Source organism: Marmota flaviventris, chromosome 3 (assembly GCF_047511675.1).
Source record: "Marmota flaviventris isolate mMarFla1 chromosome 3, mMarFla1.hap1, whole genome shotgun sequence".
Classification (NCBI taxonomy): Eukaryota; Metazoa; Chordata; class Mammalia; order Rodentia; family Sciuridae; genus Marmota; species Marmota flaviventris.
Window position 1 is genome coordinate 125,035,648 of NC_092500.1, and position 114,423 is coordinate 125,150,070.

General features: G+C 44.5%; 4 protein-coding genes across 9 annotated transcripts; 2 read left to right on the forward strand and 2 right to left on the reverse strand.

Annotated features, from left to right (window-relative positions):
* Positions 1-1,558: 1,558 nt before the first annotated feature.
* Positions 1,559-10,527, reverse strand: LOC114104928 (complement C1r subcomponent-like protein). Its single transcript, XM_027951260.2, has 5 exons — positions 10,378-10,527; positions 8,010-8,199; positions 5,437-5,562; positions 5,212-5,286; positions 1,559-2,531 (listed from the first exon to the last, which is right to left on the reverse strand). The coding sequence occupies exons 1-5, from the start codon at positions 10,444-10,446 to the stop codon at positions 1,759-1,761; spliced, it is 1,233 nt and encodes a 410-aa protein (XP_027807061.2). The 5' UTR covers positions 10,447-10,527; the 3' UTR covers positions 1,559-1,758.
* A 17,041-nt stretch (positions 10,528-27,568) lies between these two features.
* Positions 27,569-31,781, reverse strand: Rbp5 (retinol binding protein 5). Its single transcript, XM_027951291.2, has 4 exons — positions 31,610-31,781; positions 31,170-31,348; positions 28,455-28,556; positions 27,569-28,043 (listed from the first exon to the last, which is right to left on the reverse strand). Exons 1-4 carry the CDS (start codon positions 31,680-31,682, stop codon positions 27,990-27,992), a joined length of 408 nt encoding a protein of 135 aa, XP_027807092.1. The 5' UTR covers positions 31,683-31,781; the 3' UTR covers positions 27,569-27,989.
* A 1,612-nt stretch (positions 31,782-33,393) lies between these two features.
* Clstn3 (calsyntenin 3) lies at positions 33,394-64,092 on the forward strand. Its single transcript, XM_027951285.2, has 18 exons — positions 33,394-33,643; positions 36,226-36,348; positions 36,733-36,928; positions 38,542-38,750; positions 39,009-39,158; positions 39,406-39,591; positions 40,049-40,330; positions 41,272-41,384; positions 45,530-45,692; positions 46,251-46,307; positions 47,120-47,277; positions 47,404-47,552; positions 54,500-54,726; positions 55,172-55,342; positions 56,227-56,372; positions 56,620-56,755; positions 63,387-63,589; positions 63,826-64,092. The coding sequence occupies exons 1-18, from the start codon at positions 33,580-33,582 to the stop codon at positions 63,964-63,966; spliced, it is 2,874 nt and encodes a 957-aa protein (XP_027807086.1). The 5' UTR covers positions 33,394-33,579; the 3' UTR covers positions 63,967-64,092.
* Positions 64,093-93,077: 28,985 nt separating this feature from the next.
* On the forward strand, positions 93,078-111,964 carry Pex5 (peroxisomal biogenesis factor 5). Of its 6 annotated transcripts, none has more exons than XM_027951122.3 (16): positions 93,078-93,167; positions 94,740-94,902; positions 95,211-95,246; positions 95,548-95,680; positions 95,895-96,026; positions 102,630-102,735; positions 103,260-103,350; positions 103,753-103,863; positions 104,122-104,214; positions 104,581-104,700; positions 108,160-108,303; positions 108,490-108,560; positions 108,977-109,189; positions 109,499-109,664; positions 110,198-110,355; positions 110,522-111,964. In XM_027951122.3, the coding sequence occupies exons 2-16, from the start codon at positions 94,756-94,758 to the stop codon at positions 110,721-110,723; spliced, it is 1,923 nt and encodes a 640-aa protein (XP_027806923.1). In that variant the 5' UTR covers positions 93,078-93,167; positions 94,740-94,755; the 3' UTR covers positions 110,724-111,964. The 6 variants fall into 6 exon arrangements, with proteins under 6 accessions (XP_027806923.1, XP_027806922.1, XP_071466472.1 ...); XM_027951121.3 differs by lacking the exon at positions 93,078-93,167 and adding an exon at positions 93,990-94,083; XM_071610371.1 differs by lacking the exon at positions 93,078-93,167 and adding an exon at positions 93,990-94,083 and having other exon boundaries at positions 104,605-104,700.
* The last annotated feature ends 2,459 nt before the right edge of the window (positions 111,965-114,423 follow it).

Sequence of the window (114,423 nt, forward strand, 5' to 3'; positions counted from 1 at the left end):
AAAAAATTAGCCAATACAGAATGGGGGAGAAATGAACAGCCAAAATCATATCACCCAAAACACCTCTGTTTATTTATTTTTTTCTTTTTCTGTTTAATATTTTGAGTTTTTTTTTTTTCTCCCAGTATTGGGGATCGAGCCTGAGGTGCCTATCCTCCTATCTCAGCCTCTCCAGTAGTTTGGATTAAAGGCATGGGACTCCATGCTCACCTGAGAATATTTTTATTGTCTTCTGTACTGCCTATAGGTTTATAAAATAGAAGCAGAAGTAACCATATGTATGTACAACTTTGAATCCTGCTGTTTTGCCAGGATAAATATAACCTTTGACCATAGGGGAACTTGACTTTCAACACTAATAAATTTGTTCTGTTTTATGTTATTCATTTTCTATTTCCACTGAATAGTTGTATTTTACTTTTTGTATTCCACTATAAAGCACCTCAAACCATTACTAAAAATTAAAGAGTTGGTCTTCTCTGGGTAGCTGTACCTTCATGATGAGAGGGGCACCAACCAGGCTGTCTGCAGGAACTTCCAATCTAGCACCAGGCTCACCTAGGTGTTTGCATGGGACAGGCCAACAGGAAGGGTGAGCAGGTGATGCCATCTACACAGAAGCAAGACCTCTCAGGGAGGGAGAATCTGTGAGGATGTAGGGACCGGAACACGGAAGGGGGTGATGTGGTAGGTCTTGAGGAGAACTGGGAGGATCTTGGCATCCTGAAGGAGCACAGCCTCTGCAGTCAAACACCAGCTGTGGGACTAACACGGGTCACCGTAGCTCCCTGAACCTCAGCTTCCTCATTTGTAAGATGTGGATAATAGCACATTCTTTGCAAAAATAGTGTGAGGACTAAGTAAAATAACATGTGAAGCACCTGGCATAGAGAAGACGTGAAACAAAAAAGGGGATATTTTGATAATTGCATCCAGGAGTTGTAGTAGGTGATGAAGCCCATAGCTTGAATATTTGAAGGTCAATTAAAGGGTCTTTGGAATAGTTCAGAAAAAAAATGCAGTTTTGGGAGGGGGGTACAGGGGATTGAACCCAAGAGTGCTTGACCACTGAGCCACATCCCCAGCCCTTTTTAATATTTTATTAAAGACAGGGTCTCACTGAGTTGCTTAGGGCCTTGCTAAATTGCTGAGGCTGGCTTCAAACTCGTGATCCTCACAAAATTGCAATTTAGACCCCTTCCTCCATATTTCCTCTGAATAAGGATGAGAAGGTGACTTGTCCATAGGTGATTACAGGAGAGGCTGCGTCAGCAGATGAAGCACGGGAAAGGGATGCCAAAGACATGCACGGTGAGTGCTGAGAGATGTCCAGAGCTTGCTTCCCTGGTGCAAACATGCAGGAAGGTAGAGGGTGGGGAGAAGGGGGCTGTGGGGTGCTGCTTCCTGTTTGAGATGGTTTAGGTTGATGGGAGAGGATTTCTCTCCCATGTGCTGACTGCATCAATGACTTAAATAGGGGTTCCCTGCTTCTTCCTCCAGGGCTCGGTCCTCATCCCCAACCCTCTCTCTTTTTTTTTTTTTAAGACAGAGAGAGAGAGAATTTTTTAATATTTATTTTTTTTTTTTAGTTCTCGGCGGACACAACATCTTTGTTTGTATGTGGTGCTGAGGATCGAACCCGGGCCTCACGCATGCCAGGCCAGCGCGCTACCGCTTGAGCCACATCCCCAGCCCCCCAACCCTCTCTTGACTGAAACCTCCACAGTGTAGACTGGTCACTGCTCAATTGTTCCAGGGTCAGTCCTTGCTGTCCATTACTCCTTTGATCCAGTCCACGTAGTTGAGTACTTTGGTGTAGAAGCCGTACCCCTTGCCACACCCAATGCCCCAGGATACGATGCCTGTGGCCACCCAGCGATGGGTGCGATCATCCCACACCACATAGACACTACCACTGTCCCCCTGGCAGACACTGTTCATCTGCATCTTATCCCCAACACAGAACATGTTGTCAGAGAACACCTCAGTTCGATACCTCTCCCGGAGCCAGGCCTCACAGGCCTCCCTTGGAGCTACAGGCAGCCGTGAGTATTTCAGTTCCTCAGTTAACCAGCCCATCTCCACACCAAACCCACTGACATAGCCCCACAGGCCATCAAGGTAGAGGCTCTCGTTGTCAGGCAGACAGACTGGGAGGAGGTTGGGGCCCAGGGGGACGCTGTGCTGGAGCTCCAGGAGGGCGATGTCCCCATTGAAGTTGTGGGACTCGTTCTGATGGTAGTCTGGGTGCACAAAGACCCGGCGGACAGGGTAGTTTCCCACTTTCAGCATCTCAGCTATGTCTGTGTGGCCCAGGAACACATTCACGCTCCGGTTCTTCCTGAGGCAGATGCTGTCCTTAGGCTGGATGGTGTGGGCAGCAGTGAGGATCCATCTGTCGCCCAGTAGGGCCCCGCCCCCACGTCCATAGATGCTGGTGAAGGCTTGCCAGGGGAAGTTGCCCAGTTTAGCTTTGGAAGAACCCAGGATCTTTGGGTTCTGGGCAATGGGGGTGACTGGCTGTCCACAGACTGGGAGAGAGAGGGAGAAGGGAACAATCAGCCCTGCTACCAGACACATGGATTACAGAGCTGCTCTGTGAGTGTTGTGGTGGATGCATAAAGAAGGCCCCAGGTAATGCTCTGCATGGGATCAGGACCTTACGATGACACAGACCCATGAGTGTAGACCACAGGGACTGACGGAAGCAGTGAGTCAACTCTGACACTACTGGGCACATAACCTGTGTGGGACTCAGGACAGTGGACTGAGAGGTGGGGAGCCTGGATGAGCACTTTTGGGACTGACTCTGTGGGGCTCCCTTTCCTGCCTCCTCGGCCATCTTTAAGCCATTCCTCTAGACTCTTGGTGGGACTACCCCTGGGCCACATCATGGTGCCAGCAGAGTTTGTCTTTAGTACCTCTTGCCTGTTTTCTATGTCATTTCCTAATTTGTATCATGTGCATCTTCTGTCCTCCAACCCACTCCCTGAGCAGGAAACTTCAGGCTCGCCCTATGGTTTTCTGTGGATCCTATTGGATTTGGAAGGTAATGCTTTAGTTGAAAATGTGGCCAGGTGCAGTGGTGCACACCTGTAATCCCAGCAACTTGGGAAGCTGAGGAAGGAAGATCGCAAGTTCAAGGCCAGCCTTGGTAACCTAGTGAGACTCTGAGCAACTTAGTGAGACCTTGTCTCAAAATAAAAAATAAAAAGGGCTGGGGATGTGGCTCAGTAGTAAAGTACCCCTGGATTCCACCCTCAGTACTGGAAAAACAAAAGTGAATTATAAGTGATGGGTTTGAACCTTCATATTGCTGGTGAGATGTAAAATGTGGCAGCTTCTATGAAACACAGTTTGGTGGTTCCCCAAAAAGTTAAAGATGGAATTATCATATGATCCAGCCACTTCACTCATATCAGTATATTATTCATAATAGGCAAAAGTGGAAAGAAGGGACTGGGGCTGTAGTTCAGTGGCAGAGCACTTGCCTAGCACATGTAAGGCACTGGATTTGATCCTTAGCACTGCATAAAAATAAACAAATAAAATAAAGGCATGCTGTCCATCTACAACTACAAAAAATTTTAAAAAGTGAAAATAATCCACATGACATGCCCATCAGTTGATATATGGATAAATAAAATGTGGTATATAGGCACAAATGGATATTATTTAACTATAAAAAGACTGAGGGCATAGCATGGTGGTGCTCAACTGTAATAAGAGCAGCTCAGGAGGCTGAGGCAGGAGGAAATTCAAAGCCAGCCTCAGCAATTTAGTGAGGCCCTAAGCAACTTAGTGAGACCCTGTCTTTAAATAAGTAAATAAAAAGGGCTGGGATGTGGCTCAGTGATTAAGCACCCGTGGGTTCAATCCCTGGTACCAAAAAAGAAAAAAAAAAAAAAGAATAAAAGGAATGAAGTCCCCTGTGCACAGTGGTGCACGCCTGTAATCCCAGCAGCTCAGGAGGCTGAGGCAGGAGGATCCTGAATTCAAAGTCACTTCAGAAAAAGCAAAGCACTAAGCAACTCAGTGAGACCCTGTCTCTAATATAAAATACAAAATAAGGCTGGGGATGTGGCTCAGTGGTCCAGTGTTCCCGAGTTCAATCCCTCTGTACTACTGCACCCTGAAAAAGAATAAAGTACTGCTACAAAGTATACATATTATAACATTGATGAACCTTGAAAACATTATACTAGGTGGGAGAAGCCAGACATATATTGTGTGATTCTACTTGTATGAGATGTCCAGAATAAACAAATCTACAGAGACAGAAAGTAGATGAGTGGTTTCCAGGGGATGGAGGAACAGAGAGTTAGAGGTACTGGGTTTTTCAGATGGAGGATGGTGGAAATGTTCTGGAATTAGTGGTATTGTTTTTACAAAATCTACTGAATTGTACACTTCAAAATGGTTAAAATGGTGAATTTTGTCTCAGTTAAAAAAAAAAAACCAAAACAAAACGTAGAGGGCTAGGGCATAGCTTACTGGTTAGAGCACTTGTCTAGCATATGCAAGGTCCTGGGCTTGAAGCTTGGCACCCTTCCCAACACACACACACACACACACACACACACACACACACACACACACACACACACACGTCTGCCATAGTGTAGCATCTAGGCAGGAAGATTTTGGGAGGGCAGGCAGAAAGCCTGTCTGTACCCTTAAAATACATACAGAGAGAATTTTCTCTTATTTCAACTTTCCTTTTCTTCCTCATTCACTCACCCAACTGATTATCCTCTTGTGCTTTTCTTTTCTCAGACATACTTTGACCCTTGAAGAATAAGGGACAAGCTCCTTGGCTCTTCTTTTCTGGGCCTTCCTAATTTCCTCCTCACTTTCTGTTCTCACACCTCTCTCTCTCTCTCTCTTTTTTTTTTTGTGGTCCTGGGGATTGAACCTAGGGGCACTTAAATTCTGAGCCACATCCCCAGCCCTTTTTATTTTGCGATAGGATCTCGTTAAGTTGATCAGGACCTCACTAAACTGCTGAGGCTGGCTTTGAATTTGTGATCTTCCAGTCTCAGCCTCCCAAGGTGCTGAGATTACAGGCGTGCACCACCATGCTCATCTACTCTCATCTCCTCTTTCTACCCCAAGGCTTTCCTTTAGTCCCCTGTGTCCCACAGGTCAAGTTACAGCTGAGGCTTGTTTGGGAGTGACCATGAGAACAGCACTGGGCAGGTAACTACTCACCAGGTACACACTGAGGAATCTCCACCCCATCCTGTCTGTCCTTCCAGGTCCCCCAGGATGGGCAGCTGAGTGTCCCTGAGGAGCAAAATGGGGGTTGGGAGCAAAGAAGCAGACTCAGAACTGGAAGGTGTCAGGCTAACAGATTAGGTCCTTCGAGGGCCTTAGTAGGTCTTTGGGTGGGAGTGAGACAGATGGAAATTGCTTATTCAGCAGATGGGAACTCACCCGCTGGCACTGCCTGATAATAGGGTTCCTGGCAGTGTCTATGGATCTTGGAGGAGTTGGCTCCCGGTACAATGATGGGTTCAGAGCCTCCACTGGCCTGGTTGATGGGCTGACTGCAGCTCACAACTGTAGGAAAATAGCTGTCATTAGGCCTCACACAGACTTGCAAAGTGGCAACTCAGGAACTGGTTCTGGCCATAACTATATTTTGTTTGACTTGAACAGTGCTTTTTAAAAAGTATTCGAAGGCCAGGTGCCATGGCACATACCTGTAATCCCAGCAACTCTGGAAGATGAGGCAGAAGGATGGCAAGTTTGAGACCAGCCTCAGCAACTTAGTGAGACCATGTCTCAAAATAAAGTATAAAAGAGGGGCTATAGATGTACCTCAGTGGTAGAGCACACCTGGGTTCAATCCCCAGTACCCCCCCCCCCAAAAAAAAAATTGAGCTAGTTCTTACTAACTGGTTGTCAACATGCAAAGACTTCAAAAATAACTATGGCTAAGTGGGATATGGGGGAGACAGAGACTTCCAAACATGGTTGGTGGGAGTGTAAATCAGTAAAACCTTTATGGAGGGGAATTTAACAATACCAAAAATAAAAATGCAAGTCTTTTTTGACCGACCATTTCAATTTCTAAGACTTAAAGATGCTCTCTTACACACACTCAGAAATGTATATGTAAGGCAATCCACATCATCATTGTTTATGGCAGTAAAATATCTATTGGCAGAGAATTGATTAAATAATTATGACATGTCAATCAAAGGGATATTCTGTGATCATTAAAAAGGAATGAGTCAATGCTAATCCTATGCATATGGAATGATTGTTAAGATACAGCAAGTGAGAGGGTGGAGTTGTTGCTCAATGGTAGAACGCTTGCCTGGCATGTGTGAGGCACTGGGTTTGATTCTCATCACCACATATAAATAAATAAAATGCAGGTCCCTTGACAACTAACTAACTAACTAACTAACTAACTAATTAAATAATTTTAAATAAAGATATAGCAAGTGAAAAAACAATTTAGAACATTGTATATAGTATGTAACACACACATAATATATCTTCAAAGTGTATAGAATATTTTGGAAGAATATGCAGGAAATGGAAAGCAAAGTTGTTTCTGGAGAAAGTAACCAGGAACTAAGGGCCAGAGATCAGAGGAACACTTATCACACTATCTACTGTGTTTTTGCCTTTTAATTTAACACATGGAAGTACTTTTTTTAAAAAAAAGTCTGAGTCACCATTTGAAAAATCTAAAATTTTACTTAAAACTCTTTTTGGCTTCTCTTGATCTGTAAATCTGCCTGGAAACAATGGCTGGAGCTAAGCAATGATTTCCCCTTAATTGGGCTGCTTGCTAGTAGGGTCAAGAATGGGGCAAGGATGGGGTCCACCCAGATGTCCCTGAACCCCTAGCCTCAGCAGTCACTCAAGTTTCCACTTGTCCCTTCAAGATACCAGTATAGTGGCACCCCCTACTCCACAGAAAATTTTAATTAAGCTTCTCCAGAGACCCTCACCATAATTGTTCTTAGACTATCAGCAAGAATTTCTGCAAAAGAGTTTCAAAAGTGGTTAAGCTTCCTATTTCCTGTTGCTCTATCTTGTCATAACTATCTTGTGGGCCCGGAGGAGATCAGCACTCCAGATGTTGAGAACCCCTTTACTAGTTTTTCACAACATTTATGGGCTATCTAGTGTAGTAAATTTTCTAGTCTAAAATTACATATGATTGTAAGAGTTTTTAGGCGGAAAGTGTGTTTACAAAAGCAGAGTGTGATGAAGGAAGCACACAGGCTCCTTTAACACAGCCTCTAGCCTTAGCTAGGAAGCCTTTGCAGGGCTGTTTACATTTCAAAGGAAAGTAGTTAGATTCTGGGGAAAGTCTTTTTTTTGGGGGGAGGGTACTCAGGGGCACTTGGCCGCTGAGCCACATCCCCAGCCCTATTTTGTATTTTATTTAGAGACAGGGTCTAACTAAATTGCTTAGCTTCTTGCTTTTGCTGAGGCTGGCTTTGAACTGGATCCTCGGAGCCCCTGGGATTACAGGCCTATGCCACCACAGGTGGGGGTGGGGGTGGGGTTGTGGAGAGGGGGGGAGTGAGGGGTGTCCAAAAGAGTAGATGAGTAGATGGTGCTGGTGCTAATTAGGTTCCTTGGAAAAACCAGCTGGTGGGGTGTGGGGAGGGAGAAGGGGAGGCAACTGTCCCTTTCCCAGGCACTGATTTTCACAGAGAGTGTCCTAGAGTTATTTTTGTATCCAGGCTTGGGTTGATTGCCCAGAACAATAGAAAAAACCTACTTTTATGTGAACTTCTGCAGATTGTGAGTCTCTGAGCTCCCCCTCCCCGTATACACTGGGTATAAAGTTTTAAACATTTCTGAACTTTGGGTTCAGAGAAATTAACTGATTTAGGTGAAAGCCTTCCTCTGGACCTGGGCTACAGCCAATACTGCTTCCTGCTGATTCCTCAGTGTCCAGCTTCATCTGTCCTACAACACCGGGACCACAGCTGGGGACAGAGGCTCTCTGCCTGCACCCAAGGAGGGATACTCACCCACAGCTTGGAAGAGGGCCAGAAAGCCTTTGTGGAGATGGGTGGTCTTATCTTTGGAGGAAGTGTGTGCACGGAAGGTCAGCCGAAATCTCCTCCCTGAGGACACAAACTCCCCCTGACCAGGGGGGCTGCCCAGAGAGGAGCCCTGCTTACCACAGAGCTGGCTCAGATCTATCCTACTAGCTGAGATCTGAAAGGAAGACACAGAGGAGTGAGAGGTCAGGTAAGTATACAGTGAGTCTGCACCACTGGTGGACACAGGGTCACTTTTGGGTTAGTTGGTGTGTGACTCCAGTCCCACCTAGAAGGTCTGCACCTCTCTGGCACTCAAAGGCCACACTTTCTTTTTCTTTTTCTTTTTTTTTGGTACTGGGAATTGAACCCAGAGGCACTTAACCACTGGGCCACATCCCCAGGCCTTTTTAATACTTTATTTAGAGACAGGGTCTCCCTGAGTTGCTTAGGGCCTCACTAAGTTGCTGACTCTGGCTTTGAATTTGCTATCCTCCTGCCTCAGCCTCCCAAGCTGCTGGAATCATAGGCAGGTGCCACCGCGCCCAGCTTGTGCCTCAGTATTTTGAGAAAAGCTGTACATTCCTGGATAAGAGTTTGGAAGAAATTAGTTACAGGGAGAACTAAGCAAACTAAAAATTGAAACAAAACCCAACAACCTTCCCGCCCTTAGAGAACTCCCTGTCATTACTGACTCCTGGGAAACCCAAAAGTTGGAGAAGGAAATATAATTACTGAATACTATGTGCACAAATGTGAAATAATAAATATAGATTCAACTAATAATGATAACATTGATAAACTGGGAAAATTGGGCAAGGGAAATGTGGATGGTGAAGGTCTAAGAAAGATAAAACCAGTCCTTATTTTCTATGGTTGGAATTAATAGGAAATGAGAAATAATGAAAAATGAATAATAGACTAAAATTGAAAAGTGAGTAATAGACTGAAAATGAACAATGCATAATATAATAAGCATTATTCATATATATGAAGGTAAATACCAAATGAAACCGTTACATGAATTGGAAAGGATTGCTCCTGGGGAGCAGCATTTAAGGGGGTGTGAGAGGAGTAGACTGCAGACTGCTATTTCTCATTAGAAGCCTTGAAAGACCCTGCTTTTTTTTTAAAAAAAAAATATGTGCATGTTTTATTTTGATATAAACAAAATTTAAGCCAAAAGACAATATAAAGTACTGTTCTAAAAATGTCCTCATTCTGAATAATGCCCATGCCCTAAGAAGTCTTGGGGTATCTTCGCCAAGGTAAACTTTTCCCAGGAACTCAACAATAGCTGATGTGTGAGTCCTTGACCTTTTCCTCTAGAGCTGCAATGTTTATGTTTCCTTTTGTAAGTCTAAAATGCAAGACCTGTCCTGCCACTTTCTCTTTTGTCCTCCAGCACTCAGATAGTAGCCAGGGACAGAGACACTGGTAGGAAGCCATGTTTTGGGTAGACTGCCACTTCCCTGACTTGCACTCTTCATCCCCCTGCCCCCCCCCCCCCATGGGCGATTCAGGGCAGATTCACCTCCCACTGCCCCTGGGAGTCTCCCTCCCCAGGGTCCCTGAAAGCCCTCTCCCCGAGCTCACTGTGACAGAATCCCCTTCTGGAAATGGCTCTAAGTCGAAGTCCTGGAAGACTAACTTCACAGTAAACCCTCTGGAGCCTCAGTGCTGCTCTCTTGGCCTTTAAGATATGGCTTTGGGTACCCAGGGGATGTCAGCTCCTGGGGGAGTCACTAGGCCAAGGGCACACACAGAGCCCTGTGTGGGGTAAGACTGGAGGACTCCCCAGAGGAGGAGCCAGCACCTGTGAGTAGGGGAGGCCATGGATATATGAAAATAACATATATCCATGGCCAAGTGACAATAAGGAATAGGAAGGCCTGTGGCAAAGGCAGGGCCAGTAGCTTTGGCCTCAGCCCTTGAGGCCTGGCCACTTCCTGTCTACTCCCTCATTATTACCCTTTCCTCACCCAATTCCTACAGCCTCCCATTCGGCTTGAGCTGCAGAACTCAGTTTTCCACCCTCTGAGGACATTGCCATTGCTCCTTTCCCTGGAGAGTCTCATCTGCAGAAGGGCTGCCTTCTGCCTGGATCTGAAGCAGCAATGAGGGTACAAGAGGGGGACATTTAAATGTTTCCTGTTCAGAGCATTAAGCCTGACCAGCTCCAGGGAAGAAGGCTGCTAGAGGCCATAAGCAAACTCCAGTTCCCTCTGGACTAACTGCTCTGTGCGTGTGTGTGCGTGGGCTGTGTGTACATAGGCTGCATGTGTCCTGTTCCCTGTCCTATCCTCCCTCTCCTCACCCTTTTCCTCTTCCAGGCCTCTCCCCGGGGCACACTTACATCTTGCCTGGGCAGCTTGTGGAGGGAGGGCTTTTCCAGAGATAGCTCCCCAACTCTGGGACCAGCCATCTGGAACCAGACATCTGGAACCTGCTAGAGGACTTGGCCCAGGCCAGGGAACAGGAGGTGGGGCTGGAGAAGGCTCTGTGGGCCCTGTGGGGAGGAGGGAGAAGTTACTGGAAATGAGTTGAGTAACTAGTTCCCTTTTTCTAATTCTCTGGGTTGAGTGCCACCTGCTGTCCAATAGCTTATCCACCACAACTGGGAAAAACAATCTCCAAAACCATGCTGGCCTTCAGGCATCAGAGTGGAGGGCACCACCTTTTGACACTTTTTTTGATTTTTGTATACAGTAAAAACTAATTTTTACTGTATGTGTATCACGTGTGGTATGATGGCTTGAGCCTTTAACCAGTCATCTCTCTCCCTCCCACTCCCTTACATTACCATCCTGCAGCTTGGAGAACCTGCGACCCATGAACTTGAGCATTCTTTTCCTCTCCCTTTTCACCAAAGATGGGTTGGGGTCATTCGACTTACACCATCTTTTATTTTATTTATTTATTTTTGGTACTAATGTGTACTTAACCACTGAGCTCACTCCCCAGCCGTTTTTAATTTTATCTTGAGACAGGTTTTGCTATGTTGTTGAGGCTGGCCTTGAACTTGTGATCCTCCTGCCTCAGCCTCTTGAGTTACTGGAATTATATGTGTTTGCTGCTTGGCTTATATAGTCTTTTAAATCCCTCCCATAACCTCTGGAAGTTCCTTATCTACCATGGTCAGGGCCACAGGTGAGCTCAAGTATCCCCACATCCCTAGGAATCAGCTCAGCTGTCACTTCAAATTTCTTAAGCAGATACAAGAGGACAATTGGGGTCAGAGGCTCCCTCACTACACTCCCGGGAAGGACTCTTACTCATGGCTTGGCAGTGGGCCAGGAAGCCCTTGTGGAGGTAGGTGGTCTAGTCCTCAGAGGAAGCAATTGTATGGAAGGTCTAGACACATACCTGTCTTGAGAAGAATCTACTGTTTCTTCCATTTTACTTTTAGTAACTTGGTTTTTCACAAAGGCAGCAAGTTATAATCCCTAACAGGGTATGTTCTGGATGTTTGGTTTTTCCAGATTAAAAAGGTTTGAAAGAGCCACAGTCCATAGCTATAAGGGGATGGCAGAGTCATACCTGATGTCCCAGGCAAAGTCTAGAAATCTACTCTACCCTGTGCACCATGTCCCAACCCCAAATACACCTGGGGATGATCTCCAAAATTCATCTTTTGAGGAACAGGCCCTTCTGGCTGGGATTTCTTCCTTCCCCCCAAAGCACTGAAACCCACTCTGTCGTCTAACTCTTAGGATCACATATAGCAGTTGGAAATCCAGAGTTGCTTTCATGGGGTGCCCAAGGTTCCAATCCCACAACCCACCTGTTGGGAAGAAACCAGTGTGGCTCAGGTCAGGGCTTATTCCCCTGAAAAATCAGGGAGGATCAGAACTATCCTCTGTTCCTGAGCTATTCCTAAGAGGGGTGGGGACTGGAATACTAGTTTAGCAGGTCTGAGGAGACTTCCCTGGAGATGTTCTGGAGGAAACGAGGAAAAAGGCCTTTAAAGGAGGCTCCAGAGCATATAGGAGGCCCAGCTGTCCTGATGTGCATGTGACTGAGGGGCTTCCTGCGTTTTCAGTTTTATAACAAAGCAAGTTCTGGGAAAACCAGGACATTGGCTGCCCCTTCATGGACAGGGGTTAAAGTGCTGGATGGAAAGAGGACAGGAAGCCAAAAGAGAAAGAGACAGTGACATCCCTAGAGCTGGTGATTGTGTCAGTCTGGGGCTAGATGTATGGGTCCCTGTTTGGGTAAATCTGACAACTTGAATATGAGGATCTGCTTTGTTCTCACTTAAGTGGTGTAGCTGCAGGGTGTTGAGGTCCAGGGTCCAGTCTCCAGGGACTTGGCCCTGGAGATGGAGCCTGACAGCTGTGTGTAGCTGGTGTGAGGCCTACAACTGTGCTTCTATCCTGTTTGCAGCACCACCTCCCCTGCACCTAGGCTTCTTCTCCAGCTTGCAGGGACACAGAAGTAGCTGTTGCTCTCTGGTTTCTAGCCTGGGCAGGAGAAGCAGAATAGCTACCTAAGTAATTATGGGCATAGATGCAGACACAGGCTTTTCAGGACTGACACTGCAGGATGGCACACTTGTCCATGTCTGGGTGGGGAGATAGGAAAGATGAGAAGTTGATGATGTGGGTTTTAGAGCTGTGGGGACGGAGCAGGACTGAGGGAGAACTAGCACTCCTTCCTTAATTTCATCACCAGCAGCTTTTGTTCACTTTGATCTCTCTGGGGCCACAGGTGGATGCTAGAATAGGCTGTGAAGGTTATAGCATCGGGCCTCTGAGCCACTCCCTTGAGCTCCAACCTCTAAAAGTGGGTTTCCTCTCATTGTGTGATGCTTGGCTCATAACCAGGCTGGAAGCAGCTTGAGTGTATCAGATATTTCTACCTTTGCTTCTCTAAATAATGCATGCATGGAACAGACTCCACTAAGCTGAAAAGATCTGAACTTACATTTGAGCTATTGTTTATCTCAAGACAGTTTGTAGCTTAAGTAAATAGCCTACTGGAAGCACACACACGTAACAGAAGAATGGAGATGGCAGAAGGAAAAGTCAGTGATCTTTCCTCTGAACAACAGAGGAAAATATTCTTTAAAAGAGCAGAAGTTCCAGGAAACCGTTAGACAATATAAAAAAACAAAACAAAACACAAAATATACGTTTTCTTGGAATTTCAGGAGAGAGAGAAAGAGAATGATGCAGAAGAAATATTCAAAGAAACAGTGACTGAATTTTCTCTCATTTTGGTGAGAGATACATATTTTTAGACTCAAGAAGCTTAGTAACCCCAAAGCAGAGTTGAAAGTAAAAAATAAAAAAAGCACACATTGACATATCTTAGTCAAACTTCAAAAAAAAAAAAAAAAGCAAGATAAAGAAAATATCTTGAAAGTAGTCAGAGAAAAAGGACACATAACATAACAGAGAAGAATATTTTCAATGTCATTGTCTTGTCATCAACAACTAGGCAGACTAGGAGACAGTGGAATAACATCATTAAAGGGCTGAAAGAAAAAAAGTCGGCCAAGTTTTTTTTTCGAGTGAAGATATTTTTCTAATATGAAGATGAAATAAATCTACAGATTTTGTCAGCAGCAGACCTGCACTGTGAAGAGTGCTGAATAAAGTTCTTCAGGCTGAAGGGAAATGAGGCTAGATGGAAGAGCAGAGCCATAGGCTGGAATAAAGAAGTAAATTTGTAGGTGAATGTAAAATACATTTTCCTTATCAAGGTCTTTAAAATACATAAAAAGCCTTAAGGCAAAAATTATCACACTGTATTGTAAGGTTTATAAATGTATAGATGTGCCCGGAGTTGTGGCTCACACCTGTAATCCCCGCAGTTTGAGAGGCTGAGACAGGAGGATGGAAAATTCAAAGCCAGCTTCAGCAGCTTAGCGAGGCCCTCAACAATTCAGTGAGACCCTGTCTCTAAATAAAATACAAAAGAGGGCTGAGGATGTAGCTCAGTGGTTTGGTGCCCCTAGGTTCAATCCCTGGTACCAAAATAAATAAATAAATAATAAAAACAAAATATATCGTGCAGAGGGGAGTGAGAGGATGGTTGGAGCTGTGGGGATGGGAAGGACAGTAGAATGAGACAGACATCATTACCCTATATACATGTATGATTACACTACTGGTGTGACTTTACACCACGTACAGCCAAAGGAATGAGAAGTTGTGCTCCATTTGTGTACAATGTGTCAAAAGGCATTCTACTGTCATGTATAACTAATTATAACAAATTAAAAACAAAACAAAAGAAAAAAATAGAAGGAAGACTAGTAGAATAGAGGAAAGGGATTAGGGGGAAGGAGGGCAGGGAAAGTGGGGGTACTGGGGAATGAAATTGATTAAACTATACTGTTTTATTCTGTGCACGTATGAATATATTATAACAAATCCTACTTTTATGTAATTATAATGCACCAATAAAAAAAAAAGAAAAAGAAACTAAAAAATAAAAATTAAAGGGCTGGGAATATAGCTCAGTTGGCAGAGTGCTTGCCTTGCATGTACAAGGCCCTGGGTTCTAATCCCCAGCACCACACACACACACACACAAATAACTTAAAAATAAAAATAAAATATGTGTAGATGCGATCTACACGGAAACTATAGCATATAGGATGAGTGGTTGAACTCAGAAGGTTATAAATTTCCTTCATGTTACCTGAAGTGTAACAAATATGAACTTTAAGACTAGAAAGTTAAGGGTGTATTCTGAATTCCTGGTAGATGTTTCTCTGGAGAGCAGTTGCTCTCTTCATTGTCTGGGAAGCCCTCTGGGGCGAGAGTCTTAATATCCTTTCAGGGGGTCTATTAGGTCAAAATGATTTTATAAAAGCATTAAGATACTATTTGCTTTATTTCCCTCTCATTCTCTCATGAGTATACAGTGGAGCGTACCAGAGGCTACATGATCTGTGATGATTTATCTATCGCCTGATAACTATTGGAATGTGTGTTGTGTATATTTGTGTTTTAAATTTTTCTTTTTAATTTTTTTTTTCTGTTGATACTGGGGATTGAACCCAGGGGTGCTTTACCACTGAGCCACCATCCCCAGCCCTTTTTATTTTCTATATTGAGACAGGGCCTCCTTAAGTTGCTTAGGGAATCAGTAAGTTGCTGAGGCTGACCTTGAATTTGTGATCCTCCTGCTTCAGCTTTCTATAACTTTGGGATTATAAGCATGAGTCACAATATCTGGCTTTCTGTTTTAATTTCGAAAACATTGAATATTAATAGAAATAACTTACATAAGCAAATACTCTTCAGGGTTTGCAATATTTTTTTTTAAAAATCTCTTTTTTTTTTTTTAAGAAAGAGAGAAAGAATTTTAGAGAGAGAGAGAGAGACAGACAGACAGAATTTTTTAATATTTTATTTTTTTGTTTTTGGCGGACACATCTTTGTTTGTATGTGATGCTGAGGATCGAACCCGGGCCGCACACATGCCAGGCGAGCAGCGCTACCGCTTGAGCCACATCCCCAGCCCCTGCAATAATTTTAAAGTCTATAAAATTTAAAAACAGTTACCCTAGGGCAAACAAAGGTGGGGAGAGGCAAAAATGGTATAGCTAAAAGGACAATATATAAATTAAAGTGGACTTCTGAACTCTGAACTGGTATAATTCAGGGGGACTTATTTCTAACAGGGTGATCAATTAGAAATCATCATGATTGAGCTGGGACTGAGGGGTTTCCTGAAACATGGACCTTTCAATCCTAGGCAAACCAGGACAGTAGGTCACCTTATTCTAATGCGTCAATCACTCACTTTGGCCCCTGTTCCCTTATCCCAATGTGAGCCCCTAGAGAGTATAAGCCATATCTGGCCTATTTTAAGGCCCCTAAATATAGGTAGGAGGATTGAGATTCCTGCAGGCTAGCTGTGAAAAGAAGCAAGCTACAAATTGCAAGTACACTATATTCACAACTATAAAAAACTCCATGAGCAAATTCCCCCAACAACTGTGTCATATTAGAGCACAGGGTTATGGATAATTTAAAGGATGCTTAGTCAAATTTCTGTAATGTTATTAAGTCACTTTACTAGTTACAAAATAAATACATTTAAAATTATAAGCGTGACTGGATCATCCCTTCTAAGCCAGAGAGGATTAGAAGGATGAAGTCACAGATCTTGAAAATAGTGTGAGACTCTGACTCTGGGGATTTTTTTTTTTTTTCTTTCTTCAGTTCCAGAGATTGAACCCAGGTGTACTTTACCGCTGAGCTGCATCCCTAGTTCTTTTTTAATTTATTTTTGAGACAGACAGTTGTTTAGAGCCTTGCTAAATTGCCAAGTTTGGCTTCTTCAAGCCTGCGATCCTCCTGCCTCAGGAGGCCAGTTGTAGATCCTTTTTTTCTTTTCCTTGCTCTACTAGGAATTGTCCATTTTTTCTTTTTCTTCCTTGGGGTACTGGGGATTGAACCCAGGACCTCATATATGCTAAGCAAACACTCAACCACTTAGCTACACACTTAGTCTTCCCCCCTTTATTTTATTTTGAAACAGGGTTCAAGGGCCCAGGCTGGCTTTGAACTTGAGATCCTCCTAATCGTCTCCCAAGTAGCTGGAATTACAGGCAGGCGTGTGCCACTACACCTGGCTCTTTGTGGATTCTTTTAATCCTGGGGAACTGGATAAGTGAGAACAAGGGTGCTCCAGGGACCAGGAATACACTTGGGCTTTGTCTAAAGACAAAGTGATATTCCTCCCCTGCCTCTAGTTCTCACACTTTCTAAACTTACATCTGGGTCCATTGGATTTTGTTTCTCATTAACTGAGGAGGAGCAGAGGGCGGGGGTGGGTGGGGAACAAAAGCAGAAATAATACATGCGTGTAAAGGCAGGAAGTGCATAAACACACTTGAAATTTGGGCTTTTACTTTTGGTTTTGACAATCTTGTTGGTGCTGCCATCTGCTGTCCTGCAAGGGGGAAGGGCCCAACAGAAGAGGGATGTGTTCTGGCCAGGGAGGTTTTTCTGCAGCCTTTGTTTAAAGAAGAATTTGCTCTCTCTCTTGAAATCCAAACAGCCATGGAAGACCCTGGGCCCTGGAGGCAACAACAGCTATTCCTTTCCACGGTTTTCCTGTGTTTAGACACCTTGTCCAGGGTCAGGACATGGTGGGACTTCTACACCCAGCACCACATAGGAAAGAAGATAGAGGACAGCAGCAGGATAAGCAGCCTGAGTGGGCTGAGTTGGGAGCCTGGGCTTCTGTCCTGAATGGCCAGTACTGATTTAGGCAGGGCAGGGATTTAGGGGACAGGATGACCCCAATTAGACTGGGGTTTGTTCTGCATTCTCTTCCACCACCCATGTCATCTCAGGTTTGCAAATTAGGACTCTGATTTCCATTGGTTATGGACACTCAGGGGCCAAATCAATCCAAAGGAGTGTTAAGCCTGCCCTTCTTACCTGGTCAAATCTGTCCATATTCATCAATCATGCCCCTTGCAAGCTGAAAAATTTTCAAGGACTCTATCTTCCAATCCAAAAGATGCAGCCTGAGCTATATGTGGACCATGCAGTTTATTCCTTTGTAACCAGGCTCTATTTGTGTTTTGGCATCTGCACAGTTCTGCCACACATGTGTGTTCCAGTCACATTGATGACATGGTTTCCTGAATGTGTCTCACATTTGCACACATGATTCCCTGGCCAATATCTTGTTCTATATTTTTGGACTGAATATTGAACCCACTGAGCCACCTCCTCTATCCCTTTTATTTTTTATTTTGAGATGGGTTCTTGCTAAGTTGTTGAAGCTGGCCTGGAATTTGTGATCCTCCCACCTCAGCCTCCTGAGTCACTGGGATTATAGGCATGCATTAAGGGTGCCTAGCTCAATAGAATGTTCTTCAGTCAACAGAGACCAAAAAACAGTATAGCATTGTTGTAAAATGGGTGGGCTCCTATGCTACATTCACCAAGCTCAAAGCCAGGCACCACATAGAAGATGTATGACCATAGCCAATTTACATAAGTTTTCTGCGAATATCCTCCTCTTTGGAACAGAGAATGATGGTGCCCATATCAGAAGATTATTGTGATGATTAAATGAGTTAATAACCGATATTGTTTAGGAGAGTGCCTGGCATTTGGCAAACAGTAATGTAAATTATCATCATCATCATCATCATCATCATCATCATCATCGTCATCATCATAATCATCATTACTTGCTTAGAGAGGCCAAAGAGGTTAGGTCAGTGGTTCTCAATCAATTTTTCTTCCCAGGGGATATTTGACAATATCTACAGATTTTTGTTTTGGATTTTACAAGCGGTAGATGCTACTGCCATCTAGTGGACAGAGGCCAGGGACTCTGCCAAGCATCCTACAATTTACAAGGCATTACCCCTGCAACAAAAAATGATTTGGCTCAAAATGTCAATAGTGCCAAGGATGAGAAACCCTGAGTTAGGTGGTCAGCTCCAATCTGCTTGGGTCCAAACCCAGTAATACCCTTTTATTTGATATATAACCTTATTAAATTCCTGAAACTCACCATTCCTTTGTGTCCTTATCTGTAAAATGGGATAATAATGTGTGATGGGGTTCTTGAGAGGAGTAAGTGCCTGGTATGTGGGAATCATGCCACAGGTGCCAGACATTATTATGATTCTCTCTGCATGTGTCTCCTCCACGGGAAAGCCCTTCTTGACTCAGGATCCCATTACTTTCCCTGTGCATATCTTGATACATGATAACCACCTGTCCACTTGTCTGTCTTTCCCACAGGACCGTGAGTTACTTGAGGGAGGATTTGTCCTGCAGGTTGCAACATCCCCAGGACTGAGCACATTTCCTGGCACATTAGGTACCACCTGTGTCTCCGGTGGGGCAGAGCAGGAAGTATGTACTAAGTATGTACTGGAGTTCTTGTTGAAGGAGAAGCAGGTGGTAAACAGGTGTGTTTGGGAGCTAGGGTTGGCATTGGAGGCAGATGGTCTGAGCATAGCCCTGCTCCATTTGCTGTTCCCTAGTGAGAGTTCTGACTTTTACCACGTGACCTCGCTCTTCACCTTTTGTTGGAGAGAGCAACCCAGTGAAAGGAAGAAGGATTCTGTCCCTCTGAGGGCCCAGCTGGCCCTCACCTCATCTGGTGATACAGCTTTTTGGCAGCAATTATATCTGGGACTGGTGTGTGTTCTGCTCCTCCTGGATGTTCTCAGTTGGCAGGCTGGGGGCTGCCTGTAGTCTCTGTCTGGGAGAGCACAATGGGACAGTGTCTCCACACACTTTCCCTGGAATCCTTCTCCTTTCAAGAATTAGATTTGGCTACATCATTGTTTTTTGTTTGTTTTGTTTTTGTTTTCTTTGGGGGGGACCAGGGATTGAACCCAGGGGTACTTAACTACTAAGTCACACCTCAGCCTTTTAAAAATATTTTATTTAGAGACAGTGTTTTACTGAGTTGCTTAGGGCCTTGCTAAATTGCTGAGGCTGGCTTTGAACTCACAATCCGCCTGCCTCAGCCTAATGAGCTGCTGGGATTACAGGTATGCACCACCACACCAGCTCAGATTTGGCTACATTTGATGGCCCCTGCACAAACCTTCTTCCATCTGCATCTCCCCATCTTACTCATCTTATTTTCAGCAGAGAAACTTTGGTTCCAATATCACTGTGCTGGCCCTAGAGGAGTAGGGAGGACCCAGAACCTCCTTCTTCTGGGAGGTATATATGAATCTCTAGGTGTGGCCCTTTTTTGCCTTGTGTATTTGAAATGCTACCTCTTCCTCACTGCTGCTGGTCTTCAGGATCCTCTGCAGAACTGGTCACCTGCTTCCTCCCAGTAAAGACCAGGTGCCATGTGAGTATGCTCCCCATCTCCAGTTATGCCCTCTCTTTGATGACATGAAGCTTACTGAGTGGTGCTCTGATATACTTGCCTTATGAAGCCACAGAATAAGGCTGCACACCAGTGAAAGGGGTGGGTACCACCTGAGATGCCAGATCAATTACATAGGGAAGACATGGCTTCTCAGATAGTATTTAGGCAGGTGGAGCTTACAGAGGATTGAAAGAGAACAGCTGCCTGTCTCTGACCTTCCTTCTCTTTAGATGTGTGGAGGGGCTGATGCTGAAATGTGAGCCCCTGTACCGAGTGGTCAGGTGGTATCTGGGCTTCTAGCTAGGATGGGATGCCTGTGTATACTGAATAGAATCATATCTTTTTGTGACTGGACATGTTTTTATTGCTTCAAGTCATCCCCCAATTTTTTGCCAGCCTGACAAATACTGAAGCTATGGTTCTAGGAGAGATTTGCTTGTGATGAAATTCAAGATTGGGACTATGTATTAATTATCTGTTATTGTGTAACAAATCACCCCTACACTGAGCAGTTTAAAACAGCAAATGTGCATTATTTCACACAGTTTCTGACCATCAGGAATCTCGAAGTGGCTTGAAGGGTCCTTTTGGCTCAGGGTCTCTCACAAGGTCTCAATCAAGGTGTGACCAGGGCTACAGTCATCTGATGGCTTGACTGGGGCCATCTTGGGTCTTCCTTCAAGATGGCGCACTCCCATGATTGTAGAAGGAGACCTCAGTTCCTTGCCACAAGGCCCTCTTCATAGGACACTTGAGTATTCTCAAGAGTGACCCAAGATAGAGCTGGGCATGGTGGCACAAACCTGTAACCCCAGCAACTTGAGAGCCTGAGGCTGGATAGGCAGGAAGATCACCAGTTTGGGACCAGCCTCAGGAACTTAGCAAGGCCCTATGCAATTTTGCGAGGCCCTGCCTCAAAATAAAATATGAAAAGGACTGGGGATATAGCTCAGTGATGAAGTGCCCCTGGGTTCAGTCCCTGGTACAAAAAAAAAAAAAAAAAATGTGACTCAAGGTGGAAAAAAACAAGGCAGAGGCCAAGATGTCCTTTGTAATATAACCTTGAAAGTGACAAGTGACATAATATACCATTTCTGCCTATTCATTTAGTCACTTGGACTAACCCTGATGCAATGTGGGAGGAGACAATACAAGGACAGGAATTCCAGGAAGGGGATCATTGAAGGCTGGCTGTCACAGAAGCAGACCTCATTTTAGTACATTTATCAAGATGTTATTTTTTTGGGGGGGGGTGCTGGGGCTGGGGCTCAGTGGTAGCGCACTTGCCTGGTATGTGTGAGGTACTGGGTTCGATTCTCAGCACCTCGTATAAATAAATAAATAAATAAATAAAGATCTATCAACAACTGAAATATATATATATATATATATATATATATATATATATATATATATATATGATGTTATTTTTGCTAGCTCTCTTTGTATTTCAGATACATTAACCTGAATCCAGAGAGTTGGGAGGACTCTGATCTTTTCTTTGTACCTTTAGATCCGAAGGGCCCAATATCCATTCTCATCCAGTGGTAGGACTGGATAGATCCAAGTGTAACCTGCAGGAGGCTAACCTGAGAGATGGTGGAACTTTGGGAGGATAGCAAAGGGTTCAAAGGGAAGCCCCAGCCAGCCCAGTGAGTGCTGTAACCCTAGCAACTAGGCTGTGTGAGGTAGGAGGGCCTTGGCAATTCAGCAAAATCTTCCACAACTTAGTAAGAACCTGTCTCAAAATAAAAATAAATAAATAAATAAATAGATGTAACTCATGGTAAAGCACCCCTGGGTTCCATACCCAGTACAAAGGAAAAAAAAAAAAGCCATAGGTAAACGCCCTTTCCAGTTCAGGGAAATTAATAGCAATTCTGCATCCTGAGAATCCCAGGAGGTTCCACTCCGGCAGATTGCCCAAATAAACAAGTTCTGAGTCTATAGAATCTAGTTCTAAACTTACCGGGCAGCACAAAATCCTGCCCAGGGAAGAAAGAGGCTGGGCCATTAGTGCTCACTATGCCAGAAATATGTGGAGTCAGGTTGGTAGGAAAGTAGGTATTTTTTAAAGCCAACTTTGAGGGAAGAGGGAAGAACTTAATCGTTTCAAAGTTGCCATCTCCACAATTCCTGAAAATCAGCAGAAGTTTAAAGGAGAAAAGGCCAGGGAGAAGAGGCAGCTATAGGTCAGCCACATAGATGCTGGGAAAGTTACAGTCGCAGATTCATTAGCTGGAGTTAGTGGGGACAGGGGCCACCTTGGCTCCCATCTTCTTTGGCGCCTATCAGGGTTGGGGGGGGGTGTTGCAGCCTCTCCAGCTTCCTTCTCTTTGGAGGAGAAGCTCCTTTTGAGAGTCTGGAGTGGGGTGAATTTGGCCTGTTTCAAAACCTCCCACACCCCACAGGCTTTGTGCAGACTTTTATGTTGCAGCAAAGTCTTTAAACACATGGCCCATGATCTTGGCACACTAACAGCAGAGCAGTTCTGTTCTATCCTGCACACCCCTTCCTTTGACAATGGGTTCATGGATGAAGCTATGCTTGTATATAACTCTGTTCCATTTCCCTTTTGTTTTCTCCAAGATTTTAATAAACACTTATTCAAACCATGTACCTTGTCCCATCTGTGCTACTCAAAGATAAAGGGACTGCAGGGGGACAGAAAAGGGGTGGTGATTGCCCCAGGGTGGGGACAGCCTCAAGGAGAGGGGCTTTGCCGTCTAGCTACCCCTTCCTGTGTGGGTTCTCTCTCTATTGGGGACCCAGCAGAAGCCCCAGTTACATTAAGGATGACAATAGTTTCCTTGCAGCTGGGTTAAGGATATGGAGCAAGACTCCTCTGAAAACATCTGGAAAGAGAAACTCAAGGGGAGAGGGTGGGTACAGAAGGCAGGAGACATCAGTTGTAGAATATAGGAGCTGGACAGGACCAGTCCTGTGAGGAAACAAAGGCACACAGAAGTAAAATTATTTGCTCAGGATCACACAGGAGAGAGCGACAGTGGATCCCTCAATGATGCTTTCCGTTCTGCTCTGTGTCACCTGCCTAAGTCAAGGAAGAAGCCATAGCTATTGTTTCATGCACGAAGGAAAGAGCAGAGAGGATGCTGACTTTCAGTAGGCTTGCGGGACAAGGAAGGAAAAAGGCCACGCTATGATACACACACGTCCCCACAGACAGTATGTAGAAGAGGTGTGTACCAGAAAGACTCGTACAGGCTATGCACATATATGTGAAAGAAGATCGTTCAGGGTCCACTTATGTAGACCCTGGGCCTGTCCACTCATTTGTGGGTTAGGGCTGGGGGGCCCAAACCAGGCTTAACCAGAGGAGGGAAGGCTTGAGCTGGTGTAGACAGGAGTTAAGACATTCTGCAAATCAGGGTCAGTAGGAGGGTGGAAGCCTCCTAAGAGGAAAGGGTGAGAAACAACTCCAGGGCAGGGTAAGGGTGCTGGTTTGTTGTCAGTGTGTAGTGGTCCGCTTCATCTTTTGAATATAGCCCTGAGGCTTATTTTATTTATTTATTTTTAAATTTTTTGTAGTTGTAGATGAACAGAATGTCTTTATTTTATTTGTTTATTTTTATGTGGTGCGGAGGATCTAACCCAGTGCCTCACGCATGCTAGGCAAGCGCTCTGACACCGAGCTATAGCCCCAGCCCTGAGGCTTATTTTTAAAAGGGACATGTTTTCCTTTTCCTCTTTTCCCTCTCCCCTTCCTAACCTGGGGGCTGGGAACAGGATTACCTTGAGTTATCTGTGCTCCACAGGAAAGAGATATCAGCTAGAGGATCTAGCAAGTAAATATCTCCCAAATTAACAAGTGAATACTAACACACCACCAGCCTGCCCTGGGACCCCCTGTCAGGACACACCTGGAATGTAGCCTTTGAATATCTCCTTTAAAATCCCCCTGTTCCTCCAGATGGGCAGAATCACAGCCTCTGGGACAGGAGTCCCTTGTGTTTCTCCTTTGGTAGCAGAGCCATAAAAATTCTTTTTCCTTTTTGTCAAAACCATGTTCCCGTTATTGAATTGACGTTGGGGAAAAGGACTGAGCTTTTGGTTACAGGTGGGGACAAAGATCTGGGAGCAAGAGGGTCAAGGAAAAAATGACTGAGTCTGCAGCTGGTGACTGGAGGAGCCTGCGGCCTGGACATAGCCTGGTCACCTGTGACCAGCACCAGGAATCAAGCACCTCCAGTGGAGGAGCTTTAGTGTGCACTGTGGGAGAACAGGGGTGGAGCAGAAGTAGCCTCCCTAATGCTAGCACAGGTGCTCTGTGAGCAACACTCTTGTCCTCTCCTGGGGATAAGGGGTTGGATCTAGTGGGAGAATCTGGTTCTGGAGGCTGAGGGGAAAGCAACAACTCCCCTTTGCCCCCATCACCCCCAGACAATCTCCCTGCCTGGGCCGCAGGGTAAGAGCTATATCATCCCCACTTGTCTGCTATGGTCACTTACACTTTGGTACAGATACATCACTGTGTAATCTCAGAGGTATTGGCAATTGACACCTTATCCTCAACTGTAGAATACAAGGCTTTGCTTCCAGTTAAGGAAATTTCAGTTACTAAGTGCAGAGGTAGGGAGCAATACTAGCAGTGATGTTGAACATTTATCAGTGCTTACTCTGTTCCTGGTGCTTTGCTGGGTGATGGTTTATGGCATCTTCACAAAACTTCTTGGAGGTTGGAAGTACTCTCAGTACTTCCTTGGATGACTGGCATATGCAGCTTATTAGCTGAAGGTTGGAGACTTGTATATGCTCACATAGCTAATAATAGTTTGATACCAAAGCCTTTTCACATGATCAATTTTGGATGCCATTTTAGAGGCTCTGAAGCAAGTACTTTATCTGTGAGCCTAATGGCCTGACTATTTTTGAGACCCAGAGGACTGTCCCCTCTCCCTAGTGGCCAGAGTAAAAATGAGGATAGAGGGAAGGAGGAGTCTCACCTCCAGCTAGATAGTGATCCTGGAAGCCCTTGAGAAAACCAGAGGTCCCCCTTGCTCTTGCTGGAAGAGTGATGTGAAAGGTCAGCTTCATTTCAGTCCCCTGGGACCTAAGTGGCTTCTGGTGGGGGTGGGTACTTAGTAAGGAGCATAGGTACCCAAAGTGCTGGTCCAAGTCTATCCTGGTGACTGAGATCTGAGGACAGGCGAGGACCTGAAAGCTGCCCATTCTGGGCCCTGCCTATTCTGTGAGCTAGGGTCTTGCAGCATTGGTTGTATCCTGGCCTTGGGGTCTGGTGGAGTGGAAGTGAGGTAGGGACCTGGCTTAGGAGAGTGCAGTTGTTCCATATCATATGGAAATAAATGTTGAACCATAATGCAAAAAAGACAATTGACTCCAATTTAAACCAAATTTAAGCAAGCTTATATTGTGTACACAAAAGAGAGCTGGCCAGAGGCTACCTCACCCGAAAAAACAGGGCCAGAGGACAGCCACAGCTCTCTGGGAAAAGAAGGTTTTTATAGCACAAAAAGTTACAAAGGGGGGTATCTTGGGAACTTACAGCTAAAAGGGTTCTGGCAAGCATAATACAAGGGCAGATAGCAGGTTTATGATCTACATCTCAAGGTAGGGAACAAACTCAGATTCCAACATCAAAGTTAATGAGGAGCATCTGGGATTTCAGGGAGGGTTGTTATCTGGTCAAGGAGAGATGGGCACTGGTAAGTTCAAAACCTGGGCAAAAATCCCAAGCAAGTTTTTAAAGCATCAAATTATGGTCAGGCCAAATAGAAATCTTAGTATTTTATAGTAAAACAGAAATGAACTTTTCATGACTTTGTGACAAGATGGCTCCCAATTTTAAGATGGAATTAGTCTGGGTTCATCAATAAACATTTTGGATTCCTGATCATATCCCTAAGGTCTAAGACTGTGTTCAACAAAGTCAACTCTACAGTTTCATGTGCTCTAGGAAGGCCTGGAGTGAGATCCAACCATCTAAGGCCCTTGCCCCCTCCCTTGCTGGATGGAGCTTGATTTGAATGAGGGATAAGGGCCTTGTGAGGGTGAGTCTGTGGGCTGGGAATTGGTGTGTGTGTGTGTGTGTGTGTGTGTGTGTGTGTGTAGAGGGGTGGGGCTAATATCCAAGAAGGTGGCAGAGGAGGGGGTTCGAGTTGAAGGATGTGACTTCTGCTGCAGTGCATAGTGCCCCCTGCTGTCCACAAGGGAAACAGCAGCTCTGGCTTCCCCCAGTCTCAGCAGGCCAAGGCTCCTGTTGGCTTCTAAAGCTGCTCAGCATCCTAGGATGCTTGTGTTCCTTTGGGGGGACCTCTCATTGGATTCTGGCTCCTGGAGGGATGTAGTTGAGTGGAGGATGTGGACCTGCAGTGTGTATGTGGGGGGATTCTGGATGCCCATGTCACAGGAGTTTTGAGGGACTGAGCCCTTTTTAGCATGGGTCGGAGAGCCACCCTGGAGGCCTACAGTTCCTGAGTCAGGAACTCTGACAAGATTGCACTGAGGAACACTGAACTGACAAGAACACTAAGGACAGTCCTGTGGGGAGAGGCTTGGACATGCACTGTGAACTCAGAGAACCAGGATACTTAGAAGACCTCATGACCTGGGCAATGTGCAAGTACACACAAACATGTTCCTGTGCTTTGGGGAGGGATGCGCAGGATCCAGTGGCCTGCAGAGCCTCTGCTAGGTGGCTTTGAAAAGTAAAGACTTTTCATTCCCCACTCTGCTGGGGACATCTGTGGAGAGGCTGGGCAGGGAATATACTATTAGTCCAATTCTGAGTTATTTTCCAAATTCACTTCAGGGCATGTGGTAGGGTTAATAGCACAGGACTCCATCCTTGCCAGAGCCCCAGTAATTCTTGTATGCGTAGGGGACTCAGCCATCGCAGGAAGAGGAGACAAGGGTGTGCATCTGCTGAGGGCCAGGGACTTTCCACCCCTCCACCAGGCTCTGTTCCCACCCACATATTGAGAAATGTCAGAGAAGACTCTCTGACACTTGCTCTATAGGACTTTTATTCTGAAAGAACCAAGGCCCCTGGAGACAGGGAAGAGACCAGGCTGGAGCTGGCCCTGACCCTCTACCAGCTCCACCCTTCTGGGCAGTCTCCCAAGTCAGTGAGTCTGGGACCCTTGGGGAGGAGCCTGCTGTCTTCAGCTCTCTCCCTTGTGCTCAGTCTCCAGGTTTGCTGGTCTTCAAGCAGAGGTCGCTCCAGCCACTTCTGCTACTGTTGCTTGCACACCTGCATGTTTTCTTCACCTCTTTATCCCCTGGCCTTGCATCCTCTATCTGCTTCCCTTTTCTTTTTTTTTTTAATATTTATTTTTTAATCGTAGGTGGGCACAATATCTTTATTTTATTTTTATGTGGTGCTGAGGATCGAACCCAGGGCCTCAAGTGTGCTAGGCTCTACCACTTGAGCCACAACCCTAGCCCCTGCTTCCCTTTTCAGTCCTTCTTGCTGCCTGTCTTTCCCAAAGTAGACACAGAGGCCAGGGCACTATTTGGAAGCTCCCAGACTCCCCATCACTGGCCAAAAGTCTCACCCAGTCCCATCCCTTTTCCCCAACACGTGGGGGAAACTGGCCAGGATGTCTTCAGATGTCAGTAAGCTGCATCCGTGGGACTGAGTGGTTAAGGCCATGCCTCTGACTGGGTTTTGTTGAGTACTTGAGGCTTTCTTGAGAATAAAGACAAAGAAACAAACAAGAAGTCTCTAACAGCGGAGTACATTTAAACTCTTGAACCAGTCACGGTTTTCCAAAAGATCTACTGGGATAGAATTTTCAAGAACATTTGAATGCCTAAAGTCTAGTTTTTTTCCTTAGATGGAAAATAAGAAGCCAAATTAACTACAGAATGGAGGTCAGTTACTCTCAAGGGTCCTTTCCCCTTTGCCTTCTTCTGCCATCCAGGAGGCCTGACCTTGAACTGGAAGCGGGGCCATTATTGAGCAGTGGAGTGTGTGAGAAAAAAGACTTTGACCTGGGGGCTGCAGGTTACCAATTAACATGGGGTGAGGAGGGACCCACAGGGAGGATAGTGGCCGAGATGGGGACGCTGACCTGGCACAAGCTGGGCTTGAAAAGGGAACAAACAAGAGGGGCCTGGATTGGTGCTGTCGGGAGGGCCTTGGCTCCTCTCTGGCTATCTGACCTTCCTGAAGACCTGCTTGCACACGGCATCCCTCGCAGTCAGTTCCTGGGGGTAAAGGAGGACAGTTAAGAGGAGAGGGTTCTCACCAGCTGGGACTCAGACCTTCTCACAGTCCCTGACCTCACTTAATCCCTCAGGATACAGCAGCTAAAGCATTTGATGTATGGGGAATTGTATCATTGTTTCAAATCCTCAATTTTTCACCCCAGAGGAAGGAAGGTCGCTGGGTCAGGAGATGAAATGGTGGTTTCCATATCTCCAGTTATGATTTGTGGGTATTCATCTGATTTTTAGCCAGGACCCACCTTGGCCACTCTATCTTTTTCTCCCTACTCTTACAAGTGCCCCGCCCTACTTCCTTGGAGCAGACAGTGAGGGTGGGTTGGGGTGGAGGAATAGACTTTCTGGTTTTGGACAAGAGGTCCCTCTCCCAGCATCCCCCCCCCCCCAACTTACCAGATGCAACTTCTCTCCCTCCAGCCAGTGTCTCCAGCCCCGGTTGGGGACCTCCCCTTTCTGCACACACACCAGCTGCTCCTCCTCCCAGGTTACTATGGTCTATAGGGGAAGGCAGGAATAAAGGAAAATTGGGGGGAAGGACACCCAAAGACTTCTCAACTTACTCTGTTTTCTCTGGTCCCTTCATTCTGAGACAGATGCTCTGATTCAGCAGGACTCCAGCCCCCTGATCCTAAAAGCCTTCAGAGAGGCCCACAGTTATCTATGGCAACCTTTGGTGGAGAGCAGGGGAGGAGGAGGATAACTAGGATGAAACTGGGGAGGGCGTGATGAAGAATGGAAACTTTGGTATCTCTGGATACCACTGACTTATCTTTTCAGAAAGAAGAAAGATTGGTTGAGAGTTACTCCTAGGTATTCTCCTTTCTTCTCATTCTCAGTTAACCTGTCCTTAGGACTGAAGGATCATCCCCTGTAGGCTTGGGCATTTCATCAACATTTATGGAGCCTTCCCAGAGGATATGTCTGCTAAACAAGGTATCTATTACCTGAGGATGGAAGAGGGAGGGAAAAGGCAAATCTTCAAGGAAGTTAGGAGTTAAGTAGATTGGAGATAATGGGAAATTTCTTGCAAGGAAACAAATAGCATAGAATTAAGAACGGAGAGCAGATAGTTCTCAAGGGCCCTAACTCGGTACATGGGAAAGCAATGAGGAGCTGGTCTACTCTGTGAAGCATGTGGGCTTTATCTGAAATGTAATAGATCTTCACCAAAGGGTTTAGTCAGGGAGAGACATGGTCACTCTTACATTTTAGAGGATCCTGTGGCTATAGTACACAGAATGGCTTCCAGGGGGTTTAAGATTGGGGACTAATTTAGGGCATCCAGTGAGAAAATTAAGGTGCTGATAATGAGAAAGACTAGGAGGGAATGGATAAGACACATTTAGAAGAATGATGAACAACAGAAATAAAATGCCACATTTAATGCCAGGCACGGGTGGCATACACCGGTAATCCCAGCAGCTCAGGAGGCTGATGCAGGAGGATTGTGACTTCAAAGCCAGCCTCAGCAAAAGTGAGGCACTAAGCAACTAACTCAGTGAGGCCCTGTCTCTAATTAAAATATATAAAAAAGGGCTTGGGATGTGCTTAATGGTGTCTAGTGCTTATATGAGACTTATTAAGAAAACTTAATTAATTATTTTCTGCAGAACTGGGGTAAACCCAGGGCCTCAGGCATGTAAGTCTAGTGATTTATCACTGAGCCACACCTTCAGGCCTTTTTGTTTTACTTTAAGATAGCATCTTGCTAAAGTGTCCAGGCTGGCTTTGAATTTGTGGTCCACCTGCCCCAGCCTCTTGAGTAGGCCTGCTCAGAATTGCAGGAGTACATGGCCATACCCAGCTTACTTAAATTTAATAACATTTTATTTAATCTAATATTCAAAATGTTATAATTTCAGCATGTTATCAATAGTAAAAATATTCTGAATCTGGGCATGGTGGTACATGCCTGTAATCTCAGCAATTCAGGAGGCTGAGGCAGGAGGATCAGAAGTTTGAAGCCAGCCTCAGCAACTTAGCAAGGCCCCATCTCTAAATAAAATACAAAAAAGGGCTGGGGATGTGGCTCAGTGGTTAAGCACTCCTGTGTTCAATCCCTGGTATAAATATGTGTGTGTGTGTGTGTGTATTTTGAGATGTTTAAATTTTTTTAATATTATTGTTTTAAAATCCAGTGTATATTTTGCACACATGGCACAATTCCACTTGGTCTACTTCCATGTTAGTGTGCAGAAGTTATATGTAATTAGTAGCTACTATATTGGACAGTGCAAAAAAGTTATAAAGATTTCTTTTTATAAACAATTTTTTTGTAGTTGTAGATGGACAGAATTTTATTTGTTATTTTTTTATGTGGTTCTAAGGATTGAACCTAGTGCCTCACATGGGCTACAGCCCCAACCCTGTAAAGTCTTCTTGATGTGGAGGTTGTGGGTTTGGGGGGCATAAGAGTAAGGAAACAAGAGACATCAACTGCATCTCCTGGTTGACTGGTTATTGCCATTAACAGAGAAAGTAAATATAAAAGTGGAGTAGGTTTGGATAGGAAGATAATGAATTCAAGTTTGACCTTGAGGCACACAAATGGAAATATTTTTCAGGCAGTTAAAAACATCACCCTGGATCTCAGGAGATGGCTCTGGCTGGAAATGAATGTCAAGGACAGTTTATAGATGGTAGCAGAAAGCTTGGATGTAGGTGATTTAGCCCATGGATGGTGTACAGGTAAGAAGGTCAAGAATGAAACACTGTGAGGAAAACCCCAGTTTAAGGGATAAATAAGGAAACTAAGGGGACCAAGAAAGACCCTGGAAGAAGTAGGGAAAGCCACAGAAGACTAGGGTTATAGAGAAGAGACTGTGGTAACCCACAGTGTCACAGGATAGAACAAATGTTTGCTTACCCTTGGGTGGCTTGCTCTTTTTTCCTCTGGGAGATGATAAGAGGGAGCAGGAGTGAAGGACGAAATGAGGGGAGGAGCAGAACCTTCTAGTCCCAGAGCCTGGTACCCTAGGACCCCATGGCCTGCTGTGGTGGTCATTTTCCCTGGCTCTGATGTCTGAGAGAGGATCCTTTGTTTTGGTCCACACTATTAGGAGGCACTGGCTTGTCCTTCCTCTCCCCCCCAAGCCTGAGAGAAAGTACCTGGCATTTTCGTCCATCCACGATCCTTAAGTCCTCTTCAAACTCAACTCCCACCTCAAATTCCATGACATAGTTGCGGAAGGTGCTGAGCGTCTTCACTATTATGCGGTCGCCCTGGTGGTCAATCTCCTTGTCTGGCTTCAACAGCAACACTATTTTCCGCAGGGCCACGTTGATGTCTGTGGGGGTTAAGTCTTAGCAAGGTACCTGCCACCCAGCCAGGTACTCCCCTGCCGTAGCAGCGCCCGGCCTGTGGCTTTGAGCACTCCCTTAGTAGAGTCTGTCACTGGGGATTTACTATTGGAAACGAATCTCAAGTCAGCTGCCACTTGACAGAGCCACAAAATCCAACCCCAGTGTGCCCCCTTCTTAGGGGGAACTAGAAGTATCAAGGGAGAGAGAAGGAAAGTGAAAGAGGTATGGGAGGGTGAGGTCATTACTTAGGGCCTGCAGGTAATCCTCCAAGTTCTTCTGGGAGACAAAGCGGTAGTAGCCAGTGAGGTTGGGAGGCATTGTTCCACTGGTCAGAATGGAGATCAAGATTTCAGGAGAATACAGGAGACACAGGCAGGCGGGCGAAGAGGCTAAAGAGTGCTGACAGACTTTGGCCAGTCCTCCACAAACACACAGGAGAGTGGAAAGGTCCCCTGGCCAGGGGTTTTATAGGGCTGAGCCCTGTTGCAATAAGAGTCTTTACCAGCCTTCCCTCCCCCATGACGAGTTGGGGGCTGGTGTCTACAGCTTGATGGAAAGTCTGGGACTTGGCAAAATTGAGCCTGATCTCAGCTTTTCCTGAGGAAGGAACTTGGGGCAGGATTTGGGACTGTCAATCATCTAAAACTTGAGCCTTTCCAAAAGTCAGTTTTGGCTTCCACCCCATTTCTAGCAGGCTTTGAAACCTTCCTGGAATCCTGAGGGGGCAGCCTTCCCCAGAGGATGCAGCCATGGCTGCCCTGACTCAGTCAGATGGGGATAAATGAGTTCTAGGAGTATCCTGAGATCCTGAGACTGAGTCAGGGATATTGAAAGGTATGTGGGGAGGAGGGAGGGAAACAGCCAGCTGGCCAGGAGCCACAGTGCAGAAAGCCCTGGAGCCCTAGTCTCACAGCTCCCTCAGACAGTTGGCTGAACTGGGACCCCAAACTGGTATTCTAGGATCTTGGTCCTGTTAGGTTGTAGAGAGGGTGGCAGAGAAACTGACTGTCAGCATCCTCATGGGTATTGAGTTCAAGGTGCAGGTGTGGGAGGGATCTGTCTGATTATTCTGAAGAAATTTATCCTCTTTGGCTTAAGACCCAGAATTTCTGTCTTGAGTTGCCAATGATACCACACACACCCCCCCACCCTTGAAAAGCTCATTTTTACCAAATGTGTTCGCATAATGGTGTAGAGGACCCCTAAATTATTGTATGTTCCACCCCCAACTGCACATTTCTCTCTCAAACCTGCCAAATTCCCTGGCTTCAGAATCTCCTGGGCTGTTCTATCATGGCTTAAGTTGGGAAATTTGGAGAGGGAGGTAGAGAGAGTAGGCAGTACAAAAAGCTGCTGGTGAACTGTCCCAACAGGGGTGTGAGTGTTGGGAGGCAGGCACAAACATCTCATTCTTGCTCCAGTCCCAGGGAGCTTTTCATGACCCTGATGACTCTCCTATGGTTTCTACAGAGACCTGGACTGGGACTTAAAATTTCTAGGATTTCTCATGTTCAGACTGAAGATTTTACTTAGCAGTTCCCAGAAGCACACAGCAGGGACTTGCTGATGGAAAGTGCTGTGAAAAGAGGTTAATGCAGAGTTGGGGGTGTGGTGATGTGGGTACCGCCCCTTCTGGCCACCTCGGGTCTCAGGTCTCGGTGGATGTCTCCCTTCCCCATCCCTGGCTTCTAGCTTTTCCTTTCTCTCAATGTCCCCCTTATCTCCCATCCCCTGTATGGCTTTCCTGCTTCCTCCCCAACCCCCGCAGTTCCTCTGCTCCCCCAAATTGCAGTCAGGGGAAAAAGCCCTAACACATTCTCCCGCCCCTGCTCCCCAGTCCTATTGGTTCCCTCCCTCCCTGCAGCACCTGGCACCCCCAGTCACGCGATTGGCCAGCAGCCTCATCAATCCTTGCCTGGCTGTGCTGACGTCATCCTGCAGTAGCGGGGATGGGGTGGGAGTGAGAGAGTGAGGACGCTGGGCTCAAGAGGGAAGAGAAGAAGCCACTGCAAGTCCCCCATCTCAGCCACTGAGACTGGGGTCTGCCAGCGTGTGCTTTATGGACTAGCGTGGGCAGCAGGCTCCTTTCTGTCACTGCCTGCTGCCCTCCCCTCTGTGGAGAGCCCCGACATCTCTCCTCTGAGGTGGAATTAGCAGACTTGAGTCTCCCAGGGGACAGCGATCGCCTGGCCTGGCCCTGCCCCACACCCACACCATGACCTTCCTGCTGCTGCCCCTCTTGCTGGCCTTTCTGCTCCCACCCAGCTCTGGGAACAAAGGTGAGTGAGGTGGGGGTGGGGGCTCTGAATGAAGGTATCAAGCAGAGCAATGTGGGGGTGGGGTGGGAAGAAGGTGTTGAGACTCTCTGGCACCTGACAGGTGGCCCTTCCTCTCTGACCATCCCTGTTCTTATCCATTTTCTCAGACCCGTTTCCTACCCCTCCTTCTCACTTCCCAGAGCCACATCTTCCTCTCTAACCCATCTCTACCCATGTGCTTCTCTTGCCAGTCATCCTGCTCCTATTTGGTTACCATTCCTGTCTTGGGGGTGGGGGGGGTCTCTTGCTTCTCTCCTCTCTCCCCCAATTTCTCCATACTAGTAGATATCTTAGGTCTTAGAAAGACTTGCCCCGAGAGGTGGTATACTTATCTCAATGATTTTCCTTTCTCACTGGGGTGTGCACACGCTAAGGGTGTGTGGCAGATCCATCTGGATCCTTTCCATCCCATCCTGGGGAAAAACTGTTGGTTGCAGCTCAGCAATTCCGAGCACGTATGTTTTTGCGTGTTGCTCTGCATCCATACCCTGTGCCTGCATCCGCTGGGCTGTGGGTTACCAGAGCTGCCCTCTCTGGCAGACAGCAGATAAATTCAGCTGGGTGAGGCTGTCAGAGGGATGGAGAGAGGGTGGGAGGGAGGGGTTGGAGCAGAGGGCTCAGGTAGGTGGAAGGAAGGGAGAAAGGCAGGGAAGGGCAGAAGTGGGTGTGTGGGGGTACCAAGTGAGTGGTGAGAAGGAAAGCTGAGGTGGAGGAGAGGGAGGTGAGATGTGGGAGGAGGAGAAGAAGGGGATGGAAAAGGGTAAAGGTAGAGGCAAAAGAAAGGGAGGAATGAAAGGAAAATCAGGAAGAAAAGTGAGAAGAGAGGAGGCACACAGCCAAAGAGTCAGGGAGCCTAAGAATGAGTGACAGGGAAGGAAGGAAGGAAGGAAGGGAGACGGAAGGCGACCAAGAAGAGAGCAACAGGGGAACAGAGGCTCAGGGACCAGGAGGAGATGCGGGATTGGAGGGGTGAGGTCTGGAGAGGGTGCCCAGCCCTGCCCTTGCCATGCCTCAGCCCTTCCATCTGCTCTTTTCTCTCTTCAGGACCTCAGCCTGGCTTCTGAGCCTCCTGCCACTTCCTGTGCGGCCTTCAGTGCACCATCTTGTGGCTTTCTCTTCAGCCATTAGGGAAGGGGGTTATGGTGGTTATCAGCAAGAAAGGGGCAGGCATTCAGGTACCAGGAAGTGTGTTGAGGTGTGGTTGGAGGGGAGAGTGGAAATCAGGATTTCTTGCTCACCCACATTACTGGGGGTGAGATGCCCTTTGGTGACTCAGTTTCCCTCAGATGACACATCCTCCCACACACGTGTCCAGCCAATGTGCCAAAGTGAACGGGCCTTTAAATCCTGGGTGTTTGCTTGACAAGATTAGATAGAACAAGCTGTGGAGGTTGGGGATGGGGGTGAGGTAGAGGGGGAAGGGAACGCGTTGAGCTCAAGGAACATGCTTCGGTTTCCCCACAGCTCCTCGCCAGGCCAGTGGGAGATTGGTCCTGAGAAGCAGATGTGATTTAGCTGAGCCTGGTAGGAGATGGGGAGAAATGAGTCTGGCTGAATCCCACATTTATCCTGAATTGGTTGGTGGATGAAAGAAAGAGGGCTGAGGTAGACAAGAATTGCGATTAAATCATGGGTCTGTATAAAAAGTTGAGTCTGGGCTAGAGATGTAGCTAGGTGGTAAAGTGTTTGCCTAGCAAGAACAAGACCCTGGTTTGATTCCCACCACAGCAAGAAAAAGTGGGGTACAGGGAGTGTGGGGTTTGGAGGCCTTAAAGAGGACATAGAGATGTGCTGGTTGTAAATGTTCTCTTGGGTGTGGGGATGGGAAACAGGGAGGGGATTTGGCATTTTTCTAGGCCACCTCCATAATCCCTTAGGATGTCAGCTCTGCTGGTCCTGTCATTTGGCATTGATTCCTCTGCTCCATCCCTGCCCCTCTCTGTCCCCCTCCCTCTGTCCTATATATCTTCTCTTCTTTCCTTTCTCCTCTTCCTCTGCTCCGAGAGAGTGGCCTGAGGTTGGGGTCTGACTGGGAAAAGTGCAGAATGAAGGGATCAGGATAGAAATGGGGTTTGGAGTGTGTGTGGGAGGATAAACAATCAGGATGTTAGGAAACTTCTAGATTTTCTCTTTCTAGTCTTAACTCTGCCTGTAATTTATCCCTTCCCTTTCCAGGACCTTCTGAGGGCTCACTACTGCTTCCCGAGTCCCCAGTCTCCATCCTCTAAACATAGGAGGTCCCTAAAGAAGATTCTCCATCTCTAACTATGGTTCCCAGGGGAGATAGTGGCCCCCTTCCCCCAGGGCAGGCAGTTGCCATGGAAACAGTCCAACTTGCCATGGGAGAAGGCTCTGATCTCCCACAGACCTTCTGACTTCTATAGTTGATTTCTTATCTTTAGTCCTCCCTTTTGTAAGGTCCTCCAGCAGGGAAGGAAAGGGCGATGATGCTGTGGCGTGAGTTGCTGGGATGGGAAGGGTTCGGGTGGGAATGGTGGTCCTGCTCACAGGTGTTTCCTCTCCTCTCCCTGGGGTGGGACCAGCCAACAAGCACAAGCCATGGATCGAGGCGGAGTACCAGGGCATCGTCATGGAGAATGATAACACTGTCCTACTTAACCCACCGCTTTTTGCCTTGGATAAGGATGCCCCCCTGCGCTATGCAGGTAATTGGGGCTGGGGATGAGCAGTGCAGGGGCAGGACAGAGAAAAGTGGGTGGGAGAGCAGAGCGCAAGGGAGGGAGGGAAGAAAGTGGGGAGAAGGCCTGGGGAAAGTGGAAGTGGGCTCAAGGAGGGGCATGGGCTGGCAGGGGTTAAGCACATTCCAATTTTGCCAGAACTCAGGCCTGGTGGTTCTGAGAGGTGGCTGCTTGGAGAAGCTGGGGTTGGAGTTGTATGTCTGATCACTGATGCTTTCCCAGGAGTTTGGGAGGACAGGTGGTACTGGATCCACCTGATGTGTCAGTGTGTCTCAGGTGGGGAGGCTGAGGGCAGCGAAGAAGTACCAGGTAGGGCAGGAGCCTCACCCCGTCTCTTCCCCACTTGGCCAGGTGAGATCTGTGGCTTCCGGCTCCATGGATCTGGGGTGCCGTTTGAGGCTGTGATCTTGGACAAGGCTACAGGAGAAGGGCTGATTCGGGCCAAAGAGCCGGTGGACTGTGAGGCCCAGAAGGAGCACACCTTCACCATCCAAGCCTATGACTGTGGCGAGGGTCCTGACGGCGCCAACACCAAGAAGTCCCACAAGTGAGGAAGGCCTTGTCCCCTACCCCATGTGCTGTGGGGCCCCCCTTCCTGCTCCCAAGCCCCTCACCATCCTCTGTCCATGTCTCATTGAAAGTCTACTCCAACCCCCACTATTCAAAAAGTTTAAGGACCATCAGTATGGCAGAGTTTACTGGGATAAAATTCTTTTGCCTCTTATGAGTTTGGACAATTTAGCTTTTTTGGACATGCTTTTTCTTATCTGTAAAATGGAGAGGAGTTGCTGTGAGGATTAATGGAGGTGGTTTGTGAAGAGGAAGAGAACAAGGTGAAGAGAATGAACACATTCAGCAAACATTCAAGTCCCTTTCAACTGTCCCCTCCAGTTTTTTTGCAGTGTGTGCCATGCACACAATTCATAATACACAGACAGCCTTAGGTGAGAGGAAGGGGCAGGGGGTATTTAGAGCGGTAAAGAGGTTTGGGCAGATACCTACATCTGTTTCCAGTTCACTTCTCATTTGAGAATAGGAGAAAGATCAGCAGTCAGGATTCCTGGGCCACTAAGAGGTATTAGAGATAAAATGCTCTTTGTGACTTAGTTTCCCATTTAGAGATAGGACCTTTTCCTCTGGGTCTGGATCCTGTGGAGGGCAGGGCCCAGCATGTAGGACCTAGACCCAGCTCTGCTTGCCCAGGTAAGTGCATGAGTGAAGAGACACAACGGCTGACACACACATTTCATGCACATGCAGGAAGCCCATGGCTCACATGTACTATGTAGATATGTCAGGTGACTTACAACTTTTGTTTTTTGTTTTGGAACTGAGGGTTGAACCCAGGGGTGCTTTACCACTGAGTATTTTATTTTTTGAGACAGGGTCTCACTAAGTTGCTGAGGGTCTTGCTAACTTGCTGAGAGGATGGCCTTGAACTTGTAATCCTCCTGCCTCAGACTCCCTAGTCACTGGGATTATAGGCATTTGCCATTGCACCCAGCTGATTTATAACTTGTACAAATGCCACTTCCCTTCTTTTGGCTGGTTTTAATTTGGCTTTTACTGTGCTTTTTTTTTTTTTTTTGGTACCAGGGATTGAACTCGGGCACTCAACCACTGTGCCACATCCCCAGCCCTATTTTGTATTTTATTTAGAGACAGGGTCTCACTGAATTGCTTAGTACCTCGCCGTTGCTGAGGCTGGCTTTTGAACTTGAAATCCTCCTGTCTCAGCCTCCAGAGCCGCTGGGATTACAGGCACGTGCCACCATGCCCAGCTTTTCACTGTGTCTTGATTATCCCATTGAATCTGACTGCTGTGAAGGAAGGACCTGCTGGGCTTGAGCCACCTCTTATGGTTATGGTTATGGCAACCTAACCCATAGCATTTTGAACAGAAGTCATCCAGCTTTGCTCCTGGTGTCCCTTATCCTTCACTTCAGCCACCTTTTCCTTGGGCCCTCTTCCTTCTGTTTCCCTATCTCTGGCATGATTTTGGCATAGCCCTGTGCTCTGTGGGGCAGGGGTGAGCAGTCTCAGGGATAGACTGGCTCCCTCCAGCTCCGACTCCCCATTTGGATTTCTGCTTGTACCTTGCTCAGTGTATAGAGACTGGCTAATACTTCCTTGTCTCTCCTCCCACTCTGGTGCATGCAGGGCAACAGTGCACGTGCGGGTCAACGATGTGAACGAGTTTGCCCCAGTGTTTGTGGAGCGTCTGTACCGTGCTGCAGTGACGGAGGGGAAGCTATATGATCGCATCTTGCGGGTGGAAGCCATTGATGGTGACTGCTCCCCCCAGTATAGCCAGATCTGCTACTATGAGATCCTCACGCCCAACACCCCCTTCCTCATTGACAATGATGGTGAGTCCACACTCCCCGTGCCCCAGCTGCCAGTCCTATGCACCCACGTCCCTCAGGACAACCCAGCACTGTGCTCTCTACTTCTGCCCCCTGAACCCTCACTGCACCCTTCTTCCAAAATGTGGAGCCATTTTTATGGGGCTCCTTTTTTCTACTCTCTGCTGATAAATGCAGCTGCTGCCTTAACTTCCCCTTGCCCCCCTGGGCTTTCTGTAGTGCTCCTAACCCTATTTGTCCTCCCCTACTCCTGTGCCCCAGGGAACATTGAGAACACAGAGAAGCTGCAATATAGTGGTGAGAAGCTCTACAAGTTTACAGTGACAGCTTATGACTGTGGGAAGAAGCGGGCAGCAGATGATGCTGAGGTGGAGATCCAGGTGAAGCCCACCTGTAAACCCAGCTGGCAAGGTGAGGTGCTCAGCTCTGTGACCTGTCTTGTGAATTTTCTTTCACCTTAGCTTCTCTTTTTGTCCCTCTTACATCTAAGGGGGCTAGGCTAGGGGTTGAGGGACATATTTGCAGCCAGACATGTACTCCAGCCAAGCCATTTTCCTCAAAGCCTGAGATTATTAGTAGATAAGGCGGGAGAGGAGTGGGTAGGAGCTGCTGCCTTACCTTCTCTCTCTCCACTGCTCTCTTTGTGTCTGTCATGCAGGCTGGAACAAAAGGATTGAATATGCACCAGGTGCTGGGAGCTTGGCTTTGTTCCCTGGTATCCGCCTGGAGACCTGTGATGAACCACTCTGGAACATTCAGGCCACCATAGAGCTGCAGACCAGCCATGTGGCCAAGGGCTGTGACCGAGACAATTATTCAGAGCGGGCACTGCGGAAACTGTGTGGTGCGTGTGCCCCTTCCCCCAGCAGTCGTCAGGCCTGTCCTTTCCCAACCATCTGCACCTCCTCTGTTGTTTTCCTAAAAATTCCCTTATGTCTCCTCTGACCATTTGCATGTGGATATTCCCACGGGACTTGTGGTATGTGGTTAGCTCTTGTGGGCTAAGGGTAGTAGACATGTCTTTGGAAATAGGCAACAAAGATTATAATTGTTGCACTAGTCACCAGATATATTATAGAACAATGGTAGGGAGAGATCAAGAGGTGGAGGATGGATTGAATTAACTGGAGAGCTATCCCCAGAAGAAAGGTCCATCCCTCTCTTGTCTTTGAAAGTTCACAAGAGAGAGTGAGACCGGTTGTGGGAAATCTTTTCCCATCAGTCCCTCTTTTCCTGCTTCCTTGCAGTTTCCCTATCTGCTGTCCCTTATCTAACACTTGTACCTCCTGGGGCCCTTGCAGGTGCTGCCACTGGGGAGGTAGATCTCTTGCCTATGCCAGGCCCCAATGCCAACTGGACGGCGGGACTCTCGGTGCACTACAGCCAAGACAGCAGCCTTATCTACTGGTTCAACGGCACCCAAGCTGTGCAGGTGCCCCTGGGTAGCACAGCTGGCCTGGGCTCTGGGCCCCAGGATGGCCTCAGTGACCACTTTACCCTGTCCTTCTGGATGAAGCATGGTATAACTCCCAACAAGGGCAAGAAAGAAGAGGAAACCATTGTGTGTAACACAGTCCAGAATGGTGAGCCTTCCTCAGAGCATGGGATTGAGAGTGAGAGACTAGCTTCTTGTCCTCAATCTGTCACTGTCCAGTGTTTGACTGTGGATAGGTCACCTCCTCTCTCTTCCTTTATGACACGCTTTGATAAAAGTGCTAGCTTTTACATTTGCTGAAATTCTATGATTTATCCCCAACATGGCATGCTGAGATCTACTGCTCTGAGTGTCATGGGACTCCTTGTGACCACTGCCATTCTCATTTGTAGTTACTCGATCAATCCCTCTGCATCCCCGATAGTTGACTGCCCCCATCTCTACTCCCATGAGCCATTGCAAAGGAAAAGTTTGGGTAATGGTGTGCCCATTTCTTTCTCTTTTTCCTCATGCCATCCTTCTCCTCCTCTAAGGCTAAGTGACTCCAAGTACCCCTCTTCCTCATCTGCGGTGGCACAGCCCCCTAGGGATTCTCAGCTTTGATCCACTCTTTTTTTTTTTTAAATATATTTATTTATTTATTTATTTTTTAGTTTTCGGCGGACACAACATCTTTGTTTGTATGTGTTGCTGAGGATTGAACGCGGGCTGCCCGCATGCCAGGCGAGCGCGCTACCGCTTGAGCCACATCCCCAGCTCCACTCTTTTTTTTCTAGCCACTTCTCTGGGCTCATTTTTCCTGATCTGAAAAGGGTTGTCACCCATGATGTGTGTATTAATCAAAGGACCAGTGAAGAGCTGGACCAGGGGTAGGAGCAGTTTGGCCAGTGTTCCCCAACCAGTGCTTGAGAAGCTCTAGTCATCACTTGGACTGGAGTATGGGTGGGGAGATGGGGGATCGTGGAGAGGACACTAGAGAGGGGCGAAATGAGAGCATAGGAGAGGATCAACAGCATCCAGCATCTTCTTCCTACTGCTGTTCTTGCCTCTGGTCTGTGCTTGACTCCTCTCCTCATTCTGTACCTTCAGAGGATGGCTTCTCTCACTACTCACTGACCGTCCATGGCTGCAGAATTGCCTTCCTCTACTGGCCCCTGCTTGAGAGCGCGCGCCCAGTCAAGTTCCTGTGGAAGTTGGAGCAGGTGAGGCTGGTGCCCGGCTCCTGGGAGGGCCAGGTGGATGTAACTAATGTTCAGGGAGAGAGGGTCCCCTGGAGGGGTTGGCATGTTCTGGGTTGCCCTATGCCCCCTCTTTCACTCTTCAATCATTCTACTCCTAGGTTCTTCTCCAAGGCTTGTGCCTTAGGGAAAGAACTCCTGGATTCAAAGGAAATAGGCAACAAATTACTACTAACACCAAGGCTGCCCGATTGTTTTATTTCATCTCTCTCTTAGGTAGAACCTTAGCAGTACATGTCCCTGACTCTCAAGAGTTACAACCAAGAAAATAAATAATGCCAAAGTACACAGATTAGTTTTGAGCCCTGTTGGGGTACTTGCTGGCTATCAAATCTTGGTTAATATGTCTAAACTTTTGTAAGTCTATTACATAGAGATAAAAATAATTCTATAGAGCGTGCCTCGCATGTGTGAAGCACTGGGTTTGATTCTCAGCCCCACATACAAGTAAATAAAATAAAGGTCCATCAATGACAAAAAAAAAAAAATTCTATATTCCAGGGTTGTTGTTGGGTTAGATGATATAACAGAATTTTATAGATTAAAAAGCACTCCATACATGGTAATTCTCACTTTTTTGTCCAAAATTATGAGGAATTAATAAAAGCGAACAAAAAATTTAAATCGTCTCTTGAGCCAACAGTTGTAGCTTTTTTTTTTTTTTTTCTCTCTTGTGGTGCTGGGGATTTAACCCAGAGCCTTAGTGCATGCAAGGCAGGCACTCTACCAACTCAGCTACATCCTCAGCCCCTTAGCTTTTTCTTTATTTAGTTTTTTTCTCCAAGTTGAACATAAGGACCAGTGAAAACTAATTTGAGTTGCCATCTTCTATTTTTCTTGCAAGCCACAATAGAGTAACTGAATAAGCACACAGCTTTTTTAAAAAAAAGCAGAAAGTAAGAGAGAGAGAAGAGAAATAAGGGCTTAGAAAATTTACAAACTGGACAACTCAGGGCATGTGCAAAAGCTTCGCTGTTGGTGGCACTCTTTTAAAGACAGAGTCTGCCATTGCTATTTTTTGATCTTTCCCCCACATCGCTAATAGTCTACTTTGCCCTTCCAATTTTTCTTTAATTTACTCTCACTTATTGAAACATCAATTAAGGGGCTGGGGTTGTGGCTCAGTGGTAAAGCGCTTGCCTAGCACGCATGAGGCACAGGGTTTGATCCTCAGCACCACATTAAAAAAAAAATAAAAATAAAAAATAATGGTATGCCATTGTGGAAAATTCAGAAAATAAAAAGCATTTTTAAAAAAGTAATTAGTATTCAGATATAATCATGTAATCATTAAAAAAAATCAATTAAGCTAGGCGTGGTGGCACACGCCTGTAATCCTAAGGCTTGGGAGGCTGAGGCAGAAGGATCTCGAATTCAAAGCCAGCCTCAGCAACAGTGAGGCACTAAAGCAACTCAGTGAGACCCTATCTCTAAATAAAATACAAAATAGGACTGGGGATGTGGCTCAATGGTCAAGTGTTCCTCTGTTCAATCCCTGGTATTCAATTAAAAAAAAATATCAATTATGGGGCTGGGGATGTGGCTCAAGCGGTAGCCAGTAGCGCGCTCGCCTGCCCTGTGTGGGGCGCTGGGTTCGATCCTCAGCACCACATAAAAATAAAATAAAGATATTGTGTCCACCGAAAAAACTAAAAATTAAAATATTAAAAAAAAAATCAATTAGGGCTGGGAATATAGCAGGCTTGGTAGAGTGGCTTGCCTCACAAGCACAAGACCCTGATTCAATCCCCAGCACCACAAACAAAAACAAACAAACAAACAAAAACAAACAAAAAAATCAATTAAATGTCATTTAAGTTCTTGTTATTCTGTTGGGTTCTGGGGATATAATGGAATAGAAAATGGAACAAAATCTTTGACTTCACTGAGTTTACACTTGGTTGGGAAGATAAATTTGTTTGTTCTTATTTTGCAGTGCTGGGGATGGAACCCAGGGCCTTGTGCATACTGAGCAAGTGATCTACCACTGAGTCATACCCCTAGACCCTTAAGAAGATAGGTTTTTAAAAACTAAATGGGGCTGTGTTAGCTCAGAGATAGGGTATGTATGTACTTAGTACGCCGAAGGCACTGGATTTAATCCTCAGCACCAAACAAACAAAACCCACAAATCTAAAGCCATAAAAACCCATCAATTATGATAGGTGCTGTAAAATTAACAGACAAGGACCTGGGATAAAATGCAGGGGAAGATAAGTGTGAGGAACTTAGATCAGATGTCTAGAGAAGGCCTGACTGAGGGGAAATTTTAGTTTAATGCTAGAGGAGAACTAGCTGACTTGAGAAAATAATAGGAAGTATTCCAGGTAGTGGAGGAAGCAGATACAAAGGTCTTGAGGCAGAAAAGAGGTGAGCATTTTCCAAGCTTGGAAGCAAGACCAGTGAGGCTGGGGCACAGTGAACAAGAGAGAGACGGGCAATAATCAGGTTGTACAATAGACTTCATCCACTGGGGTTAGTGTAGATTTTGTCCTGTGAGAGATAGGAAGACTTTTTTGAAGGATTTAAAGGAGGAATGTCACCTGATCAGATTTACATTTTAACAAGATCCCTTTGGCAATAGTGGGAGGATTATACTGGAGAGTGAGAGTAAACAAACAGTCCCCACAAAGGGGCTGGGGAGTTGACTGGCACATGATAATGGAGATATAGAGACCAGCACAGGAATCCACAGCTGTCCGTTCTGTTTGGACCTGAGATCCACAGTAGCTGCTGATGGACTGGATGGGAGGGTGAGGGAAAAGAAAGTTGAAGCTGTCTCCTAGGCTACCACTTGGGCAACCATGTGGAGGGCAGAGTTTATACCACCTGGGGAAAACTGAGGGAATGGGGAAGGGGCATGGACTTCCATCCTCCACTTTACATTCACGAGAACTGCGAGACATCCAAATGGAGACCCTAGGATGGGGATGAAGACTGGGGAATTATCAGCATAAACATGGTACTGAACCCATGGGGAATAGACAAGGTAAATCCTGGGAAGAGGGAGAGAGCCTAGGTCTGAGCCTTGAGGGAACCTGAACTTTGGAAGTTGATAAGGCAGAGAACTCTCTGCTCTTCCTCTGCCATCCTCATTCGCAGCTGACCGACACTAGGAGAAAATGCAAAGGAGAGCAGTATTGGTCTTGGCAGTTCCTGTCGGGTTAGAAACTACCCTAGAGATTCTAGCGCCATACATACACACATACATATTTTCTGGAAAAATTTATTCACAACGTAGTTTTATATTTATAGTATTTTGAGATGAGATTTCCCTGTGTTGTCAGGCTGGCCTTGACTCCTGGGCTCAGGAGAGCTCCTCCTGCCTCAGCCTCTGGGACTCTGGCTCTATGTATATACATTTAACTGCACTTCATTGAAATTTTATCGTACTTGTTGCTGTTGTAACAAATTACTACAAACTTAATAGTTTAAGAAAACACAAATTGAGCCAGGTGTGGTGGCACAGGATTTAATCCCATTGGCTCCGGAGGCTGAGGCAGGAGGATCACAAATTCAAAGCCAGCCTCAGCAATAGCGAGGCACTAAGCAACTCAATGAGACCTTGTCTCTAAATAAAATACAAGATGGGATGGGGATGTAGATCAGGGGTTGAGTGCCCCTGAGTTCAATCCCCAGTACCCCCCAAAAAAACACAAATTGATTATCTTACTGTTCCATGAGTCAGAAATCTGACAGAGTCTCCCTAGGCAAAGAATCAAGTGTCAGCAGAGCCTTCTTTCTAGAGGATGTAGGGAAAAAGTCATTTTCCTGACTTTTCCAGTTCCTATAGGCTTCCTACATTCCCTGGTGTGACCTCTTCCTGCATCTTCAAAGCCAACAAAGGCCAGCTTAGTCCTCACGGTATTTGACTCGCTATAGTTTTAAAGATTTACTTGACTTAGTGGAATTTTCCAAACTATGTTGGCTACCTGATAAGATTTTGGTCAATATTATTCCTTGACGGAAGGGAAGGCTGGGAAGGCAGCCCTGTTGGTAAAACTAAGAACATACTGGACTGTCCTCCTCAGAAGATGAGGTGGTACTTGAGGTTAGTTCCCTGAAAAGGAAGTAACTGAGAGGTTCCTGCCCTCACCCTGCTCCACCAGGTCTGTGACGATGAGTGGCACCACTATGCTCTGAACCTGGAATTCCCCACAGTCACTCTCTATGCTGATGGCATCTCCTTCGACCCTGCTCTCATTCATGACAATGGCCTCATCCACCCACCTCGAAGGGAGCCTGCACTCATGATTGGTGCCTGCTGGACTGGTAGGTCCCTCTGATCATCTCAGTGGTTTAGGGTTAGTGAGGGTATATAGGCTGATGAGGAGCAAGAGAGCAGCCTGACACTGCAGCTACGGCCATTTCCTGCATCTCCCTGCAATTGGGCAGGTGACTCTTAATGGTCTCTGCTGGAGGAGATCTTGACCTCCACATCTCCTCTAGTTCCATGGGTCATTATCTCTGACTTGGTGGAATTTACTTCTGAGTGTCTCCAGAATTTCTCTTTTTGTGACTTCAGCCAGTTCCCACTTTGTTCCATTGAACTGACAGTGATTTCCACGCCCCTGCTGGAGGGCATTACCCCTCGGAGCCTCATCAAGCTTCTAACTTCTAAGTCATTTCTTCCTTTTCTTTTTTTCTTCTGGGGGCACACATGTGTGTCTGACCAAGACCCTTGTGTTTCCCCAGCAATGTATGTGGGGGATGGTCTATAACAGAGGCCTGAAATTGAGACATGACAAAAGAAGAGGAAGACTCTCATTCTTCTCATCAATCTCTTCACAACCTAAGCTCACTGTCACCTCTTTTTTTTTTGGTCCTCAGAGGAGAAGAACAAAGAGAAGGAAAAGGGAGGAGACAACAGCACAGACACCACCCAAGGTACCCGGTGTCTATGAACAGGAGGCCAGCGAGTTCTCAGCTTTCGGATCTCTGTTCCCTTTTCCACCCAAGTCCTGTCCAGCCTGTCTAGTTGCTGCTTGACGGCCACCAGGGGGCAGAGCCGCAGAGAAATTCAGCAAGGCAGGGTCTCCCTGGAGCAATGAAGCTGGATGTAGCCTCCCTGGATTCTGTTTTTTTTCCTGCCCACAGAATGTAGGGAAGGGTTTCTCTTGCTGGTTTTTCACATGGCAGAAAGGAGGTGGCAGGAGTCAGACATGCAGAAGGGGAAGAGCTGGGCATCTGTGAAGTTCACACACATCCCTCCTGGTCTCCTTGCATGCCACTGTAAACACACCCTCTCTTGCAGTCTCCCTCTATCCTTTCCGTTTTTCCACCGGCCACCCCCTCCTCCTAGTTTCCTTCTCTCTCTCTCTCCTTCTCAGAAGCTTTTCTCATTTCCAGTTGCTTCTATTTTTTACCCTTCTTTCCTCCAGCTTCCTCCTGCCTTCATACTTGTGGTGCTGGGGATGGAACCCAGGGCCAGGCACATGCTAGGCAAGCTCTACCACAGAGTCGCACCCCCCTCCTGTCTTTTCTCTCATCTCTCTCCCTTCTCCATCCTGCCCCTTATCTGCACTCCTCTCTCCTCATCTCTTTTCTTTCCTTCTTTTCCATTTCCATGTTTCTCCTTTTCATCTTCTTCCTCAAGTCTTCTGCTCACTCTCTTTCCCCTTTCTCTCAGCCCCTGTCCTGATTCCCTCTTCTTCTTTCCTCCTCTCACTGCCCGGCCTGCTCCTGTGTTCCTGCCCTAGGAGACCCCTTGCCGATCCACCACTACTTCCATGGCTACCTGGCTGGTTTCAGCGTGCGCTCAGGTCGCCTGGAGAGCCGCGAGGTCATCGAGTGCCTCTATGCATGTCGGGAGGGGCTGGACTATAGGGATTTCGAGAGCCTGGGCAAAGGCATGAAGGTATAGCCCCTTCCCCCATCCTTTCCTTCTCGGCATGCCCCTCCCCTTGCCCACCTCTCTACCTTTGCTCCCTACCTCTCCTGCCTCCTGGTCCCGCTCTCAGCTGTGTCTGTGTCTGGGGCCCAGGTCCACGTGAACCCCTCGCAGTCCCTGCTCACCCTGGAGGGGGATGATGTGGAGACCTTCAACCATGCCCTGCAGCATGTGGCTTACATGAACACTCTGCGCTTTGCCACGCCCGGCGTCAGGCCCCTGCGCCTCACCACTGCTGTCAAGTGAGTGTTGGGTGGGCGGGGCAAATCATGGAGCGTAGTCAGATAGTTCTCAGCTCCTGGGCCTAAGATGTCACCTAGAGTTAGTACTTCCCTCTCTGCCCCCACCTCCCCAGAGGACATTTGGTCTGCTGAAGGTCATATAGTAGTGTTGGTAAAAGAGTCTGGTCTAGATTCACAACCTATTCATTATTCTTTCCACTAAGCCACACTCTCGGGATTTTGAGGTTTTGTTCTTCTCCATACCTTTATGCAGATGCATTAACTAGGAGCAAGAAGACTGAGAGCTGGGGACCTGACATTAATCATGACTCAACACTAATTGACTGGATGACCTTGGGCAAATAGTGAGCTCTAGTTGCTTCACTGAGCTCTTGAAAGGCAAACAGGATGATCCAAGCTAGGGGTTGGCACCCTGTGGACCCAGGTCAAATCTGGTCTATTGTCTGTTTTGTAGTAAAGTTTTATTGGAACACAGCCATGCCCATTTATTGACATATTTTCCATGGCTGATTTCACAATAGGATGGTACTGCTGTGTAGTTGGAATTGAGACTATATGATTAAAAACTAAGAGAATATTTGGCATTTGGTACTTTATTGAAAAATTTTGCTGACCTCTGAATTATAAGTAAATTATTTTGAATTTCTTAAATGAATAAGATTATTTAAAGATTTAAATACTTATTAGGAATTTGAAAATGAAGATTGAGAGGCAATGAAAACATAATAGTTAAGGACACAGGGTTTGTTACTAGCTTTTTAGCATTTGACAGATGTTATAAAGTGGGGATATTAATAGAATCTAATTCATGGAATTGTTATGAGAATGAAATGATATATCCCAGATCAAATGCCTAGTAGAGCCTAGCAGAGTGCCTTCTGTATTATATGAAGGCGTTTTTACCCCTTATGGTCTATGGGGCAGTTTTGGGGAGATACTGCCATTTAGTGTGTGGATTTAGGAGTCAGGACTCCTGTGTTCTCACAGCTGCCCCTCAACTTCTCCATAAGCTGTCTGAAGATCAACATCTCTGAGGTATCCTTATGTTGGTAGGGGCTGGAGGGGAGAGGGCTCTGTATTCTGCAGTGACTGGGCAAGATTATAACAGGCTTCACAATTAGAGCTGTAGAGAGAAGGCAGAGTCAATGGCTTTGGGGAATTGGGCTGCTGGTCCATGGTGTGGTCATGGAAGGAGAAGGTTACAGGTCACGTGGCACAGATGAGAGAGCTGAGTGTGCACCCCACCATGCCCTAGTCAGCACTCTAGTTGTTAAGAGCTGCCATCTGATTATGAAGGGCTTAATCCATCAGAGACCAAGGAATTGTCCCATTTCCTTCACTGTGCTCAGGAGCCACATCAGAAGGGAGGGCTGTCTTTTTGATCCAGGGTGGAGCTCTGCAAGCACAGGGGGAAGAATTGACATCCTTCTTGTTGACTGTCTTATTTGAATTCCTTCCAGCTCTTTCATGTCTAGGATAGAGGCTTACCCAAGGGCTTCGATCTCGACTTTGGTTCTTCAGGAGAGGGAAGGGGCCTTGACATTTTCTTTATGAGGTTAAGAATGAGAGCTCTTTTCTCTCCATTTCTAAGGCTACCACATGGTTGGTGCTACCCTTATACTTCCCTTGTGGGAGAAAAATTTGTGAATGTGTGTGTGTAACAGGGAGAGACAGAGCATAGCAGTGCCTCCCTTTCTCAGTTGCATATGCTTATCCTTGCCCATGTGATTTCCCTAACTTCTAGTATTCAGTTCTTGGATCTCTGTCCATTTAAAACCAGATTTGTATGACTGGTTAATACTTAAATGCAACTTTCCTCTAAGATTAAATTTTTTTTTTTTAAAATTTTGTTGCTTAAGGAGGCCTGTGGATTCATGGCCTGAACCCTGGAACAGATGGAAACCAGATCTTTTTCTCCAACTTTGTCTTCTTTCCATATCTTTAGAATTTACACCTGCTTTCTGTAACTTCTATCCAGATGACTTGCCAGCACCTCTACCCAAATGAGTTAGTGCTGAAAAAATTAACTTTAATTAATCATTGCCCAAAGTAGCTACTCCCCCTAACTTCTCTTTCTAAAGATGTCTGTCCTTGACATAACCCAGGCTTGAAACCCCTTAGTCATCTTTGGTTCCTCCCTGTCTTTATCCTCCACATGCCAGGAGGAGTTTCCAGAGTCATCCAGCGTGCTGGTGTTTGCAATCTGTTTTATCTTTTTCCCATTCTGTTGTTACCCCTCCCACTGAAACTCTCCTTACCTCTCACCTGGCCTGTTGCCTCCTAACTGACTAGCTCCAGTACACCCTACACCCTGAAGCTAGATAAGTGATCTTAAATCTGATTTTTGATCAGCATGCTCTCCTGATGAAAAAGATATTAATGACATTTTGTCCATGACATGAAGCTATAAACCGAATTCTTATCATGGCATTTAAGGCTTCGAGCCATCTGGCTCTGGTTTGCCTTCCTTGCCTCATGTCCCTCTGCTCCGGTGGTGTGCTCATCACCATCCTCTCTACCTTTTGCATTGGCAAAGTCCAACCTTCTTTCAAAGCTAGCTCAACTACTAATTTTCCTGACTTATTCCTACTTTTCTTTTTCAAGTGCCCTACTCCATTCCCTTCCCTCTGTTGGTTTTCCCCCCTTTGGTCCATTTGGTCTAAGGTTTGTGTGCCATATCTAATCTCTTTACCAGATTGTGAGTACCTTTGGGTCAGAGACAGCCTCTTATTCTTATTTGGGTGCCCCAGAGCAGTAATGTACTACAGGATTGCTCACTGCATTGGAGATGCCTGCTGGAGTTATTTTTCAGGTATAGGAACTCAGTAAGTTCTAGGCATTGGTAACTTCAGGGACTCTGGGCTAATCATACCTGTTGAGAGTATGCTTTTTTCATTTTGGCTCCAACAGCCAACCTGGGCATGCTCAGTAATACTGATAATTACAACCTCTCTGCAAAATCATTTTAATTAGTACAAGCATATGGAGTCCCTACACTGCCTTGTGAAGATTGCTTGTTCAAAGGGGAATGTCTTAATTTTGTGCTGCTATAACAAAATACCTGAGACTGGATAATTTATAAAGAATCGAGTTTCTTTCTTTCTTTCTTTTTTTTTTTTTTTTTTTATAGTTTTAGAGGCTTGGAAGTCCAAGATTGAAGGGCCATCATCTGGCTAGGGCTCCTTGCTGCATCATTCCATATTGGAAGGATAGTTGTGTGTGTGTGGGAGGGCAAGCAAGCGAGCAAGAGATAAAACTCACAGACTCAAACCCTTTTATAATCAGCATTAATCCATTCATGAGAATGGAGCTCTCATGACCTAAAGACCTCCCATTAGGCCCCACCTCTGGACACTGCTTCTTTGGGGAGTAAGTTTCCAACACATATGTTTTGGAGGACATGTTCAAACTATAGCATTCTGTCTCTGGCCCCCCATATTTGTTTTCCTCACATGCAGAATATATTCATGCCTTCCCAACAGTCCCAAAGTCTTATCTCATTCCAGTACCAATTCTAAAGTCTAAAGTCCAGAGTTTCATCTAAATCAGAGATGGGTGAGATTCAAGGCATGATTCATCTGCAGCAAATTCCCTTCCATCTGTGAACCTGTGAAATTAAACAAGTTATCTATTTCCAAAATACACTGATGGGACAAGCATAATATAGACATTCCCATTCCAAAAGGGAGAAACAAGAAGGAAAAAGGGTAACTGGTTCAAACAAGTTCAAAAGCAAACATTAAACCTTTAAGAATCCAGAATAGTTTCTTGACTCCATGTGCTGCCTCCTGAACACACTAGGGTGGGGATTCAGTTCCCAGGGCCTTGAGTAGTCCCACTCCCAGGGCTTTGCTGGGTCCAGCCCATGTGGAGCTCTTACAGCTTGGAGTTTCATGCCTGTGTTCTCCCAGGTTGTGTTGGAGGCAGGTAGCTCTATAATTCTGGGGTCTCCATGGTGATTTCATTTCCATGGCTTTACTAGATATGACCTTAGTAGGGACTCCTTGTAGGGATGTTGAGCTGAAATCCACTTAGCTCTTTGTAGTGGCTCTATAGCTTCCTGAGTTCCCTGCCATCTGGGACATGCTTTGACATATAGGCGAAGGAAGCCATGCCCCCGAAGCTCTTGCATTTTGAACCCCTGCAAAGTCAGCACCATGTGGATGCCACCAAGACTTATTGCTTGTGCCCTTTAGAGAAGTGGTCTGAGCTGTGTCTGGGATGGCTGAGCCACAGCCAAGGTGCTGCACCAACATGTGGGGAGCAAAGACATGTGGTGGCACAGAGCTGAGGGTGATGATTTCTCTTGAGTACCCTGGGTTGCTCACTTGGGGGCTGCCTCAAGATCTCTGAAATGCCTTTGGGGACATTCTCTCATTGTCTTGATGCCTAGCACCTTCTTTCTTTGTTTTATTTATTTATTTTTTGGTACTAAGGATGGAACCCAGGGACACTTTTGTCCCCCCCCCGCCAGGGACACTTAATCACTGAGCCACATCCCCAGCCCTTTTAAAAAATATATTTTATTTAGAGACAGGGTCTTGCTGAGTTGCTTAAGGCCTTGCTAAGTTGCTGAAACTGGCTTTGAACTTGAAATTCTCCTGCCTTAGCCTCCTGAGCTGCTGGGATTACAGGTTTATGCCATAGCACCTGGTTACCTTATTTCTTTCTATTCATGCTAATTCCTTTTTCAGAGGGTTACTTGGTCATACTTTTGCATGCTTTTTCATTTACTTGGCCAGGCTGTGTGTTCTTCAAATCCCTTAGTTCTTTTTCCCTTTTGATTATAAATTCCATCTTTATTTATTTGTTTTCTGGTACTAGGGATCAAACCCAGGGACACTTTACTACTGAGCTACATCTCCAGCCATTTAAAATTTTTATTTTGATGGGGGCTGGGGATGTGGCTCAAGCGGTAGCACGCTCGCCTGGCATGCGTGCGGCCCGGGTTCGATCCTCAGCACCACCTACAAACAAAGATGTTGTGTCTGCCGAAAACTAAAAAATAAATATTAAAAAAAAGAAGAATCCTATAAAAAAAATAAAATTTTTATTTTGAGACAGAGCCCTGCTAAGTTGAGGAGGCTGACCCTGAACTTGCGATCTTCCTGCCTCCTCCTCCAGAGTTGCTGGGATTATAGATGTGCACCACTGCACCTGATTATAAATTCATCTCTAAACAATTTCTTTCTTTTCTCATTTTACTCTGTGTGGTTAAAAATAGTTATGCAACTCTTTCAATATTTAACTTAGGTATTTCTCCTGCCAGATATTCCAGTTCACTGCTTAAATTCTTCTTTCCACAAAACCTCAGGCATGAATACAGCTCAGTCAAATTCTTTGCCAATTTATAAGGATTACCTTTACTCCAGTTTCTAGTAAGATAGTCCTCATTTCGGTCTGAAATCTCATCCAAAAGGCTTTACTCTCCATATTCCTACAAGCATTCTGATCAGGTCCTCTTAAATAATCTCTAAAAGTTCTGTACTTTCCCTGTAGTCCTTCTTTCTGAACCCCCACTAGAATCACCCTTAATGTTCCATTCATAGCAATAAAGACCTTTTTTCAGGATTGACTTCAAAACTGTCTCAGCGTCCACCCATTAGCTAGTTCCAAAAGCTGCTTCCATATTTTTAGGAATTGGTTAAGCAGTACCCCACTTTTCTGTTACTAAGTTCCTTAGCTGGTTCTGTGCTGCTGTAATGGAACAACTGAGACCAGGGAATTTATAAGTAGTAGAGATTTGTTTCTTCAGTCCAGGAGGCTGGGAAGTCCTAGATTGAGGGACTGGCATTTGGTGAGGGCTGTCTTGCTTCATCATCTTATGGCAGAAGGGAAGAAAGAGTGAGAGACAGAGGAAGAGATCAAATTTATAGTATGAAACCTTTTATAGTCAGCATCAATTTGCTCATAAGGATGAAGCCTCCCAAATTTAAACCCCTTCTGTTAGACCCCACCTCCTAGCACTGTTGTACTGGAGATTAAGTTTCCAACACATACTCTTTTGGAAATATATGAAAACTATATTATGGAACTTCTTTATAAATAAATTTTGTTGGTGAAAACTTGATCCCTAAATGGTGGCTTCGGTTTAGTGGAAAGGTCAGTGGACCTCAGTTTAAAATCTTGACTCTTAAACTGTCAAGTTTGTGTGGCCAGATGCATGATCTAAGAGCTTAGGTGCCTTCTCCCTATTTTATGGCATTGAAGCAAGTTTGTTATGAAAGACTGTGGGCAAAACGCTTAGAAACTGGCCAATGCTATGTGATTGTGAGGTGTCATTAATATTGGCAAAAGGAGGGGTTGGAGGTGCTCTGGGAACAGCTACTGAGCAGCTGTCCTGTAGTTTGATTTGGCTTGGCAGAGTCCTACAGGACTGAAGCCCAGGCTGCAGGGGGTGGATCTAGGTCCAAGGTCAGATTATTTCACCTCCCTGTCAGTTTCTCTCATATCAGGGAATGGAAGACACACCAAGGAAGAGGACATCCCTTGACAGATTTTTCCACCTTTCCTCATGTTTTATATTTCAGGGCACATATCTGCCAGATATTATACTGAACCCATGTACATTTTACCTCCCTGGTAAAGAACTGGGTGTGTATACACATTTTTATCAGTTCACTTTATTTTTCATTAAAATATAATTTGACAGACATTCCATAGTTTTGGGGCATGGCAAATTGATGATGTGATCACGCCCACAAGTTGGGGCCATCTCCCCTTCTGTCCCTGACCTTTTCCTTCAGTGACATTCTATTAGGGAAGGAGACCTTCCCTCCAGCTTTGATGTGGGGGTTGGGGTACAGAGACACAATCCCTCCCCAACCCCTCTCTAACTTGGGTGCTCCACTGTAGAAGAGGAGGCCCAGAGGGGCGAAACAGAATATAGATTTTTAAAGGAGGGGGCATTGGGGTCACCAGCTGCCTCTTTCCCTTTTCTCACATAGATGCTTCAGCGAAGAATCCTGTGTCTCCATCCCTGAAGTGGAGGGCTACGTGGTGGTTCTTCAGCCCGATGCACCCCAGATCCTGCTGAGTGGCACCACTCATTTTGCCCGCCCAGCTGTGGACTTTGAGGGACCTGAGGGGGTCCCTTTGTTCCCTGATCTTCAAATCACTTGCTCCATTTCTCACCAGGTGGAAGCCAAGAAGGACGAGAGTTGGCAGGGCACAGGTGAGGATGATCCAGGGAGTGACATCATCCAGAAAAAAAGCCAATGTCTGGAACCAGAATAAGGGAACAAGTCTGGGGCTAGAAATGGAGAGTGACTTCCTTCTGTGTTTCTGTGACTAGAACAACTTACCCTTAAGAAATAGAGCGATGAGGGGCCGAGGCTATAGCTCAGCAGTAGAGTGCTTACCTCACACATGCAAGGCACTGGGTTGGATCCTCAGCACCACATAAAAATAAACAAAGATATTGTGTCCATCTACAACTAAAAAATAAATTAAAAAAAAAAAAGAAAGAAATGGAGTGGTGGGAGGCCCATGAATATGAAGAAACTATTGTGGAATGATCATGAAAGGTTGACTACCCTTAAGGATGTCCCTTGGGGTAGGGGCAGTGGCCATAAGGTGATGACCCAGCTCTGACCCAGACTCTGACTCTCTTTACCCAGTGACAGACACGCGCATGTCAGATGAGATCGTGCACAACCTGGATGGCTGTGAAATTTCCCTGGTGGGGGATGACCTGGACCCTGAGCGGGAAAGCCTGCTCTTGGACATGGCATCTTTGCAGCAGCGAGGGCTGGAGCTCACCAACACGTCAGCCTACCTCACCATTGCTGGTCAGTGGGGCCTGAGAGCCTCTCCCTGTGATTAAGCACTTAGGAAACCCAAAGGGTCCTTTTTCCAGGCCCAGGGATGTGACCAAGTGTCAGCTTGTACCTTCCCAGCTAGAAGATCTCTTGGCTTCCATATTGCCCATAGGGAAAGTGAGCTGGGGTGTGAGCTCTAGCAATTTCTCTCCCCTTCTCCTCTCCATAGTCTGGGTCAGCTCTACTTCTGCTTCCACTTCTGTTCTCCTTCAGATCTCTTTCATCCCTCTCCTCCTCTGTCTCAGTCTTCCCAGACTAGCTTGCTCATCTAGCTGTTTCGTATTACTGGACATCTTCTCTATCTCTTGCACACACTTAAGTTAAGTGCACATCTCATATTGAATAGTGGGGAGTGATGATTTGGTCATTTGCAAAAGAAACCTCCCATTCTCTGAAGGGCCCTCCTCAGGGAGAACGGGAGAAAGTAGCTATCAAGCATTTATTAAGCACCTATAAGGTACTAGCACTGTCTTAAGATGCTATTTGGGATATAAAATATTATAGGACAGATACAATACCAATTCCCTCCTATTTTCATTCTCTCCCAGGGCCTCACGGAGGCTGTGTGTTCCCCATTTATTTTCTGTTGGCCTCCTCCCTTCTGTTTTTCAGGATGTCCTTATTTTCTCCTTCCCATTCTTATCCAGAAACCACTGAGTTAGTTGAGAAGGGCAAAGCAGAAAACAGCTTTGGTTGCTTTACCCAAGTCCATCCAAGTGGGGTTGAAAGTGGGGGAGAATTTCTTCCCTGTTGAGGGATGGGGAGAACCCCTTCTATGGCTTTGTCAGCTGGTGGGAGTCCAAGAGAGGGGCCATGTCCCCAGGCCCTGCACTGAGCCTCTTCCTTGTCCCCAGGGGTGGAGAGTATCACTGTGTATGAAGAGATCTTGAGGCAGGCTCGTTATCGGCTACGACATGGAGCTGCCCTTTACTCCAGGAAATTCCGTCTCTCCTGCTCAGAAATGAATGGCCGCTACTCCAGCAATGAATTCATCGTGGAGGTACCCAGAAAGTCTCTTTCCTTCCACAGCTACTATCTCCTGGCAAGGAGCCAGGGTGGGATGGACTCAACTCAATAGTGGTGAAGGGCCCTGAAGGGCAGGACATGGCAGCATGAGGACTTCTAGACCTGGCAGTGGGTAGAGAAGGAGATGTGGGACAGCAGTTCAGAGATGGAGCTGGGCTCTAAAGGGGTGAGAAGGGGTCTGGGGAGAAGCATGGTGCCCATCGAGCCTTCCCTCTGCCTAGGTCAATGTCCTGCACAGCATGAACCGGGTTGCCCACCCAAGCCATGTGCTCAGCTCACAGCAGTTCCTGCACCGTGGTCACCAGCCTCCTCCTGAGATGGCTGGACACAGCTTGGCCAGCTCCCACCGGAACTCCAGTAAGTAAAGCTAAGTGGGTCCAGGCAAGAGTGGTGGGTGGTAAGTGAGGGTTGGGTACTAGCGTCTCTTCCACCCTTGGGAGGAAAGGAGAAGGAAGAACAGTTGATTCTGTTTCCTGTGGTACCTGTTTTAGTTGACAGCTGTGGACTAATCCCTTTATCCCACTGAATCATTAACTCCCTTGTGACAAGGTGTGCCCTGAGTCACTGAAGGGACATTGTGCCTGGAATCATAAGTCAGTGTGTGGTATAGGTGTCTGTTATTCCTGCTGACCAACCTTCTCCCAAATTAGCTCTGGGCTTAGAGATCCTCTGCAGTGGAGCTATCAAGCATTTATTAAGTGCCTACAAGGTATTCGCACTGTCCTAAGATGCTATTTGGGATATAAAATATTATAGGACAGATACAATTCCTGTCTTCAAGGAATAAGTTGGTACTTTTACATGTGGCATTATGTGCTTTCTGTAAAGAAGTAAGAATATTTCTAGAACAAAATATGGAAAGTATCACCTCCAGATGGGGTGTTGCCTTTAAAGCAATCTCAGTTCCTGACCATGGTCCTTTCCAGTGGTATAATTTTTACTTTCCAGTACAAATTGCTCAGCTGAAGAAAAACTAGAAAATACCAATATACAGAAGAAAAATCTGCCTTACTTTCATCCCAGAGAGAGGAGAACACTGTTAATATGGTGTATTATGTTCTAGTCCTTTTTTCTATGCCTATTTTTCTCTTTTTATAAAATTGAGATTGATCTATTTTGTAATCTGATGTTTATACTGGGATTACAGGTGTTTGCCTCTGCACCTGGCTATACTTAATACCATAAAACAAGTCTTCATTACTGAAAAATGAAAAATGATGCCGACATTGCTGAAAGTAATGTTTGGAATCCCTCTTTAGAATTTTTTTCAAAGCTCACTCAGGAGGTGCATTTATTTTTCTCACTTTTGGGGCATACTTTGCTTTTGGCCTGGTTCAGTATCATCTAACTTCATCATCTACTTTTGCCAGAGTTGGCTCTGGAGATCATTCTACTCTTTTTAAGCATTAAAACCACTACCAAAGGCTACAGACTTGTCACTTTTGGAAAAATGTCAAAGGGTTGTATCCCAGGCTCTGAAACCAACTCCCTAAGGAGTTCCACGAATGCCTTCTGGGGGGAAATTCAGGGTCACTGAACAGTACCATGAAGGTAAGCACTCATCTCAGTATTCGTAATGGTAATACCACAAACAGGGCTCTCACTGTGTTACTGGGTTTACATATATCAACTCATTTAGCCATTACAAACAAAAAACGAAATAGATGCTCTGTTCCCTTTAAATGTAAGGAAACAGAGGCACAAAGAGGTCAGGTACCTTACCCAAGGGCACACAGCTAGAAAAAAGGTGGAGCTAGATTCAAATCCAAGCAGCATGATTCCAGAGCCTGTGCACTAACCATGGCCCTTAACATCCTCCTCAGGCTTCCCAGAATTTCTACCAAAGGCTAGGTACCCTGCTGCTCCCAGGGATTCATTCTGGTTTCCTCTCCTTGTGCAATGGCCACCACCTACACAGTTTCTGTGTCTCTGGTTGTCTCCACAAACAACTGCAGAGTCCTTCCTGTCAGTTCTACTATGATTTGTTACAGCAAAGTAGATAGGAATAGAAGGGAGGAGGGGATATAAGGCATAATCAAGTTGCAAAGGTTCAAAGACACTTCACATAGTATTTTAGATTTATTAGCAAATGAAACCTGTTTTTTTTTTTTTTGTGAGTGTGTGTGTTTAGGATTTTTTTTTTTTTTAAACACTTGGGGCTAACCATATATATCTCCCTGTGACTCCTTAGTTCTTTCTCTAGTTCTTTTCTTGGAATCATCCCACTCAATCTTTTCCCGGTTGCATATTGGATCCTGCTATTACAATTAGGCTCAAGATAGATCTGGGTATGCTTCTGGGCCTACCAAGGTTCTTGATCTTTTTTTTTCTTTGGTAGGAAGGCCCAGATGAGGGAGTGAGTCCTTGTTCTTTTTATTAGTTGTAGTTGGACACAGTACCTTTATTTTATCTATTTATTTTTATGTGGTGCTGAGGATCAAACCCAGGGCCTTGCATGCATGGTGAGCGTTCTAGCACTGAGTCGCAACCCTGCACTATCCCAATCCTGTTCTTAATGTTGCAGAGCTTCCTCCCCAGGGTGTCCAGTTGCCCTGCAGTAACTGGTCCCATAAGCAGCTTTTCTCACCCACCATACCCCAGACCTGCCAGGGGTGGGACTGATGTTTGTAGATGTTAACTCCTTCTCCTCATGACAAAGCTTAGGCTCCCTTTCTTTTGTTTTGAGCCAGTGTCTAGGTCTGCTGAGCTTCTGCCGGAGATTTGGGGTGCGGAGATACTGGGGATTGAACCTAGAGGCATTTTATCTCTTGGCCACATATCCAGCTCATTTTATTTATTTAATTAATTATTCTATTTTATTTTTTGGTACCAGGGATTGAACCCAGGGGTGCTCGACCACTGAACCACATCCCCAGTCCTTTTTTATTTTAGACAGGTTCTCACTAAGTTGCTTGGGGTCTTACTAAATTGCTGAGGCTGGCTTTGAACTTTCAATCCTTCTGCCTCAGCCTTGTGAGTGAGTAGCTGGGATTATAGGTATGCGCCACCACACCTGGCTCCTCTAAGATTTTAAATAGCGTAGCAGCCTGCCTTTCCTTCTTCCCTTATTTCCACCTGAATGGGCACAGGGTTCATAGTTTCCCTGAGGACATTGCCTGTGCTCCTCAGGTGACCTTTTCACATGCCTTTTCTGACTCCCCAAGGTGTTCCCTCCCTTTTACCTCCCAAGTCCAAAAGTGTGTTGCAGAACTGTGGTTTCACAATATCAAACTATAAACATGCAGAAGCAGTTAGACATGTGATCTTAAGGCTCATTTCTCTGCAGCTCCTAAGATTGGTGTGTATTGAGATAGTCAGGGAAAGTTTTATGGCATATGTAAAGTTTGAACTTGGACCACAGGAAGAAGAAGGTCTCCGAACTAGAGAAGCATGAGAGAGAATGCAAATTTGAGAATTTGGGAGGGTGATTAAGAGAGTTTATGGTTAGGAAGAGCAAGGTTGTCTGAGACAAGATGATGAAGACATTATTTATGTAGTTGATCCAAACTTTGATGTACATCAGAGTCAACTGGGGAGCTTTAAAAACTTCTGGTGTTTAAGTGGCATCCAACTGATGAGATCAGAATGTCTAGGACTAAGAGCACCAGGTATCAGTGGATTTAAAGATCCCCACTTGAGTCCAGTGTGCAGCAAAGTCTGGAATTATTCTACTTTGTTTCCTCAAGTATCTGAAAGTTTGCTGAAAGACCCATGAAGAAATAGGATGAAAAAGAAAATGAGCCAGCACAGTGGCATTGGCTATAGTTCTAGCTCCTCAGGCAGCTGAGGCAGAAGGATCACTTGAATCCAGGAGTTCAAGGCCAGCCTGGCAGCAAAGTAAGACCATATTTCAAAAAACAAATAATGTCAACTAACCAAACCAACCAACCAACCAACAAACAACAACAACACAACGGGTGTGGTGACATGCCTGTAATACCAGCTCCTAGGGAGGTAGAGGCAGGAGGATTTCAATTTTGAGATCAACCTAGGCAACTTAGTGAGACCCTGTATAAAAATAAAATAAAAAGGGTTCAGGCTGTAGCTCAGTGGTATAGCATTTGCCTAATATACATGAGGTCCTAGGTTTGATTCCCAGGACTGCAAAACAAAAACAAACAAAAAACCAACATGTAATAAAAAGGATATGAATTAGGCAATAAACAGGAAAGGATAATGATGAAAGAAGAATAAGATGAAATAAGAACAAAGTCAGTTCATAAAATACATACTATGAGAAACAGCACAGTTGTAAGGGTAGGGCCCAGAATTTTTATTCTGAACTTCCTTGGGGCTAAAGCAAAAGGAAACCTGAGGAGTTTTGGAAGTCATAGAACAGGGACCAATTGGTATTGCAAGAGAAATCCTGGGACTGAGATCAGAAGATTTCTCTACTGAGGCTTTTTCTTCATAGAAGGCACCATGTGGGGCTGCGGTCAGGGCTTTCAACAGTGCCATTCTGATGACATGGGCCGTTTGTTAAAATACCCCTTAAGGTCAGACACAGAGGCCATTCAAGGGCAGAATCTGTTAGGATCTAATGCAGCAAGAAAGGTTGATTGGACTTCTTAAATGCTAATTTTTGTCTGTAGCTAAAAATCCTCCCATCTTCCTGGTCTCTGATTTATCTTAACCTAATTAATCAGACTTGTCTGCCTACAGAGAAAAGTATCTACATTTTCTTTCTGGTGGTCATTTCTTATTTCTAGTAATTAACTTGTCATTTCCTTTACTAGGCCAGGAGCTCAGAGGGACAAATTTTGTCTATCAATCTATTTATTTATTTTTATTTTTTGGAACTGGGGATTGAGCCCAGGGGCACTTAACCACTGAGCCACATCCCCAGCCCTTTTAATTTTTATTTAGAGACAGGATCTTACTATGTTGCTTAGGTTTTCACTAAATTGCTGAAGCTGGCTTTGAATTCGTGATTTTCCTGCCTCAGCCTCCTGAGCCTCTGGGATTACAGGACAAAAGCTTTTGATTAAGGTGTTCACCAGAAACTGTGGCTTGTTCTTGTTGTGGCCATAGTGCTAGTTGACCTGCTGTGGCCCCACTTTGAGGATGGGGTTGCCATTCCTTCTAGAGCCTGGGCTTAGCCACAGTGGGCATCTGCTGGTGGGGTCACCCGCCAATAGGTCTTTTCCTTTGACGTGGAGACCTGCGAGGGACTATTTGGGGCAGCTCTATCCCCTTTCCCCTCCTCCTGATCCCCAGCCAGGTGGAATGCTGATCCAGCCAGGCTGATCTTTGCCTTGGAGCCAGCGCCCAGGGAGCCTACCAGCTCTGCCCCTGCAGAGCCAGCTGTATTTTGCAAGTGGCCCCAAGTAGGCTATGGGTCGGGTCAGGATGGGGATCAACTTGGTAGAGAGCCATCAGGGTGGCCTCAGGGAGGTCTGTGGGTGGCAGGCCTGCCTAGGCAGTGTGTTTCCACTCACCTGGTTGGCCCTAAAGCGGATGGCAGCAGGAGAGTTTGACTGCTGGTGAGGAGGGGTCTGCAGCAGGATGTGGTAGTGGTGGGGGGCTCTGGTGCCACATGCTTTTCTATGCTCTGCTCCTTCTCTTGACATGTTATGTGGGTAAATTTGAAACTGTGCTGGGATATAATTGTGTGTGTATGTGTGAGTCCATGCACCTCTAGGGGCTTGCTTATGTGACCGCTAATTGTGTGTGTGTGTGTGTGTGTGTGTGCAGCTGTGGGAATCCATGTGGCATGTAGTGACCCAGATGCCCGCAAGGGCCCTGGGCCTGGTGTTGTGTCTCTGGGGTCTCTACCTCCACTTGCTGTCCCTGGGACTGTGGGCTCTCCCTCTTTTCTTCCTCATGCTTCTCCGAGTGCTGTGTGTGTGTGTACAGAAAGGAGGCAGAGTTTTGTACAGGGCTGTTTGCTCCGCAGTCCTTCTGGTCCAAGTCTGTACTGTTTACATCTTTCTTCAGGGTCTTGCTTGGTCTGCTCAGCTGGCAGGGAGCTGGGTGACACTGCACATATGGCTCTTATATGCCTTGCTGGAGACTCTGAGACGCATTCCATTAATCCTGCTGTGTGACCAGGCTGCCAGGTGGCTGGTGAGGGCAAGTGTGCAGGCCTGCAGAAGCCTGGCTCAGTTGAGGGGTATGGCAACACTTGTCCCACTGTGTGCCCACACACTCTTCCTGGGCATGTACCTGTGCATGCACATCTTCTTTGCTGCCATCAGCTCAAGGGTCCACGTGAAAGTGCTTGCGCCCTTCTGTTTCTCGCTGCCTGTTAGGCTCCGTGTCCCTCTGGACCTGGGCATTAAACTGAGGCTGCAGGGCCAGAGGCATGGGAGGGCCAAGGAGGAGGCAGTGAAGCCTCAGGGGGAGATGGTTGGGGAGAAGAAGAAGCCCCATACCTCCAGGAGCCTCCAGACCTCAAGAAGACGGGAGCTGTCACCTGGCAGAAGTGAGCCCAGTCCAGGTGGGTAAGAGAAGGGGCCACTTCTTGTCCCAGGGACCTGTCCCCAGTCTTGGGGCTTGCACCTCCTTTCAAGCAGCTAGGCTAAGCTTCCCCTCTGCCCATCAAGCTCCTCTCTGTCCCCTGTGGGTACTGGGCCATCTCTTTCTAGATTGAGTGGTCTCTCTGTAAGGCACAGGCAGAAAGACCAGGCAGATTCCGGTCCTTGTCCCCTGTCTGTGCTGATGGTAGGGTTGTTCATGGCAGTTCAGGGTCAGGAGCCTTCTTTTCCCCTGCCCTTCCCTCCCTTTTCCCACCAGTCCACTGTCCATGGCTCCCTTTGGCTCTTGCAGTAGCCATTCAGCTTCCCGCCCTCTCCTGTTTCTTGCCCTACCTAGTGGGCTCTGTTTCTCTTCCAGTTTCTCAGTTTCTTCTTCTGGGCCACCATGGATGCTGTCTTGTCCTAACTCAGGAACTTCCTCTGCTGGGGAGCCTCTTCCCCCACGCCTCCCCCCACTCCTCCCTCGTGTGTCAGTTCTGCTAACCTCCCCACTCTCCCTACTCTCCCCACAGTGGTCCCCAGTGCCGCGACCCTCATCATTGTGGTGTGTGTGGGCTTCCTGGTGCTCATGGTCATCCTGGGCCTCGTGCGTATCCACTCCCTTCACCGCCGCGTCTCAGGGACTGGCGGGCCCCCAGGGGCCTCCAGTGACCCCAAGGACCCGGACCTCTTCTGGGATGACTCTGCTCTCACCATTATTGTGAATCCTATGGAGGTGAGTGGCTCTGAGGAATTGGGGAAGTCTATGGAGTCAAGACCCTCCTGGAACATGCCCAGTAAAGACCCCTGGGTCCCATGTGAAAGCTCTTGGCAGAGCTATAATGAGCAGGGAGGAAGAAAGTTCTGACTGGGATGAGGTGGGGCGGGGGTAAAGGGACTGAGGGAGGCGTGGCTCCTAAAGGAGAGACTCTGGGGTGGGATCCTTGTCCTCTGTGTTCCCGCCCTCTCCAGTCCTATCAGAATCGGCAGGCCTGTGTGGCAGGGGCTGCTGGTGGCCAGCAGGAAGATGAGGACAGCAGTGACTCAGAGGCAGCTGACTCTCCTAGCAGTGACGAGAGACGCATCATCGAGAGCCCACCACACCGCTACTAAGGCCTACATCCCGGACCAGAGAAAGAGAAAGAATTCTGCCCTGGTGGAACAGAGACGCCCAGGAAAGAAAGGAAGAAGGACATTCTGAGAGAAGAGAGACCAAGAGGGAGAGAGCTCTCTCTAAAAGAGCTGTCCTTTAGTCTCAAAACCCCAGTGGACCCCACTGGAGTCACCCCAACCCTTTCTCCTCCCTCCTGCTCCTCCTGCCTCTGGGCGGTCACTCCCTGTGGCATCTGGGCTGGATGACTCTGCCTGTCCTTTCTGCCTCCCGTGGCAGCTGCCCCCTTAGCTCACCATGTCTTTGTCTCTCCCAACCAGTCATGCACTGAACTGGGGAGAGGGTGGCATTAGCCATGGCTGGGACAGGGCGGGATTGAGGGAAATCCTCTACTCTGTCCTTCTCTACTCTATCCTGTCCAAGGGATGCCCTCCTCCCCTGGGCTCTGTGGGGGAGGAAGGCCAGGCCTTCTCTGGCTCTCTTCTGATCCCCTCTTCTATTTCCATTTCACTCTGGGGATCCCTGCTCCTCCCCCTCTCCTGATTTCCTCCCTTCATTGTCCTCTTTCCTCCTGCCTTTGCAGTCCTGAGGTCCTGCAGCTCCTGCCCCTTCCTTCATGACCTGCTTGTGGCTAGGTTGTGGGGATGGCAGAGAGAGTGAGGGCCCCGGGTGTATTATATATAATGTATATTTTTTCAATGTTGTCGTGAGCGCAGCCCCTGTGTTCCTGTGTGCAGCTCACAGCCTTGTGTGTGTGTGGCATCGTCATGTCCTGGGGTGAGGGTAGGGGATGGGTGTGGTGAGGGAGGGGACACACCCTAGGGTTTTCAAATAAAATAAGAAAAAAGCTCCAGAAGCTGCCTTCTTCCTGTCTGATCCTGTGTGGGCCTGGGTAGCAGGCTTTTGGTCCTTCAGGGCCATTCAGGTCTCTGAGCAAGGCTGAGTGAGGGGGCAGAACTGATTATCTCTAATACCCTGACAGATAAATCCCCAGGGTTCCAGGCTAGTGGGAAGGTAAGATGGGGGCAGGTGGCTTTCACTGTCTCTTTCCCTTAGCATCCCCATAAAAGAACAGACAACTCAAGGAATGCCACGGGCACCTTGAGAGATGCTGAGTGCTTTGTAGGGGACACTGTCAGCCCCTCCTCATCACTTGGAATATCCTGCCTGACCACATGGGCTCCAAGCCCTGGAGTTGAAGGGAGAAGGCAAGCAACCCTGCTGTTTGGAACTAAAAGGGATCTGCAGCTCTCTTTGCTGACCAGTTTGTGACCCTCAGCCCAGGGAACTTCTGCTTTGCCTATGTTTACATGGCTCTCCTGACATGGCTGCTGAGTGGCCTCTCTTCATGCTGACCTGGCAGCCCAGCCTGAGGTCAGGCAGATTCTGGTCCTTCCTCAGCGTTTTGGGACACTGGTTTTCTGGTCCAGGTGGTAAAGGAACAAACCAGAGGGATTTACCTAGAAGAATGAGCCACTGGTGGGAGCATCACTCCTGTGCTCTCCTTGTTCTGGGAAATACCAGGGGCCCCAAGCCTCGGTTCCTTTCTATAGAAAGAAGGGAGTGAGAGTACCATTAAGATTTCTCCTAGTTTTCTCTAATACAGTGGGGTGGAGGTGGAGCTCTCTGGTCCTATTCTCATTCCACCAGGTGAGTGTGTCCTAACCCATGGCTTCAATTACCAGCTATTAATGCTGCCACATTTTTATCTCCCCCTCCGGCCTCTTTCCTAACTGCTATTTCCACCTACCTATGGTCCCTCCACCTGGGCATCCTGTGCCTTGAACTCACCTTTATATTCACCTAGTTACCTAAGCTAGAAACCTGGGGGCCAGTCTAGATTCCTCCCTCTCCTTCAACCTTATGTCCAAATGATGACTAACCAGTCATTGCTACACCTTAAAATCTCTCCAATATGACTTTTCATCTTCCTCTGCTGTTGCCTTGACTCATACCCTCTTCTTCATTTTTTGCTTAGTCTATTCCAAGAGCCTCCTACCTGCCCTGGCCCTGTGTCTTACTCCATTCGATCCCATCTTTAATTCTGGGGCTTGTGACTCTCTGATTATGTCACTCCTGCTTGGAACCTTCCCAAAATACCTTCCTGCTTGGGTCAAGCCCCTTGGCAGGACCCTTAGCCCAGGTGGATCAGGTCCTGCTTCCCTGATCTCTTTGCTGTCACCATCCCTTCCTTCCTTGCATGCCCTTTCACCATCGCCCAGCAATCTTATCACTGAAGACCCAGTTCAAATGTCACATCTTCCAGAAAGTTGTTCACATCTCCATGACAGCACTCTCCATGAAGCTGCAGTACATGTTTATGACAGATTCTCTGTATCCTCAGCAACTCACATGGGGCCTGACACACAGTAGGGGCTCAGGAAATGATGAATGAAGTTGTGCATGGTTCTCAGACTAAGATAATATTTACCAGTAGGCAGAGAGAGAGAGAGAGAGAGAGAGAGAGAGAGAGAGAGAGAGAGAGAGAGTTGCATAGGTGATATGCTGGCCTGCGGAGTTAGGGGACAGGGGGTGACCAAGGAGATAATCTACGGCAGCCTCTCCCATAGTGGTCTGCCTTCATATCAAGCTATTCTGTCAGTGCCTGCATGTAACACCATGTGAGAAGCAGCTCTACCTGTTCACCTTGGAATCCCTCTGGAGCTCCAGGTAGAGGTCAGAAGCTCCAGACAACAGAGAACTCTAGTTCTCAAAGGCCTTGAATTGCAGTGTGTTCAATCCCCTTTCCACTCTCTTCTCATTCTCCTAATCATTCACCCTGGCACTGGAGGCCACAGCTTCCCACTGCAGAGAAGTGAAACCAGGTGGGATCTATTATTTCCGTTGGTACTTGGAGTACCCTACACCATAGCTAAGACTTGTAACTTGGAGTTTTTATTCACCTCCAGTTCAAGCTTCAGGGGCAGAAAGGCTGCAGATGAGAGGGCAAGCTGGCTCTTGATGTGCGCATACCTGCAGACTGCCACATGGCAGCATATAGTAGTATATCAGTTCTTGGCCCTCCTAGATCATCTGTCCCTGGGACTGATGATTTTTTTTTTTTAAATGTAACCATTCTACATTAGTTTCCTTGGAAACAGCCTCCAGATTCAGAATCATCGGCCACTGATTATTTCTTGTAGATGTAACCTCCCCTATTACTCTTCTTTCTCCTTAGCATCGGATACACAGGGCCCAGTCCACTCGTTCCCTCTATGACAGATGGGCAGGTCACACGGGGTGTGTATGTCGGTGGGGTCCTGGAGGCCTGCAAAGACCTTGAACTCTTTATACCAACACATGCCCTGGACTGTTCTCAATTCGCTGTCTTCCCTCTCTCAACTTGTCTCTCTCATGCGCGCATGCGCGCGCAAACACACACATGCAGGAATAGGATCAAGTATGAGGCAAGATGCTAATTCCAATGATGCAGGCAAAGAGCAGCAGGCAGGAATCCAAACTGGTTTTTATTTATTTATTTATTTTTCGAGATCTGTTGGAAAGATGTTCCCTAACCTCCCTCACAGAAGCTGGCAAAGCCTCAGGATGTCGAACTTGGCAGGGTTTCCAATTCACCTATTTCCAATTTAATTAGAAACAGCATACGCATTTCCCTTGGCTCCACTCAAAATTTTCCTCCTGAGATGGGGGGTTGTTTTCCTCTCAAGTCCACTCTTTGCAGTGAAAATTAATTAGCTTCTCAAAAGGTGCATTAAAAAGAGCTATGCCTTTGGGAAAAAAGCCATTCTGTAAAAGCAGATATGTTAGCTACCAGTTCAGGAACAATGTGTGTCCTTCCTGTTACCCAACCAGAGATGTGAAAACTCACCTTTGTGCCATTGGGGTAAATGGGCGCAAAGATGTGGGTCTGCCCACTTTGAGATTTCACCCTATAGCCTTTGGGCTGATGCACTGATCAGCAATACTTATAAGATCACCCATCAACCCCCACCTTGGGAGTTCTACAGGTCTGCTCCCAATCTTCTAGAAGCCATGGAAGATCTCATTTCCTTCAGATTTTACCTCCATTTCAGGGTTTCACTGAAGCAGATCCAATAGGATCCCTAAAGCTAACATAACTCAGTGCTTCTCTGGACTGTTTGATCCACTGGATCCTTGAGACCCTGAAATATTTCCTGAGGATGTCCATAAGCATGACATGGAGATGAGCTGATTGATGACCATTAGATTCCTCTGTGCCCTGTGGGTCCTGGTTTCCTCAATGCCACCTCCCAGGGAACCCTTTCCTCACTCAGGGTCCCATGGAGTGCCTGCTCCTTCATGCTGCCTCCCTGGTGAGCCCTTGGCAGGCTGCTGTCTGAGAGAGGAGGAGCTGCCATGTTTACCTGCATGAGGCTGAAGTACTGGCTCTCCTGTGGCACCATGCTGCTGAGAGCTTAAAATACCAACGTCCTACAGGAAAAGGACAGATGAGGGTCTAAATTTAGTGACAGTTGGTAGGAGGGGGCGGGGGATGGAGCCTCTGGGATGTGGTTGAGCTTTGTTGGGAAAGGAGTAGGAACCCTGTATATCCTGAGTGGGGATTCTAGTCCACAAGGATAAGGGAACCTCTGTACCCAGTATTCAGTCTCAAGACCTGACCCCAATTTTTGCAATACCTCTTCCACCTTCCCATCAGTTGGGCATTTTTCCCATAAATCCTTGTGTAACACTTTCTTCATGTTCACAGTGTGGCTGGTACTGGGGGGCTGTTAATAGGTACAAAACACCTTTGAAAAGATCCCTGATTTGTAGTGTTATGTTACTAAAAGGAGAGTTTTTGTCCACCCCCCCCCCCACCCTTCCACAATACTACAGAGAAGAAAAATAAGTCCAGCGAAGAGAGGGAAGCACAATTTACAGATGGTGGGATGGTTTTCTTGTGATGGGGGTTGTTTTCCTCTCAAGTCCACTCTCTTTAGTGAAAATTAATTAGCTTCTCAAATGGTGCATTATAAAGAGCTATGCCACTGGGAAAAAGCCATGCTGTAAAGGCAGATATGTGAACTACTAGTTCAGGAACAGAGTGTGTCCTTCTTCTTGTTACCAAATCAGAGAAGCCACTGGGAAGGTGGACAAAAACACAGTGGGTGGCTGGGTGCAATGGCGCACGCCTGTAATCCCATTGGCTCAAGAGGCTGAGGCAGGGAGGAGGATCATGAGTTCAAAGTCAGACTCAGCAAGGGCAAGGTGCTAAGCAACTCTGTGAGACACTGTCTCTGAATAAAATACAAAATAGGGCTGGGAATGTGGCTCAGGGGTTGAGTGCCCCTGAGTTCAATCCCTGGCACCCACCTCCCCCCAAACCCCCCCCCCCCCGCAAAAAAAAAAAAAAAAAAAAACACAGTGGGCAAAGCCCCAGAGTATCAGGCCCAACCCAGCCTTGTGCTGCTCATGCAACCTGTCCCCTTAAAGTTGAACAGTCCCACACAGACCTCTGGGCTAATGACCTTTTACTTCAGGAACCTACCCTATATACTATCTTACTGCTCCAAGGAAAGCCCAAAGCACCAAGGTGGTGGGGAGGAGGTTCAAGACTAAAGCGGTCATTATATAAAATGACGCCCATGTCCATATCCCAGCAACTTAGTGTTGTCTTGGCCTTAAACTTCTCTAAGTTTCAGTTCTTCACCTAAAAGAAGTGTCTTGATCTATTTTCTGCTGCTATAACAGAATATCTATCACTGGGTAACTTAAAATCAACAGAAATTTGTTTTACGGTTTTGGACCTAGAAAGTCCAAGATATATGGTGCTGGCATTAAGTGGGGTCTTTCTGCTGTGTCCCATCCCATGGCAGAAGGCAGAAGGGCAAGAGATGGTGAGATGAGAGGGAAGGGGGTCCGAACTCATTCCTTTTCTTGAGAACATACTGCCATGATGACTAACCCATTCCTACAATGACAGCAATGGTGAGATGCTAAGAGTGGAGCCCTCCACTAGAGTGGAGCCCTCATAGTCCCACTTTTCTTTGGAATTGGGGGTACTTGTAACGTTAAAACATTACGTATGTGTGCAGCTGCTGAATTTGGCAGGTCATATCCAATAGACAATAAAGACACTCTCTTTATATAAAATAGCATTTATTTTAGTAATAATATGGAAGCAAGAGCAAAAGCAAAAGTCACAGGCAAAAGAGAAAGAAGAAAATACATCACCAGATCAGGGGAAACACCACTACCTGAAGGGATGCAGCTGGGGTGTCCTGGGGCAGATTTTCACGGTCCTGACTGGGATGTCCTGGGCAGAGAGTCCTCTCCACAGGTAAGACTCCAAAGTCTTATTATAAGTGGGTCTCCTTAAATACAAATTAGAACAAAGAAAGCTCCATTCTAACAACCTGTGTGACCTAATGATCTCCTCTAGGACACTTTGTTCCCCCAAGAATTGGCAAGATCCCCAAAGGGAGGGACTGTTAGCCTTGAGATAAGTGAATAATTCTGAGTTCTCATGAGTGAGCCAAACTCATCAGTAAGTCAGCATTCTTTAGATGTTCCATCCAAGGGCATGTGAAGGTCACAGCAGACACATGGATGGAGAATTTAATATTTTCCTTACCCCTTTAATACTGGAAATTGAGCCACTGAGCTACATCCCCATCCTTTGTTATTTTGAGACAAGGTATCTCTAAGTTTCCCAGGCTAGTCTTGAACTTGTGATCCTCCTACTTCAGCCTCCCAAGTCACTGGTATTACAGGTAAATGCCTCCATGCCTGTCTTGGTCCAACTTCTTCTTTTTTAAATTTTTTTATTTTTAAAATATCTTTATTTTATTTTGCTTATTTATTTATTTACTTGTTTTTATTTTTTATTTATTTTTTAGTTGTAACTGGACACAGTATCTTCATTTTATTTATTTTTATGTGGTGCTGAGGATCGAACCCAGGGCCCCGCACATGCTAGGTGAGTGCTCTACCGCTGAGCCACAATCCCAGCCCTTATTTTGCTTATTTATATGTGGTGCTGGGAATCAAACACAGTGCCTCATGTGTACAAGGCAAGCGCTCTACCGCTGAGCTACAACTCCAGCCTGCCAACTTCTTAATACCATCAAAATGGCAATTAAATTTCAACCTTCAACACACGGACCTTGGGGGGACACTTATCCAAACCATAGAACTTCCTTGATTCCTTGAGCAAATCTGATTCCTAGATTTAAAATGTTTTGAATACAGGTCCTTAATTGTTTTCTTGAAACTCTGAGTTTGTAGTAACTTTGATTATCTATTTTAAGAAATTGGTAAAGAAAATGATTCCTAATTACATACTATTTTCTTCAGATAGAGAGATAATCAAACTTACTGCAAACCCAAAGGCTCAGGGAATCAACGAGAAACTAGTTAAAAACAACAACAATGACAAAACAACACAGGATTTTTGTTTTGCTCCTGAAATGGGAGCAGTAGAAAATTGAAAGAAATTAAAAGGCTGATTAAGATGAAGAAAGACAGAGAGGAATTTCATTGGAAGAAAAGCTTATGTTCTTTTTTTTTTTTTTTTTTCCGTGCTGGGGATTGAACCCAGGAGTACTCTACCACTGAGCCACATTCCAAACCTTTTTAATTTTTCAATTTGAGACAGGGTCTTGCTATGTTTCTGAGGCTGGCCTTGAACTTGTGATACTCCTGCCTGAGCTTCCCTGGTCATGTTTATGGTCTTTGAAGTTAGGTATATGAAAGAGTGTGAGGCCAGGCCGGGCAAGAGAAAAGGAAAGGGAAAAGGAAAAGGAGATGTTTATGTTGACCCTAATTAAAAGATTGAAAAAGAGAGGATGTTCTGGTTTGGATAAGTGAAGGACTGGTCCCCAGACTGTGGTGCTATAGGGAGGCAGTGGAGTCTTTCAGAGGTGGTACATATTGAAGGACATTAGATCACTGGGGGTGTGCCTTTGGAGGGAACTGTGGTGCCGCGGTCCGGCTGGCTGGGCAAAATAACCGGGGGTAAGTTGATACAGCAGGAGTGGAAGCCGTTTATTGTAGGACAACAGAGGTATTTATACATTCCACACAGCTTATCTAATTAACATAAACTCGATACAGCAGTTAACCAATAAGGAATCTCCACACTTAATGGCTCGCTGGCATTACTTCATAAACCACTCCCTCTGGCAAAATGCCAGGCACCATCCAGACTTGTTTACAGACTCTAACATTTTCCAGGCGCCATCCTGACTTGTTTACAGACCTTAACACTGTGGGACTCTGGTCTCTCTCTCTTTCACTTTTTTTTTTTTTTGGTACCAGGAATTGAACCCAGGGGTGCTTAACCACTGACCCACATCCCCAGCCCTTTTTGTGTTTTATTTAGAGACAGGGTCTCACTGAGTTGCTTAGTACCTCACTTTTTGCTGAGGCTGGCTTTGAACACCTGATCCTTCTGTCTCAGCCTCCTGAGCTGCTGGGATCACAGGTGTGCACCAGTGCCCTGGCTTTCTTTCACTTCTGATTGCTGTGAGTTAAGCAGCTTCCTCTGCCATGTGCTCCTGCTGTCACATGCTGCCTTGCCACAAGCTCAAAAGCAATGGGCCCAGTTGATCATGGACTGAAACTTCCAAAACCGTGAGCCAAAATAAACCTTACCTTTTTAAAGTAGTTTCTCTCAGTTATTTGTTAAAGTAATAGAAATTGACTAACACAGAGGCCATTGGCAGGCCTATAGAATCTGGTAGGACAAGAAAAATACAAAGGGCATGCAGAAATTGTCAAGTGAGAAAAGTTTGCTGAGATCTATGTAGAGTTCAGTAGTATCTATCTACCCAAGATGGGATAAGCCATCATGCAAAAGATGCCTTGATGGTGTGAACTGTGAAACAGTGCATCTGAAAGCCGGAGCATGAGGCCAGCAGAAGTAAATCTACCAGGTGAATGCTCTTTGCAGTCACCAGTGAGAATGACCTTGGTAGCATATGGCCCTGAACTTTCCTGTCCTGCTCTTCAGTCTGATAAGTAACTGCTTTATGACACTGTGCTATATTGAATGTCAATATTGAGTGTTGAATTTAAGGTAGCTGAAATAACATTTATTTATCACAGTTCTGGAGGCTGGAAGTCCAAGATCTGTGTGCCAACTGATCCAATGTGTAGTGAGGGCTTTCTTCCTGATTCGTAAATGATTTTTATTTCTGTGTTTTCATGTGGCAACGAACAGAAAGAGTGAGAGACTGTGATTTACGATTTTGATATAAGAATCTGAGAGGGTGGGGACACAAATATTCAATTTATAACAGATACTATTATTTTGTTTTTCAGTACTGGTGACCAAACCTAGGGCCTTGTGTATACTAGGCAAGTGCTCTACCACTGAACTGTACCCCCAGTCACACTAATTGTTAAACTTAATAACCTCAAAGCCGGGTGTGTGGCGCACACCTGTAATCCCAGCAGCTTGGGAGTGGAGGCAGGAGGATCTCAAGTTCAAAGCTAGCCTCAACAATTTAGGGAGGCACTAAGCAACTCAGTGAGACCCTGTCTCTAATAAAATACAAAATAGGGCTAGGGATGTAAGTTCCTAAATTCAATCCCTGGTATCAAAAAAAAAAAAAAAAAGTATGAGTTTAAATTAAGCCTAAATTTAAATTAATCTTCTGTTTTCAACTGGAAATACGTGTTGATTGTAGAATCATGATGTTTAGTTACGATGCTACTCAAGCTTGTAAACAGTATTATAACATTTAAGAGAAATCAAACACCTGAACATGGCAAATCAAGTAATTAGATTTATAAGAGTTGCTTAAGCTATGAGAAAAATTTTGCATAATAAAAATGATTCTAAGTCTACCTTGTCAGGCAATTGAAGTACATGAGAAAAAGAATCAGATATATTAAACATGTGAATATGGTCTAAAACAGTTACAGAAATTTAACCAAGTTTTTAAGTGGAACTAATTGGTAAGGGAATTTAAATCTGTTCAAGTTGAGTTAAATGTCAATCAAAGAACAAGTGAAAGTGATTTTTAAAAACCACATTTTGTACATTTACACACAGAATTTCAAGATTTATAAGTTGAATTTAGTAGGTTAAGCAAAATCAGGTTTTCTACTTATAATTTCAATAAAATATTAAATTAAAACCTAGGTAACTGGAAAATCATCTTTTCCCCACACATTACACACTAAAAATCTTCACAGTGATGTGTGTGTGTGTGTAGGGCTTATATTGGATGTTGGATCAGAATGAGTAACACAATCAAAAGAAACATAAGTGGGCTGGGGATGTGGCTCACGCGGTAGCGCGCTCGCCTGGCATGCGTGCGGCCCAGGTTTGATCCTCAGCACCACATACAAACAAAGATGTTGTGTCTGCCGAGAACTAAAAAATAAATATTAAAAAATTCTCTCTCTCTCTCTCTCTCTCTCTCTCTCTCTCTCTCTCTCCCACTCTCTCTTGAAAAGAAAAAGAAAAAAAAAAAAAAAGAAACATAAGAGATGAAAAAGTGGCCCAGAGAGATACCCTAAGGATGCCCAGGTTCACAGCACAGCTGAGATATAGCTTGTCAAAGCTGCTGTCAAGTCCATTGTCGAATGGGAAGACTGAAACAGACACACCAGCCTTTGAATTTGATTTTTTTTTTTAAGTACAGAGGGTTAAACCCAGGGCCTCACACATTGCTAGGCACGTTGTCTACATACCATCCTTTAATTGTGAGAAACCAGCCTCTACCTCAGAGCAAAGCCTGTCCAAGGAAGGAACATCACCTTTGTCCTTGGAAAGACCCACAGAGCATTCCTAGGCACATTCCCACCCTGCTAAGATCTGCTGTGCCAGGTGTCCCTGACTCAGTCAGGCTAGGTGGGGATCCATAGCAACCCCCTAGCAGCCACCAATCAGTTTGAGACAGGGAAATACCTGGGATGCCAGATGACCCTCCCAGTAGTTTATGGTGGTTGATAATGTGTTGGGAAACCATGTAGTTCAGCATGAACACCCCTTTGGGCTTAAACCAATCAGTTCAAATAAATCCCCCTCTTGTAGTAACTAATCACCCCTACCCAACTTGTTCCCACCAGTGAATGTGCTAATCATGTTTTAGAGTTTTTATTTGATATTCCTGCGGTGTGTGATGATTTGCTAAGAGATGCTATGATGTATGTGGGGATCCCTGCCTTCTCCAAAGAATGTATAAAACTGCTGCAAACCCTGGGCTTGGGGCCTCTCAGTGTCACCAGTTGCTGTGTGTGCGCGCAATAAACACCTCTTTGCTGTTTACATGGATCTTGGTCTCTGGTGGTCTTTTGAGGGTCCCAAATTCGAGCATAACAATTGGAGAATCCCTAGAGCCCTAATATTCAGAGTATACAAAGAACTCAAAAAATTAAACAATAAGATAACAAATAACCCAATTAACAAATGGGCCAAGGACCTGAACAGACACTTCTCAGAGGAGGACATACAATCAATCAACAAGTACATGAAAAAATGCTCACCATCTCTAGATGTCAGAGAAATGTAAATCAAAACCACCCTAAGATACCATCTCACTCCAGTAAGATTGGCAGCCATTATGAAGTCAAACAACCAGTGCTGGAAAGGATGTGGGGAAAAGGGTACACTTTTACATTGCTGGTGGGACTGCAAATTGGTGCGGCCAATTTGGAAAGCAGTATGGAGATTCCTGGGAAAGCTGGGAATGGAACCACCATTTGACCCAGCTATTGCCCTTCTCGGACTATTCCCTGAAGACCTTAAAAGAGCGTACTATAGGGATACTGCTACATCGATGTTCATAGCAGCACAATTCACAATAGATAGACTGTGGAACCAACCTAGATGCCCTTCAATAGATTAATGGATAAAAATAATGTGGCATTTGTACACAATTAAGTATTACGCAGCACTAAAAAATGACAAAATCATGGCATTTGCAGGGAAATGAGTGGCATTAGAGCAGATTATGCTAAGTGAAGCTAGCCAATCCCTAAAAAACAAATGCCAAATGTCTTCTTTGACATAAGGAGAGCAACTAAGAACAGAGCAGGGAGGAAGAGCATGAGGAAAAGATTAACATTAAACAGGGACGAGAGGTGGGAGGGAAAGGGAGAGAGAAGGGAAATTGCATGGAAATGGAAGGAGACCCTCATTTTTATACAAAATTACATATAAGAGGAAATGAGGGGAAAGGGAAAAAAAAACAAGGGAGAGAATTGAATTACAGCAGATGGGGTAGAGAGAGAAGATGGGAGGGGAGGGGAGGGGGGATAGTAGAGGATAGGAAAGGTGGCAGAATACCACAGTCACTAGTATGGCATTATGTAAAACAGTGGATGTGTAACTGATGTGATTCTGCAATCTGTATACGGGGTAAAAATGGGAGTTCATAACTCACTTGAATCAAATGTATGAAATATGATATGTCAAGAGCTTTGTAATGTTTTGAACAACCAATAAATTAAAAAAAAAAAAAACAATTGGAGAATCCTTTTAACAGAATTTAACTTCATAGTCACTGGCAAGGCCTAACACTGGGGACAAGAAGGGTGGACTTTAGTAGAGACTGACAGTTACTGGCATATCCTAGTGATCCAGTGTATCTTAGGCACACAGCTAAACTACTTTTTTCCAGCCTCTTGCTGTTAAGATGGCCATATGACTGAGTGTTATCTAATGGAGCCTGAGCATTCAGCCATACCAACCTCTGGATTGTGAAGCCAGATTTACAGATAGGTAGTTAGTGTAGTTAGGTAAACCAGGTCTAATATCGAGTAAGATGAATAAAATGAAGGCCATTATTGAGAATGGATCCAGGAAACCAGAGCAGCACTTGGGGGAATTGAAATGTTAATGTCCCCAAGTATTAGAGCCCATCCCAAGGAAATGTTAATCAAGCAGCTCTGGAAAACCAGGAGATGCTAATCCAAAAGCCCTCCCTGCGCAGATTACTCCTTCATCCCACCTGTCCCGCATTCTTTGGGCCTTCCACCTACATCCCATCACTGCAAGATAACAGAACAAAGGACAGGAATGCGGGGAAAGCTGAAAGTAGACCTTAGCTATAAAAGAGGGAAGACCACCCCCTTCCGTGGATTCCACCTCTTGGGTCCCCTTCTTCCTCCGGGGAGAAGTCTTTTCTGCTGTCCTTTAATAAAGCTTCAACTTTCCACTCTAAACTTGTCTCGGCGTGCTTCTCTGGTGTTATACTTCAGCATTGGGGAAGCAAGGACTAGCGGTAACAATTGGATAATCCTCTCAATGGAGTTTAGCTTCATAGTTATAGGCATAGTTTGCCTGATACTAAAACAAATATTATGGACTTTGGCTACACAGTTATACAGTCTCTTACCTGCAATTCTGAAATACACAAAGTTCTGAAAACCAAAACCAAAAAGCATTTATTCATAAATAATCAATACTATAGTATTGAATGATTGTGTTGCCAAAATATATTTGTAGCAACACAGTCCCTATTTCTAATATATTTCTGAGGCAATTTGTAGATTTCATCTTCATCTCAGAGTAAAAATTCGTATATTTTGCTGAAGTTTCAGTATGCTTAATTCTAGGGTTGTAACAGTGATCCACTTCACTTTTTGAATATAGCCCTCAATGCTTATTTTATTTTTTTGTACCAGGGATTGAACTCAGGGGCACTCGACCACTGGAGCCACATCCCCAGCCTTATTTTGCATTTTATTTAAAGATAGAGCCTCACTGAGTTGCTTAGTGTCTCACTCTTGCTGAGGCTGGCTTTGAACTCCTGTCTCAGCCTCCTGAGCTGCTGAGTCAATGCTTACTTTAAAAGAGACATATTTTTCTTTTCTTTTCCTCCCTCTCCCCTTCCCTAACTTGGGGGTGGGGAACATGATTACCTTGAGTTATCTGTCCTAGAGCACACACCCACCACAGAAAGGAGATCTAGGAACAACAGAAGATCTAGGAAGTTACTATCTCCCAAATTAACAAGTGAATTTCAACACAATTATTATGGTGCACCTGGGACCCCCGTCAGGGCACCAGCCTTTGAAGAGTTTTTTTTAAAGCCCTCTGTTTTTCCTGATAGACAGAATCACAATCTCTGGGACAGCTGTGCTTCTCCTTTGCTAGCAAAGCAATAAAACTTCTTTTTCCTTTTTTACCAAAACCATGTCCTCATTATTGGATTGGCATCAGGGACAAGGACCGAGCTTTCCATGTGTACAGGAGACACACAATTAACATATATGAACATGTAATATACATAAAACATGTATTCATGTAGTAATTCATTACCTAATTAAAATCCCCAATGTCTGCATATCAAAGCATTCAAACATTCATGGCCTCTAGAGTTTCAGATAAGGGACTATGAATCTAAGGAAATGTGGGTCTAGATTGTATAATGCATTATCCTGAATTATGGGAACACTATTTGAATTAGAGACTCAGGCTACTTCCATTTGGTATCTCTGTATTTTCAATGAGGTTTCCGATGTCACTGTGCATGGATGGTTGGATCTTATTGGAAAGGGCAAGAGTCAGAGGACAGCATATGGTGTTGAGAGCCACAGCATTTTGCCAGAAGGAGTGGTTGAGAGGTGATGCCAGCAGCCATTAAGATGATGATAATTAGGTTAAGCTGTGTATAATTGCTGTGACTGGATTGAAACAGGCTGTGTATTCAGTTGTATATAGACCCCTGCTGTCCGGCAATAGGGCGGCTCTGGCAATAGGGCGGCTCCTGCTGCCTCGCACTCCCACTACTTTTGAGTTCTCGTGGAGCCCGGTGGAGGGTGAGTGAGTTCCCGGGAAGCACGTGGAGTGCAGGTGAGAGTTAGGGCAATAAAGTAGTTCCTGTTTGAACCTACAAGTGCCTCGTGGCGACTCGGTTATTTTGTGCCCAGCCAGACTGCGGCATTTGGTGGCCTGTGCGGGGGACACCTGAAGCTTGGGGGAAAGTGAAATTGCTCACCCCTGAGGGAGGGCTAGAGAATGGGTGACCATTTCAAAAAACAATGTGTTCTTGTTTTGATTTGTTTTGTTTTTGTTTCAAGCTGCCTGTCCCTAGAACTTTCTCAGGCAAACTGGGGAAAATGGTTGGCTCAAGGTTTGAAGTTGTTCGCCTCTGAGGAAGAGATAGAGATAGACAACAAATGCACAGGTCAAGAAAATAGAAAAATTGATACAACGATTTTTTGTTCCATTTTGCTTCAGTTTTGTTTTGTGTTATCTTGTTGGGTTGCGTTATTTTTATAGCAGAAATATGGAATTAAAAATTAGTAAAAAACAAACTGAAAGAGTGTTAAGTAAATTGTTAGAGGAAGGAGGCACCCCAGTAAAATCAAGATCAATTAGGGCATACGTTGATACAATACAAAAATGTAGCCCATGGTTCATTAAAGAGGGGTTATTAAATATATCACAATGGAACCATCATGGTGAAGATTTAAAAAGGATAGAAAAGGAAAGCCCAGGAACTCTGCCAGTTGGCACATTACCGTTATGGACGTTGGTACAATCTTGTTTGCTTAGTCAAGGAGAAGACATTTTAGATCAAGTAAAAGAGAAGGTCTCTCGAGCTAGTCAGACAGAGGAAGAAAATTTAAAGGAGGAAAGGCTATCCGGGAAAAGTTACAACAGGAGGCTGCTACTAACACCTTTCTATCACCAGAGGGCGTAAGTGTCCAACCAACAGCTCCACCTATGGAGACAACATATGTTGTTGCTATCAACAACCCCCATAGTTGATAGATGGGATCCTGAGACAGGACCTCAAAGATTAGCATGCCCTGTATTTGAGCAGGCAGGAGGGCAGTGAATTCACCGTGCTTTAGATTTCAAAACAGTGAAGCAGCTGAAAGAGGCTCTAACAACCTATGGTCCCCAAGCATCCTTCACTGTAAGTATGGTCAAATCCATTACCAACTTGGACATGACGCCAGCAGATTGGACTAGTATGTGCAAAGCTGTGCTAAATGGAGGACAATATCTGTTATGGAAGGTTGCCAATGAGGAATTTTGCACGGAGACGGCTAGGCGAAATGCAGCACCGGTTATCCTCAGAGAAATCTAGATATGTTGTTGGGAAAGGGACTTTATGAGGGTCAGCAGCAACAAATTGGATATGATCCTGCCATATACTCACAAATTGCTGCAGATGCGGTTAGGGCATGGAAGACTTTACAAGGACATGGAGATTTATAAGGTCAATTATCTAAGGTAATACAAGGAGCTAATGAAACGTATACTGAATTTGTAGATAGGCTTATTCAAAAAGCTACCAGAGTTTTGGGAGATACAGAACAAGCAATGCCATTAATTAAACAGCTAGCCTTATGAACAAGCAAATCGATGGTGCGAGGAGGCCATTAGACCATGGAAACATGAAGATTTAAACACATATATTAAATTATGTAGAGACATTAATGAACATGGGCAAGTCTTGGCAGCTGCAGTACAACAGGCTTTAGGTGCCAGGCCAAAAACATGCTACAATTGTGGACAAACAGGACATTTTAGAAGGAGTTGCCCCATAGGAGGAGGGTTTAACAAAACTGAATATGATCAAAGGGGTAGAATACCGGGTATTTGCACATGATGCCATAGAGGGAGACATTGGGCTAATGAATGCCATTCTCAAACCACCACAGAGGGTACTCCGTTATCAGAAAACGGACAAGGACCAGTGTTTACCCATGATATCGTGGAGAAAAGCATCGGGCTCCATTGCCAAAAAACGGACAGGGGGGCCCAATGCTCCGGGGCCCATGACCACAAATATATGGGGCACTAGAGGAACCCAGCAACACCATCAGGGTAATGCCCAGGACACATTATCCATTAGATCCCTCATTAGACAAACCAGAGGGAGTGCAGGATTGGACATCTGTGCCTCCGCCAGAGCAGTACTAGCTCCAGAGATGGGAGTTCAAATCATTCCCACAAGGGTAAAAGGACCTCTTCCCCAAGGAACAGTAGGCTTATTATTGGGACACAGTTCTTCTACTCTAAAAGGACTTATGATAATTCCTGGGGTAATTGATCCCAATTATGAAGGTGAAATAAAAATTATAGCCAGTTCTCCAAGGGGTATATCAGTAATTTCACCAGGAGATAGAATAGCACAGTTATTAATAATACCCAGCCTACATGATAAATTTTCCAGTTGTACTATAGAAAGAAGTTCCAGGGGATTAGGCTTCACAGGTATAGATTGGGCTATGCTTTCTTTAAATTTAGATTCTCGCCCCATGCTAAAACTAAATATTCAAGGACATGAATTTAATGGGCTACTGGATACAGGTGCAGACCTTAGCATCATCTCTCGTCAAGAATGGCCAAAACATTGGCCGTTACAACAAGCCACTCAAACGCTTCGAGGCCTAGGAGTGGCAACTAATCCCCATAGAAGTGCAATGGTATTAGATTGGAAGGATCCTGAAGGATGTGAAGGAACTATACAGCCATATGTATTGGATCATCTTCCTACAAATTTATGGGGACGCGATGTCCTAGATCAATTAGGACTAACATTAACAGATAACATCAATCCAAATGCGCCCACTATTATGGCTAGACAAGGTTTTAGGAAAGTAGAAAGATTAGGAGAACAAGAACAAGGTATAGCAGCACCAATACAAATAGATCAAGGAACAGACAGACATGGATTGGGTTTTCAGGAGGGGTCACTGAGACAATAAAAATTATTCCACTTTTCACTGAAGATGCCCCGAAATACTTTTTGTTAAAAAATGGACTGAGAGAAGTTTTAGGTTCCCTGAAAACATTAGCAGAGAGCACAGAGCACCAATAGACCTCTCCCAACTCCGGCCTCATCCAATCTCAACATCGATCAATCACCAGAGCGGTACATTTGTCATAACGATGAACTGACTTTGAACCATCATTATTACACAAAGCCCATAGTTTTTATTAGGCTTCACTGTTGGTGTTATACATTCTCTGGGTTTTGACAAATATACAATGATGAATATCCACACAGTTTCATCACCCTGAAAGTCCTCTCTTCTCTTTCTATTCATCCCTCCTCCCTGACCTCCACACGTTGGCAACAGCCGATCTTTTAACTATCACTATAGCTTTGCTTTTTCCAGAATGTCTTATAGTTGTAATCATATAGTATATAGCCTTTTTGGATTGGCTTATTTCACTTAGTAAATGCATTTATGCTTTTTCCATGTCTTTTCATAACTTGATAGTTTATTTCTTTTAAAATGTTGAGTACTATTCCATTCTATAGATGAATGAAGCAGAGTTTATTTGCTTATCTACTGAAGGACATCTTGGTTGCTTTCAAGTTTTGGCAATTATGAATAAAGATATACAGGCATTTGTGTAGATGTGAGTTTTCAGATTATTCGGTTAGATGCCAAGGAACATGATTGCTGGATTGTAGAGCAAGATTGATTTGTTTTGTAAGGAACTGCCAATATGTCTTCCAAAGTGGATGTACAAACGTAGTCCCACTGGTAATGAGAATGTCTGTAGATCCACATCCTTGCCAGTATTTGGTGCTGACAGTGTTTTGGATGTTGACCTTCTGATAGGTATGTAGTAGTATCATATTGTTGTTTTAACTTGTATTCCCCAATGACATATGATATTGAGCAACTTTTTGAGGTATGATATGAGACATAAGCTTAGGTAGAAAGAAGACATGGAACAAAACAGGAGTGGCCACTATTAAAAGTCCACATTTAAAGGTTACTCACATATTTTGATCATAAATAGCACTATTAAATCAGTCATTAGACCTTATCTGCAGGTCCGTAAGTAACTTGTTTCCTGACCTGGACCTAAAAAACCAACCCAAACAAACAGGTTCTAGAATGCCTTTGCTCAACAAGTAGGTATTTTTCTAGTTTTACTTTTAGGATCTGGTTACTTACTCTATATGTCATACTCTTGATCAAATCCTCAATGTTACACCAACATAGTACTGTCTAAGTTCACAAAGCTGAATAATAAAACACCCTCGTGGGGAAAATCATTAGGGATTTTTCATCAAAAACAAAGAAGAAAATAACCCTAAATAGGTAATGGTTAACATGTACAGTTACCAACATGAAGGAAGGCTAAAAATACCTTCTTACAATGTATCTCTGTACTATGGATTTTATATATATAAATATGCCTAGCTAAGATGTATCTGGTGTGTTCCTTTCTAACACCTGCATTCTATTCTGTCTTTCAGAGTATGTACCTTTTTCTTTCTCACTGGTTCCTCATTTTGACCTGTCCTTAAATTCTCTTCTGTGATGATGTCAAGGGCTCTGATGGCTTGTGTTGAGGTCTACCTTCCTTTTGGGGGACCTCCTCAGGATCCCTGTCCTGGTGACATTTTCATATTTCTATTTGACATGTGTGTATTTCTTTGGTGAGGCTGGCCATCTCTGTAGCTTTTTTGGTCTTTTCAGGTATTTTGTTTATTTTTACTTTGGATTGTTTTCTTCTTGTTACATTTTAAGAGATCTTTTTATATTTTGTACAGCAGTACTTAATCATGTATGAATTTTGCAAATATTTTCTCCAAGTCTTTGGCTTTCTTCTCATTGTCTTGAAGTAATGCTTTTTAGTATCAATAAATGTATAAGTCCCACAGGAAGCTAGGTAAGGAAGCTGGGTAAGGGCAGCCTGTTTTACAAGAATCTCACAGGTAGTGGTACTGTGGTAACGGCACTGGTAAGATTAAGCCCTGGCAGGGGATTTAAAGAGAATGAAAATATCAAGGTAAATGCCTAGTACCCATGTAATAAGGAATTAGGAAATTAGCCTAAGGATTTGTGCTTAAGAGGTGGTAAATACATGCTGAATTATTGAATTGAAATGAACAATGAGACTGGCTTTTATGCAAGGTGTCTGATGCTGCAGACAACATATCATTCACAATTTAATATTGTAGATTTTAGAGACAAGGACTTTTAGAAATTTTAGATTTCTAAAAGTCTGTCCTTCCTTCCTTCCTTCCTTCCTTCCTTCCTTCCTTCCTACCAGAGATTGAACTCAGGGGCACTCGACCACTTTGTAGTTTATTTAGAGACAGTGTCTCACTGAGTTGCTTAGTGCCTTGAAGTTGCTGAGGTTGGCTTTGAACATGCAATTCTCCTGTCTCAGCCTCCCAAGCCACTAGCAGTGCCTGGCTGTGGTAATTTCTTTATAGCTGCAATAGAAAAGTAATACATGCAATAATATAGGATTCTGGGTTTAGTTTTTTTTTTTTTAGGTGTAGATGGACACAACACAATGCCTTTATTTTTATGTGGTGCTGAGGATCGAAACCGGGTCCCACCCGTGCTAGGTGAGTGTTCTACCACTGAGCCATAATCCCAGCCCTAGTTCTTTTTTTTGAGATAGTGTCTTGCTAAATTGCTGAGACTGGCTTTGAAATTGTGATCCTCCTGACTCAGCCTCCCGAATTGCTGGCATTACAGGCATGGGCTAGTGTGTCTGGTGATTTTTTTTTTCTTGAACACTTCAGAAAAATTGTCTCATTTCTTTCTGGCTTCCATAGTTTCTGACGAGAAGTATAAAATATGATGTTATGTGTACTTTTCCCCCACCCCAAAGATGTAATTTTTCTTTGGTTGTTTTCAAAAGGTTTTTTTTTTTTTTAAGTTTTCAGAAGTTTAATTATGTATCTTGGTATGGATTTGAGTTAACTCTGTTTGGGATTTGCTAATCTTCTTTAATCTATAGGTTTATATTTCTTGCCAAATTTGAGAAACTTTTAGCTGTTATTTCTTTGAGTAACTTTCAGCCCTACTCTTTTTCCTCTCTGTCTAGCATTCTGATGATATAAAGGTTAGCTCTTTTGTTTATAGTTCTGTTTATAGTTTGTTTAAAGGCCCTGAGGTTCTATTTTTTTTCCTGTAATGTGTGACTAGATAATTTCTATGGTTCCATTTTCTAGTTCACTGATTTTTTTCCTCTGTCCCATCCATTCGATTGTTGAGCCTATCCACTGAACTTTTTATTTTGGTTATTGTATTTTTCAGTTTTAAAAATTCCATTTTTGGGGCTGGGGATATAGCCCAGTTGGTAGAATGCTTGCCTTGCATGCACAAGGCCCTGGATTCAATCCCCAGAACTTTCTTTGCTGAGGCCATATATATGACTTTTGTGTGTTTTAAGTGTGTTTGTAATTGCTTAATGTAGCATTTTTAAATGATAGTTACCTTCAAAGAATGCTAATATGCCAGGTATGGTGGCCTATACCTGTAAACCCAATGGCTTGGGAGGCTGAGGCAGGAGGATTGTGAGTTCAAAGCCAGCCTCAGCAATAATTTAATGAGGACCTAAAGCAAATTAGGAAGACCCTGTCTCTAAATAAAATATAAAAAGGGGGCTGAGGATCTGGCTCAGTGGTTAAGTGCCCCAGTACAAAAAAAAAAAAATTACATTCTCTTTAAATCCCCTGCCAGGGCTTAATTTTACCAATCCCTTTGCCATTGCCGCCATTACCACAGTACCATTACCTATAGTTATGTCATCTTGGAGCTGGCATATACTGGTTGATATTTTTCCACCTGAGAGTGTTAGGTAGTAGTTAGTAGTGAGCAGTGAAATATGAACCAATAACACAACAGGGTTGTGAGACTTTTTTTGAATTGCCTTTAATGAACAATCTAGTAGCTTGTAGAAAAATAACAGGTATACTAACCCTGAGAATAAACACATGGGGACAAACAAAAGCCAATTAACTGCAAAGAGCAATGGGGCTACCTCCTGGCAGGGTCCATTGCTTCACTGTAAAGTTAGGATTTATGGCCACAAGGTTTTAAATGTATTTCAGAAGGGAAATTTCATTAATAGTGCAGGTACATTAAGATGAAATCTGGGTTCACTTTGGTGACACATGCCTATAATAACAGTGACTATCTTATATAAGTTGCTGTCATTTTACTGCTAGGGAAGGTTGAGGCAGGAGGATCACAAGTTCAAAGCCAGCAATTTAGCAAGGTCCCAAGCAACTTAGTGAGACACTGTCTCAAAATAAAAAGGATTGGGGATATAGCTCAGTGGTTAAGCACCCCTGGGTTCAATCCTTGGCACCCCCCACCCCCCAAGAAAAGGTGAAATCTGCTTGGTCATTGACACCAGCACCTGCATTACCATAGCATTGACTTATACAAGAAGCCCTCCTGAATGGGATGGTTACCATGATAGTTCCGGAGATGACCAAGTAGGGTCAAAACTCTCCTGCTCTATGTGAAAGAGGAGATCAACATCTGATTAGTGAACACTACAGAAGGTAGGCCCCAGCTCTCACGGCAAGCTGTAAATTTGGAAGTAGCATTGTTTTGTTTGTCATTCCCCGCTTGGAGATGACCCACTCTTGAGAATATTCTTTTTTTGAGCCTAACTTTACTTTCACCCCTAATAAAATTCTCTTGCTTGACTTTTTGAGTCTGACTTTAAATTTTTATTCCTCGGGACACAAGAACCAAGGTTTGAACCTTCAACTCCCCACTCTTCTGTGACAAGAAGTTCTGGTTCTTGGTATGATGAAGGATTTTTGATTGAAAACCAAACATTTGTGCACCATGCTATGAGACTCTGGGTCTTATTTAAGGCTTCTGTTTTAATTGCATTATAAAAAAATATTTATTTATTTTTTTAACACCACTTTGACAGGAAAAGTAAACTGCCAGATGGAAGTAGAAGTCCAGCTTCCCTATTTGGCCTTGGGTCTTAGATCCTGCTCCTCACATGGTCTGCACTACACTACTGGGGGTTGAGGAGCCTTATTACTGGCCTGGGGAATGACATCCTAGTTCTCTATTTGGCTTTCTCTGATACCACCCCAGGGTGGACATTATGGTATATTAGTACAGTCTTGTGAGGGTAGAAATCTAGGGTCCCCTCTAGATCTTAGCTGAGTTTGTGGGTGGGATCATTTTCATTTGGTGTTTTGGTAGAGCAGAGTGGTTATTGTCTAGAAGTTTCTTGAAGGCTGCCCCTTTCATGGTTCTTTGGTTAAAGAGAGCAATCTTTTTCTGAAGCTTATTTTGTCTGTGCATGCTAGCATTTCAGGTTGCAGATCTCTCTAGCACCCAGTCTGGGATATATGAGGCAAAAATAAAATCTATTTCAGAAGGGAAATTCAATAAATGAACTCACATATTGTTTCTGGGATCCTATGGTCCTAAGTCTATCTATTTTCATTTATTCACCTTTGAATCATCTTCTCCTCCTCCTCCTCCTTTTTCTTCCGTTGTAGATAGATACAATATCTGTATTTATTTTTATGTGGTGTTGAGGATTGAACCCAGTGCCTTACATGTGCAAGGCAAGTGCTTCACCCCAGCTTCCATCCACCTTTAAATTTTCTTATGTTTGTTCTGCATGTACTGTCCATACACGTCTATGTGTATTTTACATACATAGTCATATGTAAAGGGAGTAATAGAGAAAAGTTTGTCTACTCTGTCTTCCCCAAAGCAGAAGTCTTCCCCAAGACACACACACACACACACACAAACACACACACACACAGATACACACACACATACACACACATAGCTTATCTGTATTTTCTAGAGATATTAGATGAAAAATCCTGAAAAGGGCATAAAATCACTCATTTAGGCATAATATTCACAACTCAAAAAACTTGATTCCTTTTTCTTTCCTCCTTTCTCTTCTAAGGACCTTACAGTGGCTCTACCTCTTAAAGGTTCCACAATACCTCTTAATACAATGGGAGGTTTCCAATACACAAACAATTGGGGACATATCCAAACCATAGCAGTTTGTGTTTCCTCACAATTCATATGTTGAAACATAAACTCCAGCCAGGGGTGGTGGCTCATGCCTTTAATTCCAGCTACTCAGGAGTCTGAGACAGGAGGATTGTGAATTAGGAGCCAGCCTCCATGACTTAGTAAGACCCAGATGTAGCTTAGTGGTAAAGTGCCCCAGGGTTTAGGAGGAGAAGGAGGAGGAGAAGGAAATGATAGACTAGGAAGTGGGGACTTTGAGAGGTGATTAGGAGGATTCTACCCTCACGAATGGGATTAGTGCCCTTATGAAGAAGCTCCCAGAGAAGTAGCTAGTCTCTTCCTCCTTCTGAGGATGCAGTAAGAAGATGTTATGAGGAAGCAAGGACCTCACCAGATACTGAACCTGCTGGAGTTTTGATTTTTGACTCATTAGCTTCCAGCACTGTCAGAATAAGTGTTCATTGGTAAATTTCCCAGTCTAAGGTATTTTATTATAGCACTTTGGATGGGTTAAGACATAGGGGTAAAGGGAGTATACATTACAGTCTTTGTTGCTATCCATGATGGGTGGCAAGGAATGGAATTAGGTACTTTGAACTCAAACCCTGGTGTGTAGTGTTGGATATACCTGGATATATCTAGATATTACTATTCTGAACACTTTTAAAGCAAACTGAGATTTGTCCATATATATTTAGGTAGGTCCAGCTTTGGGATTTGCTGCATCTCACCACATATACATCTTTCTTCCTTTGCCTATCACAACTACTGAGGCTGAAAAGAGGAATGGGTAATCATGACCAGCAAACCCTTCCAAGTGGATACATTTGAAGATTGTACTTTGATGTGCAATTCCTAGAGCTTGGAAAGATCAGTGACTCTGCATCTTTGTCATTAAAAAACTGAAGAATCAAACCAGATGGGATGGTCTTCCTGTTCTCACACCTTCTCCAACAGAAAAGAATGTAGAATTGAACATTTATAAAGAAATTCATTTACTTAAGTGAAACTTAAAGAAATTATTGCACCTAAATGAGATGATATAAGCTGTGTTAAGTTTTAACTCATGAGTTGGATTTCACTATCAGTTCAAGAAATGACCTTAGGGGATCTATGACACAACATACAGCATTTACCTCTAAAAAGGGGCTGAGCATGTTCTTTAGTGACTCAGATGGCATTGCCATGGGAATAGGTAGCCCCTGAATTCTGCATTGAATCTCTTTTAAGTACCTGTACCATGATTCCAAATGTAGCAACTTTACCTGACTCAATAAATTTGGTTTCCAGAGATGTGTGACTTTATGAGTTAAAATATTTAATGTTTAAGAAAATCTGATGGACCAATCTTCAGTTTTGGAAGTAAAATTTTAGATTTTTGACTTTAAGAGGACTAAGAGAATTTGATTAATATTTATAAGTGTCGCGAGGGGGCAAAATTGCGACGTATGCAGTCGAAGGGAGAAATAAAGAATGTTCACGTGCTTCTGCCCCTTTCAATGCTTCATTCACTCAAATTATTCAATATAGTTTCACTCTATAGGTTCTTAATCAAGAAAACGACAATCCTTAATGCTAGATACTGCAATAGACATACTCAAATCACAGCAAACAGTTCTAGATTAATTAATTCACAGCAAAAAATTCTAGATTAATTCTAAGCACTGCAAATCACACTTAATCATGATAGGCTAATGACAGATATTTCCTCTGCAGGCTAAGTTCAAAAGTCTTAAGCCTTAAGCCTTATGTCCAACAGATGCACACTCACTCAGACCACAGTGATCAGGTCCGGAACCAAGGAAGACTTTTCCTGGTGTGGAGTGGACAACCGGTTGAAGAGAGGATCCTAGGAAGAAGTTGCAGCTCTCACCAAGGTCCAGAAGAGGCGGTAGAGTTTGAGAGCCGTGAGGATCATGCAGAGGATCAGGAAACGATGACAAGTGATGGGATGTCAGGTTCTCATCAGGCTCTCCAGCTCGAGTGCATCCTTGTTACGGCTGGCTGAATCCCTGTTCATTTGCTCTATTATTTATACTAAATTTTGGGGCTTTTTGAACCCCTTTCAATCCTTATCAGCTACCACTGGATTTCTCGGTGACATCCTTTACTCTGGGGTCAGAATCATCTGGTCTGGAGGTTTCCACCCTGATCTCCTCACCTTTCCCTTTTATCAGGCGAGGACAGCCTGCCAGGGGCTTCACTCTGTTTATCGGGGTGAGGGGAAGGAACTTGTTTTGTGGCCATACTGGAGGGCTCTGTGGTGTGCCGGGTGAAACTGCAGGTTTTGTTATGCTCGAATTGGGGACCCCCAAAAGACCACCAGAGACCCAAGATGGATGTAAGCAGCAAAGAGGTGTTTATTGCGAGCTAGCTCCGTCCTCCATGCGCACACAGCAACTGGTGATGCTGAGAGGCCCCGAGCCCAGGGTTTGCAGCAGTTTTATACATTCTTTGGAGAAGGCAGGGATCCCCACATACATCATAGCATCTCTTAGCAAATCATCACACACCGCGGGAATATCAAATAACGACTCTAAAACATGATTAGCACATTCACTGGCGGGAACAAGTTGGGTAGGGGTGATTGGTTACTACAAGAGGGGGATTTATTTGAACTGATTGGTTTAAGCCAAGAGGGGTGTTCATGCTGAACTACATGGTTTCCCAACACATTATCAACCACCATAAACTACTGGGAGGGTCATCTGGCATCCCAGGTATTTCCCTGTCTCAAACTGATTGGTGGCTGCTAGGGGGTTGCTATGGATCCCCACCTAGCCTGACTGAGTCAGGGACACCTGGCACAGCAGATCTCTCCTGTTATTTGTAGATAAACAATTTAGCAGGGTGGGAATGTGCCTAGGAGTGCTCTGTGGGTCTTTCCAAGGACAAAGGTCATGTCCCTTCCTTGGACAGGCTTTGCTCTGAGGTAGAGACTGGTTTTTCAGTTTCAAACTGGAGTTTTAAAAATGGTGTTGCTTAAGCTCAGGCCTAAGGCCATCCTCACAATAAGTTTGATTTATTGGATTTATACAGTTGAATAAGGCTTTAGAAAGATTTTGTCTAATGAGTTTATTTGCCCTGTCAGGTATTTAAAATGCCACATTGAGCCAGGCATGGTGGCTAATCCCAGGGAGGCTGAGGCAGGAGGGTTGTAAGTTCAAAACCATCCTCAGTAATTTAGCAAGACCCAGCCTTAAAATAAAAAATAACAAGGGCTGGGGATGTGGCTCAGTGGTTAAGTGCCCCTGTGTTCAATCCCTGGTACCAAAAAAAGGAAACAAATCTGGGCACAGTGGCCCATACCTATAATCCAAGCAGCTCAGGAGACTGAGGCTGGAGGATCACAAGTTCAAAGTCAGCCTCAGCAAAAAGCGAGGTGCTAAGCAATTCAGTGAGACCCTGTCTCTAAATAAAATACAAAATAGGGCTGGGGATGTGGCTCAATGGTTGAGTGCCCCTGAGTTCAATCCCCAGAACCACCCCCACTAAGAAAAAAAAAAACAAACCAAACCAAACAAAATGAAACAATAAAGTACAGTGTTTAAAAAATACTAGAAAATTTAGCTTTTATTTTTTAAAAGGGAAGTACAGCTTTGTGTTTAAGGGGATTGACACTGGAGCCAGACTGTCTAGGTCAAAGATCATTAAATGATGGCCTCCTATTTGTTTCTGCACAGTTGACAAGCTAAAAATGGTTTTGACATTTTTAAATGGTTGAAAAAATTGAAAAGAATATTTTGTGACATGTGAAAATCACATAAAATTCAAGTTTCAGTGCTCATAAAAAGTTTTGTGAGCACTATCATGATACAACAGCACAATAAAGTAGTTGTGATAGACACTGTATGGACTGCAAAATCAAATGTGTTTACTATGCGACCCTTTAAAGACAAAGTTTGATGACACTGGCCTAGGTTCAAATCCCAGCTTTGCTATTCACTACTATAGCCCTTGGCAAATCACTTTAACCTATATTTCAGTTTCCTCATCTGTAAAATGGGAATAAGAATTATTATTATTAGTTATTATGATGATTACATAAATAAACATTTGAAAAGTGTTAAAAATGCTTGGCACATAGTAAGTGTGATGTAAATTCTTTTTTAAAAAAATAGCTTTATTTTATTTATTTATTTTTATGTGGTGCTAAGGATCAAACCCAGGGCCTCACACGTGCTAGGCGAGCGCTCTGCCGCTGAGCCACAACCCTAGCCCCAAGTGTGATGTAAATTCTTAAAATTAGAGAAATTTAACCTGTTAAGCTTGAATTATCCAAATATTAATTAAAGAATAAATAAAAATTATTTTATAAAAATTACTACTTTTATGGATAGAATAAGAATTTAAAATTGAACCTGATTAACAAAATGTAGAATTTCAAATCTAGATCTTAAATAAATTAAATATTAAACAGCCAAGTAGCTCTGTTAGTCCTTTCCCAGCACCTCTGGGATGGTGGGCCAGGGTTTGTAAACAATTCTTTGGTCTAGATCAACGTTCTCTGTTCCTAATCAATAAGTAAGACTTCTCTAAGACTGGGAGACTGTGTCCTATAATAGCTTTTTTTTTTGTACTAGGGATTGAACTCAGGGGGCACTGGAACACTGAGTTGCACCCCCAGCCCTATTTTGTATTTTATTTAGAGATAGGATTCACTGAGTTGCTTAGTGCCTTGCTTTTGCGAGGCTGGCTTTGAACTTGCGATCCTGTGTAATAGTTTGGTATCTGGACTTAAGCCTGGATTGAAGTTTGACCTCCTAGATATCTGATTTTGGGCAAGTCTTATTTTAAAGCAGGGCTAGCAATATCTATTTCATAAAGGTATTATGAAGGTTAAAAATGCTGATGCACATAAGTGCTGAGTGCAACACCTGGTTTTTAATTACCATCCCAGAAACATCAATTATTATTATTGCCATTATTCCAAGAGCTGGCCACAGAGTGAATTACTGCTGATTGCTAAACTCCTAGGACAGCAGCAGTTTGTGTATAGTGTGGTTTGAGCAACACCGGGAAGCCCTCTCTGGTTGCCTTGATGTTCTGAAATTCTACCATATCATATGCCTTCAGTTAAGTAGTACTTTTCTGGAATCCTCTTTTTTAAACGAATATAGGCACTAGGCATTTTCCTTATGATGGCATCTTGGGAACAAGGGACACACAAGAGATGGGATTTGTGATCTCCAGGAGAAAGGGGATAGACAGATCAGGGCCTCAGAAAAGATGGCGAAAAAAATAAGGAAGAGCGGAAATGTTGCACAATCTTCTATCTTGCGTAGAATCCCAGTTTCCCTAAGGTGTGAGAGCAGCTTTCATCTTTGCAGGGATGAATTCACACAGTCACGCCTCTTCGGCCCCTAGGGCGTCCACCTTTGAAATCTACTAGACAGCCAGCCCTGCCTCAGGGCGCCATCTGCTGTTTCCTTGTCTCCTCTCGCGCAACCCAGACGGGGAGGTACTTTGCCTTTCTGGGAGGTCATCCACCAGCAACTCTGAACCTCTTCTTCCCTCCTTCATGACACCAAAACTCCCTTGGTTTTGGACCCAGGTGAGATATGAGGGTTTGTTTCCCAGTGACCTTCTGGTTTGACACCCGAGCTGATTCTCTAGCAGATGGTGGAGCCTGAGGCTCAGGCTCATATTCCGTGATTAAAAGTATTTCTTGCCTCTTGTTGCTGCTTTTACAGTCTGGAGCAGCACGAATAAGGCCATCATGTCCTTGACCAGTGTTGAGGCAGGATGCAAGGGAGAGGAGTGACTCACTGTGCATCTTTCCTATACGCTACCAGCTTGAGGTCTGAGGATGCGTTGGACCCTATTTTGGTCCAGAGTTTTTCATCATCCAGAGCTATTTTCCCGATTACGCAGAAGTGGCTGAGAAATTGGGGACAGGCCTCTATCTCCATGGAAACTGTTACACTGCCCTATGAGAGCAAATTGGAAGGGGTGGGGAGCAAGTCTGGGAGGTTAGAGATCCCCGGAATCCCGCGTGCTAGGGTATTTAACCTGGACTTGGGAAGATCCGTCAGAAGGGAATTTAGAGGAGACTTAATGGAAGAAATTGATGCTCAGAAAAAGCAGAAAACCACTTCGGTTACAGTGTACTCCCTGAGAAGAGGCAGGATAAGCTGAACCCAGAATTCTGCAACCTCGTCTTTACCCCAAAGCCTCAGACCCTCTTAACTCCATTTCGTTTTGAGTTTTCCAGTACACAAATCCTAGCGTCCCTTTGGAGCGCTTCCACAGCGATTCTACAAGACTTCCCCTTTAAAGAGCTCTATCCCTTTAAGACTCACGGCTCCTCCGGTCACGCTGTCGCAGTCCTAAGGCCCCGCCCCTCAGGCAGCTTCCGCTGGGCCTCGGCCGCTGAGCGGCGGTCACTACCCCTTTAAGCCTGAGCCCCGCCCCTTCCCTTTCCCCTCCCCCTATCCCGCACCAGGTGCCCCCACGGGTCGTGCTGCGAGGTGAGCGGCGGTGAGCGCTGGGCCCCGAGGGGCATGCGGACGCGTCCCGGGGCTCCCCTCGCCCCTGCGGTGGCCTCTGAGATCCCAGGGGGCGGGGCTGGAGTGGCGAGCCGGCGGCAGTGATGGGGTGGTCGGGAGCGCGGGAGGGGTGGGCCGCGGTCGGGCCCAGCGGGGGAGGGGCTCAGGTGATTTGGGGGGGAAGGAACGGCCCCCCGCAGTACTCACCCGACTAAAGGGGTGCGGGGGACCGGGTTTACGGCCAGGCGGCGTTTCCATTCCCCTGCCCAGCCAGTGTCTCAGTCAAGTCTGGTTGATGAGGCCGTCCCCCGTATTCCTCCGGTGTCCAGGCCCCTTTGTCGGGGGCGGCTGTTGGCCTGTCCTGCCCCTGAGATCGCTGTGGTGAAAGCTGCTGGAGAAGCCTAGGCTGAAGGTGGTGGCTTTTGAGGGGGGCGCCAGTAGGGTACCGGCTCCCTTCGGACTCCTGGCAGAGGTGGGGGGTCACAGCAAAAGGCACAGGGTGGAGGGTGGCCAGTAGTGGGCCACCTGGCCCATGTGGGATAGATGTCTGCCCACTTCCTCTAGATAACTTGTTGTGTTGTGGTTTGGAGAAGGGTCTGGCCTGGGGACCTCAGTTCCAATACTACTCTGTCCATCAGAGAGCTGGCGGTCACCATGGCAATGCGGGAGCTGGTGGAGGCCGAATGCGGGGGTGCCAACCCGCTCATGAAGCTGGCTGGCCACTTCACCCAGGACAAGGCCCTTCGGCAGGAGGGATTGAGGCCTGGCCCCTGGCCTTCTGGAACCCCAGCCTCTGAGACGGTGAGTGTTCCAGTGGTGGAAATTCTCCAGTAGGGCTGGGATGGAGGGTCTAACTGTATACTTTAGAATAGCCTCTTTCTCTGTTGTGTTGCAAGTGATACTAGTTACCACTTAATAGCACTGTACTAAGCACTGTGCATCTTTAGATGAAAGCAACCATTTTATAGATGAAGAAACTGAGGCTCCGTAAAGGCTTTGACTTGCCCTTAGGTCATATAAATGGGAGAGTGGAATTTGGCTTTCTTATGTTTGCTTGTGTGCTTGTGGCCTTCATCACTGTACCCTATTGCCTCTCTTTCTTTTCTTAGGTCTCCAAGCCTTTAGGAGTAGCCTCTGAAGATGAGGTAAATTTACCAGTTCTTTTTCTGCCCCATTGTTCTCTTGCCCATTGTTGTTTTTCACTCTTAAACTTAGTTAATCCATATTTCAATCTTTGGACTCTCTTGACCAAATTTGCTTGGTAGTGTTTTTTTTTTTTTGGTATTCTTTGTTTTCAAATCTGTGGAATGAAAATTTCTCCCTTTGTGTCTCCAGTTTCTGTTTATCTTTCTTTGTATCTGACATCAGTATCTACATCTAGTGGACCCTGTCTCTTCTGGGGCCTCCTGATCCCAAGGTTTCATTTCACCATCTCTCTTGTGACAGTTGGTGGCTGAATTCCTGCAGGACCAGAATGCACCACTTGTTTCCCGAGCCCCCCAGACCTTCAAGATGGATGACCTCCTGGCAGAGATGCAGGAGATTGAACAGTCAAATTTCCGCCAGGCTCCCCAGAGAGGTGGGTTCCAGTGAAAGGTACAGAGGTGGACAGGCTGATGAGAGGGGAGATCACTATTTTCCGTGCAGGCAGGGCCAAGGGTATTCCATATGTAGTGAATTGAGATTCAGAGGAAAAAGGAACAGTGTTTTCCTGTGCATTCAGGGTTTCTTAAGCATTGTGCTGACAAATATATTAATTTCCCTATTTCTTAGTCTTCTCTGTTTCTTTTAAGCCCCTGGTGTGGCAGACTTGGCCTTATCTGAGAACTGGGCTCAGGAGTTTCTTGCAGCAGGAGATGCTGTGGATGTAACTCAGGATTATAATGAGACTGACTGGTCCCAAGAATTTATCGCTGAAGTTACAGGTGAGGCTTATCATGGGAAAAAAAAATCTATAATAGTACTTATGGGGCAATTAAAATTCTATACTATTTTCCTAATTCCGCTTAGGATATACAGTGATTTTGACCGCTTAAGACTTTTCTGGCTTCTTGACTAATTTTTACAAGACATTGAACCTGATTTCCCTTAGAATAGAGATCTGATTTTGAATTGGATAAGCAATTTTGTATATAGAGAGAATGAGGTTTTAGGCCTACCTCTTTATTATCTAGAACTTTATTACTGTAATTTAGTGGAGAGGAGTCGGAGATTGGAAGGATGGCCCAGGAGAAGAGAAATACTCACCACAGCACCTGGGATTCTGGTGTTAAGTCATCATGTACAGAACTGGGGTTTTGTAAGTATGATTGTGGAGTTCAGTGACCCAAAGAACAATAGGCCTTCTTTATCTGTGGGTTCCTCATCTTGGCTTCAGACAACTGCTGATTGAAAATATCTTGGAAAAAAAATTGTATCTGGTTGCTGGGCGCAGCTTAGCATGCCATAATCCCAGTGGCTCGGGAGGCTGAGGCTGGAGGATCATGAGTTCAGAGCCAGCTTCAGCAACTCGGTGAGACCTGTCTCAAAATAAAATATAAAAAAAAAAAGGTCTGGGGATGTGGCTCGCTGGTTAAGTGACCAGTTTAATACCTGGTACCAAAAAAAAAAAAAAAAAAAAAGTATAGACTACAGACTTTTTTCCCTTATCATTGTTCCCTCAACAGTATAATAGTATAACAATGATTTACATAGCATTTATGTTACATTAGGCATTATAATAATCTAGAGATGATTTAAAGTATATGGGATGTGAATAGGTTTTATGCAAATTCTATGCCATTTTATTTTGAGAGAGGAGCATTTGCAGATTTTGTGGGACAGAGGGGGCCTAGAGCTACTCCCTTATGGACACTGATAGGTGGACTGTACGTGGTCTTGAAGGACAAAGACCATTCCTTGATGTAAAAATTGTAATAATAGCTAATATTTACTTTCAGTGTTCTAGGCTTTGTTTTTTAAGTGTTTGGAATGCATTATCTAACCCCATGAGAACCCCAAGTTCTAGTTACTGTTTTTAATCATATTTTATAGATAAGAAAACTGAGGTTTAGAGGTAAAGTAACTTGCTCAAGGACATACAACTTTGTAAGTGGTAGAGTTGAATTTGACTCAGGGTTTGACAGATTCTAGTTCTTATGGGTTCAACTGTTAAACTCTCCTGTCAGGCCTACAGTTCATGTATTTATTTTTTTGGTACTAGGGATTGAACCCAGGGGTGCTTTACCACTGAGTTACATGCCCAGCCCCCTCCTTTTTTTTTTTATTTTTAAATTAGTGTTTAGATAAGGTTTTGCTAAATTATTGAGGTCCTTGTAAAGCTACTGAGGCTGGTTTCAAACTTGAGATCCTCTTGCCTCAGCCTCCTGAGTTGCTGGGATTACATGCCTGTGCCACTGTGCCTGGTCCCAGGCCTGCAATTTACTTTCTTTATTCTTGTTTGGCTACTGGCTTCAGGGTCTCACTCCAATTTCCTCTCTGAAAGCATCTATTGCTCATTATATCCCTTAGGATTGGTTCATCTCCCAGTCTGATTAGGGACAGGGAGAAGGACTGTCTTTTCAGCTTTCTTCTTCCTGATTGTTTATATAGAGAGAAGCACTGCCCTTTTTTTGCTTTAAGAAATCAAGAATAGCCAGACATGGTGGCACATGCCCTTAATCCCGGCGGTTCAGGAGGCTGAGACAGGAGGATCACGAATTCAAAGCTAGCCTCAGGAACGGTGAGGCCCTGAGCAACTCAGTGAGACCTTGTCTCTAAATAAAATACAAAATAGGGCTGGGGATGTGGCTCAGTGATTGAGTGCTCCCGAGTTCAATCCCTGGTACCCCCCCCCCCAAAAAAAAAAAAAAAAAGAACCCCAAAATGTAACAATAAAGCTCACCTTTTTAGATGAGGAAACTGAGATTCAGGAAGGGTAAATACTTGTCTAAAACCATTCAGTAACAGATAATATTCAAACTCATGTCTGTTTGACTTTAGGCTCCATACTTTTGATAACTGTTCCGCTAAAAATGAGACTGTTCCTTGTGGAATTGTTAAAATCTGAGCTTTGACAAAGACCTTCTGTCAGAAACTTTCAGGTTTTTAGACACACCTTAGACTTAGCATGCTGTCTTTTTAAAAATATTTTTTAATTGTAGATGGACACAATACTTTTATTTATTTATGTTTATATGGTGCTAAGGATTGAACCCAGTGCCTCACACATATTAGATGAGCACTCTACCACTGAGCCACAACCCCAGCCCCAGCATGCTGTCTTTTAACACACAGAAACTTTTATTATATGTGTGGGCATTGGTGGTTTTCAGTGACTCAGGAAAAATAATCATTATTATGATGAGCGTTGAGATTGATTAAATTTTTTGCTGCAATTACCTGAATTGCTTGCAATCACTGAAATCTTCCTTAACTCATAAATGAAAAACAACCTTTGAAAACCATGTTGGACCTGTCTCACCTGTTAAACCCTCTTTGGAGATCTCTTCTATTTTGTATGTTTTTTTGGAACTCTGCCTGCTTCACAGAGGCATGGACATGGGAACCTGGGAGGGGAAGTTGAGCTTTCTGAAGTCTGCCTTCATAAAAGTGGCTTAGTGTAGTAGTATTTTGCTTTCCATGAAGTAGGCCTTTGGTAGTGAATAAATGAGTAAAGATCTGGGAGAAGAAGCTGAAGGAAATTAATTTTCTAATAATTAATTTTCTTTCTTTATTTTTAATATATATGTTTTTTATTTGTAGATGGATACAATACCTTTATTTTATTTATTTTCACGTTGTGCTGACGATTGAACCCAGTGCCTCATGCATGCTAGGCAAGCACTTTATTATTGAGCTATAACCCCGACTCTTAATAATTTATTTTTTTTATCTTTTATTGCATTTGTGACTGATATTAAAGCAGTGGTAGAGGTTAACTGTTGCTTTATGGGTAAGTAGATTTTGAAACAAGCAAAGGATATACTTTAAATTCTTACTATTTAAAAATCCTCATTATTGAGATTCTAAAATTGGATTTATTAAGCTCAATTTCTTTCTTTTTTTTAAAATATTTTTTTTAGTGGTAGATGGACACAATACCTTTATTTTATTTATTTTTTAAATGTGATGCCTGGGATTGAACCCAGTGCCTCATACATGTTAAGCAATTACTCTACCACTGAGCCGCAATCCTGGACCCAATTTCTTTTTTATTTTATTTTTAAATATGGAAATAATTATAGTTTCACTGGAAGTTGCAAAAAAAAAAAAAAAAAAAAAAAGTGCATGAAAGTTCTGTGTATCCTTTACCTAGTTTCCCCCAGTGGTAATATTTTGCACAATCCTTAGTTACATACAACATCAAAACCAGGGAATTGCCTTTGGTGTAATCCACAGGGTTTATTAGACTTCACCAGTTTCTGTCTATAACTCACATTTTAACTTAAGGTAAAAATCAAGATGCAGAAGTATTTAATCACCATGTGAACCTCAGTTTAAATTCCTGATGGAATTCCACCTCTCCTAAATTTTCTGGCTACATAATTCTGTCTCACTGAGATCTTGAGATAAAACACATTTCAGGGTTCTTGAATTTAAGACCCAATTGGCATGGTATATGAAGTTCATAGAATAATTGTGAGATATAAATCTGCACTTACAGGAAAATGCCATGGGCATAAGAGGGAACATGAGAGGAAGAGGAAGGATTAGTTATTTTTCAACCAAATTGTAGGACTAAGGAATAGCAATAGATGATTGGCAACAAACCTTCTCTGGTTGGAGGAGGAAGAGGCTGTAGAAAAAAAAAGGAATAGGCTCTTACCCTCTTACTCTTACTCTCTTTCCCCCCTTTCCTCTCTCTTCCCCCCCTCCTCTCTCTTCCCCCCTCCTCTCTCTCCCCCTCTCCTCTCTCTCCCCCCTCTCCTCTCTCTCACCCCTCTCCTCTCTCTCCCTCCTCTCCTCTCTCTCTCCCTCCCTCCCTCCCTCTCTCTCTCTCCTTCCTTCACTTCTGCAACTGGCCGCTAAGATCCTGCTAATAAAATCTTGGACAGGTAAAAAAAAAAAAAAGAAAAAAAAAAGGAATAACAGTCTCACTGCAATGTTTTCTAATTTTTATATGGGTTTGCCATGAATAGATAATAATGATAGTAGCTGAAACATTTGTTACTATGTACTTTGGTCTAAACAGAAACCTCTATGAAGTATTTATTATTATCCCTATTTTATAGATAAGGAAATAGAAACTTAGAGAATTTAGTAACTTTTTCTCAGATATACAGTGAATAAGTGGTGGGTGGAATTGGGATTGAATGTGGATAAGCTGACTAGAACCTGCATTTTTTCGATAGTGCTATTATCAAACAAAGAAGCTGTCTTTGCTAAGGGTAGGAAGTTCTGAGTTTTTGATTTTCAAGTTTGGAATAGATGTGCCTAGACAGAATGAATACATAGTGAAAAATTATATGAGGTGAACATTATGAATTGGATATTTAGGTCATTCATGGCTTCTAACTCTACTAATGTATGTGACCTGGGACAGTCTCTTTCCCTCCTTCAGCCTTAGTTGCTTCAATTTCAGACATATTCAAATGGATGTGATTTTCTGTAAGAATTTCTTAACCAAGATTGTTGAAGGTCAAGCATTATTCTTTTGATTATTTTATTTGATTCTTTTTTTGGAGCAGGTCATATATATGTGGCAAATATATATGACCAAATATCAAATTATAGCAATTTGAGGATGACTTTTCTCACCTTTGCGATTTTTAAAAAAAATCTGCCTCATGTCTGTTGTGAAGTTCAGGTGCTTTACATTTTTTCAGTTGCTTCTGGTCATTGAGAAGGGCATTTCACAAAAAAGTTACTGTGAATTTGAGGAGCACTTGTAGCCAGAATATGCTTTTGTAGAAACACTTGTGAGTAAGAGGGAACATGAGAGGAAGAGGAAGGAATAGTTATTTTTCAACCAAATTTTAGGACTAAGGAACTGGGATGTGTTATAAAGTCTGTTGGTATGAAGCATTTCCTTTTCAGTCTCCATACTTGAGCTCTGTATTTGGGGCAAAGGAAAGAAAAATGTTGCTTGTAGGAACTAAAAAAGAGAAGGATTGTTGAGAGTCCTTGAAATTAAGAGACAGAGTCTATGGCCAAAAGTCAGTTACTTACTGTATTTTTATTGTATTAGTTATATACTACTTATTTATGATCATGAATATGTATTCTGGGACTTGTTTTTTTTTTTTTTAGGTTTTTGACATTACTTTCTCAGATTTTGAGATCATTGAAGTTATTCAGGCAAAGTCTCAGTTAAAATGAAATGGAAGGTTTTGTTTTACCTTACTACTGCAAGGACAAATCTGCCTTGTCAGTGTTAAAAGCAGTGACTGTCAAATCTTTATGTTAGAGACAGACCAGATGATCTTTTCTGTGTCTGATTTTTTTAAAGATGTGGACGCAGAGCTGAAGGGAAGAAAGAGCATTCCATCCTCATGCCTTCTCTCTCTGTTTCCTTATTCTTTAGGAAACCTAATCTGTTCCACTGCTTTTTTTTTCTTGTCCTGGGATGGTAGGACAAAGTCCTGGAGGTTGAGAAACAGTTCAGCACTCTGATTCAGTTTGTTGCCTTGGTAATGTTTGTTTTGATGTTGTAGCAGTGCCCTTTGTCACTTAAGCTTCTAAGATAATTTCTAGAATTAGACTGAAAAACATGGTCTTTTAAAATGAATTGGAAGTGACAAAAGTTAGTGTTTACCTCTGGGATTGGGAGCATGAGGGAATCTCAGGGAGCTGTAAACTTGCTTTGGGTCATGAGTGCAATGTATTCATATGTGTAAATTAATTGAGCTGTATGCTTATTGGCACCTATTCTGTACCTTGATGATTATATGTTAACCTTTCAATTAAAAAGTAAAAAGTTGGGCTGGGGATATAGTCAGTTGGTAGAGGGCTTGCCTTGCATGCACAAGGCCCTGGGTTCAATCTCCAGCAACACACACACGCACACAAAGTGAAAAGTCACCATCCCATGTGTCATCCCAGCAGATCCATGCGTCTCTCATTCTAGCCTATTTTTCTGCTGTTCACATTCCCTTAGTAGGTATGTTATGGTGAAATGAGCTGCCTTTTGTGGGGGTGGTGTGACTCTGGTAGAGAGAGAGGTTTGGAACTCTTCTCTTCTCCTTTAGCTCCTTACTGGTCCTCATGACTCCTGTGAGGAAGATGGAAGCTCTGGTGCTTGCTATTTCTTATTGAGGTCTTATGGACTTCAAGAAAAAGAGTTTGTTTCTTAATCCTTTCCTGAGCCTCCTTATTTGGTTTCCTGTACCTAATTCTTGGTAAACTTCTATCCCAGGCCCCTTTGGACTGGTTATTGAAAATGTTGAAGATTTGGTAGTATTTTCTTTTGACTAAAAGTCTCTGAGGGAGTCAGCAGGGTTTTGTCTATGTTGGCCTGGTTAAGAGAATCAGCTGAGTGTATGCATTATTTCCCTTTCCCTGATCCCACCCTGAATCCTGGGTTATTTCCCCAACTCTGCTTCTTGCAGACCCCTTGTCTGTGTCCCCTGCCCGCTGGGCTGAGGAATATCTGGAGCAGTCTGAGGAGAAGTTGTGGCTGGGAGAACCTGAGGGAACGGCCACCACTGATCGCTGGTGAGTTGCTTTCTGGGTTGTTGTGAACGGAATACAACATTGAACAGTTTTCCCGCCTCACCCAACCTCCTCCATCTGCATTCTCAAACCAACTTACAGGCAGGCCTCTTTTTTTCTACTTTATTCATTAATGTTTCTACTTGTATTACTGGCCTTGCAAATTGGTATTTCAATTATAGGCAAGAATTCTACCTATCCTACCAGAAGTTCATAACTTTACCTTATGTACTTTGTTCCCTTTTTAATTTTGAGCTTGCTACTTTCTCTCTATTCCTTCTCTTTGCATAGTTGAGGTTGGGGAAGGGAAAGGTAAAAAGATGTAGCTAGTGCTGAACTGCTCCTGCCCAAATGTCCTTCTTTAATGTAAATTGGAGATGGTAGCTCCTCAACTAGAGAGTGCAATAGTGTCACCCTCTGTTTTTCTCCTGTAGGTACTGTACTTACCACGGGCTGGGATTGGGGAATAGCATGGGGAAGGTGGTGGTTGATTGGATGGTAAAATGGGATTTCCTTATCTATTTCAGGTACGATGAATATCATCCTGAGGAGGATCTGCAGCACACAGCTAGTGACTTTGTGGCCAAGGTGGATGACCCCAAATTGGCTAATTCTGAGGTGAGTCACATCCCATTGCTGCTGAGCTTAGCAGAGCTGGTCTTGGAAGGCAAGAGTCTTATTTCTCTTACCCAACTTAACTTTAAGGAAAAGTAGATGAGGTCCTAGTTGTCCATTCCTTCCTCTCTGGAGAATGGAGACTTAGGATCCTGCTTATTCCTTCCAACATCTTTCCCTCATTTTCTTGCCCACCAACCTTCTGTCTTATCTGGTATGTTCTTAAATCTTTAGAGGCAGGGATCCCTTTCTTTCTGCTCTTTGCTTTTTCCAGGGCCTTTAGCATATCTTGTCTATAGCTAGAGATGGTCAGGGGGAGGGGCAAGCACAGGTTTTTCTGGGCATGGTTGAGTGCACACCTGGAAGTCCTCTCCCAAGGTGCCTATATGTGTCTCTGTGCCCCAGTTCCTGAAATTCGTGCGGCAGATTGGCGAGGGGCAGGTGTCCCTGGAGTCCGTTGCAGGGTCGGGCCGAGCTCAGGCAGAACAGTGGGCAGCAGAGTTTATTCAGCAGCAGGTAGGACATTGTCACTTCTCAGTCCCGCTTGAGAGTCAGCTGGTGCCCCAGGCCTTGGTTCAGTGTTCATTGATCCCAGATGGGGAAGGGATTTTATTGCCATCTTGTCTTGGTAGCTTTCAGGTCCTGAGTGGGTGGGAGTGAGATTCTGAGAATGCTCTTCTCAGCATGTCCAGGCTGGTGGTGTTTAGTGGGTTTATAGTCTGTTTTAGTGGTTAGAAAGTTGGTGATAGTATTGACCATCTTTTTTTGTCACAGGGTACCTCAGAGGCCTGGGTTGATCAGTTCACAAGACCAGTAAACACATCTGCACTTGACATGGAATTTGAACGAGCCAAGTCGGCTATAGAGGTAAGAGCAGATGGTGCAAGATTGGGCACTCTGAGAGCACCTATTCCTTTGGAGAATGGGTTATTAACATCAAAGGTCATGAATGCTGTATTTCATAATGTATCTGGATTGTCTGTGAGAGAATTGTGTAGCAGTGGTGTGGCTCCTTTTCAAAACTGAGACTTCTGGACACCACTGCAGACCACTGCATTGGAATCTGGGGATAGGATCTGGGAATCTGCATTTAAAAAACCTCATCCGAGGATTCCTTAACATGTTGAAATTTAAGACCTGTGGCCTTAGGGAGTGCATTCTCTGTGAAACTGAGGGTGGGGCAGGGTGGTTATGAAGGATCTCCTTTCTCTACTTGCCTTCCCTTCCTTACAGTCTGATGTCGATTTCTGGGACAAGTTGCAGGCAGAGTTGGAGGAGATGGCAAAACGGGATGCTGAGGCTCACCCCTGGCTCTCTGACTATGATGATCTTACATCTGCTTCATATGATAAGGTAGGGGGACTCCTAGTTTTCCAGGTTCCAGAAATTCCTTCTTTAGTGATTTTTCCTTTACCCTGAATTTGAAGACTGTTCACATTAGATGAATTTTCTTGAAACCACTTTCCATGAAAAGCAGTGTGAATCATATCTTTGTCCCTATGTTCCTTCAGCAATTGAATGTGTACTTTATTATTGTAATACAGAGGTTAATGAGGCTACTTGTGTCAAATAACGACAGTACAGTGATGTAATACTTATGAAGGTGGTTTGTACATGAACACAGATGAAGTTAGTCTGGTTTGGATATTGAGCTGGGAAGAATTGATAAAAGATGGTTAACTTCTTTGGTAGGAAGCAGTAGTTGATAGACTGTCCCTCTGCCTCTACACCTTAATAAATCTCTTTTTTTACTGCACAAGTTCAACTTAAGTTCTAATCTCTTTACATAGTTAACCAATCAGTTGCCCCAATTTAGGGTTTCAAAGAATTATATTAAATAACTTAAATAATAGAAAAATTTCCCAGTAGTCAGTGGTGAAAGATTATTGAATTTTGCATAGAGCATGCATGTGCTGTTGACCTAGAAGCATGTTACTTGAGCAGTCTCACTGTAAAAACAATCTGTGTTGGGGAGTGTGACTAATAATTAAACTCTTGTGTTGAAGCATAGGGTGGAAAGGAAAGAATTGCTTGGTTTTGAAAAAAGGCAAAAAGGAACTGAGTGATTCCTTTTCTTAGCTCATATATGATTGGGGAAGGATTCTGGGGCTAGAACCAGAGCCTGAGATACAAAGCAGAGTGGTAGAGGCAGATGTTGACTTAAGGGAACTGTACAAAGACAGGGAGAATGAAATTTAGAGTAACTTAAAAAAGGTAAGGATTTAAGAGCCGGTGAATAATTTAGTACTAGGAAAGATATGATTTTGCTTATTTTTACAACATGATCTTGGCTTTTCTGAAAAGTATTCTGGGGGAATATTATAAAGGAGATTTTACTTCTTTTACCATAATATGAGTTCCTCCTATAGAATTCTGATAAGGGAGAATAGAAAGATATACCTATAGATAATACTTTTATTAATTTTAAGAGGCAAGTTACATATTGTAGATAAAATTCTTGAACCCTTTTAATATTATTGATATGTTGAAATATTGCAAAATTAGGATTAGAAACATTTGCATTAATGTTCCACACAAAAAAATGTTATGCTTTTTTTTTTTTTTAACTAGTGAACAATTCAGATTCTATTTGGCTTTAATCTAGTGGATATTGAATTATATGTCAATAATACTTTTTTAAAAAAGTGGATCTTTTGATTGTCAAATAAATTTCTAGGTCTCTTTGAATGTACTTTTTTTTTTTTTTTTTTTGACAACCCTTAAATTTTCAGAGGCAACTTAACAAGTACTTGCTCAAGTATGGATTAAATAGACTGCTGCCATGTGAGAGAAGTTTCTGTGATGGGAGGTACTCTATTTGTATTTCTGTAGAATGATCTTAGGAGATTTTGGAAGAGACCAGATAGTGAATGAGACATAGCATAACGATTGGCTTGGGTTAGACTTTTAGGATATAACAGTGATGCTAGACTTATTCTGCATTCTGCAGATTGTTATGGTTTCCTTTAGAGTATTCTTTTTCCATCTATGCAGACATTCTAATTTTGAAAAATTCTTCTTTGAATAGCAATTGATGAGCCTTCAGGGAGGATAGATAGCAAAGATGAGGGGAAACTTAGAGAATACTGCAGTTGAAAGATTCTGGCATTGATTTGTCTTATTGTCTACTGAAGACACATGAATAGAATTCAGATCACTCCTGGCTGTCACAAACAAGCCATTATATCTCAAGGAAATATCTAGAACAATGAGGATAATATTATTTATAAATAGTATATTAAGCTTTTGTTACAGCTTTGGTGAATATACTCATTTGATGCTCTTAGTAGCTTTGAGAGGTAGAAATTACATTCATTAGGAAATTACAACATAGATGACCATAATCTCTTTCCCCAAGAGTGGTTTAAAGCATAGATTGATGATGGATGGTGGTTAAGGTTTGAATATAAAGGATTTATTTTATTGAATTCTGGTAGTCTAGGGTGGAGGTTGGCAAACTATGGAATAAATCCACATGCCACCTGTTGTTATTATGGTTCACTGAGAATGGTTTCAACATTTTTAAATGGTTGAAAAAAATTAAAAAGAAGAGTAATATTTGGTGATACATAAAAAATAAAGTTCAAAATTCATTGTCCATAAATAAAGTTTTACTAGAACATAGCTGGACTCTTTACTAATCCCTGAACTTGGGTCCTATTCTGCCTTTTGAGTTTTTAATATTGTACAAAAATTTCCCAAAATCTATTTCCCAAAAACTATTTCAACATTACTATACTTTACCTCAGATCCATCTCCTACAGTGTAATCTCACTTCATGAACCACCTGTTGTAAATATTCAGTTTTCCGTTGTGACAAATGACTTGTCACTGAAGACTTAGAATAGTTTCGAACTTTGCTGAAATACTTCACCAAAATCACAAAAAAATAATGAAACGGCCTCATGTCTTTATTATGTACAGTTTCATCCTAATTTGTCCTTAACTATATTATGTTTTAATCTATGTTTAAAAAGGCTCTGTCTGGTATTTTGCTTCTTGTTTTCATTCTGTATGCTGTTTTGTAATGGTAAGTATTTACTTCCCAAATAGGAGCATTTTATTTGCTTGTCCCAAGTCATATGTCTTGCTAGTGACTTTTCATCTAATCTTAAAACTACCCCACTTACATAAATTGCTAGTTGACAAGCTGGGTGCAGTGGCACAGGCTTTTATCCCAGCTCCTGAGGTGGCTGAGCAGGAAGATTGCAAATTTGAGGCCTCCTTGGACAATTTAGTGAGATCCTGTCTCAGAAAAAAAAGGGTCTAAGGATGTAGTTCAGTGGTAGGGTGTCCCTGGGTTCAATCCCTAGTAACACACAAACACACAAACAGAAAGAAATGCCTTCTGTCCAGTGGTAAGAAGTCAAAGATATGGAAATGCACATCTATGAAGACTTCCTAAAATGAGCTCATGCCCAGCATGGATCAGAGTTGGTAGACTTTCCTACCTTTTTAGTTATTATAAATAGGAGAAGGCAGCATGACTCTTTTTTTTTTTTTTTAATATTTTTTAGTTGTTAATGGACCTTTATTTATATGTGGTGCTGAGAATCGAACCCAGTGCCTCACACACATGCTAGGCAAGAGCTCTACCCTGAGCCACAACCCCAGCCCGGCAGCATGAATCTTATACTGAGTGATTTTACTTAGTTATAGATGATCTTTATAATACAGAGAATTTGCCATCAGTTAATACAGATAACTTAACTTCTCTACTACCTCTGTCTTGTTTGTTCTCTTCCTGTCCCTGCTGCTCTGATTGTGGTGGTTCCCTTTTGGACAACTTCTCACTTACATTCCTCCTTGTAGGGATACCAATTTGAGGAGGAGAATCCCCTGCGTGATCACCCTCAGCCTTTTGAAGAAGGACTACGGCGGCTTCAGGAGGGGGACCTGCCAAATGCTGTGCTGCTTTTTGAGGCTGCTGTGCAGCAGGATCCTAAGCATATGGAAGTGAGTTACTCATTGTTCTGACTGCTCCCTCCAGTTTTGAGGGAGACCCCAAAGACGGTGGTGCAGATGGATCAGGTCTGGGTTGGGGTCTAGGTTTGGGTGATGAGAGATGGTGAGTGGGGGAGGTCTGAGGAAGGGAGGATGGAAAGACTACAAAGATGATGGGATCTGTCAACTTCTCTCTAGGCTTGGCAGTATCTGGGTACTACTCAGGCAGAGAATGAGCAAGAACTTTTAGCCATCAGTGCGTTGCGGAGGTGAGTATGCTAAAAGATGAGGACTAGGTTTTCTAGGGCTCTACAATAGTCTTTAGATTGGTGAGAACCCAGAACCAGATCTTTGACTTCTTTCTGGCCATTAACACTCGTGTTGTCTCATGACGAAACTCTGAGGTTTGGAATGAGTGGGAGAGAACTGGTTCTACTCTTTTGTCAGTTTTTGGTTTTATCTGTGGGAACCTAGTTGGTTCCTTGGCAGCTAAAACTTTCCCCTTCTTGGGTCTGAAACTTTGTTATTAACTCACATATCAAAGGATTCTTTTCTGTATTAATTTGAGAGGGTGGGAAAGGTTGAGGCCAGCATGATTGTATTGCAAAGCTTGGCTTTGACCCCTGGGAGCTCATGGTGCCAGCGTCACTGTAGATGATGTGTCTGCTTATCCCTGCCCAAACAGGTGTCTGGAGCTAAAGCCAGATAACCGGACAGCACTGATGGCGCTGGCTGTGAGCTTCACCAATGAGTCCTTGCAGCGACAGGCCTGTGAAACCCTGCGAGACTGGCTGCGCTACACACCGGCCTATGCCCATCTGGTGGCACCTGGTGAAGAAGGGACTGGTGGGGCAGGACTGGGCCCCAGCAAGCGTGTCTTGGGATCTCTGTTGTCTGAGTGAGTGTGAGGGGTTCCTGGGATGAGGCATGGTAGAGTCCCTGTGGGTGTGTGACCTTGATTTTGCAAGTTAGGATAGATTGAGATCTATTGAGTGGGATGGGAAACTTGGAAGGAGGTCTGCATTCTACTATGCAGTACAGGGGTGGAACAGAAAAACAGGTTTCTAAATTTGAATTTGGAAGTAGGAGGGATGACTGATATGTTGATCAATCTTGGGGATATGATTGACTTCTTAAGGATTTGAGAAGTAGGAATATAGATGTATCTGTTTACCTACTTTTTGGTGTTTTTCCCCTCCTTACCCAGCTCCCTGTTTCTTGAAGTAAAAGAGCTCTTCTTGGCAGCTGTACGCCTGGACCCTACCTCCATCGACCCCGATGTGCAGTGTGGCTTAGGAGTCCTCTTCAACCTGAGTGGGGAGTATGACAAGGCCGTGGATTGTTTCACAGCTGCCCTCAGTGTTCGTCCCAATGTGAGTTTTAGGAAGGAATGGAAATGGGACTTAACTTTGTACATTGTTGAAGAATCACTGTGCACAGGATATATAAATACATATATGTATATGTGTATATATATATATATATATTTTTATATGTACATTTTACTTTATTATATATATTTTAGTTGTACAGATACAATATTTATTTTTATAAATAATATATTCATAAATAAATATTTATTTTTATGTAGTGCTGAGGATTGAACCTAGTTCCTCACATGTGCTAGGCAAGTACACTATCACTGAGCTACAACTCCAGACCTGCACAGGATATTTCATTCCAGTGTTTTCCTTGCAAGGGCTAGGAAAAGAAGGGCAGGAAGACAGGGTCTTCTGGACCCTGGGGAGTTTGCATGGGGTAAGAGGGTTACATTGTGACCACTGAGAAGATAGAGTGGGTTAGTAAAACCCATTAGCTGAACAGAGTAGTGAAGCAGGGGGAGGAATGGGCAGAATTTGATCTAAGCCTAGCTCATGTTCCCAGCCCTTCTCCATCCCTATCCCAGGACTACTTGCTGTGGAATAAACTGGGAGCCACCCTGGCCAATGGAAACCAGAGTGAAGAAGCAGTGGCTGCATACCGCAGGGCCCTGGAGCTACAGCCTGGCTACATCCGGTCTCGTTACAACCTGGGCATAAGCTGCATTAACCTTGGGGCTCACCGGTGAGTCTGCCTGTTGCATCATGAGCAGGTGCACTGTTCTCCCTAGCTCCTTGTTCTCTGATCCTGTCACTTGACTAAATAACCCCAATTATCTTCCTCCCTGTCACCTCCTCTGTTTCCTTCCATTGTTCTGCTCACCAGCTGCTATTTCTCCTTTTCCCTACAGGGAGGCTGTGGAACACTTTCTGGAGGCCTTGAACATGCAGAGGAAGAGCCGGGGCCCTCGGGGTGAGGGGGGCGCCATGTCAGAAAACATCTGGAGCACCCTGCGGTTGGCTCTGTCTATGTTAGGCCAGAGTGACGCCTACGGGGCGGCTGATGCCCGGGATCTATCTGCCCTCCTAACTATGTTTGGCCTGCCCCAGTGACAGTGGGATGGGCTGCCCTGTGAGTGTCTGCTTGGAGGGGTCTCTGCTCTGGATGTGACTCCCTCTCCCACAGTGGGCCTACCAAGGGGGTGGGCTGATGACCACAAGCGGTATGGCCTCTCAGGAGCTGCTTCAGTGTAGGAGTGGACAGTCTTGTTCTCTAGGTCCTACATAATTGTAGGGAAAGGAGCTGTTCTCGGAGTCCCTTGGTAATTCAAGGGCTTTATGTCCAGCTACAGATCTCTCTCTGTTCATCACACCCTTTCTTGGTGCTGCTTTTTCGGTAGGACCCAAGGATATAGGGTAACTGTTGTTATCAACTGCCATTTCTGATAGGGTCTACCACATTGTAATGTCTGTTCTTTTACTTGGAATTGGTAATAGTCCCGCTTGCTTCCTTAGGCAGTTGTGTGTAGGAGGCTCTTCTGCTCTGCATCTCTAACGGTGGCTCTGTCTGGGATGGGCTGTGTTGGAAGCCAGCCTGTTTGATTAAAATGTTTATTTAGCGCTGCAGAGCTGAGTTTTGGTAGGGTGCTGATGGTTTTGTCATTCTTGGACCTCCCTGGCTGTGAGCTTGGATTCCTTGTGAGTGCGATGCTGATGCAGTAATGCTAGTACTCTATAGAACAGGAACAGCTAGGGTCAGAAAGTCTTTGGGTGTGGAGTAGAAGGAAAGCTTATGTGTGTGTGTGTGGGGGGCTTGGAGGGGACTATGTAGGAACAGATTAGGGGCTCTGTCCTGGGGTCTTTGGTGGAAGGATAGAGGGGTGTGGTGAATGCAGCAGTTCCTCTTCTTAGAAAGATTTGTGAGTAGGAGTTGAGCTAACTCTTGTAGAAAGTTGATTTGGAAATTGCAGTCTTGCCAAATTCCTAGTAAAGAGGGGGTTCAGTGTTACCATAAGCCTTTGCTATACTTCTTGAAATGTTTCTAGGGGTGAGTGTTATAAAATCCCTTTCCCCCATATCACCTCTACAAGATGAAGATTGAGGGGAGCTGAGGGAGCAGCTTGGATGCTTCTCATCTGTTCCCCTGCTTGGAGAGACGCACTAACCTCCAGAAACGACTGCTAAGCCTCTTGCCTTGTTTTTAGTAGCTAATGATCAGAGAGATTTTTTTTTAAACTACCATGGTCCCAAGGTTCCATCCTGAAATTTATTTTTCTTTGTATGGATATGTATAAATGATTTAAAAAACTGTAAAATATTTGTATGAAAAATAAATAAAACTAATGTGAGTATGAGTTCTGCTGTTGGATATGAAGCTGTGGTGGCAGGAGTTGGGTTGGTGTTTGGAGGATTGGTATGCAACAATTTTTCTCTCTTTATCTTCCAAATTCTCATTGGTATACTGATTACCTATCCACCTCTGCAGTGTTATTGATCACCTAGTATCTGCTTGGGAGTGTGGAGAAGATGACTTTAGCCCAGACCACTGTGTGTATGGGGTGTATGGGTTAGCAGGAGAGATGGATATTTAATAGTCATGGATTTCTACAGTTGTGTTACTATTACAAAGGAAAATATGGTGTTGTATGATCGTTCAGTTGTTTTGGTGAATTATGTGAAAGGATTTTAATCTTTTTTTTTTTTCAGTGCTTAGGTCTAAAGGTTTTCATCTGGTTCTACCTGGACTTACCAGGAACTATATCAAGAGCCATATCTGGATGGGCATCTTATCTTTTTTTTTGTTTTGGGGTACCGGAATTGAACTCGGGGGCATTCAACCACTGAGCTACATCCCCAGCCCAGTTTTGTATTTTATTTAGAGATAGGGTCTTACTGAGTTGCTTTGCGCCTTGTTTTTTGCTGAGGCTGGCTTTGAACTCACAATCCTGCCTCAGCCTCCTAAGCTGCTGGGATTACGGGCATGTGCCACTGTGCCTGGCTCTTTTTTTTTTTTTAATAATTTTTTTTCTTATATTTTATTTTTTAATTGTAGTTGGACACAGTACCTTTAGTTTATTTTTATGTGGTGCTGAAGATTAAACCCAGGGCCTCGAATATGCTAGGTTAACGCTCTGCCGCTGAGCCACAACCCCAGCCCTTTGTTTCCACATTTTTTATTGGTGCATTATTATAGTTATATCTATCGATGGAATTTGTTGTTACATATTCATACATGCACATAGTATAACAATATAATTTGGTCCATGTCACTCCCCATGGACATCCATCTTTTTTTTTTGAATACCGAGGATTGAACTCAGATGCACTCAACCACTGACCACATCCTCAGCCCTATTTTGAATCTTATTTAGAGACAGGGTCTAACTAAGTTGCTTAGTGCCTTGCTTTTGCTGGGGCTGGCTTTTAATTAAAAAACCTCTTGCCTCAGCCTCCCCAGCCGCGGGATTATAGGTGTGTGCCATTGTGCCCGGCATGGGCATCCATTTTGAGGAAGAATTAAAATACAAACAAATGTCCATAACCGTGTCAGAACAGAAAAAAAAAATGTCTAAAGGAGAACTGGTTCTATAAATTATCCAGTCAGTGAAATGTTTAGCTAATTATATTTATGAAACAATTTTTTTATGACAACAAATGCTAAACGTATATTGGGAGAAAAAGCATTAGCAAATTGCTTACTGATTATCTCAAGAAAAAAATTCATTGGAAATAGAACCCCAATATGCTAAAAGTATGAAGAGTTTGAGTGATTTTTCTCCTGCTTCATCATACTTCTTGATAGTTTCCACATTTTCTGAATTTATAGAAAAGAAAATTACACTATGGGGGGAGAGGAACAGGAGGAAGCAGTGACATCTGTTGCCACCTGGATGATCACAGGGCATCTGTGTCAGGCCTCAAAGGGTGGTAATGTAGCCACAGGCATGGGAGTGGGCTGTACAGGCCAAGGCAGTAGTTTCCACACTATAGAGATAGAAGAGGGAAGAAGTTGGACTGAGTAAGTGGCTTAAGAATTGAGCTAACCCTACCTGGGTGCACACCTGTAATCCCAGTGGCTGGGGAGGCTGAGGCAGGATTGCAAGTTCAAAGCCAGCCTCAGCAACTTAGCGAAGCCCTAAGCAACTTAGACCCTGCCTCAAAATAGAAAATAAAAAATTGTGTAGGGGTGTGGCTCAGTGGTTAAGCACCCCTGGGTTCAATCCTTGATGCCAAAAAGAATAAAAATGAAAGAGCTAACACCTGATTTAAGCCAAGTTTCCAGGTTCATCTGCTTCACCCATTCTTGGTAACATGAAGGTGTCCAAGAGGATGTTTTTCTTGCATGGTCAGTGCCAGGTATATATTCTGACCCCAAATCAAATCCAGCAAATGTTACTTGAATCCCCCATCAAATACTGTTCCAGGCACCATGATTCAGTTGACAAGGCAGGAAAGTCCTTGCTCTCATGGCTTACATACTTGTGAGGGAAGAGAATGCACAAGTAAATAAGAAAATTTCAGTTGTAAGTGCTGTGAAGAAGTCAAATGGCATAATGTATAGAGAGTAACAGGGAAAGTAAAGGGGGTACAAAACTAGGGGGGTCAGGAAAAGCCTTTCTCATGATCTGCATGACCAGACAGCCGTGGGGTGTTCTGGTAGAAGAGCCGTCCAGGTCCTGGGGAACAAATGCAAGGCTGTGGTTTGACATTAAAAAGTTCTGAGCACTCTTGCTGGGTATGGTGGCACACACTTGTAATCCCAGCGGTTATGGAGGCTGAAACTGGAGGATCATGAGTTCAAAGCCAGTCTCAG

What these genes read in the sequence shown, in the direction of transcription:
- LOC114104928 (XM_027951260.2), bottom strand. Translation starts at nt 10,446, where the DNA reads ATGGCTGGTCCCAGAGTTGGGGAGCTATCTCTGGAAAAGCCCTCCCTC. An exon ending in ACAAGCTGCCCAGGCAAGAT is followed by an intron (nt 8,200 to 10,377) that starts GTAAGTGTGCCC and finishes TCTTCCTTTCAG; the next exon opens with ATCTCAGCTAGTAGGATAGA. An exon ending in TTATCAGGCAGTGCCAGCGG is followed by an intron (nt 5,287 to 5,436) that starts GTGAGTTCCCAT and finishes TTTGCTCCTCAG; the next exon opens with GGACACTCAGCTGCCCATCC.
- Rbp5 (XM_027951291.2), bottom strand. Translation starts at nt 31,682, where the DNA reads ATGCCTCCCAACCTCACTGGCTACTACCGCTTTGTCTCCCAGAAGAAC. An exon ending in TGGATGGACGAAAATGCCAG is followed by an intron (nt 28,557 to 31,169) that starts GTACTTTCTCTC and finishes CTTCCCCTATAG; the next exon opens with ACCATAGTAACCTGGGAGGA. An exon ending in AGGGAGAGAAGTTGCATCTG is followed by an intron (nt 28,044 to 28,454) that starts GTAAGTTGGGGG and finishes CTTTACCCCCAG; the next exon opens with GAACTGACTGCGAGGGATGC.
- Clstn3 (XM_027951285.2), top strand. Translation starts at nt 33,580, where the DNA reads ATGACCTTCCTGCTGCTGCCCCTCTTGCTGGCCTTTCTGCTCCCACCC. An exon ending in ACCCAGCTCTGGGAACAAAG is followed by an intron (nt 33,644 to 36,225) that starts GTGAGTGAGGTG and finishes GGGTGGGACCAG; the next exon opens with CCAACAAGCACAAGCCATGG. An exon ending in GTGTAACACAGTCCAGAATG is followed by an intron (nt 40,331 to 41,271) that starts GTGAGCCTTCCT and finishes CTGTACCTTCAG; the next exon opens with AGGATGGCTTCTCTCACTAC.
- Pex5 (XM_027951122.3), top strand. Translation starts at nt 94,756, where the DNA reads ATGGCAATGCGGGAGCTGGTGGAGGCCGAATGCGGGGGTGCCAACCCG. An exon ending in ATTTATCGCTGAAGTTACAG is followed by an intron (nt 96,027 to 102,629) that starts GTGAGGCTTATC and finishes TGCTTCTTGCAG; the next exon opens with ACCCCTTGTCTGTGTCCCCT. An exon ending in CCCTCAGTGTTCGTCCCAAT is followed by an intron (nt 109,665 to 110,197) that starts GTGAGTTTTAGG and finishes TCCCTATCCCAG; the next exon opens with GACTACTTGCTGTGGAATAA.